The sequence below is a fragment of the Phacochoerus africanus genome, chromosome 15 (assembly GCF_016906955.1).
Source record: "Phacochoerus africanus isolate WHEZ1 chromosome 15, ROS_Pafr_v1, whole genome shotgun sequence".
Lineage (NCBI taxonomy): Eukaryota > Metazoa > Chordata > Mammalia > Artiodactyla > Suidae > Phacochoerus > Phacochoerus africanus.
Genome location: NC_062558.1, coordinates 26,087,208 through 26,210,803, shown reverse-complemented (window position 1 = coordinate 26,210,803; position 123,596 = coordinate 26,087,208). Strand labels below are relative to the sequence as shown.

General features: G+C 44.9%; 1 protein-coding gene across 3 annotated transcripts; it reads left to right on the top strand.

Moving 5' to 3' along the window:
- Positions 1 to 10,773: 10,773 nt before the first annotated feature.
- Positions 10,774 to 120,942, top strand: GLT1D1 (glycosyltransferase 1 domain containing 1). Of its 3 annotated transcripts, XM_047761163.1 has the most exons (14): positions 10,774 to 10,841; positions 31,238 to 31,386; positions 38,559 to 38,664; positions 49,145 to 49,202; positions 58,319 to 58,346; positions 59,310 to 59,323; positions 65,768 to 65,804; positions 68,366 to 68,422; positions 73,982 to 74,077; positions 75,000 to 75,049; positions 88,897 to 88,940; positions 91,012 to 91,132; positions 98,567 to 98,665; positions 119,068 to 120,942. In XM_047761163.1, the coding sequence occupies exons 1-14, from the start codon at positions 10,774 to 10,776 to the stop codon at positions 119,227 to 119,229; spliced, it is 1,089 nt and encodes a 362-aa protein (XP_047617119.1). In that variant the 3' UTR covers positions 119,230 to 120,942. The 3 variants fall into 3 exon arrangements, with proteins under 3 accessions (XP_047617119.1, XP_047617118.1, XP_047617120.1); XM_047761162.1 differs by lacking the exons at positions 58,319 to 58,346; positions 59,310 to 59,323 and having other exon boundaries at positions 49,145 to 49,196; XM_047761164.1 differs by lacking the exons at positions 58,319 to 58,346; positions 59,310 to 59,323; positions 65,768 to 65,804; ... (1 more) ...; positions 73,982 to 74,077; positions 75,000 to 75,049 and having other exon boundaries at positions 49,145 to 49,196.
- Positions 120,943 to 123,596: the final 2,654 nt, after the last annotated feature.

Here is a 123,596-nt window from a genome sequence, read left to right as displayed (position 1 = left end):
GAAGACAGGAGTTTCCATTGTGGTTCAGTGGTTAACGAATCTGACTAGCATCCATGAGGATGTGGGTTCGATCCCTGGCCTTGCTCAGTGGGTTGAGGATCCAGTGTTGCTGTGAGCTCTGAGGTAGGTCGTAGCCTGAAGCTTGGATTCTGCATTGCAGTGGCTGTGGTGTAGGCCAGCAGCTACAGCTCTTATTCGACCCCTACCCTGGGAACCTCCACATGCCTCAGATGCGGCACTTAAAAAAAAGAAGAAGAAGTAGTATAAAGCCAGGTGTAAAGGGGGATGTGGGGGAGGGGAAGGAAGGCAGTCACAGAGCTCAGGATGTGCACCCAGGACTCATGAGCACTTGTTTCTGATATGAGGGAGGTCAGCTGTGCACCACCATCTCTGTTCCCCAGGGGGCTGCAAAGCAAATCCAGTGGGCAGAAGTGTTTTCATTTGGTTGCAGTGTTTGAAAGAAATGAGCCAAGAACCACATTTTGCAAGATTTCATTTGTATGAAACATGCAGCATAGGCAACTGTATATAGAGAGAATGCAGACCCGTATGTGATTGCCCTAGGCTGGGGGTTGGGGAGATTGGGGAGTGTTAAATGCATGAACCATGTGGTATGTGAATTCATTCTCAAAAAAAGCATAATTGGAGTTGCTGTTGTGGTTCAGCAGTTTCAGAACCTGACTAGTGTTCGTGAGGATGCAGGTTCCACCCCTGGCCTTGCTCAGTGGATTAAGGATCTGGCATTGCCAGGAGCTGCAGCACAGGTCACAGATGCGGCTAGGATCCTAAGTTGCTGTGGTTGTGGTGTAGGCTGGCAACTGCAGCTCTGATTCGACCCCTAGCCTGGGAACTTACATATGCTGCAGGTGCAGACAAAAAAAAAAAAGAAAAGCCACTACCAAAAAATATATAAATATACAGGCTAACAGTTAATAATTGGGGGGGGGGGGGTTTCACATATTTGGATGCCCTGCCATGTTTGAAAAAACAGAGGAGAGCCCTGGCCATACTGGGACTTGGGGTGCCTGTGAAGCTAGTGACCATGTCCCCACTCCTGATTGAACCATGCCTCTGGTATTTGTTCCTTTACATGTTCTTTGCAGGTCACAGTGCCAAAGGGCTGGTTCTGTGACCTGTTTTGGTGAAAAGAATGTGGCAGAAGTGTTCCTGAGCCAGGTCTGTGCGTAAACCTTAAGATGTTCTGGCAGCTTCCACTTTTGTGCCTTGGGAGCCCTGAAGCAGCTCCCTTACTGGAGAAACCCTGTGTTGGGGGAGAGTCTGCAACTACACAGAGAGGGGTTCCCTGCACCCCAGCCTCTCAGCCAACATGCCCACTGAAGGAAAACTCACAAGTAACCACCAGCAAGACTAATAGGAAAAATTGCCCAGCTGAGGCTCAACCCAGACCAAAGAATCCTGAACAAATTAAATAGTCGTGATTTGAAATCGCTAAGTCCTGAGGAGGTTTGTTAGGCAATATCAGATCATGAAAACATGCCTGCCTTCCCCCACAGCCATCATCTGCTGACACCAGGTACCTGCCCCTCCCTGTAAATGGGGCACAGGGATCCGTGGATCCCCAGGAAGCAGGTTCGATCCCCTTCCCGGCACAGTGGGTTAAAGGATCCAGCGTTGCTGCAGCTGTGGCACAGGACACAACTGCAGCTCAGATCTGATCCCTGGCCCAGGACCATCATATGCCATGGGACGGCCAAGAAAAGGAACTTCCCTGGTGATCTAATGGTTAGGATTCCTGCACTTCACCGCTGCAGCCCAGGTTCGGTCCCTGGTCTGGGAACTGAGATCCCACATCAAGCTCTTACAGGCCAAAAAGAAGTAAAAGAAGAATCAGAAGGACATTGGATAACAAAAGGTGATGAATCTGACATGGTTTAAGCGACTCTGTTGGCTTTTCTGGTTACTTTTAGCCCAAAACTACTGTGATTTGATCACAAAGTGGGAAAATAAATAACAGAACTAATCTAGATTCCACTTTAAAAACCTTATTAGGTAAGTTGTTTGTAAGGATAAAATATTTATTCATTTTTAAAAAATAGAATTGAGGGCAACCTGATTTTTTCCCCCCACACCTGGCCCAGTTCACTCTTAGAGTTTTCTGTCTGGTCCCTTCAGTCAGTGAGATTTTGCAGCCTGTGCACTGAGCCCCGGTGATTGTCTGGCTAAAGAATGGATGAGAATGGATGTACGTTGACTAACCCCACTTTGTTGGGTTTACTTGTAATACATCTCCTGTTCCTAAAAGTAATCATAGGAGTCTCTCCCGTGCACTAAAATGATCAAATAAATGACCTAACTCAGATAGCAGGTAACGTTGTCTTATCAAGTTTTGTGGGTAGAGGACTTCCCGTTGTGGCTCAGCGGAAACAAATCCGACTAGCATCCATGAGGATGAGGGCTCGATTCCTGGCCTCAATCGTAGGTCAGGGATCCAGCGTTGCCATGAGCTGTGGTGCAGGTCACGGATGCAGCTTGGATCTGGCATTGCTGTGTCTGTGGTGTAGGCCTGCAGCTGCAGCTCCGATTGAACCCCTAGCCTGGGAACTTCCATGTGCTGTGGGTGCAGCCTTAAAAAGAAAAAAAAAAAAAGTTTCATGGTAGGAGTTCCCCAGTGGCTCAGCAGGTTAGGATCCAGCATTGTCATTACTGTGGCTTAGGTTGCTGCTGTGGTGTGGATACGACCCCTGACCCTGAAACTTCTGTGTGGCAAAAAAAAAAAAAACAGAAAAAAGAAAAGGTAGCTTTTTCCCCTCAAGGACCCTCTGGGAAAGAGGACCTTACTTCAAGGATGCTCCACAGTGTAAGCTGAAATTGGAAGTGCACCATTTGCCCAAAATTCAGGGCCCTTCCTTCCCTCTACCACCCTGTGCATTGCTCAGGGCAGAGCTCAGAGAAGATGATCTCTGACACAAGGTACTAAGAAACCCTCTGAGGTTGAAGACATGTCAGGGGCTGCCTAATTTCCCTGATATTTTTAGGACATTTCTTCTTGTTTCACATCTGCATTGCTCACCCCTTGCAACTGGACAGTTTCAGCTTCCTCAAAACACTGGTTTGCAAGCAGTCATCATGGACTTTTTTGCACCTCCCCGCACCCCCCCCCCCATCACTCATTCAGTCAACAAACTGAATACCTTCCACATACATCATGACAGTTCAGTGTCAGCACTCACAGCCAGTGCTTCTGCTTTTCTGGTTTCCCAGTTCCCTACAGAGGGACTCAGGCCCAGCTCATCTTTGTGCATCAGGCCATGGCATGAGTCATTATTAGCCTTATTAGAATCACAGGCCGTGTCATCGATCCTCAGGTACAGGGAGTTGTCAGAAATTCAATTTATTACAAGGCACCCTGGTTGCAACAGTTCTATCTGGCTGCAAATAATCTAGGTAGAAGTAGAAAATGGACTAAAAACAGAGGCAGTGAATGCAATGGAATAAAGTCTTATTTTCTTGAGTCCAAACCAAAGCTGTACCAGCCTGCTTTGTGTGGATTAAATCAGCTCTCCGAATGACTCGTGTTTTATGAAGGATGCGAGAGTGTGTGGCCAGAAGGATGGTTTTTGCTTTGACTTTTTTTTGAAGCACCCACTTTATTTGATATTTGGAATAGCAACCTCTACTTCTTGCGTTTTTTCCCTGTTGGGGTTTTAACAACCCACAAGGCATCTGCAAGAGTCATGTATTCACTGAGAGAAGGGGGAGACAGAAGAGGGAATTAGAGAGTGAATGAAAGAAAATGGACTTCTGTTTCCCCCTGTTTGAAGGACAAGATGTGAATAAAGTTGGGACCACACCTAATCATTCTCTTTTAAGGACCACTTTTGAAAATTCTTTAGAAATAGCTTAATTTAAATTGCAGTCATAAAATAGATAATTGGTAGTTACAAGCAAATTTATTTTTTAAATTAGATCTTCCAAGAAAGATCGATGGAGATGAATCCAAAGGACAAAAATTGAAGCACATACATAAAATAATTCAGCATATGATAATAAAGGCATGTCCAAGCCTTGAGGAAGAGAATGGATTATTCAGTAAATTCTGTTGAAATAAGTGACTACACGTGGGGAAAACAGTCTTCATATATTGTATCAACACAAATTCCAAAATAACATCATGGACAAATTGAAAAGATAAAAGCGTTCAGGGAAAAAAATGGGCAAATATAAAAATCTTAGGGAGGGGGGAGTGCTTTTCTAAGCCCAACACTCAAGCCATAAAGGAAAAGTTAATTGATTTGACTCCATGAAGACCTAAAATTTATTGGTAGAAAAAAAAAGAATAATTGCAGTTAACAGCAAACAAACTGGAAAAAATAGTTGAAATGCATATAACAAGGTTATTGCCCTTGTTTTGTAGAGTTCCTAAGAATCTTGTGAAATTTGTTGGATAAGCATCCAATAAATATAATGGGCAAAAAAAAAAAAGGTTAAAAAAATTAAAAAATTTATATATAATGGGCAAAGTGTATGTCCAGGCAGCCCTTTGGGCCATCTCAACATCTATTCCTCTTGTGACAGCACTTGTAATCAATGCTCCCTCTGAGGTAGGACAGGCTGGCCGTTAGGCTAGGAGAGATCATGTGACCTAAGCCTATCCAATCAGTTGTAGTCCATTTATTGCACTACAATGATTGGCTTGAAGATGAACGTGAGACCCAAGTTAGTTTTAACCATGACTAATTTAACCATGGATATGGTTTTTTTTGGCTCTGTGGAAGGCATATGGAAGTTCCTGAGCTGGGAAATGAACCTGTGCCACAGCGGTGACAACATAGGATCCTTAACCCACTGCACCACCAGGGCACTCCAAACACATTTCTCTTTTTGCTGGATTTGGAATTAGATGTAAGCCTGGAGTTACTGGGGACCATCTTGTGAAACCCAAGAATTAAGCAACACAGAAGAAGGTTGAAATGAAGAAAGACCTTGTTTCAAAATGACATTTTCTAAGTCCTGGTTCTGACCCTTAAAGTTGCATTTTTTTTCTTTTCCTAGACATTTCAGTTGTGAGCCCCAAAATTCTCACGGTAAACAAGTGTGACTTTGTCATTTGCGATTGAAAAAGACCCAGTTAATAAAAGCACTACATACACATGCGTGCACAGAGAAAAGAAAAAACACAAATGCCCTTCATGAAAAAAAAAATCACATTTCACCAATAATGTAAAAATGCAAAAAGAGGACGTTTTGTCACTTAAATGGAAAAATACCCAATGTTGGCAGTGTTTTGGGAGATGAGCGCGTTTGCCAATGACCAAGGCAAAGTAAATTGCATAACTTTTCTGGAAGACAATTAGTCATTTGCATCAAAACCACATTTGCTTACACTTTGTTCAATTCCACTTTTAGAAACTTAATAATGTGTGCAGAGGCTTAGCTATAAAATGTTCATTGCCATGTTGCTTAAAATAGCAAAAAGATTAGAAACAGCAAAGATGTACACTAAGAAGGCACTGATTAAATTAATTTACAGTGTTTGTATACACTGAAATATTATGTCTTTATTCACATGATACCGTAGAAGTAGATTCTGAGAAGTATTGCTGATGTTACCGTATTAATCTTCTGGGTCCTGTAACGAATGACCACCACTATAGTGGCTCAAACATCACCCACGTATGGCATATTACATCCTTCATGAGCAGCTCTGCACTGGGGAGTCTGGGCGGGGCTAACTGGGTTCTTCGCTTAGGGTCTAAGGATGCTTACGTCAAGGTGTGGGCGGGGCTGAGATTTCAAGATCTCTTGCCAGCCTCAATACTTGTGGCCATGTCTATTTTTTGGCGGGGGGAGTGGGGGTATATGGGAGTGCCCATTTCCTGCTGTTTGGCAGCTGGGGACGGCTCTCAGCCCCTAGTATCCGCCAGTCCTCCTTGCCATGTACCACCCTTATCCCCCAAACCAGCAAGAGAAGATCTCCCTGACATAAGACCTTCTCTCATACTTTGCATCTCTCCAGTATCAGGAAATGATCAGTCCCTTTAAGGAGACATTTATTGGGTTTGATTCCCTCTGCAGGATCGCCGGTTCTTAAAGGTGACTGATTTGGGAATTTAATCACATTGGCAAACTCTCTTCACAGCATCACCCAGATGGATGTTTGATTGAACTGGGAGAAGGTGTAAAACAGGAGGTAGGAAATCTTGGGAGCCAAGTTAGAATTTTGCCTATCACAATTGAAAAAAGAGCAATTACCAAAAAAAAAAAAAATATATATATATAATATATATATGTATATATATTATATATATATAGAGAGAGAGAGAGAGGTTCCTATTTTTTTTGCTACTATCACAAATCTAAAGCAGAATAAAAATCAACAATGAAGTACTGAGTTCAAAGCAGAGCCAAGGAATCATAGTAAAGAATCTGCACTGCCTGTGTTACTTTGGGAGGTGTTATAACTTCTGTGTCTCAGTTTCCTCCTCTGCAAAATAGTGAGAACAGTAGTACCTACTTCCTAGGATTAGGGTGAGATTGAGGACTAGGGCAGATCCTTAACCCACTGAGCCACCAGGGAACTCCCAAAGTATTAATGGTGCTTATCTCAAGGTAGCAGGATGCTGTGTGATTTTTAAATTCTGTTTTAATAATCTGTATGATTATATAACAAAACTTGGTTAGGTAATAAAAATAAATTGAAAAACTAAAAGAATAACTATGCGCCTCTGCAAACAACAGGTTGTTACTGAAAGCAGTTAAAATAACTTCGCTTTAGGAATTCCTGCTGTGGGGCAGTAGTTTAAGAATCCGACTCCAGCAGCTTAGGTCATTGCTGGAGGTGTGAGTTCTATCCCTGGCCTGGTGAAGTGGGTTAAGAGCTGCAGCTGTGGCACAGGTCACAGCTGTGGCTTGGTTGGATTCAGTGCCTAGCTGGAGAACTTCCATATGCCATAACATTAAAAAACAAACAAACAAAAAACCTTCCCTTTAGTAAACCTCTGGTGAGCACAGAATTGGACCTGTGTCTCTTGCCTAATTAGAAATAGGAAGTCTTGGAGTTGTCCTGTGGCATCCAGGTTAAGGATTTGCTGGTGTTGCTGCAGCAGCCTGGGTCGCTGCTCTGGGGAGAATTCAGTCCCTACCCCAGGAACTTCCACATGTGGCAGGCACTGGAAAAAAGAAAAAAAATTGGGAAGCCTTTGCCTTATAACAGTACCAAATTCTGTCAGACTGTGTCTCTTTCAGCAATGAATCTTTGGGGTGAGCACATGTGTACTGAAAGATTAAATGAGTCTGCCCATCCATCAGGCCAGCGGTGGAAATCAAAGGCCGGCTGCTTTGTGTAAGTTCAAAGGGAAAAATCCCTTAGTCCTGGTTGACTTCCTTGTGTTCACTAAACAGCAGTAGAAGGAACTAGTTAATTTTCACCAACAGCTGTTTTTTGTTGTTGTTGTTGTTTGGTTTGTTTGTTTTTTGCATTTGGTCACTTTCAAGTGCTTTCAATGAAAGCCAGGAAAAGGAAACATAACCAGTGGACTTAAATCACAAGTCTGCATGTATCTTTTTTTTTTTTTGTCTTTTTGCTATTTCTTTGGGCCACTCCCGTGGCATATGGAGATTCCCAGGCTAGGGGTCTAATCGGAGCTGTAGCCGCCGGCCTACGCCAGAGCCACAGCAACGCAGGATCCGAGCCACGTCTGCAATCTACACCACAGCTCACGGCAACGCCGGATCCTTAACCCACTGAGCAGGGGCAGGGATCGAACCCGCAACCTCATGGTTCCTAGTCGGATTCGTTAACCGCTGCACCATGACGGGAACTCCTGCATGTGTCTTTTTTTAATGAACATCTCTCGCTGTTTCACACACAGAGCATTTGTAGTTCTCAGTACTATGAGGAGGATGGATGGTCCAAAGACAGAAAACTGATGGAAACAAAGGAGAGCGGTTCACTTAATGTCGTGAAGAGAAAAAAAAAAAAGAGAAAAAGATATGAAATGCTGGGGTTTATCACAGAGGCTTTTCTTTTCTTTTCTTTTTGGCTGTGCCCACAGCATGCAGAAGTTCCCAGCCCATGGATCAAACCCATGCCACGGCAGTGACCCTAGCCACAGTAGTGACAACATTGGATTCTCACCCCCTGAGCTACCAGGGAACTCCACAGAGCCGTTTCTAAAGTTGACACACCCAAGGTGCCCACCCTTGAAAACATTCTCATCTTCTTTGTCGTTCCTTTTTTGGCTACCCTGTGGCATATGGAACTCCCGGGCCAAGGATGAGATCCAAGCTGCAATTGCCTCTGGTGGCAACCTTAACCTGCTGTGCCCGCTGGGGATTGAACCTGTGTCCCCGTGCTCCCAAGATGCTGCCAATTCCCATTGTTCCACAGTGGGAACATCCACTCTCACATTTATACAGGGTATATAATAAAGTTTCATTTTCCCTGGTGCCAGGAACTAGAGAAATATTCTGAGCAAACACTATGATCAAAGAAAAAAAATTTTTTTGCTTTACATATGTTTTAAAAGCTTTATGTGAGAAGCATCTGGAGAAATCTCCTAAGAGATGCATGCAAACTTTTCTTTTCTGCCACCCCCACTCAGTAATTATTTCTACATTATTCAATCATAACACATTTGTCTTTGTACCCTTTTATATTACCTACTTGGGAGAATCATAAAAGACCTCAGCCAAATGAACTAATTAACTATGATACTGTTTATAGTTCTCCTCATTTTACAAATGGGTAAACGGAAGCCATGAAAAGGTAAAGTAATGGGCCCCCAAAGATATGTCAGAATCACTTACCTCATGGAACAGGTGTATTCCAGAAAAATCAAATAAAAGTGAGTTTCAGCCTAGCAAATTCTATCACAGCAGCACTGACTTTCATTAAAAACGCAGGAATGCATTCTCATGGGAATAAGCCTACACAACAGAGCAGATTCAATGATTTCATTTAATTCAGCAAACATCTATTGAGTCCCTACCCTGTGCAGGACATTGTCCAGGGCAAGCAGAGGTTAGAGACTTGGGTGAACTCTGGACCTGGGTGATGGGAGGGGCTGATCACTCCCTAATCCTAAAATAGGCTGGGATGGGTCCAGATGGGTCAGAGAGCATGGAGGGAGAGGAGGTGGAGAACAGTCCCAGACGAGTCATGAGGTGAGGAGGGGGCGGAGCCTTCCTGCTGGACTGGAATATAATGGCTGGAGCTGCAGCTGTCACATTGCACCAAGAGGCCATCATTAAGAATGAAGGCCAGGAGTTTCTGCTGTGGCTCAGTGGTTAATGAATCCGACTAGGAACCATGAGGTTGTGGGTTCGATCCCTGGCCTTGCTCAGTGGGTTAAGGATTTGGCATTGCCATGAGCTGTGGTGTAGGTCACAGATTCGGCTTGGATCCTGTGTTGCTGTGGCTCTGGTGTAGGATGGCGCCTATAGGTCTGATTTGACCCCTAGCCTGGGAACCTCCATGCCGAGGGAGTGGCCCTAGAAAAGGCAAAAAGACAAAAAAAAAAAAAAAGAACAAAGGCCAAACACTGTGATGGTGGTGTAGAAAGAGAATTCCCAGTCCCTGGTGACTATGGAGCCAAGATATAAGCTTCAACTTCTTCTAAAAACAGGAATTCAGGTTGAACTCATATAGGAATTGAATTGTGCCTATGCCCACTGGAGAGCTCAGGTTCCATCTGTTAGACAAGGAGGCCACTTGACTTTAAATGCCATGGTGTGTCCCTAAGCAAACCAAAAACCAAAGCTGTAAATGCCTCAAGGTTACGGAATGGAAACCTAAGGACAACCAATCACAAAGAACCAACTAGGCTTTAAGCTATAGCCAATCAATTATTTCCTTACTTTTCTTCTACCTTTTCTATAAAAAAGTCTCTCTTCAGCTCCCCTCTGTGGGGTGCTCCTAGCCACTTCCGGTTTGGTGCTGCCAAACTGGAATGATTTTTTTTTTTCAAATTAACTTTTCAATATGCCACAGTTTATCTTTCAACTCTAAAGGTGGCAGCTGCTTCTTAGCCAGGTCAGCTTTGGGAATGATGGCCTAATTTGGCCAGATCTCTCGTTTTTAAGAGATGTCAGAAATCCCTTGTGGTGGTACCCATGGGAGTGGGCAGTGGTCCTCCTGGTCCCCTTGGGTGTCCACCTGGCCTCCTCTGGTGGGAAGGACTCGTCAGTGACCCCTGGTGCTGCCCCCATGGAAGGGGAGCAGTGGCAACCTGGTCCCCATGTGAGCAATGCATTGCGCGCGTGCGCACGCATGTGTGAGTGTGTCTGCGTGTGTGTGTGTGTGTTTGTGTGTGTGTGTGTTGCGGTGGGGGGACCTGTGGCCAACCCTGGTCCCTGTGGGAGGGGATTGTGGCCACCCTCCTCTCATATCAGAGGGAAGGGACCCGAAACCACCTCTGGTGCTGGTCCCCCTGGGAGCAGACCTGTGGCCACCCCAGGATCCTATGGGAGCAGACGCACGGCCACCCTGGGACCTCATGGGAGTCCACCCAGGGTCTCTTCTGGTTCCCACGGGAGGTGACCCGAGGAAGCCCTGGAGCTGGTCCCCATGGAGGGGCCCCGCGCCCTGCACCACCACCTCCCTCAGACATCTCCGGGCACGCGCTCCCTCGCCTCCTCGCGCGTCCAGGACCCTGGCCCCGGAACCGGCGAGCGTGGGCGCGGCCTGGGGAGCGGCGGGCTCACTCAGGGAGCCCGGACGCCCGCCGCCCCTGCGCCCCAGTCCGCGTCCCCGCTCCGCCCCGGGCCCAGGCGCGGCAGGGCGGTGAATGGCCGGGCGGCGGCGGCGGCGGTATGCGGCTCCTGTTCTTGGCGGTGCTGCGGCGGCACACTGGCAACGCCGTCACGGCCCAGCGCATCCGGTAGGTGCCGCGGCGACCCGGGGGTACCCGGCGGGGACGCGGGGTAGGGTGTAGGGGAGCGGCCCAGCCTCCCCGGACCGCGCGCCCAAACGGACCGGCCGGCGGCGCGGGGACCCTGGGAAGCGCGGGTCGGCAAGGGGCGCGCGGGCCCAGCTCTGGCCCAGGTGCCTGGGGCCCGCCTGGCGCTCGGGTGCAGACGCGCCCCCCGAGGCCCCTCAGCCGGTGATGCAGCTGGAGCCGGGGCGCTGGGAGGCAGCGCGGCGGAGGCTGCTCCGCGCTCATCGCTCACGTCTCCGCTGGACCGTCTTCATTGCTGCTTTCAAGAGATCCTGAGCGCCCTAGGTTTGGGGACGCAGCGACGAAACATCAAGTCGGGGCCTCAGGACTCGACATTCAGTGGAGGAGGGAGAGAATAAAAGCACATGGATATATGCAGTGATACCTATAGACATATCCATGTAGGCAAGAGGCAGCTTGTATGCATGTGCTATTTTAAGCAGGATGCTCCAAGGAGGCCTCTCTGTTATTATTATTATTAATTTTTATTTTATATTGGAGTTAGAGTTGCTTTACAATGTTGTGTTAGTTTCAGGTGTACAGCAGAGTGATTCAGTTATACATATAAATGTACCTATCCTTTTTCAGATTATTTTCCCTTATAGGTTCCTCAGAATATTGAGTATAGTTCCCTGTGCTCTACAGTAGGTCCTTGTCGATCATCTATTTTATATATAGTCATGTGTATATGTTAATTCCAAACTCCTAATTTATACCCTCAGACCTCCCTGTTAGAATGACATTTGCAAAGAATCTTGGATGCCTGGTTTTGGGGGAGGGTTCCTTGAAGCTGGCGCATGGTGGGGGAGGGATAAATTAGGAGTCCGGTGGTGGGGTGGGGGTGCACCAAAATATCCAGGGGAGGATGCAGCAAAAGCACAGATCCAGTATTCCTGGATCCTGCTGTCCATAGAACCTTCTCCCTCTCCCTGCCTAGTTATCTTATACAGTTATCTTGTTTTCTAGATTCACTGCTCTAGGTTTTCTCTTCTCCTCCTTGGAATGTAAGCCCTCAGGGCAGGGAGGGAGCTGACGAGGGCCTGACGTTTCCTGGAACCTTTTTTTTTTTTTTTTTAAACAAACTTTGTTTCAGGAAATTTCTCAATTGACATCCCCTCTGTGGGTCTGTCTCCTCATCATGGAAATGAGTAGTTGGGGCTACACTGGCCCTTTCATGTCCCTCCTCCAACATGTTAGTCCTAGAGATCATCATCAAGAGTGACCTTCAGGCTCCATCAGTCTTCTGAAGTTACCATTAGGTTTTTCCTTTGGGGATTGTCACTCCACGGGGTTATCTTAACATCTGAGTTAGCAACACAGCCATCACTTATTTGGACATATGCAGCCAGGAAGGACTCTGTGGTCTCTGCCTTCATGAGGCACATTTCAGTGGGTGAGAGAGACTTCGAGGGGGTGGGAGTGTGTCGGGGGGTAGCCAGAAATAAAGGAGGGGATTGGGGCTGTGGGTTTGATTTCAGAGAGACAGCAGTGGGTGATGGCTTGAAGCAAGATCTTCATTCTCTGCTCAGGAGTTGAACCTGAGTAGCCTGGATGAAAAGCAGGACTCCTGGCCCCTAGTTAGGGGCTGAAAGCAGAATTGCCCTGATTCTTGCCCCCTGTTGAAGGTAAGAATGTTTCAAGGAGGCAAAGACTGTAAAAATAGGTGTAAAGATTATTGTTAGAAACACAGTGCAACATGTGGGAGAGCATGAAATATCCAGTAGTAGTCTATTTATCTAAGGCAGAAGTAAAGCAGTAATACACACCCAAAGGGGGAGTGAGGGTGCGGGTATCCCCCTCAATGAGGAGCACGCCATAAAGGTGACTTAAACCGATTATGTGGGGCATTTCTTCTGGGTCTTTGTCTTCCTTTGACCAATTAACTTGTCTTATCTTTCACACCTGACCAGACCCAGGGCCCTCCCCTGATCTGTATATACTGTCTTTTGGCCAAGATGGATTCCAAAGCAGAGCATGTTAGGAAGGTTATCTGGGCTTATTATAGCCTGGCACCCCCTCCGTTTTAGACCCAGAGAGGTCTCTCTGCAGATGTATAGTTGGGGTCTCCCTGACCCTGAGGATGGGGAGTTCATGACCTCTTTGTTCTTCTGTCCAAGCAGGGCTCAGACCCTCTTTGGATCCTGTCATCACATTGTTTAACAAGGTCACAGAAGACCAGGACCAGTTATCTGCCTTGTGCCTTTTATTTCTATCTTGAAGTTTAGACAGGTGGCTGGTTGTGTTTACCCTTGAGCTCATCTATCTCCTGCCTCAGAAAGTGTAAACAAAAGGATAGTCATACCTGTCTCCTGCCTCAAGAGGTGTAAATAAGAGGCTAGTTGCAAATGTCTGTCCTGGAGCCCATCTACCTCTGGCCTCAGGTTCAGAGGAGGGCTCTCTGGGGAGGTGACATTTAAGCAAAGGCCTCTGTGACAGAAGGAGGCAGGCACCCAGGGATCTGGAAGGTCCCAGGATGGAGTAACAGCAAGAACACAGCTCCTGGGGCCAGGGAGGCTTGAGGGGTTTGAGAAACAGAAAGAAAGCCATGCTCTCCCGAATACAGCGGAGAAAGGAGGTCAGAGAGGGAGAGGCCAGGCCCAGCTGAGCCTGTGCCGCTAGTCTGTGCTTAGGAAACTAGCGAGAACATCCATTATTTAACATTCTGCTTCTCACCTGAGCTGCACACCAGAGCCCAAGTCTTCCAGATGCCTGCGCCGACCAAAGGGCCCCAAGCAGAACCAGGCAGGCCCTTCCAGGGACATTAAGCAGGGGTGCAGGGCCATTTGGTCACTTTGTTCTTTGTTTCCCTGGCTGTGCCTGAAACAGAATCAAGATTGTGCTTTGTGCTTTGGTCTCTCTTCAGAGCCAGCCTTTCGTGGCCCTTTCTCTCAGGAAGGATTGCTAGGGTAGAGGGGGAGAAAAAGGAAAAAGCAGAAGTTGCTGGAAGACATCATCTGTCTGGTGAAAGCCTAGGTTCCTTGAGGAAATGATACTGGGCGTCCTGAAGGGGAGAGGAGGGAGGTTTCTATGGTGACAGACTTTCCTGGGAGCCAGTTGCCAAGAAGCGGTGAGAACCAGAGCCTCTCCTCAAAGTTTCTCTGCAGAAGACTCCTGTGACCCCCAAGTGATTGTGGGCAGCCAGGGAGGGGAGACCCCCTCCCAAAATGAATAGGATGGAGGTTCCCATCACTCTAGTAGGGGAAGGTATCTGAGTTAGCTAAGTTAGATGTTTAAAAAGATGAAAAGGGAGTTACCATTGTGGCTCAGTGGGTTAAGGACCTGACATTGTCTCTGTAAGAATCCGGTATTCACCAATGCAGCTCAGATCTGGTGTTGCCATGGCTGTGGCATAGGTCAAAACTGCAGCTCTGATTCGACCTTCCATGTGTCATAGACGCAGCCTTAAAAAAGAAGAAGAAAAGGGCCCATTCTTGCACACTCAAGCGTGTAGTTGTGAATTAACATCTGTTATGTAAGTAGTAATGCTGACGTGGGATGGGCACATCTATTAGGAACCTATAGAATGCTCTGGGAACATATAGGCAAGGGAGCCATCCCAGGCTAGAGATGGGAGAACCTTTCGGGTATCATAAGCTGATAGAAAAACACAAGTTCCAGGAGTTCCCATCGTGGCACAGTGGTTAACAAATCCGATTAGGAATCTTGAGGTTGCGGGTTTGATCCCTGCCCTTGCTCAGTGGGTTAAGGATCTGGCGTTGCCGTGACCTGTGGTGTAGGTTGCAGACACGGCTCGGATCCTGCGTTGCTGTGTCTGTGGCATAGGCCCGCAGCTACGACTCCGATTAGACCCCTAGCCTGGGAACCTCCATATGCCGCGTGAGTGGCCTAAGAAATAGCAAAAAGACAAAAAGAACAAAAAAAAAAAAAGAAAGAAAGAAAAACGCAAGTTCTGAAACAGACTTCCTGCCTTCACTGGCTTAAAATCCTTAAGATCTATGCTACATAATCGCAGCTCAGACCGGCCTCATTGGCTTGTTATGAGAATCAAACATGAATTGGTACCTTGTCAAGGTTTCGAAACAGGGCTTAGTGCTTAGTATGTGACTGTTCATGAGAATATGAACTGTAGCAGTTGGCGAGGTGGGGAAAGGTCAATGTGAAGGTGGGCGACATGGGCAGAGGGGCAGCAAGTGGGATACAGACAAGAGCTTATCCCTCCTGAAACTGAGTTGTGTGGACTTAGTGTAGAATATTCACCAGGGATGTTGTTAAATACCTTTTAGTGCAGAGGACAGCCCCACAATAAAGATGAAAGAAACTCAAAATGTCAGTAGTGCTGGAGTTCCCGCTGTGGCTCAACAGGTTAAGAACACAACATGGTATGCATGAGGATTTGAGTTCGATCCCTGGCCTCGCTCAGTGCATTCAAGATCCGGTGTTGCTTCAAGGTTGCAGATGCAGCTTGGATCTGCCATTGCTGTGGCTGTGGATTAGGCCAGAAGCTGCAGCTCTGATTCGATCCCTGGCCTGGGAACTTTCATATGCCCACAGGTATGGCCTTAAACAAGAAAATACTGTCAGTAGTACTGAAGCTTACAAACCCTACCCTTGGTGGAGTTAGCCGATGTGGCTGGAGATTAGACAGGACCCAAGTGACACAGGACCTGCAGGGATTTTTTTGTTTTTTTGTTGCCAATTTTTGTTTTTGGCATGTGGAAGTTTCTGGGCCAGGGATCGAACCCGTGCCGCAGGAGCAAGTCACAGCAGTGACCATGCCAGATCCTTTAACCTCGAGGCCACCAGGAAACTCCAGGACCTGCAGTCTGGTGCCAGGAACAGAAGTAAACCATGCAACCCTGTCACATTTATAGGTGATCAAAGATGGTTTGGGCTGCAGCATGAAGGATGGATTAGGAGGGTGGCAGAGGAGATGGTATTTGAAATTGACATATTAGAAAAGTAAAATTTTGAAGTTTCTGCTGTGGCACAGTGGGTTAAGAACCTGACTGCAGCGGCTGGGGCCACTGCAGAGGTGAGGGTTCAATCCCTGGCCTGGCAGAGTGGGCTAAAGGATTCAGCATTGCCACAAAATGCAGTTTGGATTCATAATCCCTGGCCTGGGAACTAACACATGCTGCAAGTGAGGACATTAAAAAAAAAAAAAAAGTAAATACTATTTAGTAGTGTCTCTGTTGTCCTTTATTGAAGGGAAAACAACAGTAACAACAACTTCAACATCCTTTGTTCAAAGGAAAACAGTCTATGGACTGGGGGGAACAGGGCCTCCCAAACAGCCTGTTGAAATCTGAGCTGTGCACGAATGCCAAATAGTAACTCTGAGACAGAGTTGGAGGAAACAGAAGAACTAGCTTGAATGGCCAGGCAAAGAGGGGACACAGCTGGCTTGTGCCTCATGGGCTGTGCCCACCTTGGAGGGGGTAGTGAGGAGTCTTAGAGTCTTTGAGGAGCAGGGCGTGCTCAGCTCGTGGACTTTCTCCTGATTGGTGGGTGGTGAGGTCATTGGGAGTCAGCGTCATCAGCCTTCTGCTTCCAACTGGTCTGTGGTCTACGTGATTGTAGGCAGTGTCCAGTTGACTTCTTCCACCCGGTGGGGCTTCTGCACCTGCCAAACAGCTCCAAGGACATGGCTCAGCATAGTATCTCTAGTCTTTGAAGAACTAACTGAGGATCCTTGACTTTGTTGAATGGCTAAATTATTATTACTATTTTCTTTTTTCTCTGTATTTTTTTTCCACTTCTGATTACATTGGTTCTTTGACTAAGGTTTTCCTATAGATAAAAAGGCAGGGGGAAGACGTGGCGGGGGGTACCCTGGGAAGGCCTCCCAGGGTCCTGCTCGGTTATAAGCCTAGCGCACTTCTGAGGGATTTTGGGTGAGACTGAGTTGTACAGAGTCTTGGAAGCAGCAGCTTGGAAACAGGGCTGGCTAGGCCATAGGGATTTCATTTTAAGTAGCGGGTCCTGTTTTCCTGGGTCAGCACCCTAGCGCACGCGGAGCTGGGGTCTGTTACCCGTGTGTGTTCAGTTTCCTCGACAGGGAGGCCTGTCCCTATCACAGAGACTGACTTAGGTTGAGATTTGTGATGTCACCCGGGCCATAGGCTGGCCTTTATTTTGTGGGTCCCTACAATTCCCCCTAGGAATTAACTTCATTAGAAGTGAGGGAGGGAAAGACCCCCGTCACTTCCTTCCCAATAGGGGGAAAAATATTGAGAGAATACCAACTGGGGAACATTGGGGTCTTTGTAGTAACTTTAGGCCCCTGCTGTGTAGAAGTTTTTTAAAGATTTCCTGTTGTGCCTCAGTGGGTTACAAACCTGAACTAGTATCCATGAGGTTGCGGGTTCGATCCTTGGCCTCACTCAGTGGGTTAAGGATCTGGCGCTGCCGCAAGCTGGGGTGTAGGTTGCAGGTTCGGCTTGGCTCCCTCCCACATTGTTGTGGCTGTGGTGTAGACCTGCAGCTGTAGCTCTGATTTGACCCCTACCTAGCCTGGGAACTTCCATATGCCCCAGGTGCTGCCCTGAAAAGGAAAAAAAAAAAAAAAAAAAATATATATATATATATATATATATATATATATATTTTTAGAAGGTGTAGGTAATGGAGAAGGCATTTTAGGGGGAAATTTGTCTGGGGCTGGATAACTAGAGGGTGACTGCTTTGTTGTCTGTGTGGCCCCTTATCTCCTTCCGTATAATCAGTGTGCCCTGAGTAAGGTAATCTTACCTTTTTTTTTTTTTTAGGGCTGCACCCTCGGCACAGGCTATGGGTCCAGTCAGAGCTGTAGCCACCAGCCTCCACCACAGCCACAGCAACTCGGGATCCGAGCCGCGTCTGCAACCTACACCACAGCTCACAGCAACGCCAGATCCTTAACCCACTGAGCAAGGCCAGGGATCGAACCTGCATCCTCACAGATGCTAGTCAGATTTGTTACCACTGAGCCAGGACAGGAACTCCAAGGTAACCTTACCTTCTAACCCAGGAGCTGTTCGCTAGAATTTTAAATATTCTAATCAGGGCCTACTCTCTGGGGTTTTCTCCTAAGTACTCCAAAATTCAGAGACTTACATCAAAGGTTTTGTTCACAAATGCTATGGCACAGCATTTGGGAAAGAAGGAGCCGTGTTTAGGATGTGTGGTTGGCTGGCATGGTTACCTGGGCCCTCATGTGGACCTGAATTAGGGAGCCTGCTCTTCATAGCAGCCCTGCCGTCTTCATCTCCATGTGCTCTGTGTTCCCACTGTGTCACTTGGCTCAGCTAGAAGCCAGAGTTTGGTCCAGCCAGGGCACCATGGTTGCCCACACACCTCTAACCCCTGAAAGACCCAGTAATCCTGAGGATCCTCTGAATGGGGCGAATGGCTTCAACTTGGTTCTCACAATTAAAGGTAGAACTTTATTTATTTAATTTATTTCCTTTTTAGCTGTGCCTGAGGCAGGCAGGAGTCCCTGGGCCAAGGATCAAACTTGAGCCATAGCAGTGATAACACTGAATCCTGAACGGCTAGGTTACCAGGCAACTCCAAAGGTCGACATTTACATATTCTTTTTTTTTTTTTTGTCTTTTTTCTATTTCTTGGGCTGCTCCCGTGGCATATGGAGGTTCCCAGGCTAGGGGTCGAATCGAAGCTGTAGTCACCGGCCTACGCCAGAGCCACAGCAACTCGGGATCCGAGCCGCATCTGCAACCTACACCACAGCTCACGGCAACGCCGGTTCGTTAACCCATTGAGCAGGGGCAGGGACCGCAACCTCATGGTTTCTAGTCGGATTCGTTAACCACTGCGCCACGACAGGAAGTCCCAAAGGTCGACGTTTAAATTGCACAAGTAGGAGTTCCCGTCATGGCTCAGCAGTAATGAACCTGACTAGTATCCATGAGGATGCAGGCTTGACCCTTGGCCTCACTCAGTAGGTTAAAGGATCTGGTGTTACCATGAGCTGTGGTGTAGGTCGGATGCTGCTTGGATCCCACATTGCTGTGGCTGTGGCATTGGCCAGCAGCTACAGCTCTGATTCGACCCCTAGCCTGAGAACCTCCATATGCCACAGCTTCAGCCCTAAAAAGCAAAAAAAAAAAAAAAAATCGCAAGTGCTGGATTAAAAAGCAAATTTCACCCTGGAGCTTTGGTGATGAAGTAACTGCGAGATCAGAGTTTCAAAGGGCACCTCCTGTTAGGCTAAAATAAATAGCAGAGCTGAGCAGTTGGCCAGAAATCATCCACCTGCAAACCCAAAGGTGTTTACTCTCTGGCCATTTCCAGGGAAGGTTTTCTGACCCCAGCTGTGGATGATCAGACACTTGCTAGGTTGAGTCTTAAGTGCAGCTCTGCTAAGGATTCAGGGAAAGGCAGGAAGAGGGATGGGAAAGAAGAAGTAAGGATGTAGGTTTCCTGGGCCCCGAGTAGGGAGATCTGAGGGTCAGCACCATCCTGGCACGAGCATCCTGGCACCGGAGTGGATGCAGATGTCCCCGTTTTGAGAGTGGGGACTTTGTCCAATGGATGTGAGGTGTGATTGCATGTTCTCTTCTCCCTCCATCCAGAACACCATGTGCAAGAGTTTTTATTTGAATGGGAAGCACTTTAGATAAGGAGGCCTGGTGGAAGCTCACTGGAAGGGAAAAAAATGAAGAAAGGCAAACATCATTGCACCCACTGTAACTCTGACTCTAGTGCCCAGCAACTGTCTGCTGGTGTAAGTCTGAATTCAGTTGTGAGCACCACACATTTAGGAAGGAGAAAACCTCAGCCTTTTCAAGTCATCTCGTTTTTTTCTCTCTTTTATTTTTAAAATTTTTTAAAAGCTATTTTAATTTTTTGCTTTTTAGGGCCACACCCACAGCATACAGAGGTTCCCAGGCTGGGGTCGAATCACAGCTACACCCACTGGCCTACACCACAGCCACAGCAACTCAGGATCCCAGCTTCGTCTTGCAACCTACATCACAGCCCACTGAGCAAGGCCAGGGATCGAACCTGTGTCCTCGTGGATACTAGTCGGATACGATTCCTCTGAGCCACAATAGGATCCCTCTCTCTTTTTTTAAAAATCAGAGCTAATCCCATGACTTGTTCTGGAGTAACCAGGAAAAAACTTTTTTGGTGGGGGGTTGGGTCCCTGAGTTCTCAGGCCAGGGATTGAACCTGAGCTACAGCAGCAACCTGAGCCACAGCAGTGACAACACAGGATCCTTAACCCCTGGGCCACCAGGGAACTCCTCTAGTTTTTCTTTAGAAGATGCTGAGGAGGAGTTCCTGTTGTGGCTCAGCGGTTAACGAATCCGACTAGAAACCATGAGGTTGCGGTTCGGTCCCTGCCCTTGCTCAGTGGGTTAAGGATCCGGCTTTGCCGTGAGCTGTGGTGTAGGTTGCAGACGTGGCTCGGATCCCGAGTTGCTGTGGCTCTGGCGTAGGCCAGCAGCTACAGCTCGGATTAGACCCCTAGCCTGGGAACCTCCATATGCCGCGGGAGTGGCCCAATAAATAGCAAAAAGACAAAAAGACAAAAAAAAAAAAAAGAAGATGCTGAGGAAACTGCAGAGATACATTAGGTCAGTGGGAAGAGGCCATTTCCTTCCCCCTCCTCCAAAGAATAATTGTCAGTTACTGTTGTCATTCAGCAAATATTTATTATCCAGTATCTCCAGTGGGCACAGCTCTGGGAGGGCACTGTATGGGGAGCTGGGAAGGGACAGTTGAACCTTGCAGAGGCCCGCAGTCATTCAGCCTCAAGATTTCTAGCACATCAGTCAATGCTAAGCCCTGTCATCTAAAAGCAGGTTCCAACCTTCCAGCACAAACATAAAATTGCACAGGTCTTTTTCTTTTCTTTCTTTCTTTCTTTTTTTTTTTGTCTTTTTACCTTTTCTTGAGCCGCTCCCGCGGCATATGGAGGTTCCCAGGCTAGGGGTCAAATTGGAGCTGTAGCCGCCGGCCTACACCAGAGCCACAGCAACACAGGATCCGAGCCATGTCTGCGACCTACACCACAGCTCATGGCAATGCCAGACCCTTAACCCACTGAGCAAGGGCAGGGACCGAACCCGCAACCTCATGGTTCTTAGTCGGATTCGTTAACGACTGTGCCACGATGGGAACTCCTGCACAGGTCTTTTTAAATGAAATTTACTTATTTTTAATTTTTGGCCACAACGTGCAGTGACTTGATGTGGGAGCTCAGTTCCCAGAGCAGGGATTGGACCCAGGCCACAGAAGTGGAAGTGCCGAGGTTTAACCACTAGACCACCAGGGAACTCCCTACATGGATTACTTAATTACGAATATGATCAGCACTAGGAAGAAGTACAGGGGGGTAGGTCAAGGGATAGACCAAGTTCTTGGGGTCTGGGAGGCTCCACTGAGAAATAGCTTTTTCTTGCTCATTCAATTTTTTTTTATTGAGATATCATTCACATATCATAAAATTCCCCCTTTGAAAGCATCCAATTCAGTGGTTTTTAATATATTCATAAAGTCATACAACCATCACCACTGTCACATTTCAGAACACTTTCAGCTGTCTCAAAAGACACCCCACACCCATTAGCTTCACCCCCACCTCCCCCTTTCCCCAGTTCTGGACAACCACTAATCTACTTTCTGTTCCCATGGATATGCCGTTCTGAACATTTCACAGAAATGGAATCATATACTATGTGCTCCTTTTTGAGGACTTTGCATAATGTGTCAGTACTTAATTTTTTTGTAGTTGGACAATATATTCCATGGTTTGGGCATCATATTTTGCATGTCCATCCATCAGTTTGAAGGACATTTGGGTTGTTTCCACTTACTGTCTACTATGAATAGTAGTAGTTCACTTGGAACTTTTCCATGGGAGAAAAAACTTTTTTTTTTGTCTTTTGTCTTTTTGGTTGTTGCTGTTGTTGTTGTTGCTATTTCTTGGGCTGCTCCCGCGGCATATGGAGGTTCCCAGGCCAGGGGTCGAATCGGAGCTGTAGCCACCGGCCTACGCCAGAGTCACAGCAACGCGGGATCCGAGCCGCATCTGCAACCTACACCACAGCTCACGGCAACGCCGGATCGTTAACCCACTGAGCAAGGGCAGGGACCGAACCCGCAACCTCATGGTTCCTAGTCGGATTCGTTAACCACTGCGCCACGACGGGAACTCCAGAAAAAACTTTTTAAGCTGGGACTTAAAACTTATGGGTTAGCTGAGTGAAGAGGGAGAGAGTTTGGGAACAGCATTCCCAGCCAAGGGACCAGTATGTGTGGAGCCCCTGAGGCAGGAAGGTGCTGGTGGAGTTGAGAAGCAGAGGCAGCCAAAGTGCTGAGATCCAGCAAATGAGAGCAGCTGGCCTGGCAGGTGGAAGCCTAATCCCATCATTGTCATGGTGAAGGTGCTGGATTGAATGCTAACAGGATTGTGGGGAGAGGGACTGAGGTGGCTGACACAGGAAGGAAGGGAGGACATAGACTTCAAAACGGTTTGGAAGGACCTGGGATGCAGCAGAGGGGAGAACATGTCAGCTATCTTTTTTTTTTTTTTTTTCTTTTTAGGGTCACACTTGCTGCATGTGGAAGTTCCCAGGCTAGGGGTCAAATCAGAGCTGCAGCTGCAGGTCTACACAACAGCCACAGCAACACCAGATCCAAGCTGCATCTGCAACCTACACCACAGCTTGCAGCAACACTGGATCCTTAATCCACTGAGCAAGGCCAGGGATGGAACCCACATCCTCATGGATACTAGTCAGGTTCTTAACCTGCTGAATCACAATGGGAACTCCAACATACATGATCTTGCACCTGCTTTTTGTTGCTGAGTGAGTAGTGGAGACTTGGGTCCACTTACCCAACGTGCAGCAAAGCCCAGCTACTGATACCAGGTTGTGGTGAAGGAAAAGTACAGCATTTATTGCAGGGCGCCAGGCAAGGAGAGTGATAGCTCATGCTCAAAAGACATGAACCACCCCCCCCACTAATGGTTTTTTTTTTTTTCTCTTTAGAGCAGCACCTGTGGCATATGGAAGTTTCCAGGCTAGGAGTTAAATTGGAGCTGTAGCTGCCTGCCAACGCCACAGCCACAGCAATACCAGATCCAATCCATGTCTACAATACAGCTCATGGCAACACCAGATCCTTAACCCACTGAGTAGGGCCAGGGATCAAACGTGAGTCCTCATGGCTACTAGTCATGTTTGTAACCTACTGAGCCATGATGGGAACTCTTAGGGAAGTGTTTTTAAAGGTAACATTTAGGGTGAGGGCTGCAGGGCACTTTCCTTTCTCCTGATGTGTTGCTGGTGAGTTAACACGGTGATGTTCCAGGAATCTCAATCATTAGCCTTCAGTCTGGTCCAGGGCTTAGGCTCAGGGTATAGTCACCATCCTCAGCTGGGTGGGAGGTCTTATTTCCTATAGAACAACTCGGAGGTACACATCAGATTGTCATCTCTGTCCTTTCTGGAGAATCTAGAGTTCTGTTTTATGGCTGAACTACTGTTTCTTGATTGCTTTTCCTCTGTTTCTGCATTCCTTCCTTCCTTAATTCATAATTGCTTGAGTCTCTGCCCTTTGGGACTCAAGGCAGGTCTAGGAGACTAAAGCCTTTTTCTACAAATAAAAACTGGGGACACGGAAGGGCTGTGGGACCCTCTGAGGTCAGAGGACTGTTGCCCTGGAAGTGATGGAGGGGTATGGGGGAAAGATAACCAGCCATGGTCAGAGACTCAGGTGGCTTCTGAAGAGGTCGATGCGACAAGCGGATTTTATATACATGAACAAGAAAGGCTCTAAGCTGCTGATCTGTAATCGTGGCAGAGATTTTCAGCCTTACATAATTGAAACCCCAACCCCAATCGGCCTGGACAGTGAAGGGGATTTAGCAGCTTATCCTATAAAAAGTATGGAGGTGGGGCCGGCTTCAGGCTTGATTTTGCAGCTTAGACGGTAAGGACAGGTGTGCTCGCTCCCTGTTTCCCGAGTCTGATTCCTGTTCTGGTCAGGTTGGGCAGCCCCAGGTCCCAGAATTGCATACCTCAGGGTGGGAGTATGCATGAGCCTGGGGTAGGGGTAGGGGGTGGTTTGGGAAGAACTGCTTGGATCTGGGGGTTGGGAGTAACCTGCTCAAATGAGTGAAGGCACATTCAAGGCTACAGGAAGGGAGGATGTGAGAATGAATGCTGTGGAGCCAACTCATTTCAGAGTGGAAGCTTTGTTACTTACGAAGGAAAGGGGAAAAGCAGACCCCTGAACTTCTGAAGGCACCAGGGAATAACAAATGTTGTTGGCATTGACAGAGCAAGAGATAAACTCGAGGGTGGTGGTTCAAACTGGGAAGTTTGTTTTCTGTTTTGTCTTTATTTATTTATTTATTTTTGTCTTTTTAGGGCTGCACCCGCGGCATGTGGAGGTTCCCAGGCTAAGGGTCGAATGGGAGCTGTAGCTGCCAGCCTGCACCACAGCCACAGCAACACTGGATCCCAGCCACATCTTTGACCTACACCAAAGCTCATGGCAACTCCGGATCCTTAACCCACTGAATGAGGCCAAGGATTGAACCCTAATCCTCAAGGATACTGATCAGATTTGGTTCTGCTGAGCCACGATGATTTAACTCTGGGAAGTTTTTTTTTTTTTCATAGAAATTCAGATACCTGGCTTCTCTTGGTGAATTGGTAGAACCGGCCCCTTTGAGAAGCATGTCTACGTGGTACCCACTGTCCAGAGCTCACATGTCCAATGCAGATATAAAGGGAGTCTGCGTGTGCTATTTAAAACCTTCTAGTAGTTGGAGTTCCCATCATATCTCAGCAGGTTAAGAACCTGACTATTATCTATGAGGATATGGGTTTGATCCTTGGCCTTGATCAGTGGGTTAAGGATCTGGCATTGCCATGAGCTGTGGTATTGGTTGCAGACATGGCTCAGATCTGGCGTGACTGAGGCATAGGTCAGCAGTTGTAGCTCCGATTCGAGCCCTAGCAAGGGAACTTCCATATGCCATGGGTGCAACCCTAAAGATACAAACAAACCAATAAACCAAAAAACACCTTCTAGTAGTTACTTTAAGCAAAGCAGAAAGAAACAGATCAAATTAATTTTGATAATACATTCTCATGAACAGAGTATGTCCAAATATCATTTTGACATGTCCTCAATGCAAAAGTTATAAGTGGGCTGTATGTGTATTTTGCCCTTCGCACATCTCTGTTCAGACTTGTCACATTTCCGGTGCTCATTTAGCCCAGTTTGCCTTATTAGACAAAGCAGGACTAAGTTCTGCAGGTGGGACCCTTCCTCCCGTTTGGTGTAGGGCTCCTTCTGTCTTCTGGTCCCCACCCCCTCCCCACCCCCTGAATGCATTTATTTTTGTCAGTCTGAGCTCAGCAAACATTTAGGTTTGAGACGCTTCCTGATGCAGACACTTTGCCTGTTTCATCACTGTATTTTTTGCATTCTTTAATTTTTTTGTTTTTTAGGGCTGCACCTGCCGCATATGGAAGTTCCCAGGCTAGGGGTTGAATTGGAGCTGCAGCTGCTGGCCTACACCACAGCCAAAACAACGCCAGATCCTTAACCCACTGAATGAGGCCAGGGATGAAACCCCTATCCTCATGGATGCTAGTTGGCTTCTTAACCTGCTGAGCCACAATTCGAACTCCTTGCATTCTTTTGCAAAGAGTGATTTCCAGACCTAGAGAACACACTTGTGATTGCCGGGGCAGGCACAGAGGGAATGGGATGGACTGGGAGTTTGGGGTTATTAGATGCAAACTATTCCATTTAGAATGGATAAGCAATGAGGTCCTGCTGTACAGCACAGGCAGCTATATCCAACCACTGGGATAGACTATGGTGGAAAATAACATGAGAAAAAATGTGTGTATATGTATGACTGTGTCACATTGCTTTAGAGCAGAACTTGACAGGACATCGTAAATCAACTGTACTTTAATAAGGAATAAATAAAGTAGTTCCCACTGTGGCACAACAGGATTGGCTGCATCTTGGGAGCATTGGGATGCAGGTTCAGATCCCTGACCTGGCACAGTGGGTTAAGGATCTTGAGTTGCTTTATCAGCGGCTTGAGTTGTAACTATGGCTTTGATCCAGTTCTTGGCCTGGGAACTCCATATGCCAAGAGGCGGCCAAAAAACCTGCAAAAAAAAAAAAAAAGAAAAGAAAAAGAAATTTTAAAAATCCAAAAATAAAATAAAAAGAGAGATTTCAGAGTTCCCTGGTGGCTCAGCAGGTTAAGGACCTGGCATTGTTACTGCTGTGGTTCTGGTCGCTGCTGTGGCATGGGTTTGATCCCTGGCCTAGGAACTTCTGTATTCAGAAGGCACAGCCAAAAAAAAAAATAAATAAATAAATAATAAAATAAAAAAATCAAAAGAGTGATTTCATAGCAGTTATCTCTTAAGTATACGAATCCTGTAAAAATTGCATTAACAAGTAGATATGCTTTCCGGTTTACAAAATGCACCCACGGGAATAGTATGTGAGGTAACTCAGGTCCTGAAAATGTGTTATTATCTCACTTAATAAAGGCAAGTGGAGCCGTGTTCTCTCTAGTTTACCTTTCCGAAGGGGGGCTCAGGAGTTCATGCTGGCGGTCACACAAAGGCCTTCATCTTTCTGAGCTCCAGCACTTCAATACCAGGGTCTTTTTTTTTTTTTAATCTACTTATTTATCTTACAGTTTCATTGAGAAATAATTGATGGACAGCACAGTAGAAGTTTAAGGTATACGTATACGGCATAATAATTTGACTTACATACATCACGAAATGATTAGCACAGTAAGTTTAATGAACATCTGTCATCTCATGTAGAAACAAAATGAAAGAAATAGAAAAACATTTTTTTCTTGTGATAAGAGTTCCCTAAAGCCTAAGAGTTCCTATGGTGGCTCAGTGGTAACAAACCCAACTAGTATCTATGAGGACGCAGGTTTGATTCCTGGCCTCCATCAGTGGGTTAAGGATCCAGTGTTTCAATGAGCTGTGGTGTAGGTCGCAGACAGGACTTGGATCTGACATTGCTGTGGCTGTGGCATAGGATTCAAATGAGACTCAGATCCCGAATTGCTATGGCTGTGACTTAGGCTGGCAGCTGCAGCTCCAGTTCAACCCCTCACCTGGGAACTTCCATATGCCAAGGGTGCAGCCCTAAAAATTAAAAAAAAAGAAATCAAAAAGAAAAAAGCTTTTGATGATTTATGAGATTGTAAAGCTAGTGTCAAAATGCTCTTTGAAGATATGTTTAATGGGTCAAGGAGAAGCCATTGTCTGAACGTAACCACCCCTATTCCATATACCTTGCCCTCTTGATTCCATATCTGCCAGAAATCTCTCTGGTGTGGGTTCCCTAAGTAAAATTCAACCTGTTTTTTTTCCATGCATCAACACATTTGTTTTTGGCTTCTCATTTCTCAGAGTTTGAAGGAGATGAAATAACAATTGTTCATCTATGCTCAGAAGCAGGTCACATTCTAATTTTTTTGTGTGCTACATAAGTTTACGCTAAAGTGAGCTGATGCCTAGTGGCTTTTTTCCTGGTTCTGCTTAAGAGTTGCCATCAGCGTTTCCAAAGGATGTGGGGAGTGGGGGGGGGGCAGGCGAACAAGGATTGGCCCGACAAGAACATTGGACATGATAAGATCAAGATACTCAATACGCTTCCGTAGCTGAAGGCAACTCAAGTCTCAAGACCTTAGTTTTTCTTTCTTTTAAATAGGGACAGCTGCAGCAGTGTGCATTTAATTTACAGCACAGAGGAGAAAACAGAGAGAGAAATTTTATCATTCATTTGGCAGTGTAAGTGCTAATTCTATCATATTGTCCAGAGTGGATGCAGGCTTGAAGATCTGATTCTAACGTTTTTTTCTCAGGTCCTGAGTTCCCCTGTGGTTCCTATGATTTAAGCATGTTGGTCATTTTATGATCATTTTGCTTAAAGATTCCAGATCCTTCCTTCTTCTATTTTTACTCTGAATATTAATATTGTCCCTAATTGTAAGCCAGCTAATTCAGCTGGTGTTCGGGTGGAGGATAGCAGTCTTTATTATTGCTAGAGTTAAGGGGAAAAATGGCTGTGTTGGATTGGAACTTTGTACTGTAGTGCCTTTGTTACTGAATTGGCTGACCAATGCTTTGAAACTGTTGCTGCGACTGGAAACAGCACAAGCTTTACTCAGTGGTCAAAGAATGGAGAAGGGGGAACTTAGTTTGCAAATCAACTTCTCAGCCCAATTTGGGTAGAGACTTCAAATACGAAGGAGCGCGTAGGAGCGTCCAGGTACAAAGGAGGGAGTTGGAAAGAGTGGGAGGATTATTCATGAGTGATCTCAGAACAGGGGTGTGGTAGAGAACTGGTACAGAGGCAGCTCTCCTTTTCAGTCCTTGTAGGGGTTTTTCTGATTGTTGTCATGGCAACTGTCAACTGGTTGTGGTCGTGGTGCTAGTGGGTGTGCCATTTAGCTAATGTATTACACTGAGAGTGTAATGAAACTCTTGGTCCATTAGAAGTCAAATCCTCTGCCACCTTGGATCTCATTGGCTCTAACTGGTTCCTGTTTGCTGTTGTTGTTTTTCTCTTTGCTGCTGCTTCCTGAAATAGATAAGAGTAATTGGTTTCTATTCAAGGAAGAGGCAGGGGTATGATTCTGGAGTACCAGCCCGTGTCTTCTTCTGGGTGACTTAAGAGATTTTTTTCAAGGGTAACTTTAAGTGTTCTTGATTGTCACCTGGGTGCTGTGTTTTGTTTGCTTTTTAATCTTTTTAGGGCCACACCTGCGGCATATGGAGGTTCCCAGGCTAGGGATCTAATCGGAGCTGTAGCCGCCGGTCTACACCACAGCCACTGCAACTTGGGATCTGGGCCGAGTTTGCGACCTACACCACAGCTCATGGCAACGCAGATCCTTGACCCACTGAGCAAGGCCAGGGATCGAACCCCAAACCTCATGGTTCCTAGTCGGATTTGTTAACCACTGAGCCACGACGGGAACTCCTGGGTGCTGATTTTGTAATAGAAGCTGTAAGTACCAGGTGACTCCCTTTTCGTATAAGGGCAGCCCAGAGGGATTGTGGTAGAGACAGGCTCAGAGCACAATGGAAATATTGAGAGGATAGCTATGTTAGGGGCAAGGGCTATTCGATTTCAGTGAAGGAGGCTGGCACTGGGCGGTCCGGCATGGTCATGGGGCTCAGAAGGTGTGATGTGTTGGGCGTCCTATAGGCAGAAGGTCAGGACTGGAGCAGGACTATCAGGGTGGCAGGAGTGGGATATTCCTGGCTCTGGGGGGGATGCAGGCTATGAAGGGTGCTCTGTGCTCGGCTTTGGACTTGATCCCAGAGACATATTCAGCCATCAGTTTATTCGATAAGCAAGACAGATCCAGCCCCCATTCTCATGGAATTGGCATTTGGGCTGGCTATCCTGAGCCATTTGAGGGTTTTATTCAATAGAGACCTAATTGGATTGGTTGTATATTCATACACATACACGTGCATGCACACACATGCACTCAGAAACCCGAAACAATTATTATTATTATTATTTTTTTTTTGTCTTTTTTTGCTATTTCTTGGGCCGCTCCCGCGGCATATGGAGGTTCCCAGGCTAGGGGTTGAATCGGAGCTGTAGCCACAGGCCTACGCCAGAGCCACAGCAACGCAGGATCTGAACCGCATCTGCAGCCTACACCACAGCTCACAGCAACGCCGGATCCTTAACCTACTAAGCAAGGGCAAGGACCGAACCGGCAACCTCATGGTTCCTAGTCGGATTCGTTAACCACTGCGCCACAACGGGAACTCCCTCGAAACAATTATAAAAGATAATCTGTGCACCTGGTTAAAATATCTAGCCGTGCAAAAGGATGTATGATGAGAAGATAATCTTTCCTCTACCCTGGACCCTGGTCATCTTTAGACAGAATTGAAAGGTTCCCAGGAGGATGGAGACAGGACCCCCACCCCACCTCCACCCCACCCCCCGACATCCCCCGCCCCCTGCCCTGGCCCAACCTCCAAATGTGGCTGTTCACCTTGGAGACCTGCTGTGGACACCCTCTCCAGGAATGTGGAGGATGCTCAAGTTGGGGAGCAGGAAACAATGGCCTGTGGAAAACAACTGCCTGCATAGATTAACCTCCTACAAGGATTAACTGCCCTCTGTCCTGGGACTCGACCCCCTACCCCTCCCTTGACCTTCCCCTCCCCCTTCTTCATTGTTCCTGCCACAAGTTCCTGCCAGGAACTCCAAGCACAGATTCCCACCAGATCCTTTATAACCTCACAGTCAAGGTTGGCTCCTTCTTGAGCTCAGCCCATGCCCCTCTGATGCCTTAGTAAATCTCTCTGGCTTTGCCAACTTGGCCTTGAGCATTTCTCCCTCAGCAAACCTAACAAGAATCATTGTTATTTATTTCTTACGTATCCTTCTAGAAATATTCTATACACACTTCATTCTCTTTCCATTAACAATGTGTCTTGGAGTTCATTCTAAATTACTTCACAGCAATCTGCTTTCTTTTCTTGGCATCAGAGCTTGGTGGCTTCATATGCGCCGTAATAGCACTGGTTCCTTATGTGGCACACAGAGGCTGGGTCGTCTTTCTGCTGCTTCACACTCAGCCTTAGTGCTTATTCTTGGGTGCATCTTTTTGCACTCATATCTACATGTCTCTTTGGAATCAATTCCTAGAAGTGGATTTCTTTGGTCCCAGAGTTTGTGCATTTAAAATATGCTAGCTGTTGCTCTTTTGCCCACGGAAGAGGCTGTACCAGTTTCCCCGGTATAGAAATGTTTATTTCATGAAACCTTAGGCTGTCTTTTTGATTTTACAAATAGTCTACCTTAAAAGGATGACCACAGTTGACCATCATTTGTTGTATTTAAAAGCTCGGTTAAAAAGCCCAATTATAGTTTGGGGTCATCTGTTTGTCTTTGGTATGAACTGAGCTTTTATAATGATCCCTATTTTTCAATTGGGTTGTTATGTTTTTTCCTTAAGTGATTTCTGAGCACTCTTCTGAGCACACATACACATATATATGTATACATATATAGTCTTCTTAAGGCTGCACCCGTGGCATATGGAAGTTCCCAAGCTAGGGGTCAAATCGGGGCTGCTGCTGTCTGCCTACACCATAGCCACAGCAACACCAAATCCAAGCTGCTGTGTCTGTGCCCTACAGCACAGCTCATGGCAATGCTGGATCCTTAACCCACTGAGCCACACGGGAACTCCTAATATTAACTTTTGCTTTAAATAATCCTTTGATTGATTTAACATTTTAACCACAGCAGCAACCTGTGCCCTTTTAATGTCTTTACCGCCTTTTTCTTTCTCCATTTATTTTTTGGCAAAGGGACCATCTAGAAGCTGCAGGCCACGTGTGTATTCTGAAAGATGCCTTTGACTTTGGAAGTCCATCTGAAATCGCAAACTTCATCAAGGCTGAGAACCTTGAGGCGGCCGTGGCTCTTCATCTCTACAGAGGAGGCCGACTTGTGCAAGGTAAACCCTCTCTCTTTTCAAAGCTGCAACCCCAGAAATCATGAAAACCAGGGGGCGGGGGAGGGCTGCACTTTTTTAAAAAATTAAAGAAAAGAAAAGAAAAGAAAAGAAATCATGATAACCAGAGCACCTATAATGTCAACTTAAAACATAGATGAAACAATTTATCCCATTTATCCATCTCAAAAGTGGAAGGAACAACATCATCTTTTTGTTTGTTCTTCTGACTAATGTTCTAAAATGATACAACTACTCCAACTGAGAATGGATTTATCTTGAAGCTGTCTTTACATCATTAAGGGTATTATCCTGAATGTTTTTGATGTGTACTTCTTAACTCAAAGTATTATTGTCTTTCTTTCTTTTTTTTTTTTTTTTTTTTTTTTTTTGGGGCCACACATGTGGCATATGGAAGTTCCCAGGCTAGGGGTCGCATCAGAGCTACAGCTCCTGGTCTACACCACAGCCATAGCAACACAGGATCCGACCACAGCTCATGGCAATGCTGGATCCTTAACCCACTGATCGAGGCCAGGGATGGAACCTGGGTCCTCACGGATGCTAGTGAGATTTGTTTCCTCTGAGCCATGACAGGAACCCCTCAAAGTATAATTTTCAAAAGGTAAAAATTAAGACTCTTACAAAATACAGAAGTGAGCACAGGAGTTCCATGGTGGCTCAGTGGGTTAAGGATCCAGTGTTGTCACTGCTATGGCACAGGTTCAATCCCTGGCCTGGCCTGGGAACTTCCACATGCAGCTGCCAAAAAAAAAAGGTGAGCGCATAGGAAATGTTTTATTCAACTGATTTATTAATAAGGGAACCAAGATGCTAAAGTCAGTTTAAAGAGCATTTGAGGAAGTCCTCCTTGTGGCTCAGCAATAATGAGTCCGACTAGTATCCATGAGGATGTGGGTTTGATCCTGGGCCTCGCTCAGTGGGTTAAGGATCTGGTGTTGCCGAGAGCTGTGGTGTAGGTTGCAGATGCGGCTTGGATTCCAATTTACTGTGGCTCTGGTGTAGGCCGGCAGCTGCAGCTCCGATTCAAACCCCTAGCCTGGGAACTTCCATATGCCACAGGTGAAGCCCTTAAAAGCAAAAATAAATAAATAAATCAAATAAATAGTATTTCAAGGACTGGGAGTTGAGTAGGTGATTTAATAAAGAATATTAGGATTATGAAGTTCCTTGGTGGCCTAGCGGTTAAATGTTGTCAGTGCTGTAGCTCAAGTCACTGCTGTAGTGAGGATTTGATCCCTGGTCCAGAAACTTCTGCATGCTGCGGGTGTGGCCAAAAAAAAAAAAAAAAATTAAGATTAGGTTGCTAGGTTGTCTGCAGTACTGATGAATGACCAGTGGGGCAATCACCTGTAAACTTTGGGGCTATCTTTTTTTTTTTTTAATGGTTGCACCTGTGGCATATAGACGTTCCTGGGCTAAGGGTCCAATCGGAGCTACAACTGCTGGCCTATGCCACAGCCACAGCAACGCTGGATCCTTAACCCACTGAGCAAGGCCAGGGATCGAACCCACAACCTCATGGTTCCTAGTTGGATTCGTTTCTGCTGCGCCATGACGGGAACTCCTACAGGAGAACTTTAAACATTGCTTCCTTGGACCTTGGAAGGACTTGCATGTAATCATCCTCTTGGCTTTATCTATAATTTTTGGAGATTTCTTCCTCCCCCTCCCAAGGCCAGTTTGACTTTGCTGAGCACAGCAGCCTCTCAGAGTGAAGGCAGGGCAGGTAATTCTGCTGTCCTTGAGCCTGAGTGTTTTTTTCCAAACATGAGTTAAATGACACCGTGGCAGTGGTAGCTTTTCAGAAGAGAGTATGTCACTTGAGGCCCCCAGTTTTCTCCAGAAATCGTCATACTAGGATAAAACTTCACTCAGCACCATGTGTCACCCTTCTGAAATTTTCAGATGTTTCATTGCTAAAGGTGACTTCCTGTTTCTCTTCATGGATCATACCTTGTTTAATCTCCCAGCTCTCGCTCCTGCTTTCTGCATCATGGGAAGTTGGGCCCCCTCTGGATGCTCTCTTCATATATGGACACATTCTGTTTCTATTCTGTTTTTTAGTTTTTAATTCTTCTTATTTATTTTTTATTGTTACTATTTTTTATAGCCACACCCATGGCATATGGAGGTTCCCAGGCTGGGGATTGACTCCGAGTTGCAACTGTGACCTATGCTGCAGCCATGGCAATGTAGGATCCTTAACCCAACTCTGCTGGGGCCGGGAATCGAACCTGAGCCTCTGCAGTGACCTGAGCCGATGCAGTTGGCTTCTTAACCCACTGTGCCACAGAAGAAACTCCTGTTTTTTAAAATTTAAGATGATACCAGCTGAATTCCCATTGTGGCTCAATGGGTTAAGAACCCAACTAGTATCCATGAAGATGTGTGTTCAATCCCTGGCTTCGCTCAGTGGTTAAGGATCCAGCATTGCCATGAGCTGTGGTGCAGGTTGCAGACATGTCTCGAGTCTGGTGTTGCTGTGGCTGTGGTGTAGGCCGGTAGCTGCAGCTCCAATTTGACCCCTAGCCTGAGAACTTTCATATGCAGTGGGTGCAGCCCTAAAAAGACAAAAAAAATGATACATGCACATGATACCAAAACTACCCCCAGGGTAGAGTGAAATGTAAGCAAATGACATAGCACAAAGAGTCAATTTTTCTCCCACCTCTTGTCCCAACAATCTAATTCTCATCCCCAGAGGCAACCGCAGTTACCATTTTCTTGGTTGCTCTCCCAGAAATATATCTCCTGTACTAGTTGTCTATTATTGCATAAAAAATTGCTCCCTTCCCCTGCAGAGTTAGTAGCTGATGACAAACTCCTTAACAGTTTGCAAATATATCTTATAAACATCTTGCTACAGCAGGGGACTTCTGGAATTCTCAGGTCACAATTATGGAACCATTTGCCACAAACCCAGTGGCTTAAAACAGCACACAATTTATTATCCTTCAGTTGGGAGCATCAGAAAGCTGAAATAGGTCTCCCTGGGCTAAAATTAAGATGGTGCAGGGCTGTGTTCATTATAGGGAGTTCATGTTGGCAAGTCCATTTCCTTGACTTTTCCAGCTTCTGAAGGCACTCACGTTTCTTGGTCCAGGGCCGCTTTCCATCTTCAGAGTCAGCAATGGCCGGTCCAGTCCTTTTGACCTTGCTTCACTTTGGACTTCCTCCTATGCGTCCTTCTTCCACATTTAATGACCCTGTGGTGGCATTGGGCCCACCTGATAATCCAGGTCATGTGCCCCCTTACCTATTTATTTATTTTTATGTAAAGAATTTTTTTTTTTTTTTTGCCACATCTGTGGCATGCGTAAATCCCCTGGCCAGTGATTGAACCTGCATCATAGCAGCCACCTAAGCCGCTGCAGTGACAATACCAAGTCCTTAATCCATTTGCACCACAAGGGAACTCTGTCCCCCTTTTTCTTCTTTTTTTAGTTTAAAGATTTTATTTACAAACAACCGTTGATTCTCTTCTTGGAATTCTGCAGGAATAAATCTAAATGCAAGAGTCAGTTCCAGGATTTTTTTTTTTATTTCTCAGAATCAAAAAGTCATATTTTTTATCTATCCTGATTCTCTTATGCAACATTTGTATATGATAAATACAATTCGGTAATTGAATATTGCATATCATCATATAATATTTAGTAATAAAATAACTATTTGAATATTAATAAAGTAACTTTCATCTCATTCTCTTTAAAAATTTTATTTTTTTAGAGTAGAGTTGATTTGCAATGTTATGCCTATATCTTTGTTCTTTTTCAGCTGCCCCTTGGCATATGGAACTCCTGGACCAGGACTCAGATCCGAGCTGCAGTCTCAACCTAAGCTGCCACTGCAGCAACTCACTTAACCCACTGTGTTAGGGACTGAATCTGAGTCCCAGTGCTCCCGAGATGCCGCCGATCTTGTTTTGCCACAGCAGGAACCCCTCTTTTTTCTTCTTTTAAAAAAATATTTTTTACAAACTTTTCTGTTGAGGGCTGACTTTCAGTAGATTGCAGCGAGGGAGCTGCTCTGCTACTGATGGTTTAGCACCAGGTTCCCAATGAACATGCAGTGATTTGGTGATTTGGTGTGTGACGGGTGAGGGAGCAGCCTCGTTTTCCAGCCATGCCCTGTGCCAATTTCTGCTGTATAACAATGTGACCCAGTCATACATACATATATATATATACACACACATTCTTTTTTTCATACTATCTTCCATCATGTTCTGTCACAAGAGATTTTGATAGTTCCCAGGGCTCTGCAGTAAGACCTCATTGCTTATCCATTCTAAATGTAAGTTTGCATCTACCAACCCCAAACTCTCAGTCCATCCCACTCCTCCCACCCCCTTTGTGAGGTTAGCTGATTTGCTACCTTGTTTCCACCCACCTTAATTTCCCTTGTCCATGTAACATATTCATATGTTCTAGGAATTAAGGATGAATGTCTTTCAGGGCCTTTATTCTACCAACAACAGACCTTCCTCTGTGGTTCCCCAAAGATTCATGTCCACCGCATGTACTACAATCATTCACTCTAGCTCAGTATCCCCCAAAGGTTAACCCCATGGCAGAAGGTGAATTCTCTATACCAGACGGGTATTTTATGCTTTTCGATATCTGTCTGGTTATACATATTTTTGGAAAAGCTCATACCTGGCCATAGTAAGAAATGCAAACCGTGTAAAATGTTATAGAGAAAAGTAAGTTACTCTCCCTTCCCAGATCTGTTGTCTTCCAGGTTGTCTTGTCTAGAGCAGCCAGGTTTTTTCATATATCTTTTGACAGATGTTCTGCGTAGACAGAAATGCATGTTTTTCACTTTTATACACACATATTGTGTTCATCCAGAGGCACTTGATTTTTTTCCACTTAAAAAGTTTTTTTAGGGAGTTCCCTGTTGGTGCAGTGGGTTAAGGATCTGTCATTGTCCCTGCTGTGGCTCAGGTCATTGCTGTGGCGAGTGTTCGATCCCTGGCCAGGGAACTTCCAAATGCCATGGGCGCAGCCAACAAATAAATAAGGAAGGAAGTAAATAAATAAATAAATAAATGTTTTAAAAGTTTCCATATGAGGTTTTTACTAACATCCTTTCTATACCTTTATGTGTTACCTGTGGGTTTAGTATCCAGAGGCTGAATTCTTTGTTTTTTCCCCAATTTTATTGAAGTGTACTTGATTTCCAATGTTGTGATCATTTCTGCTGTACCAGAGACTGAATTCTTAGCAGTGAGAGCCAAAGAGGACTCACTCAAAGAGAAGACAGAATCTGCTCATGTGCATGACAAAACATTTCTAAGGCAAATAAAAAGAAAGATCAGGAGTTCCCATCATGGGGCAGTGGAAACAAATCCAACTAGGAACGAAGAAGTTGCAGGTTTGATCCTTGGCCTCTCTCAGTTGGTTAAGGATTTGGCATTGCTGTGAGCTGTGGTGTAGGTCACAGATTCGGCTTGGATCCTGCATTGTTGTGGCTGTGGCGTGGCTACAGCTCTGATTGGACTCCTAGCCTGGGAATCTCCATATGCAGGTGCAGCCCTAAAAAGCAAAAGCAAAAAAAAAAAAAAAAAAAGTCAGTACTTATGGCTTAAATATTGAATCTTGGTAGAGACAGCTTGCTTGAGAAACCCCTGTGTGAACTCAAGTCTCAAGTCAGATCTGGTCTATTTGGGCTGCACCCACAGCATACGGAGCTTCCCAGGCTAGGGGTTGAATTGGAGTTGTAGCTGCCAGCCTACACCAAAGCAACACAGGATTGGAGCCACATCTGTGATCTACACCACAGCTCGTAGCAATCAGCAGATCCTTAACCCATTGACCCAGGAATTGAACCCACATCCTCATGGATACAAGTCCGGTTCATTAACCACTACACCACGATGCTAACTCCTCTTTTGAAATTTTTAGTTGACTTTTGCAGGTCCTTCTGGGGAGCCCTGTGTGATGAGCATGTGGCTTAATTTGATCCGTGAACGCTCGGTGCCTCGTGAAATGACCAAGCCAGGGAGTGTACCTTCCATCAGCACAGCGGCCTTCACTCAGAATAAACATGCTCTTGACACATGCTCTTGACATGCACTTGCAACGTGCAGTATCTCAGATATTTTTGGTTCCCATATATTTGTGGGCTCCATGATTTATCATTGCTGTTGTAGTGCACATTCCTTGGAGATGTAATCTCTTCCTCTTTCTCTTTGTTTCTCGCCCACATGGTGCCTGTTATTAAGATCAAACTTCGAAGCCCTCTTTTTCTGTCATAAACACCAGTAGTTCCAGATTAACCCATTTTCCTGGAACGATAAGCTTGGCTTTAATAGATTGTGGCTGGCATGGGATGGGAGATAAATTAGAAGTTTTGGAGTAATAGATACATGCTGCTATATATAAAATAGATCACCATTAAAGACCTACTGTCTAGCATAGGGAACTGTATTCAATATCTTGTAATAACCTATAATGGAAAAGAATCGCAAAGAAATAGATTTATATATATGTGTGTGTGTTTTATATATGTATATATATGTATATATGAATCATTTTGCTGTATACCTAGAACTAGCACAATATTGTAAATCAACTATATTTCAAATTAAAAAATGGTTAAATTGAAAAAGAAAAATTTTGAGTGTCCGCCATGGCATAGTGAGTGGGTTGATGATCTGGATTGTCTCTTTGGAGGGGCTGGTTTGATCCCTGGCCCCATACAGTGGGTTAAGGATCCAGCATTGCTGTGACTGTAGCATAGGTCACAGCTCCAGCTTGGATTTAATCCCTAGCCCTGGAACTTCCATGTGCTGTGGGTGTAGCTGAAAAAAAAAAAAGGAAAAATTTAAAGCAAATTGATTGAAAATAGCCCTGCCTGGAGTTCCCTGGTGGCTCAGTGGGTTAAGGACCTGATGTCACTGCTGTGGCAAGGGCTTGATTCCTGGCCTGGGAATTTCCACATGCTTTGGGCACGGCCAAAAAAAAAAAAAAGTCCTGTGTAATGTGATTAACCCCATGTCTGTTCAGGAGAGTTAGATAAAATTAAGCAAACAACAAAACATGCTCCATATATTCTGGGAACTTCGGCTATCATTGCTTTGTGGCAGTTAGGGAGGGCTGATTCCGAAGTTAAACTTGACTTTGTTAATTATTCTGATTTTGCAGGTCATGGAATTCCTTTTGGAATCATCTTTGGTGGAACTGATTTAAATGAAGATGTTAACCACGGAGAAAAAAACAAAGTGATGGGAAAAGTCCTTGAAGAAGCCAGGTAATCCTTAAGAGAATTTCATAGGAGTTAAGCATTTAACCCTTTTGGATGAAATTCATTTCAACAAAGAGACAGGGGAAACCAATAGTTTGGGAGATTTATGTCTTCCTCTATAAAGCCAATTTCATTCTTTGATTTCGTTTCATTTTTTTTCTTTCATTTGGCACATTTTTATTTTGCCATGAGTAGTCCTTGTAAACAAGTGCACATGAATAGGTCTTTGACTCTAGTTAATGTTGGGTGGACATTCCCAGAATGTTCTGCCTGGTAGAAGAGACAGAATTCTTGCCAAGAGATAAGATGGATAAACTCAAGCTTTATTAGCACACAAATCAGGGTCAGCTTTGCACCAGGTTTGCCCAAGTAGAATGTTTTTATTTTTCCAGTTTTATTGAGCTATAATTGACATGCAGCACTGTATACCTTTAAGGTGTGTAGCATAATGATTTGACTTACATATGGCAGGAAGTGATTATCACAGTAAGTTTACTGAACATCCATCTTCTCATATAAACTTTTATTTATTTATTTATTTATTTGTCTTCCTGCCATTTCTTGGGCCGCTCCTGCGGCATATGGAGGTCCCCAGGCTAGGGGTCCAATCGGAGCTGTAGCCACTGGCCTACACCAGAGCCACAGCAACGCAGGATCCGAGTCGCATCTGCGACCTACACCACAGCTCACGGCAACGCCGGATCCTTAACCCACTGAGCAAGGGCAGGGATGGAACCCACAACCTCATGGTTCCTAGTCGGATTCATTAACCACAGAGCCACGACGGGAACTCCTCGTATAAACTTTTAAAGAAATAAACAAAAAATGTTTTTCCTTGTGATGAGAACTCTTAGGATTTTGACTTTTGACTTTCATGTATTAATGTACATCATTGTTCCTTATATGGATCATGTTGTACATTAGATCCCTAGTACTGTTTATTTAATAACTGGAAGTTTGTACCTTTTGACCACCTTCAGGCATTTCCCCCCTCCCCACTCCCTGCCTGTGTTAACCACAAATCTGATTTCTTTTTCTATTTTATTTTATTTTTATTTTTTTAAATTTTTTTTGTCTTTTTGCTTTTTCTACACATATAAACACATTCTTTTTTCATATTATCTTCCATCATGTTCTATCCCAAAAGACTGGATATAGTTCCCTGTGCTATACAGTAGAACCTCATTGCTTATCCATTCTAAATGCAATAATTTGATCTATTAACCCTTGACTCCACGTCCGGCCCACCCCCTCCCCCTCCCTAATCTTTGATCTTTTTCTTTCTTTTTTTTTGGGGGGGGGTCTCTTTAGGGCCACACCTGAGCCATATGGAGGTTCCTAGGCCAGGGGTCCAATCGGAGCTCTAGCTGCCGGCCTGTGCCAGAGCCACAGGAACGAGGGATCCAAGCTGTGTCTGCGACCTACACCACAGCTCTTGGCAGCACTGAATCCTTAGCCCACTGAGTGAGGCCAGGGATCAAACCCACGTCCTCATGGATGCTAGCTGGGCTCATTAACCACTGGCCCACGTTGGGAACTCCCCTGATCTTTTTCTATGAGTTTGTTTGTTTGGTTTTGAAGTATAATTCAACATCAAACCATGTTAGTTCCTGTTACACAACATAGTGGTTTGGTATTTCTATACATTTCAAAATGATCACCACAATAAGTCAAGTTACCATATGTCATCATACAAAGATACTGGAGTTCTTTACTCCTTGTGCTGTATAGAGCAGTCTGTCTCTTTGATTATTTTAACTTGCGGATCTCTTAAGTGCAAACACCTTTTCCATTGCCCTATCTTTTTACTCCCTGCCTGCCACTTTTACTGTCTTTGACATTATATTTTATCTATCTATCTATTTATTTATTTATTTACAGTTGTACCTGCGACATATGGAAGTTCCCAGGCTATGGGTCCAGTCCAGCTTATGCTATAGCCACAGCAATGCCAGATTCGAGTCGTACCTGCGACCTTCACTGCAGCTTGTGGCAATGCTAAATCCTTAACCTGAGTGAGGATCAAACCCGCATCCTTATCGGGAGACTATGTGGGGTCCTTAATCCACTGAGCCACAATGGGAACTCCTGGCATTGTATTTTCCATCTTTTGGTTTCATGCATCCCTAAACTGCTTATTGTAGGATATGGATGATTTTTGCCAGATTTTGTCTTTTCACCTTCCAACTAGCTTTATACATGGCTGATTCACTGTCTTTACTGTATATTTGCCTTTACCAAATTTTGAGATTTTTTGCTTTTGTAATTTCCATATTACTAGTTGTGTCAAATAGAATCTCTTTTGTTTTTCTTTTTTAGGGCTGCACCCACGGCATATGGAGGTTCCCAGGCTAGGGGTCTAATCAGAGCTACAGCTGCCAGCCTACACCAGAGCTACAGCAATGCCAGATCAGAGCCGCGTCTGCTACCTACACTACAGCTCATGGCAACCCCGGATCCTTAACCCACTGAGTGAGGCCAGGGATCAAATGGCAACCTCATGGTTCCTAGTCGGATTTGTTTCTGCTGTGCCACGAAGGAACTCCATCTTTTCTTTTTTTTTTTTTTTCTTTTAAGGCCTTACCTGCAGCATATGGATGTTCCCAAGCTAAGGGTCATATCAGAGCTGCAGCTGCAGGCCTATGCCACAGCCACAGCAACATCGGATCTTTAACCTCTTGAGCAAGACCAGGGATCAAATCCGCATCCTCATAGATACTAGTCGGATTCATTTCCACTGTGCCACAATGAGAACTCCTGACATTACAAACTTCTGAGCTATACAGAAACCACTGTGAGAGGGGCCACTACGTGGGTTTCTCAAGAGGGTCTCTATGGGCATTGTTGGGGGACTGCCCTGCATATGCCTGACTCCGGACCTTACCCATCAGCAGCACCTGTCCAGGTACTGCAAAAATTGAACACGCCTTCCATATTTCTAGTGCTCGGGATGGGGGTAGTTATTGCCTCCCCGTTGAGAACCCATAGCTATACTTGCCAACCTTTTTCACGTTGAGGCATACTTAGAAAATGATAACATTTGCGCAACATTATTTAGTGAACAGGAAGGCTTGGTGGAGGAAAAAAAATCACCCTATTTTCTCTATGTAACAATTACAGTGGTAATAATTAACATAATAATAGCAGCATACAAATTCTCTATGTTCATATAAAAATTGTGAAAAAAAGAGCTAATGAAATCCGTAGAACTACCATATGATCCAGCAATCCCACTCCTGGGCATATATCTGGACAAAACTACAATTCAAAAAAATATATGCACCTGTATGTTCATAGCAGCACTATTCACAATAGCCAAGACATGGAAACAACATAATGGCCATCGACAGACAGTGGATAAAGATGTGGTACATGTATACAATGGAGTATTAGTCATTAAAAAAAGAATGAAATAATGCCATTTGCATGGATGCAACTAGAGATTCTCATACTAAGTGAATCAAGTCAGAAAGCGAAAGACCACTACCATATGACATCACTTCTGTGTGGAATCGAAAATATGGCACAAGTGAACCTATCTACAAAACAGAAACAGACTCACAGACATAGAGAACAGACCCATGGGTGCCAAGGGGGAGGGAGAAGGGAGTGGAATGAACTGGGAATTTGGGGTTAGTAGATGTAAACTATTCCATTTAGAATGGATAAAAACAGAGTCCTTCTGTATAACACAGGGAACTATATCCAGTCTCCTGGGATAAACCATGATAAAAAATGATTTACAAAAAGAATGCACATATATATATATATATATATACATATATATGTGTGTGTGTATGACTGGGTCACTTTGCTGTACAGCAGAAATTGGCCCAACATCATAAATCGACTATGCTGTAATAAAAAAAAAAACTTATGGTTATCGAAGGGAACAGATGGTGGGGAGAGGGATGGACTAGGGGTTTGGGACTGGCATATGCATGCCATTATACGTGGAATGATTGACCAACAGGGAATTGCTTGCTATATAGCACAGGGAGCTCTACTTAGCATGCTGTGCTAACCTATATGGGAAAAGAATCTGAAGAAGAATGGATGTGTGTGTATGTATCACTGAATCACTTTGCTGTACGGCAGAAATGATCACAACATGGTAACTCAACTGTACTTCAATAAAACTTAAAAATAAAAAAGGAGGAGGAGTTCCCATCATGGCTCTGTGGTTAACGAATCTGACTAGGAACCATGAGATTTCGGGTTCTATCCCTGGCTTTGCTCAGTGGGTTAAGGATCCGGTGTTGCCGTGAGCTGTGGTATAGGTCGAAGATGCAGCTCAGATCCTGCATTGCTGTGGCTGTGATGTAGGCCGGCAGGTGTTGCTCCAATTAGACCCCTAGCCTGGGAACCTCCACGTGCTGTGGGTGGGGCCCCAGAAAGGACAAAAAGACAAAAAAAAAAAAAAAAAAGAGGAAATCCTGCCATGTGCAACTATGGGGATGCGCCTGGGGCACATTTATGCTCAGGGCAAACAAGCCAGACACTGAAGGACAAAGACAGTGTGATTCCACTGATCTGTGGGGGCTGAAACAGTCCAACTCACAGAAGCAAGAGCAGAATGACAGGGGCGGGGGTGCAGAGGGGAGATGGCACAGTCAAAAGGCACAAAGTTTATGCATAAAGAGGAATAGGTCCTAGAGCTCTCCTGCGCAGCAGAGAGCCTACTGATAACAATTTGAGAGGGCAGTTTGTTTTGTCTTTGTTTGTTTTTTTGTACACCCATGGCACTCGGAAGTTCCAGGGCCAGGGGTGGAACCTATGCTCCAGAAGCGACCCGAGCCTTAAATCTTGCTCCTTAGCACTAGGGTTACCATCAGGTGGGCATTGCCTTTCAGGACGCTGCTTCTTCCTGAAAACTTCCTAGATAGATATAAGTGTGGCAATGCCATCTTTTAAAAATCAGGAGTACACTGTGTGTGTCTGTGTGTTTTACAATAAATAAAGGTATTGTAACAGTGTAGGCACACCTTGAAAGGTGATATATCATTACAGGTTTTCTCCTTGTTGTTCTTTCACCCTAAACATTTATTACCTTTAGATTCCTGCAGTTTGTAATACACTGTCTTATAGAAAGAAAATAATTCTACTTGGGAGAAACAATATTGAATGAATTCATTTTATGATATTATCATTAGCATTATTCTTTTCGTTGTTATTAAAACACACATTGATTTTTATTTGGGGGCTTATTGAGTGAAGTTATTGGGCAAGAAAGTTGCATGAATCATCGATTCCTTGTCCAACCCACTATAGCACACTTTTCTAAAACAAGGCATTGAACTTGTTTAGCTTTAGAATGAGAGTTTCATTTTTAATCAAAAGATTTTAAATAGTTATATTTTACCTATAAGGTGTGTTTTGCAACTTTTTTAGTATTTAAAACGTTTTTTTCCTTTATGGTATAGTATGCAAACTTATTTTGCCATCTGATTTTTGGCTTGTGAATGTTATAGTAAGTATTTGGTAATTACGAATATCATAATTAAATAAGGAGTACTTGAAATTTGTGGAAATAGTTTATTGAAGATGTTCACCTAGGTGTATATTAGAAAAACTTAGCATTGCCAAGCAAATGAACAAAAGAGGGTTTGTATGAAATGAATTGCATCACAAATACTTTCCCAATTATGACATCTGTAGTGCGTGATAGGTTAAACCTTGTGAAATTACTGTTTCGCAGGTCAGAAACAGTTGAATGTTGGTAATTTCGTATGGTTTTTGAGCTGTAGTGTTATTAAAGGTTTTTTTTTTTTTTTTTTTCTTTTTAGGGCCGCATATGGAGGTTCCCAGGCTAGGGGTTGAATCAGAGCCATAGCTGCTGGCCTATGCCACAGCCATAGCAATGCAGGATCTGAGCCACATCTGTGACCTATACCACAGCTCAGGGCAATGCCAGATCCTTAAACCACTGAGCAAGGCCAGAAATCGAACCTGCGTCTTCATGGATCCTAGTCAGATTTGTTAACTGCTGAGCCATGACTGGAACTCCACTAAAGGTGTTTTTGACAAACAGAATTTTATGTCAAGTAAGGAGTTTTGAAATGGCAATATTCAAGTGCAGTGCAAAAGTGTTAGTTTTATATTTTTTTCCTAAGAAATGTGTTATTTTATTTATTTTTTTGTTTAGCACATTTTTTTTCTTTTTCTTTTTTTTTGTCTTTTGTCTTTTTAGGGCTGTACTTGGGCATATGGAGGTCCCCAGGCTAGGGGTCCAATTGGATCTGCAGCTGCCGGCCTACACCACAGCCTCAGCAATGTGAGATCCGAGAAACTAACACAACATTGTAAATCAACTAGACCTCAATAAAAAAAAAAAATTCAAAGGTTAATTCTCTTTTTTTTAGGGCCGCACTTGCGGCAAATGAAGGTTCTCAGGCTAGGGGCCTAATGGGAGCTACACAGCCACAGCACCCTGGGATCTGAGCCACATCTGTGACCTCCACCACAGCTCACCGCAACACCAGATCCTTAACCCACCGAGCGAGGCCAGGGATCGAACCCGAGTCCTCATGGATGCTAGTCAGGTTTGTTAACCACTGAGCCACAGCGGGAAAGCCCGTTATTTTTTATTATTTTTTTTTATTAAAGTATAGTTAATTTACAACGTTGTACTAATTTGTGCTGTATGGAAAAGTGACTTAGTTATACGCATACATACATTCCTTTTTTTTTTGGCCATGCTTGTGGCATATGGAAGATCCAAGGCCAGGGATCAAACCTGTGTCACAGCAGTGACAACACCAAGGCTTAACTCACTAGGCCAGTGGGGAACTCCTATACATTCTTTTTAATATTCCTTTTCATTATGGTTTATCCCAGATTAGATATAGTTCCTGTGCTATACAGTAGGATTTCGCTGTCCAGAGAAATGGGTTATTTATGGGGTTCCCTTGTGGCTCAGTAGGTTAAGAATCTGGCTTTGGGAGTTCCCATCGTGGCTCAGTGGTTAACGAATCCGACTAGGAACCATGAGGTTGTGGGTTCGATCTCTGGCCTCGCTCAGTGGGTTAAGGATCCGGTGTTGCCGTGAGCTGTGGTGTAGGTTGCAGACGTGGCTTGGATCCCGCTTTGCTATGGCTCTGGTGTAGGCCAGCAGCTATAGCTCCAATTCGACCCCTAGCCTGGGAACCTCCACATGCCGTGGGAGCAGTCCTAGAAATGGCAAAAAGACAAAAAAAAAAAAAAAAAAAAAAGGAGTTCCCATCGTGGCGCAGTGGTTAACGAATCTGACTAGGAACCATGAGGTTGCAGGTTCGGTCCCTGCCCTTGCTCAGTGGGTTAACGATCTGGCGTTGCCGTGAGCTGTGGTGTAGGTTGCAGACTCGGCTCAGATCCTGCGTTGCTGTGGCTCTGGCGTAGGCTGGTGGCTACGGCTCCGATTAAACCCCTAGCCTGGGAACCTCCATATGCCGCGGGAGCGGCCCAAGAAATAGCAAAAAAAAGACAAAAAAAAAAGAATCTGGCTTTGTCACTGTATCAGCTCAGGTCGATTCTGTGGCTTGGGTTGGATTCCTGGCTCACAGAACTTTCAGCCAAAAAGAAAAAAAAATATGTTATTTTGTTCATTTATTTATTTATCTTTTTAGGTTTGCACACATGGCATATGGAAGTTCCCAGGCTAGGAGTCTGATCATAGCTGCAGCTGCTGGCCTTCACTATAGCTGTAGCCATCCCAAAGCCGAGCTGCATCTGCAGCCTACACCGCAGCTTGCAGCAATGCCAGATCTTTAACCCACTGAGTGGGACCAGGGATCGAACCCTCGTCCTCATGGGTACTAATTGGGTTTGTAACCCACTGAGCCACAGCGGGAACTCCAGGAATGTGTTATTTTAAATGTCCCTATTTTCGCAGGATCTTTAGGCTGGGAATCCTTAAAATGTGACCTGTTAGGTGGGTGTAAAGGCAAGGCCACTGTTTCTCTAGGGAGGAGCCACAAGAACAACCTCGGTGGCTCTGGAATAAATGATGTGTGTGCCAAAGTTAACTCAGGTTCACCCCCTGAACCTTTGATGAAAACCTTTTCAAGGCTCTCCTCCTTCCCTGTCATCTTAAACCAGTGCTGTAGCGATGGGTTTTTGTTTGTTTGTTTTGTTTTTTGCTTTTTAGGGCCACAGGTGTGGCATATGGAAGTTCCCAGGCTAGGGATCAAATCGGAGCTGCCGTTGTCAGTCTACACCACAGCCATAGCAATGTGGGATCTGAGCTGCATCTGTGACCTACAGCACAGCTCAGGGCAATGCTGGATCCCAACCATCTGAGTGAGGTCAGGGATGAACTAGAATCTTCATGGGTACTAGTTGGATTCGTTTCCGCTTCGCCACGGTGGGAACTGCTACACTGTTGTGTTAATTTCTTCTGTACAGCAAAGTGATTTAGTTACGTGTGTGTGATGTGTGTGTGTATGTTGTTTTTTAAAAATATTCTTTTCCATCATGGTTTATCATAGGACATGAATAGTGTTCTCTGAGCTATGCAGTAGTAGGACTTTGTTGTTTATCCAGTTTGTATCTGCTAACCCCAGTCTCCCAATCCATTCTCCACCCCCCCCCCCCCCGCCCCGACAACTACAACTCTATTCTCTACGTCTGTGAGTCTGTTTCTGTTTGGTAGATAGGTTCATTTGTGTCATATTTTGGATTCCACATATAAGTGATGTTTTATTTGTCTTTCTCTGTCTGACTTCACTTGGTATGATAATTTCTTGTTCAATTTTGTTGTTTTTGAAAGTTTTAGGCTGTCAAATAGTTTTTTCACTGGCCACATGGGGTGCCCTAACGTCTTGCAGAAGTCCTGGTAGTGAGTGGTGATAGTACTAGTAGAAAATCACAATAGCAGGTGTTTATCAGGTGTTAAATGAACTAGGGACCCGGAACTGTGGCTGGGAGTTGATATGTGTGGTGTTATTTGTTTGATTCTTCCATTTCTCATTTTTGCCATTTCCCACAAAGACGGGTTTCTGCCCTCTCCTTGCAGTGGATATTTAGTTGCTTTTTCTTTCTTTTCACATCCTCATTTCTTGGACTAAAGTTGATGCCTTCAGAATACAGTCCATTTGTGTTTCTTGCCAGTGTTTAGGGGCATGGAGAGTGTCATGCCAGTAGTCTGAGCCCCCCTGGACTCAGATAGAAGGTCTGATGTGGTCTGTTCCTCCTCCCCCATGTTTATTTTATACCCCAGGGGTAGGGTTTCTTGGCTATGTTTGTGATTAGCGGATGGTTTGGAGATGGGGGGGCAGAAAGGGAAGTCTTGGAGAAGACAGAGACCAGGGAACATGAACTCCCCTTTCTAGGTCACACCAGTGGGGAGGAATCACCTGTTGATGGTTCTTTTCTGCAACATTTTTTTTTTTCTTTCTTTTTATGCCTGGGCTTGAGGCATAAGGAAGTTCCTGGGCTCAGGGTCAAATCGGAGCTGCTGAGCCACATCTGTGACCTATGCCACAGCCTGCAGCAATGCTGAATCCTTAACTCACCGAGTGAGCCCAGGGATTGAACCCGAATCCTCATGGACACCATGCTGTGTTCTTAACCCACTAAAACCATGACAGGAATTTTACAATTTTTACTGCACTGTTTGTGTGATGGGGATTTTGTATTTCCACTCCTATGACTATAAGGAAGAGCTATCTTCCTTCTGTCTGATCCCATTTACTTCCATTATTTATTTGCATCAACATGGACTCATGGTTATTTATTTTATTTCACCCTATGGGCCACCCATCACCCCTATGATTTATTTTTGGTGCCCAAATCATCCCAGTGGTGGCCATTGGAGATTTTTTTGGGGGGAGGCAGCCCCTCAGCATGTGGAAATTCCTGGGCAAGGCATCGAAGCCATGCCACAGCAGTGACCTGAGCCACAGTAGTAATGACACCTCCCCAGCCACCAGGGAACTCCCACTGGAGATGATTTGAGTTGACTCCCATATCCTTTCTTCAAGCACTTGCCATTTTTGAGCACTTTCTTCCTTTCTGGCCCCCTACGATGTTCCTGGTTCATTCCATGTGTACCTGGCCCCGCTTCTGGAAACAGCTGCTTCTCAGTGAATGGGGATGTTAACATTCCTTAGCCACAAACATTCAGTAAATCTCTAATAATATAGTTTAGTTGTCCTTTGGTGAAACCAAAAGACAAGACTGCCTGCCCTTTAATATTAAGTTCCTTGGTTCTGTCTCACATCTTGTTTTCAGGTTTATCTGGGCTTCTTTTACCTTCCATGGGAAGAGCAAGAAAAATAGGAAGTTGTGAGCTTCACCGGTTTATATCCTGCATACACAATTTTACTTTGGGGGGGATGTGAATGGGGATGAAATCTCATGACCAATGACCACAACTAACACAGATTGATTGCACTGTAAATTTAGCTACTTTACCTGTCTCTCACAATTTGTTCCAAAGAGTTGTTTCACGGTGATGTTCACTGAATTCTGCCCTAATTGTTTTCATTATTTTTGCTCATGTTACTAGATTTGCTGTTGCTTTCACGGAGTCCATGAAGGAAATGGCACAAACGCAGTGGGTATGTGTTCATTTTGCGTTATGGTCTGGATTGAGAACAGAAAGTTCACATCGACACTGCCCCTTGTGGCCACAATGGTGTATTACGTTTCCCAGATATTGATGTTTTTTTATTGTGTACTCTTCAGCCTTTAGTGATTTTCTTTTTGATGTTCTTACTGAAGAGCAAAAATAGCCCAATAGCCACATCTTTTAATGCTTTGTGTCTTTTCCTTTTATGTGCTGCTATTGGATGATTTACAGACGACACTATAAATGTTGCAGCAACCTCGTACACTTCGAGAGTAGCAATCCCTTTGGTGGCCCCGGTAGTTTCCTAGATTGAACTATTTGAAGAGCTTAAATAAGTAGAGGGCTTTGTAGCTTCACAAGTTAATGCACTTATTGACTTTTTAAAATTCATTACGAATTGGGGCCAGGGGAAATGAGCTGGCAGGAGCCTGAGTCCTCCATGGGGAGTTCTGTAGAGGCATGGCAGAGCCAGTGTCTGTAAAACTAAAGAAAAAGCCAGCCCTGGGAGTTCCCGTCATGGCGCAGCAGAAACGAATCCGACTAGGAACCATGAGGTTGCGATTCAATCCCTGGCCTTGTTCAGTGGGTTAAGGATCCAGTGTTGCTGTGAGCTGTGGTGTAGGTCTTGAAGCAGTGGCTCGGATCCCGCATTGCTATGGCTGGCAGCTATAGCTCCAATTTGACCCCTAGCCTGGGAACCTCCATGCGCCGTGGGTGCGGCCCTAATAAGCCAAAAAAAAGAAAAAAAAGAATAAGGAAAAAGCCAACCCAAAGGTTGCTTTCCTCTGGCGGACCATAGGCCCTGGGCTATTTTCTCCAGTGTTGAGCCCTGCAAGGAGCCTGCGCAATCAGCATTGCCGGCTCACTGCTGTGCATAGCACTTATGCCTTTGTCGTCTATAGGCATTATTCCTATAGGTGGGAGTTTACAGGCTCTGCACATTCTTCATATATAGGCTTTCAGTTTGGAAACTGTAACATTTGCAATCAGCTGCAATGGGACAAGGACAAACACAGTCTTGTGTGGGACTGGTGGACGTTTACCAAACCCCGGAGTACCATGTGCCTGTGAGCGTGAAGATTCACTGTGGCCAGGGTGTGCCTCTTTTTATTTTCCACATCAAACGCCCCAGGCGGAGTTGAGGGTGGATTTTTTTCTCAGTGCAATTTAATGAATGAAAAAACAGCAAGCTTCTTGGCTCCTGGTTTCATGTTTGTATCAGTTTGATGGTCCATCTGCCTTAAGGCAGTTATGTACACCAGTGGTTCTCAAAGGCCAGGGCTGTCCCAGGGCTCTTTTAGGATCTCTACAAAGTCAAATCTATTCTGGTGATAATGCTGAGATTCTTAAAGATGTTGTTAAAGGCCAAGGTCTCTTTCACCATGTGAAGAGCCGTGGTGAGGGAAACAGCGATGCCTTCAACCTCATGAAGGCAGGAAGAACCCCCCCTCTGCGCTAGGAGCCATCTATTATTTACTGCCATCTACTTGTCATAAGAAAAAAAGAGCCAGCTTCACTTAAGGATGTCCTTGATGAAGCAAAAACATTATTAATTTTATCAAATATTTACCTTGGAATACATGGGTTTTTTACATTGACATCTATTTAACTTACAATGTGTTAATTTCAAGTGTACAGCAAAGTGATTCAGTTATTCATATACTATATTCTTTTTCAGATTCTTTTCTGTTACAAGTTTTTATGATGATGATGAATAATTGCATTACATTATTATAATATTACAAAATTATTAATTTTATTAAGAATTAACCTTTGGAGTTCCTGTCATGGCACAGCAGAAATGAATTGGCCTAGGAACCACGAGGTTGTGGATTCGATCCCTGGCCTCACTCAGTGGGTTAAGGATCTGGCATTGCCGTGAGCTGTGGTGTAGGTCCCAGATGCGGCTCTGATCCCAGGTTGCTGTGGCTGTAGCGTAAGCCCGCAGCTGTAACTCTGATTAGACGCCTAGCCTGAGAACCTCCATATGCTGCAGGTGTGGCCCTAAAAAAAGCAAAAAAAAAAGGAATTTGAATTTTTTTTTTATTGAGGTCTGGTTGATTTACAGCGTTGTGTTAGTTTCAGGTGTATCGCAAAGTTGTTCAATTGTACATATGAGTATGTATTCTTTTTCAGATTCTTTCCATTGAAGGCTTTTATTTTAATATGTAATTGTTATATTATTATATTCTAGTATTAGAAAATTATTAATTTTATCAAATATTAACCTGTGAATACATTTAAAACAATTTTTTAAATTTAATTTTTTGCCATGCCCTCTGCATGTTGAAGTTCAGGGCAGGGGTCGAACCCATGCCAAAGTTATGACCCTCGCCACTACAGTGACAGCACTGGATTTTTAACCCTGTGCCACAAGGGAACGCCTCATGGGTTTTTTTAAATTGAAGTGTGGTTTATTGACAATGTTGTGTTAATTTCAGGTATATAGCAAAATGATTCAACTATACATATCTCTATATATTCTTTTTCAGACTCTTTTCCATTACTGATTGTTATTGTAATAATCATTACAATATATAATTATATGATATATATTATTATAAAATTATAAATTCTATCAAATATTAACCTTTGGTTATGTGAAGTTTTTTTTTTTTTTAACGTTCCCTGTGATGAAGCAGGAAGTATGTGTATGCTCTTTCTGTTGCATCAGAATGCAGGGTGGGGGTTGTCTGGAACAAGGGGACGTTGCTGAGCATTGGAGGTGCCAACTCAGCCAGCCACTTCTTAAAATGATTTTTTTACGTGAAAGACTGGTAGACACACTACAGTGATTCAGACTTGGGCATTTGGCAGTCATTTTCTTAAAAATGAGTGAATTGAGCCAGTCTCTTCAAGAAAAACAACAGGCAGTATTTATTGCCAATGATAATGTTTGACTTTTCAGGCAAAAATTAGAATGTTGTAAGCCACCAGGAGGTTGGCAGCTTCCCCTTAGAAACTTTCCTGATGAGATCAGTGGTCGTGTTAACAAATGTGATTTTTTTCCAGAGGTGGGGGTTGCTATATAATGAAATAGTTTGACATTTGGAAGATCTGTATCACTCAGTGAACCAGTTTTTTCATGTGACTAATACATGGCATTACAGAATCATGCATAGGTAAAGATCCATTAAAGTGTAAGGTAGGCCCCTGGATTTGAATCTGTTAGGGTGTGATAAAATTTCAGTTTCCATATTGCAGTTAACCTTTAAAAAATTAGCATTTATTTTGGTGTCATATCCAAGACTAATACCTATAATGATCTGAAAAAGGCTGCTATTAAAATACTCTTCTCTTTTCTAATGGTATCAGCAAGAGGCAGGACTTTATACACTTCAGCCAGAACAACATAGGCAGACAGATTGAAGGGAGAAGCAAATACGAGAGTTCACCTTCTGCTAAGCCAGATAAAAGAAGGCTTCTACCTATTGATGCATGTTTCGCCTCCATGATTTCCCTCTTTCCCTAACTTCTCCGTTTTCTTTCTAATTTTTAAAAAATTTGAGAAATTATAGTCTAGTTGATTTACAATGTTGTGCCAATTCCTGCTGTCCAGCAAAGTGACCCGGTCATATGTATCTACACCTTCCTCTTCTTACATCCTTTCCTTCACTTTTCTCCCCATGTGGCTGTGAGTTCTTTGAGGACAGGGCCAAACTGTGGTTCACTCCTGTATCCCCAGAGGCTATCACACCGCCTCACATTTTTTCCAATTGATGTTGCCAGGAATGCATCCTTCTTTAGAACTTTTCTTTTCTTTTTTTTTTTTTTGGCTGCCCTGAGGCATATGGAGTTCCCAGACCAGGGTCAGATCCAAGCCACAGTTCTGACCTGTGCTGCAGCTGCGACAGTACCTGATCTTTAACCTATTATGCTATCAATGCCATTATGCCTCAGAGGGAACTCCTAGAACTTTTTATTACAGAAATGTCCAAGTATATACAAAAGTAGGAAGAATAGTAAGGTGAATTCCTTCCTGTGTGCCCATTACCTGCCTAACCATGCTTCAATCCATATTTAATCTACTCTCACCTCCCCTCCTACATACACACACTCTTGAAAAAAAATCATTTTTCTGTCTGTATTTAATCTATTCTCACTTTGCACCCCCCATTCTTAAATACATACACACACTTTTTCTTTTTTTCTGGAATATTTTTGAAGAATCACAGGAACCACCATATGATCCAGCAGTTCCAGTCTGGGCATATATCTGGACAAAACTATAATTCAAAAAGATACATACCCCCTTATGTCCATAGCAGCACTATTCACAATAGCCAAGACATGGATACAACCTATCCTAATGTCCAGTGACAGAGGAATGGATTAAGAAGATGTTGTGTAGGAATCCTCATTGTAGATCAGCGAGTTATGAACCTGACTACTACCCTGAGGATGTGGATTCCATCCTTGGCCTTGCTCGGTGGATTAAGGATCCCGAGTTGCTGTGAGCTGTGGTATAGGTCGCAGACATGGCTCACATCCAGCATTGCTGTGGCTGTGGTATAGGCCAGCAGCTGCAGCTCTGATTCAACCCCTAGCCTGGGAACTTCCATATGCTGCAGGTTCAGTCCTAAAAGGCCAAAAAAAGATTTTTTTTTTCTTTTTTAGGGCTGCCCTTGTGTCCTAAGATAAGAAAGCTGCATGATGTGTACACCTGTTATGTTCTGGGTGGGCTTGACAACAATGTGATACTGCCTAGTAATATCCTGCAGGAAGGGTCATCTTCCATCTCAGGGTTACATGGACCACTTACCTGTCACCCAGGAGGCCAGTCACACCACATCTACCCTAACCCTGGACTTGCCATCCTTGTTTGCAAGAAAGATTGTTTTCCAAATTTGATAACAAGGCATTTGGAGAAAAAACTAGAGAAGTCAGCAAAAATTCGTTGATCTGGGATGATGATGTCAGAGGCACTGTAATAAAAGCTCATAAAAGAAAGGATGAATTTATTTTTATAGTTCAGAGCGGTGAGGCTTAGTTGTTAAATTTGAATGTGAACCTTTTTTTTTTTTTAAATACAGCTTTTTGTACTTTTTTTTTTTTGGTGGATGATTTTTCAATGAATTCAGCTCCATATCTTTAGTTGATTAGTTTTTGCAGATAAAAATGATGTAGAAATAATATAAAGATGTTGTTCAGCCATATTCATGTAGTTCTTTGAGATGGATTTTTGTGGACAGACTGCTTGTAATCAAGTGTTCTGAACAGTGATACAGTTTTTGAGTAATTGAGTTTTGTTCTTCATTATTGAACTGCCGGCAAACAAAACAAAGCAAAACAAAAATAAAAGGGAGTTCCCTGGTGGCTCAGTGGGTTAAGGATCTGCCATTGTCACTATTGTGGTTCTGGTTACAGCTGTGGTGTGGATTTGATCACTGGCCCAGGAACTTCTGCATACCATGGGTGTGGCCAAAAACAAAACAAAACAAATCAAACTGCCAGCTTTTGTTTCTAATTCTGTATTCTTTATTTTTGATGAGCAGGTTTGGCTCAGGTAGTAGTTTAGTTAATCTTACCTAATTATTATCAAACCAGAATCAAATTCCAATAATCCCAAATTTATGGCCTTTGCTTCTTATTGCTTTTGTGATTTCATGTAGCATCTATGTAGATAAATCTATGTAGTTTTTGAGCATAAAAGCTGGCTTAAAACTTGTGTTTTCTCCAACTTGATTTATTTAAAAACAGACACACGGAGTTTCTATTGTGGCTCAGTGGGTTAGGAACACGACATAGTATTCATGAGGATGTGGGTTCGATACTTGGCCTCAGTCAGTGGGTTAAGGATCCAGCATTGCTGCAAGCTGTGGCATAGATTGCAGTGAGGCTTGGATTTGACATGGCTGTGGCTGTGGCGTAGACCTCAGCTGCAGCTCTGATTTGACCCCTAGTCTGGGAACTTCCAATAGTTGTAGCTGCAGCAGTAAAAATAAAAAACAATAAAAATAAAAAAATTAAAACACAGGGACGCTCCTGATACCAGTATTTTTAATAGAAATACAAGGCAACCTACAAAGGTGAGCCATGGATATAATTTAAAATTTTTTAGTACCCACATTTTTTTTTGTCTTTTGTCTTTTGTTGTTGTTGTTGTTGTTGCTATTTCTTGGGCCGCTCCCGCGGCATATGGAGGTTCCCAGGCTAGGGGTTGAATCGGAGCTGTAGCCACTGGCCTACGCCAGAGCCACAGCAATGCGGGATCCGAGCCGCATCTGCAACCTACACCACAGCTCACGGCAACGCCGGATCGTTAACCCACTGAGCAAGGGCAGGGACCGAACCCGCAACCTCATGGTTCCTAGTCGGATTCGTTAACCACTGCGCCACGACGGGAACTCCAGTAGCCACATTTTAAAAAGTAGAACAAGGAAAATCAGTTTTTAAAAAATATATGTATATGTATATATATTCATATAAATATATATATATTTTTAGGCCCAGACCCATGGCATATGGAGGGTACCAGGCTAGGGATTGAATCCGAGCTGCTGCTGCCAGCCTATACCACAGCCACAGCAACATCAGATCTGAGTTGTGTCTGCAACCTACACCACAGCTCACAGCAACGCTGGATCCTTAACACACTGAGTGAGGCCAGGTATCAAACCTGCATCCTCATGGATGTTTTTTTCCTCTGAGCCATGATGGGAATTCCTATACATATGTTTTAAATTCACCTTCTGGAGTTAGCCAGTCTGCAAAGGATAAGGGTAAGGGTACTGTCCCCAAGACTGCCCCCACTTCTGACACCAACTGCAAGTTTGGGAGTCCCCACAAACACCCTCAAGTATGAGAATGTGCCTGAAGGACTGAAAACTAACTTGGAGTTATTATGTTCATGGTTGTGGTTTATTACTAGGAAAGGATACAGACTAAAACTAGCCAAAGGTAGAGACACCATTGCCCTCTCCCTGGGGGGAACCAAGACATTTAACCCTTTGGTTTTCGAACTTTGATCACTTTAACCTCCAGTTACTGATCTGAGCACAGAGTTTTGCCAGCCCGGGAAGCTTATCCAAGCTTAGTGTCCAAAGTTTTGTTTGGTTTTTAATTTTATTGGAATAGAGGTGATTTACAATGTTGAGTAAGTTTCAGGTGTACAGCAAAGTAAAACAGTTACACATATACTTATAATGTTGTGTTAGTTTCAGGTGTTCAGATTTGCTTCCCATATAGTGTCTGAAGTTTTTACTGGGCTTTTTATGTAGGATTGAGTGATGGTTTGATTGATTGTCGGCATGGTTGAATCCAGTCTCCAGATGGATTGATACCACTAGACGTATTTTATGCAGCATATGGAAGTTCCCAGGTTAGCAGTCAAATCGGAGATACAGTGCAACAGCCACACTAGATCCGAGCTGCTTCTCTGATCTACACTGCAGCTTGCGGCAACACCAGATCTTTATTCCACTAAACAAGGCCAAGGATTGAACCTGCCTCCTCATGGGTTCTTAACTGGCTTAGTCACAATGGAAACTCCATTGTATTATAGTAATTTAAAACTGGTCTAGGAGTTGTCTTGTAGTGCAGTGGGTTAAGGATCCGGTATTATCACTGTTGCAGCTCGGGTCAGTGCTGTGGCATAGATTTGATCCCTGGCCAGGGAACTTCCACATGTCACAAGCAAACAAAACCAAACCAAAGCTAATTCAAATAAGACTTTTAATTTCTTACTACAGTGTGTAATAGCCATTCAGAATGCAAAGGTGGGCACTTCTAATTCTAGTCCACATTTAGAGTGTTTTCTCTAAATTCACCAGACTTTTACCAGAATATGTAACTATTTCACCAAAATAATTAAAAGCAGATTAGGTATATGTATATCTTAATTGAAGGCTTTTCTCTCTGCAGAAGTACTGATTATTGTTTAACTTGACTCCACTGGGTTCAAAACCCCACAGGCCTATGCAAAATTTAATTGCACTGTTGACATGCTTTTTTCTATTAAGTACTCACTCAGCTAAGGGGACTTTTTCTAAATTCAAATATTTATTTATGAACTATTTTAAAAAAAATCTTGGGTTTGAATAAATAGTGCATGACATGGTTTATCTAGTTCGGAAAAGCACAGTGGTAACCAACACAGTACATGGGTATACTTTGCTGAGGTCACTGCTAAGCTAAGCTTCCTGGTATTGTTACTTTTATTTATTTTATATTTTTTATTTTATGGCCCCACCTGCAGCATATGGAAGTTCCTGGTCCAAGGATTGAATCTGAGCTGCAGCTGTGACCTTCAGCAACACTGGATCCTTAACCCACTGCATTTGCACCTAGCTGGGGGTTGAACCTGTATCCTCCCCAGGAACTCAAACCGCTGCAGCAGGATTTTTTTTTTTGTCTTTTGTCTTTTTAGGGCCGCACCTGCGGCATATGGAGGTTCCCAGGGTAGGGGTCTAATCGGAGCTGTAGTTGCCGACCTACACCACAGCTCATGGCAACGCTGGATCCTTAACCCACTGAGCAAGGCCAGGGATTGAACCCGCAACCTCATGGTTCCTAGACAGATTCATTTCCACTGTGCCACCACGGGAACTCCAATGGGTTTTTTGTTTGTTTGTTTTTTGTTTTTTGTCTTGCAGTAGGATTCTGAATCCACTCTGCCAAGGCGGGAACTCCGGTTACTTTTCAGTGATGATGATGATGATGATGATTGAAACTTGGAAACTTTGGAGTCATTGCCTTTTTAAACCTCATTGATCTACCTTGGGTTTGCACGTGTTAAAGAAAAATAACTTTCTGGAGTTCCTGTTGTGGCTCAGTGGATTAAGAACCTGATATAGCTTCCGTGAGGATATGGGTTCAATCCCTGGCCTTGCTCACTGGATTAAGGATCCTGCATTGCCACAGCCTCGGCATAGGTTCCAGATGATGTTCAGATCCAGTGTTGCTGTGGCTGTGGGGTAGCCTGACATCTGCAGCTCCAATGACCCCTAGCCTGGGAACATCCATATGCTGCAGGTGCTGCCATCAAAAGATAAGAAAAAGAAAAAAAAACTTTCTGGAAGCAGTTGTGTTAGGCAATACTAATGTGTAATTTTACTTTTCATGGTGTACATCTACTCAGCAAAGGTCTGTCGAACACTGAAATGCAGAAAGCAAGACATTTCATTGGCAGTCACGTGTGGTTGGTGGCACAGGTGAGCTCTGAAGGCCAGTGCAGGTGTCAGTGTTCTTCTATGCTGAAATGACCTACCTACCCAGGAATTGCTGAGGTACACTGTCCCCCTCAATTACTTACCATTGCTGCTGCTGCTTCCTGCATGGCCCTTTGCTCTCGGCTCCTCTCCGGAAATCACGTTGACAGGGGTAGGAGCTGCACAGACTGCCTCTTTATTTAATTTTTATTGAAGTAGACTGGGTTTACAATGTTGCAAGACTGCATCTTTTATTATAGTTGCTTCTGTAATGGAAACTGTACAACACACGGGTCCTCTGTTTCATCTTTGGACTCCTTAGTCTGTAGGCTGGCCCTTCCCCACAAATCCCCTGTAAGAGAAACTCCAGGGATTGACCGAATCCTAGGAAGCTAATCATTTTTAATAACTTTTAGTAAGATGGGCTTTCCTAGGACATTTCTTCTTGTTTTTTTTTTTAATTTTTTTACTTTTTATCTTTTTTACAGCTGCACCCAAGGCATATGGAGGTTCCTAGGCTAGGGGCGAATTGGAGCTATAGCCGCTTGCCTACACCACAGCCACAGCAACGCAGGATCTGAGCCACATTTGCAACCTACACCACAGCTCAGAGCAATGCTAGATCCTTAATGAGCGAGGCCAGGGATTGAACCTGTGTCCTCATGGATGCTAGTCAGTTTCGTTTCCACTGAGCCACGATGAGAACTCCCAGACATTTCTTGATAGGACTGCAAATGTGCTTTGCGTTTTTTTCCCTCCATGAGATAACTGGAAATTGAAACGTTTCACAGGAACTCAAAGGATGGAAAACTCATCAATTCCAGAGAACACAGATTCTCAGTTACCCTTTCCTATGACCTGGGGCACAAACTTCTGGAAATATTTGGAAGCCCTGCTTCTCGTTCATACAGTCATTAAAGCAGAGGAAGCTTTTGAATAGAATCACCAATCAGGAGTTCCTGTCATGGCACAGCAGAAGTGAATCCAACTAGGAACCATGGGGCTGTGGGTTCGATCCCTGGCCTTGCTCAGTGGGTTAAGGATGCAGTGTTGCTGTGAGCTGTGGTGTAGGTTGCAGATGTGGCTCAGATCTGGCGTTGCTGTGGCTCTGGCATAGGCTGGCAGCAACAGCTCCAAAGAGACCCCTAGCCTGGGAACCTCCATATGCCGCCAGTGTGGCCCTAAAAGGACAAAAGACATTAAAAAAAAAAATCAGCAATTATTCCATGTTGTCTGCTCCATAGATTTTGTTTGTTCATTTATCTTTTTTGGCCACCCTGCAGCATATGGACTTCCCGGAGATCAGATCGGAGCCACAGTTGCCACACTGTGCCGGGCTGGGGATTGAACTTGTGTCCTGGCACTGCAGAGATGCCACGGTGATCCCATTGCACCACAGCAGGAACTCCCTCCATAGATTTAACTGTACTTTAAAAAAATCTTTCTGGGAATTTTCACATTGGCATTTGTTTCTTGAGTCGCTGGATTAGATTAAGTGTTACCCGCGATCCCTTGATTTAGCCCAGGGGTTTTTTTTGTTTGCTTGGTTGTTTAGTTTCATCTTTATGGACTTGCTCCACATCCTATCCCATAGACAAGATCCCAATTCAGTTTTTGGAGTTCCTATTCATCTCATTTGTGGATTTTTTTTTTCCATTGTCTTGAAACATCTCCATCTCATCCAGTTGCAGGAAGTCAGTGGCCCAGTTGTGCCCCCTGCCTTGTTATGTTTTGAGCATTATTTTCTTTCCTTGCTTAAAAACATATTTCTAAGGAGAAAGAGAAAAGGGAGAAAAGAAGAGATCCATGTCCTCTGAAAAGTTCCCAAATTTCTCTGTGTTTTGTGACGTACTTTGAGAGTTTTATATTTATGGGCCATGATTTCTTTTAAGCGATTTGTCACTATTTTCAAAGGATGTTTAACAAAGCCATCCTTGGATGTTGTCCTGTCATTTCAAAATTAAAGTTAGTATTTGTGCCACCCGTAGAGGGTGAAATTGTGCATCGATTTAAAAAAATAATACTTACTGTGGTTTCCACTTGCGGAAAATTTAATGTCGGGGGTTATCTTAATCAAAGAATGGGAAATCTTTTTGTTGTTACCATCTGTCTGCTGCTCCATTATAAAGCATAAATGAACATTTGGGTCTGTTGCAAAGTCACATATATTTATAGGCGTCTAGCCAACAGAGCACTGGCTTTTTATATACGCTAGTGGGTCGAATTGTCATGGGTTCTCATAGACTTTAAAAATGGAGAATCCTGGAGTTCCCGTTGTGGCTCAGTGGTAACAAACCCGACTAATACCCATGAGGACTAGGGTTCAATCCCTGGCCTCGCTCAGTGGGTTAAGGATCCAGCGTTGCTGAGATTTGTGGCGTAGGTCTGTAGGTTGCAGACGGCTCTGGCATTGCTGTGGCTGTGGTGCAGGCTGGCAGCTGCAGCTCCAATTCGACCCCTAGCCTGGGAACCTCCATATGCTGTGGGTGTGGCCCTAAAAAGACACACAAAAAAATGGAGAATCCTTCTCCACCCATCCTGCCTGTATACACACACACACACACACACACACACACACACACACACACACACACACAGTCTTCTTTTTCATTTTGTGCATCAGCGAGCTCATCTTGCGAGGGGAATGATATATGTAAGGACTTTGAATCATGCTAAGCCAAGGCAAGTGAAACAACAATAAATCCTGAGCAACAAAAGCTAATTTGTATTTAGAACATTTTAATATAGAAAATGATTTCGAGATCAATACAAGCCCATTGGTATTTGCCATATCTCTTTTCTTAAAAATGATTAAAAATAACCCAGGTTCAGATTTCTTTTATACTGTGACTCTATTTTCTTGATTTGCTTGGGTAAGATCTTTGCATACAGCTTACGACACATTTCAAATGTCTGTCTAGGACTTGATATTTATATTTTTGAGGATTTCAATAGATTTGGGGAGGAATAATCCTCAGAGATAGGTAAAAATGAGCAGATAAATCCAGACATTTCCACACGGAGTCAATTTATTCTGTTTATAGAGTTGAGATACCCATTTAATGAATTAAGTTTGGTTTGTGCCCAAAGGAATATTCTTGAAAGGAACATTTGAGGTTTATATATTTCTGATTACATAGCATAGTTCTAATGCTAACAGTCGCAAGACTCTAAACTCCATTTTGCCTGACCTTCATGAATCAAATTTGTATAGAATTATATTGAATCAATTTTTGTCAAACACTTATATTACCTTTAAAGTTAAAATGCCATCCAGGTATATATATATATTTTGCTTTTTTTTTTTTTTTACGTCCAGGTATATTTTTGACGGTGCTTCAATGTCCTTTTTATAGATATTTTTTGAGCCAATGTTTTCAGCTTATGGCTGGTTAGGCTGGTTAAAGAAGAGGTGCCCTTAGCTTGCGCTGTAGTCCAATAAAATTTTCTTCAGTTTTCCGGTGAAATTATAATTAAACTAAATGAATATTTTAGGGCTCTGAGCTTCAATTTCTAATTCCAAATGGTTGCCATCAGCCATTTCCCCCCACGAAAGTTAACATCTTTTTTAACTAGTAAAGAAGAAATTTTTGAAGCTTTTGTTTTTGGGGGGGGGGAGGCTTGCTATTTTAAGGGCATTTTATTTATTTATTTATTTATTTATTTATTTATTTATTTATTTAAGTGAAAGTTCAGCATTGGACCATCCCATAGGATATACATATATATATTTTTTTCCCCACTGTACAGCAAGGGGATCAAGTTATCCTTACATGTATACATTACAATTACATTTTTTTCCCCACCCTTTGTTCTGTTGCAACATGAGTTCTCAATGCTACTCAGCAGGATCTCCTTGTAAATCTATTCTAAGTTGTGTCTGATAAGCCCAAGCTCCCGATCCCTCCCACTCCCTCCCCCTCCCATCAGGCAGCCACAAGTCTTTTCTCCAAGTCCATGATTTTCTTTTCTGAGATGTTCATTTGTGCTGGATATTAGATTCCAGTTATAAGTGATATCATATGGTATTTGTCTTTGTGTTTCTGGCTCATTTTACTCAGTATGAGATTCTCTAGTTCCATCCATGTTGCTGCAAATGGCATTATGTCATTCTTTTTTATGGCTGAGTAGTATTCCATTGTGTATATATACTACATCTTCCGAATCCAATCATCTGTTGATGGACATTTGGGTTGTTTCCATGTCCTGGCTATTGTGAATAGTGCAGGTGCACGTTTCTCTTTGAGGTAGAGTTTTGTCCGGATAGATGCCCAAGAGTGGGATTGTGGGGTCATATGGAAGTTCTATGTATAGATTTCTAAGGTATCTCCAAACTGTTCTCCATAGTGCCTGTACCAGTTTACATTCCCACCAACAGTGCAGGAGGGTTCCCTTTTCTCCACAGCCCCTCTAGCACTTGTTATTTGTGGACTTATTAATAATGACCATTCTGACTGGTGTGAGGTGGTATCTCATTGTAGTTTTGATTTGCATTTCTCTTATAATCAACGATGTTGAGCATTTTTTCATGTGTTTGCTGGCTATCTGTATATCTTCTTTGGAGAAATGTCTATTCAGGTCTTTTGCCCATTTTTCCATTGATTGATTGGCTTTTTTGCTGTTGGGTTGTATAAGTTGTTTATATATTCTAGAGATTAAGCTCTTGTCGGTTGCATCATTTGAGACTATTTTCTCCCATTCTGAAAGTTGTCTTTTTGTTTTCTTTTTGGTTTCCTTTGCTGTGCAAAAGCTTTTCAGTTTGATGAGGTCCCATGGGTTTATTTTTGCTCTGATTTCTATTGCTTTGGGAGACTGACCTGAGAAAATATTCATGATGTTGATGTCAGAGAGTGTTTTGTCTATGTTTTCTTCTAGGAGTTTGAAAAAAACTACTTGAACTGATTAATAAATTCAGCAAAGTAGCAGGATATAAGATTAACATTCAGAAGTCAGTTGCATTTCTGTATACCAGCAATGAAATATTAGAAAAGGAATACAAAAATACAATACCTTTTAAAATTGCACCTCACAAAATCAAATACCTCGGAATACACCTGACCAAAGAGGTAAAGGACCTATATGCCGAGAACTATAAAACTTTAATCAAAGAAATCAAAGAAGATGTAAAGAAATGGAAAGATATTCCATGTTCCTGGATTGGAAAAATCAATATTGTAAAAATGGCCATACTACCCAAAGCAATCTACAGATTCAATGCAATCCCTATCAAACTACCCATGACATTTTTCACAGAAGTAGAACAAACAATCCAAACATTTACATGGAACAACAAAAGACCCAGAATCGCCAAAGCAATCCTGAGAAACAAAAACCAAGCAGGAGGCATAACTCTCCCAGACTTCAAGAAATACTACAAAGCCACGGTCATCAAAACAGTGTGACACTGGTATCAAAACAGACAGACAGACCAATGGAACAGAATAGAGAACCTGGAAATAAACCCTGACACCTATGGTCAATTAATCTTTGACAAGGGAGGCAAGAACATAAAATGGGAAAAAGAAAGTCTATTCAGCAAGCATTGCTGGGAAACCTGGACAGCTGCATGCAAAGCAATGAAACTAGATCACACCCTCACACCATGCACCAAAATAAACTCAAAATGGCTAAAAGATTTAAGGGCATTTTAAAAGGGAATGCATTCCAGCTCTATGGTGACTTGAGGAGGGTACTTATGTCTTTCAGTGGTCTCAGGCGCTTCTGATGGTTAATATAAAATGTAATTCGGAAGTTCCTGCTATGGCTCAGTGGTAACGAACCTGAGTAGTAGCCATGAGGACACGGGTTCAATCCCTACCCTCACTCAGTGGGTTAAGGATCTGGCATTGCTGTGAGCTGTGGTATAAGTCACAGATGCGGCTCGGATCCCACATTGCTGTGGCTGTGGTGTAGACCAGCAGCTGCAGCTCCAATTTGCCCCTTAGCCTGGGAACTTCCATATGCTGCAGGTGCGGCCCTCAAAAAAAAAGTTAACTCTAAAGTCAAAAGCAAAACCAGACCAAGACTCAGGTCTTTGTACCAGCTTGCATTCAGCAGTCCTCGGATGGTGGGTTTCTGCCCCTCCCACAACATTCCCATCCACCAGGCAGAAGGCAGAGGACCTCCCTCTTCCCCCCATCCATCCCTTGGTGGGACTGCTTCACCTCTAGGTTGTTCCCCAAAACATAAAACTGATTCCAGGTTGCAGGTTGAAGTGGATCGGCTGACCACACGCAATACACAGGCTCCCGGTCACCCTAAGGACCACCCGGAGCCCTCCCCACACATTCAAGTAGAGAGAGCGAGGAGGTGAGTTTTCTGTGCTGGCCACTCATTTCAGTGCATGGAGCTGATATTTAGGTTACCTGGCCAAAAGAGGCCCCTTTTCAGACTTTTTTTTTTTTTTTAAATCAAAATGACCATAGCTTTTTATCACTCTCGAGAAATTCAGCACCAACTTGAACCTGCCGCCATGTCAACAGTGGATTTTTCACTCTGCTCCACCGTTGGGTCCAAACCTGATTTTAAAAGTATATATGACACCACTTCAAAATGACCCCAAGAAATGGATTCATTTTCTCTCTAGTAGTTTTGTGAAGTTCCACCAAAAAACACCACTAGGAATAGTAAGTTTATATCTGGGGACAGGTATCTAGATTAGTCATGCAGGTGTCACTGTGTCCCTTGATGTGAAGGAGGCATTTGGGGAGGTCCTTATAGGGTTCTTGAGACCAAGCCACTCATATCCTGGAAGAATCTGTCTCCTGGGCCTCTTCTCTTGTTTTGCAGCATTTGGGTACCCCTCCTCCTGCTCCATTCCCATCTTTCCTTTTCCTCTTTCTCCTCCATCTCCCTTTCTTCTTCTTCCTTCTCCTCTGTCTCCACCTCACTTCCTCCTTTTCTTCCTCCTCCTAAACTCCTTTCCTCCTCCCTCATCCCCCTCCCCCCCTCCCCTTCCCTCTCGTCCTTTCTTCTCCAAAGTTGGGGGGGGTGTTCTCTCTCTATTTAAGCATTTGTTTCCCCAAAACTTCTACCTTCAGCTTCAGCTCCCGATGTGCACCTGATGGGCTCCATCCCTGGCATGTTCTCTGAGCTTCAGAATTTTTCTGCTAACATTGTTACTAGAAATTTGTAACATTGCATTATGCCTGATTTAAGGGACATCTTTCTTTGTGCTTCTTACCTTAGAGATGCTGTATTTTTAATGGGCTACCCCCCATTAAAAGCAGAGGTAACTCTTTGCTCTTAACAGAGTAACTAGTCTGTGAGTGGCTGTGTAGATGATTCTTTGCAATGTCTTCCAAGAGGATTTTTTTTTAATGGCCTTCATTTTATTTCTAAAAAGCAATGGTAATGGATTGTCCAGTTGACTTCTTTTTTTTTTTCGTTCTTTCTTCCCTCTTTTCCAAAGCCGCATGCTAGGGGTAAGATCTATGTCCAGAATCAAGGTAAGAATTTTTAAGTATACTTGAAAAAAATAGGAGTATTGATCTTTTAGAGACATGTACTGAAATATTGATGGATGAAATAATAAGATGTCTGGGATTCAGTTAAAAATAGCAGAATAGGTACACTTTTGTTTTCTAACACGAAGATAAAAGGTAAATAGGAGAACACTATAAAGAGTAATTTAGGAGTTCCTGTTATGTATGGCTCAGCAGATTAACAATCCGACTAGTAGCCGTGAGGATGTGAGTTCAGTCCCTGCCTGGCCTTGCTCAGTGGGTTAAGGATCTGGTATTCCTGCAAGCTACGGTGTAGGTCACAGATGCAGCTCTGATCTGGCGTGGCTGTGGCTGTGGCATAGGCCTCAGCTTCAGCTCTGGTCAGAGCCCTAGCCTGGGAGCTTCCATATGCCGCAGGTGCAACTGTACAAAAAATAAAAATAAAAAAGTAAAAGTGTAATTTAAAATACAGTCACTTAACAGAAGTACACATACCACCAATATCAGTGGTATGTTGACAAAAGGAAAAAGATGAACTTCATTTAAGTTGAATTGAGTTGGGGGCACCCAGGACCCTCTGCCTCCATCTCCAGCCCTTCTTGCCCTCCCTCCCCTAGTCTTGCGCCGTGGTGGCCTCCAACATCCTTTCCTGAGACCCTGAGCTTCTCCTAAACCCAGATAGCAAAACCATGGACCCGCATGATAGAAATCAGGGAAACAGTGGTTCCAAAGAACACAGCTCACTCCAAGCTGAGGTGAGAACCAGTGCTGAACCCAGGGCCACGAGTTCAAGGCCACCTTATCCAGGTCATGTTGCTGAGGTATAAATGTGCTATGGGTATGTGTAACTGGGTCACCATGCTGTACGGTAGAGAAAAAAAGTAATGTATTGGGGAAATAAAAAAATGAAAAATAAAATAAAAATAAATGTGCTAGTGGTTTCCAGGATGCTTATAGCAGCAGAATCACTCATTGAATACACTCTTTTGTGGAGCCCCCATTTAAAAAAAGCTGCGCTGACTCAGAATGTATAAAAGGGGGAAGAGTGAGGGCAGGCTGAGGGTTGGACCACCCATGCATCTGCCGTGGCCTGGTTTAGAGCCACTGAAAACGCCGGTGCAGCAGGAAAAACATAGGCTTTGATGCTGCATTTGGGGCACAGCCTCTCCCACCCACACACTGAGTCATGTCAGACCCCGATTAACCTCTGTGCATGTCCGTTTTCAGCCGGATGAATTGGAGGAATCAACCGGCTTAATAGGACTTAGGCTTTTTGGGGACCATCCCCACCCCCCATTCCAGAGGCTGTCCAGGGCAGGTATGGGTAAGCACTCCTTAACTAGCTGGCATCGTACCAGTCACTGTGAACGGCAAGCTCAGAGGTGCCTTGAAGAGGTGGTTAGATGATGATTTACATGCTATAAAATTTCAGTTCTTTTCTGCTCTCAAGAGAATCCATTTTTTTTTTTTGACTTTTTAAAAATTAAAGTATAGTTGGAGTTCCCGTTGTGGTTCAGTGGTTAACGAATCCAACCAGGAACCATGAGGTTGTGGGTTCAATCCCTGCCCTTGCTCAGTGGGTTAAGGATCCGGCGTTGCCGTGAGCTGTGGTGCAGGTTGCAGATGCAGCTTGGATCCCGAGTTGCTGTAGCTCTGGTGTAGGCTGGCGGCTACAGCTCCAATTAGACCCCTAGCCTGGGAACCTCCATGTGCTGCAGGAGTGGCCCAAGAAATGGCAAAAAGACAAAAAAATAAATAATTATAATAAAGTATAGTTTATATACAATGTTGTGCCAATTTTTGCTGTACAGCAGAGTGACCTAGGGATGCATATACACACATTCTTTTTCTCATATCATCTTCCATCACGGTTTATCCCTGTGCTGTACAGTAGGACCTCATTGCTTATCCATTCTAAATGGAATAGTTTGCATCTACCAACCCCACCCTCTCAGCCCATCCCACCTCCTCCCCCTTCAAGAGAATCCGTTCAATGTTGCCTCTAGGCTTTCAGACTCTTAAAATGTTCATTTTTTTCAGAGAAAAATGACTTACAATGTTTTATGAATTTCTGCCAGCAAAGTGATTCAATTATATGTATATAAACATTCTTTTTAATATTCTTTTCCATTACGATTCACCTCAGGATAATGGATCATATTTCCCTGTGCTCTATCATAGGACCTTGCTATTTATCCCTGCCATGAGATGAGGCATTTTAAATACAGACATAATTTCTGTGTGATTTTTATTAGAGCTTAGTTGGGAATGGTTCAGACACCTCTCACCCAAATGCATTTTTTAGGAACTAGGAATGCAAACTTTCTGTGACCTGGGGACAGTCTGTCCCAGTAACAGAAGCTGGGGGTGAAAGTGATGGATCTCTTCTCCATGGGCGCCCTTTAAGCCTCATGGGCTTGGAGGGATCAAGGAGAATTCAGCCAGATCCTCAGACTGTTGAGTTCTTTACAAGAACTGAGCATGACAGTTATTTAAATGTCAACGGAAAAAAACGGGTTCTGTCTCAACAACACGAACTTTCTCCTCTCTTCCCTTTGGCCCAGGAATTGCAACCGTGCCGAACGCCACCTTTAATTGGAACACCTTTCTTCAGCATTCAGGTAAGAGGTGAAATCCTCTGGTAGGATTTTTTTTTTTAATGATTTTTGTTTTTTCCATGATAGTTGGTGTACAGTGTTCTGTCAGTTTTCTCCTGTACAGCTTCGGTAGGATTTTGATTCAAGTACATCTTGTCAACATGTGTTAGTCCCTTGCTAGGCTCCCGTGGTTTGGAAGAAGAGGCTGTCAGGGTCAAAGAAGTGGACTCTTTTGGCAGAACAAGGGGAGGGGGCCAGGTACCATTAAAACAAACTTTGTTTTTCCCTGCGGTGTCATCAGCGGTGTCATCCTTGGGAGGAATTGTGGCTGGGATGCAGGAGGAAGAGTAGTGCCAGCCTTTTTTTTCTTCCTTTTTTTTTTTGGCCACATGCCACCAGAGCCACGGCTGCAGCAGTTCCCATCCTTAACCCACTATGTTGCAGCGGGAACTCCACAACAGCCTTTCTGATGCTGCTTTTTTTTGGATAAACCTCCCTGATGTTTAGTATCATGTCATGTCTGTTCTTATCAAGGATGCCAATCTCCTGTGTTCATTTGATGTTACTTTATTAACTACACACATAAGTGACCATTGTAAAAAAAAAAAGAAGAAGAAAACAGAGGTCAGACTAAGAAACAAGGGTTAAACCACTTGAAATTTCAGCACCAAAAAGGAAAGACTATTATTATTTTGATGTATCTTTCTCAAAAATTTTACATATATATATAAATGCTTGTTATATACTTATATATAAAAATATACTTATATATTCTTGTGTGGCATCTTTTTTTTAAATTTTTTGTCTCTTTTTTTAGGGCCACACCTTTGGGATATGGAAGTTCCCAGGCTAGGGGTCGAATTGGAACTACAGCTACCAGCCTACACCACAGCCACAACAACGCAGGATCCGAGCCTTGTTTTTCACCCTACACCACAGCTCATAGCGATGCCAGATCCTTAACCCACTGAGCAAGGCCAGGAATTAAACCTGAGTCCTCATGGATACTAGTTGGGTTCTTTAACCGCTGAGCCATGACGGGAACTCCTGCGTGGTATTTTTAAGTGTAAAAAGTTCAGCTGTGTGCAAATGAAGCCCGTAAGTGTATGCCATTTGGGATTATAGCTGCCTTAGAGGCTGATCAGCCCAGTCATTCCAGTAAAGATACTGGAACACCTCACATTGTCTCAGCAAATGCAATTCGAGGCCTAAGAATTCATCTGTTTTAACCTGAGATGTTTTTCCCTAGAGACAGCAAGCACATTAGGGGGAGTTGAAGTTACAGGTCCTTCTTGGAAACTTCAGAGAAAAAAACTGAAAATGCAAAATCAGTGTCCCGCCCACGGCAGACAGGAGAACACCCCAGGCCCCTTTTCACTCCCCAAACTTCAAGCAGAACCTCCGCCACGTACTCTGTGTCAGCCTTGGGTTCCTCTGAAAAGAAGAAATTTCCCAGCGTTTGATTAGAAATAATTTCCCAAGTGTTTTCCATCAATCTCAGCAGCCACGGCAGAGCCACTGTCCACGTTACAAATGAAGCCACGCCATCCGCCTGCTTTATCATGTCAGAAAGTATGCGCTGTTATTCAGAGCCAGTGGGCCCATCTTAAGTGGCCTGTTGTAAGGTTATTCCATCTTCCGTCTATCACAGGTCGCCAAGGCGGCATAACTAAGATTCATAATTTCCAAAAGGAGAGTGATTTGTCATCAAGTCCTCTAGCCTTGTGGTTGCTTGTTCCATCCGTCTTATGGTGGCGTGATTAACGGAACAGCCTGGAGATGTAAAATACTCCATAGGCAGCGTTCCCTCTGGAGATCTTCTTGGCTGCAGTTTAATCTTAATGTGTGCAATTAGAAGCTGTAAACGTATGCAGAATATATGGCCTTTGGGGAGCTAGGGTTGTGACGCCGGCAGCCGGCTCACTTAGATGATGGCTCTGGGGTTAGATGGAGAATTCATGGGCCCTCTGGGTTTTGTGATCAGGTGTCTGTTCTCATTTGTGTGGCTGTTCATCTTGGTCGTGTTACAGACTCCAGAGACGGCCTGTCTGCTATCTCACCCCGGGCTCTGGAGCATTCGACACCTGTGATTGTGGTGTGTCATTTCCACTTGGAGCTGGAAATGGTGAAAACAGAACTTACAGTGAATTTGATGCAAACCATTACTGATCAAACACTCACCCTCTGGGGTCTTAGGAATTGTTAACCTTGAAATCAAGGGAGGGTAGCTGATTAGTTCCCAGGGTTTATAGTCTTTTTTTGGCCATGCCCGTGGCATGCAGAAATTCCCAGGCCAGGGATCGAACCTGCCCCACAGCAGTGACAATGCCAGATCCTTAACCTGCTGAGCCACCAAGGAACTCCCAGCACCTTCTTGGTTTTTTTTTTGGGGGGGGGGTGCCTTTTTTTTTTTTTTCAGCTGCACCTGTGGCATATGGAAGTTCCCAGGCCAGGGGTCGAATCAGTGCTGTAGCTGGGGCCTGTGCCACAGTCATGGCAACACCAGATCTGAGCCCCATCTGTGACCTAAGCCACAGCTTGCAGCAGTGCCCAATCCTTAACCCACTGATTGAGGCCAGGGATTGAAACTTCATCCTCACAGAGACAATATCAGGTCCTTAATCTGCTGAGCCATAGCAGAAACTCCATTTTTTAATTTCTGCTTTATTTCTATTTTCATTGTTTATTTAATTCTCTCTCTCTCTTTTGATTTTTAGGGCCACACTTGCTACATATGGAAGTTCCCAGGCTAGGGGCTGAATTGGAATTGCAGCTGCTGCCCCTACACCACAGCCATAGCAACTCAGGATCTGAGCTGTGTCTGTGACCTACGGCACTGATGGATCCTTAACCCAACTGTCAAGGCCAGGGATCAAACCCACATTCTCATGGGTGCTAGTCAGATTTGTTTCTGCTGTGCCACAATGGGAACTCCCCTCTCTCTTTTTTAAAATTCTGTCTGTATTTTTATATGGAAACTCTACTATGCAAAACTCAGATGGTTGTATTTTTCTTCCTCAGGCTATTCCTAGGAAAACTCACTTGTTTTTCATAAGGAAAATTAATCTTATTAGGGCCTTCGATTCTTTCACAGCAACCCCCCCATCAGATTTCTCAGCTAAAATTCACTAAGTCTAATCACTCAGCAGAAGTCCTTGAATTCTTTCCTCCTTATAATAACACGTGAAAAAATAAATAAATAAACAGAGCTCCTGGAATAGAAAACGGCAAAGAAAATGGCTTAAAGGAGGATTGGGTTTCTATTCTTGCACCAGCTGATGAGTCACTTAGAAGATTAGGGCATGTGATGCTTAGTCTGTTGGGACCGCTATGGTGCCAGACCACAGAAATGACACATTTGGTTTGGAAGATTAAAAATACCATCCTCCAGGCAACGGTGAAGACATGCAAACAAATGTGTTTGTAAAGGATGAGTTCAACCTTGGCTCGTATGAATCCCGGATATTAGAGGAAAAATAAAGAGAAGAAAGATAAGTTTGGGCTTCAAATGAGGAAATGAAATCCACTAAACAAATTAGGTAGGGACCTGCCTCACCTCCAAACCTCTACAGGCCGGTCTATTGCAGTTCTTTTTAAAAATCTGAGCGTGGAGTTCCCTGGTGGTGCAGCGGGTTAGGAACCCAGCTAGTATCTATGAGGATGAGGGTTTAAGGATCAGCGTTGCTGCACGCTTCGATGTAGGTCACAGATTTGGCTCTGATCCAGTGTTGCTGTGGCTGTGGTGTAGGCTGGCAGCTGCAGTTCTGATTCAGCCTTTAACCTGGGAACTTATGCTTTTTGTGTAGCAGATCTAATATTCTTTAGAACTGTACTGTGTATGTGTGTGTCTGTGGGTCTATGTGTATAAATACTTTTGTTTTGGAGCTCCCTGGTAGTCTAGTGGTTAAGGATCGGGTGTGGTCACTGTTGTGGCTGGGGTCACTGCTGTGGCACAGATCCCTGTTGGAGGAACTTCTGCATGCCAGGGGTGAGGCCAAACAAACAACCCCCACACCACTTATATCTCACATACGGGGTTGCAATATAAATGTTTACTGTAAATTATGGTCGGAACATTCTGAAGATCAATGCTGTAATTTATGGATTATTCCCTCCCATGATTGGCTTTCATAAGGGTTCTGGGGTGGAGGTTCATCCAGGGCACTTTTCTCCAGCTTTACCTAACCAGAAGGCCAACAGGTTTTCTGAAACTGCTTTGTCAGAGGAGCTAACATGTGTCAAATCAGAGTAAAAGAGTAAAGTCAGTTTCCAACACCTGTCCTGATCACAGAGCACAGTAATGAGTTAGATCCAGTCTTTTTACTGAAACATCACATACTTTTTTTTTTTTCTCTTTTAGGGCTGCACATGCAGCATATGGAAGTTCCCAGGCTAGGGGTCCAATTGGAGTTACAGCTTCTGGCCCACACCACAGCCACAGCAATGTGGGATCTGAGCCTCATCTGCAACCTACACCATAGCTTACGGCAACGCCAGATCCTTAACCAACTGAGTGAGGCCAGGAATCGAACCTGCATCCTCATGGATACTAATCAGATTTGTTTCCACTGCACCACAATGGCAACTCCCACGTAGATTCTTAAAATAGTGCTTTCTTTGGGTGCTGTCTTTGGGTACCATCTTTGTGTTGGCTTTGGTTTTGTATTTACTGTTTTCATTTCAGTAATATCTATTCTCTGATTTCCTCTTCTTTTTGGTGCTTTTGTGGTTTCTCTTACCTTTTCCCCATCTTCTTCTATCGTTGAGTGGCTATTCCATGTATCATGTACATCATGAGGATGGAGTAAGGGATGTTACCTCCTTCTCACTGCTTCACACCTGGAGACACATAACATCTGCTTCTTCCATCCCTGGTGATTTTTTTTTTTTTTTGTCTGCACCTGTGGCATATGGAAATTCTGGGCCAGGGATCGGACCCCCCTTCACAGCAACCCGAGCCACTGCAGTCAGATTCTTAACCCACTGTGTCACAGTGGGAACTCCAAGTGTGCTCTGTTATTAAGGAAAGTGGGTCAGCCTAGAGTCTAGGGCTGGGGAAACTGGTTCCACCTCTTGCCAAGAGGGACCACGAAGAAGGTGGTTATCCACAACTGGTCTAACATGATAGCTCTCAATATGGCAAACCAAAACTTTTTATGTATCTGTGGACATGTTTACATTAAATGCATGCCCCTGTACATGTGTGTACATATATATGGACACAAGAGGGCATTCCTATATAAACCACCTTTACAGTTTCATAAAGAAAATATTCTTCCTAGCTGAAATTGCATCGAAATCTTTTTGAGGACCCATAGCTCACGTTTCAGTAATAACTGGGACTATATTCTGTTGCCCCATCCTTCTGCATTGCAGCAGAAGCATCTTCACGTTTATTAGGTCAAGTTCAGCTCATATTGACTCACCAGAAGGAACAGTTAGTTCACGCAGTGAAATGAAGACAAAGGTTAGGCATGGGAGCAGTGGACTGAGAGGTCAGAGCCGAGTGTCCATGGGGTCTTTGTTACTGAGTTATCAAGCCAAGTCCTTTCCATTGACGTACCCTGAACTCTTCTGTTGCAGAGATTAACCAAAGTGCTGACAGTCTACACGTGTTTCTCCTGATCTGTGGACTCAGACAAGTGAAAGACCCTCTCTACTTGGTGGAGGCATTCTCGGGTATGTTTCCTACTGGGATCCTTTGGATGTGGAATTCCACCGGAGTCCCTGTCTTCCCATCTCTCTCCTTAGGACTTTGAGTTTTTCTCCTCTTTTGCACATTAGCAGGACTGTTTCTGGATTGTTACTTTGGAAACAACCAGAAAAATAATCACACTGTGTAGTAATTCCAGTTGTTTCTTACTTTCCTGTGTTCTCAGCTTCAGAGGAAATTGTAAAAAAGAGCCAATAATTAGGAGGCTAAAATACTTTTATCTGGAAATATTTCATACATGCCAATTTGTATGATGCGTTTAGAATTTTGTTGCATTTCTTAAGTTAATCTATAGACTCTTCAGTATATTTGAAAGTCCATATTGAGTCATGATGGCATATCCATCCTAATCACATAATCAATTGGACATCTGGATAATGTGTAACATTCTAGTTGAGAAATTTTTTTGGCTGCTCCTGCAGCAATGCAGAAATTCCTGGGCCAGTGATCGAACCCATGCCATAGCAGCAACCCAAGTCACAGCAGTGGCAATGCCATATCCTTTAACCACTAGGCCACCAGGAAACTACTAGAAAAAAATTTTTTCCTTAAAATTATAAAATGTCCAATATTTTTATTTAGCGTAAATATAACTTGGGAACTCTGTTCAACGTCCTGTGATAAACCATAGGGGAAAAGAATATGAAAAAGAATGCAAATATCTGGATAACTGAATCACTTTGCTATACAGCAAAAATTAACACAATGCTGTAAATCAACTATACTCCAATCAAATAAATTAAAAAATAAATATAAGTTGATGAATATGAATGAAAGAATGATATGAAATAATTCATGTTGTAGTGTATTTAATATTAAACTGAATTACGTTTTGAGTTGTGACTTAAAACGCTTGTAAAGGTTTTTTCTTTCTTTTTCCTCTTGAAGAATGGCATCAGGAAGAGCCCAACGTTTACATGGTAATCATCGGTCCTGAAGTAAGTTGATCTGCATTGATCTCCTCTCTGTTTTCCTCTTCATTCTTTTAATGTATTTTCCAAAATTAGTTTGTGTTACTCTTCTAACCAATTTTCTTTCTTTCTTTCTTAAGTCAAATAAGGTCTACTCACTTAAAAAATAAGGTCTATTGATTTAAAAGAAATGAACACCAGACTAAGGTTAAAGATGATGAGGCTTTCTAAGTCCTTACAATTAATTCATTCCTACAAAGGCTAACTAATGAATTCTTACAGGAATACAGAAGAGTCACATAAAGAAAGTTTGTCTAGAGAGTTCTTATTGTGGCTCAGCAGATTAAGAACCTGACATCGTGTCCATGAGGATGTGGTTCGATCTGTGGCCTTGCTCAGTGGATTAAGGATCCAGCATTGCTGCAAGCTGCAGCATAGGTTGCAGATGAGACTTGGATCTTATGTTGCTGTGGCTGTGGTGCAGGCCAGCAGCCGCAGCTCTAATTTAACCCCTAGCCTGGGAACTTCCATATGCCACAGGTGTGGCCCTAAATAAGTAAAAGAAATGCTGAGAACTAATTCAGTAACCACAGCTATGTGTGTACATACTCTTTCCCCCCACCACTCTCTTTCTCTCTCTCTTTGCCTCATCGGCCCTAAAAAATGCATCTCTGTTTTTTTTTTTGTAACTTCCAGAGGAAGGCAGTTCTAAGTAGTCTTGAGCAAGGGCTGTCATGATTGCCTGATGGGGATCAGGGAACAGATGGGGGCTTGAGCCGGATGAAGCAAAGCAATTTTTCAGGGACCGTGGAAAGGCATGCCTTGGGAAGCTGTAGTGCTTTCACAATTTCTACCAGCCCTGCCTCCCTTTCTCCAAGCTAGTCTAATAAACCTGTGATACACCTAAGGACAGGATGCTTGCTGGGCAAATACAGGTCCAGGACAAGTCTCCCGGAACCCCCCACCCCCAAGGCCCCCATGGGAGCATTTCCAGAGCTGCATCCAATGGCCGCCGAGTTAGTTTGCTTGTGTGGAACCAAGAACACAAAGGTGCAAGAGAATGAATGAGTGAAAGGGTAGCCGGGAAAGGGAGCTCTTGAGTGAAGAGCTGTGAAGGGTTATGATCTGAGAGTTGCTAGTCCTTACATTCATTGACATGAATTATTAATAATTCTCAAGCACAACTTCCACAAGGCGCTCCGCTACTCTGCTATCTATAATTAAAAACCCTCTAAGAAATGGGGAAAGGCCTCTTTGGGCTGCAAAATTACCACTTAGCAAAACTAGTTGTAAGCACCTGGCCCTGGGCCACGGGCACACTCAGCCCAGAGCTTTAAGAGATTTGCTCGCTTCTCCTCAGCCGACAAGTGAGACCGGATCTTCCAGATCTAAATCTCCCCGCAGTAATGTAGACAGATATCTTCTCAGGTTTGCACGGACCTGAGTGCAGAAGCAAAGGCTTTGGACTTGGACTCATTTTTTCTTTTCCTTTTTAGGGCTGTACCCGCAGCCTATGAAAGTTCCCAGGCCGGAGGTTGAATTGGAGCTGCAACTGCTCGCCTACACCACAGACACAGCAATACCAGATCTGAGCTGTGTCTATGATCTACAGTGTAGCTCACAGTAACGCCGGGCCCTTAACCCACTGCGCAACGTCATGGATCGAAGCCACATCCTTAAGGACACTATGTCAGGTTCTTAACCTGCTGAGCCACAACGGAAACTACAATGATCTGAAGTTTGGAAATCACTGACTTGGGCCATGCTGGATGGTACGTGTGTATGTGTGACCACTAAATGTATTCCCTCTTGAAAACCAGTGCATTGGCTCCATCCTCCATGAAATTCCCTGCACAGATCTTGGCCTGGGTCAAATATGCTTCTTCTGACCACTCAATGTAAAGAAGCTCTTCCCTATCATCATTATAAGACTTCCAAACATCTCTCAATTTTCAGTGTCAAGAATTCAATTTACTATCACCTTGGAACAGAGAACTAGAAGAAGACTGAACTGATTTTACACTTGAACTTGAGTATTTGCTACAGTGTTACAGGTTAATAGGCTGATCGTTTGGAAATGGATTTGAGAACTGTGTCAGAGGTCAAATGTTTGAACACATTAAAACTCACCTTTCAATCCTTATCTCTTAGAACAGATTAAACACCCCGAGCACTACCATTATTTTTGACATCTGATGTGGGTACACGCTTCTTCCATTCATTTCTTTCTTTGCTAAGTGCTAAGCTCAATGACTGAATAAATTCTGTACATCTAAATTATACACTTTGGGAAGGCTGTCGCTTTTCCAGGTCACGTGCAGGGCCTCTTAGGACAAAATTGCATTGACTTGGTTAGTTAATATGTCTAGCGGACAAGCTGAGTCTGTTATTAGGGAATAATCACAGTGTAGACAGAGTCTTGTGCATTTCTCTCCATAGAGCCTGGTCCCACAGGAGAGCCCAGCAAAGAAGCTACACAGCTCAGCCAGTGGCCCCTGCCAGCAGCCTCAGACCAACTTCAGCCTGTAACTGAACAGGACCCCAAGGGGCTCCTGGGAACAAAAGCCTTTCTGTGTCCCCATTTCTTGTTCTTAGGAAATGGGCCTCATTCAGCCACTATGACCTTCCCTGAGCTCCAAGGGGCAGGTTCAGACAGTTGCTGATCAGGGAAGGGAGGGGAGGCAGAGACCAGGGAGGAGCAGTCAAGCAACAATAGAGCAGCCCTGGGGCAGGATCCTGGATCCTTCTCAAGGAGACACATAATGTTGTAGGCATCTTAAACACCTAAGAGAAAAGTGATATTCCTTATGTTTCTTTTAGAAATGAATACTTTAAAAGTGGACAGCTTCAAGCCCTTCCTTGTGCTTCTCCCTGGCTTAATTGCTCCCTAAACACAATCACCCATAAGCTAAAGACGAGGCACCCTGAGCACAACTGCCTGCGGGTGAAAGATGATTAGCACATGATGGTTTGCAGGAACATTCCTAGTTGGTTCTCATCTCGGATCCACATGCCCTCTCGCAAGTACTGTTATTCTAGGCAATAACCCAGAAGACCACCGTCCTGATCATGCTGAGATCTCCCGACTCCAGCTCTGATGACTAAGATTCCCCCAAAGGAAGAATGCATGTCTGCCCCAATCCTGATTCCTATCTGAAAACCTGTTTTTCTCCTTTTTGCTATAAAACTCTTCACAGTTCTTTCCAATGGGGGACACAGTCCTTAAGCCATTAGCCTGTTGTGACCCCCTTTGCCTGGCAAAGCAGTAAAGCTTTTTTTTTTTTTTTTCTCTTTACCCAAAACTCTGTCTCTGAGTTTCAGTTGGGCACCAGCAGACAGAGGCCGAATTTCGGCCACTAGCCCAAGGACATTTATTAGGAGATTATAGGAGCTACTAAGAGAACTGTGGGAGAGGCTGCAGACCAGGTCAGGACTGCATCTTCATGGTCTCCGGATCATCACCCTCAGGGTCCACGGTCCAGCATGGGTTACGTCTGCCGTATTGTATGGAGTGGACCAGACACCTGATTCCACTTCCACCAGACCCCATCCAGTGAGGGGAGGGGAGGAAGACCCCTCCCCCAGAGGAAGCAGAACAGGTGAAATGGAAGCTGAACAGCCAAAGCAAAAAAATCGATGATCACGGCATATTCAGATTCCCTATTTGTTTTTTTATGAATGATCAAACAAGAACTAAAGACTTTTATAGGTCACTTAATGGAAATAAATGTGGCCATTATGTTTGGTATCTGGCATTTATTCATTGCATTTCCTTTAGGGAAATGGAAAGAATGCTCTTAGCAGTGAAAATGATGCTCGGCTGTAATTTAGTGCAGTAATTATCCCTTATGGCGTTATCCTTTACGGATATATTGACGTTTATGAGCAAAACTTCAAGAGGACGCTTGGATATCTTCATTTACTTCCTGTTCATTTGCATGAACAATATGTATATATGTACATACATATGTACATGTATGAATACCTATGTATGTGTATGTATGTATGTATGTATGTATGTATATTGTCAAGAAGGAAGAAATTTTCCTCATCCTTTCTGGGTTCTTCTGTCTGGTCTGAGAAGTAAATTGACATGAGACAGATGAACAGGAGAAAAATCAATCATCAGTTTTTTTCCCTTGTGGCATAGGTAGGTTCCTAGTCTAGGGGTTGAGTCAGAGCTGCAGGCGTATACCACAGCCACAGCAATGTGGGATCTGAGCCGCGTCTGCAACCTACACCACAGCTCACAGCAACGCCAGATCCTGACTCACTGAGCAAGGTCAGGATACGAACCTGCATTCTTATGGATCCTAGTTGGGTTTGTTACTACTGAGCCATTTGTTTGTTACTACTCCCTCAAACATCAGTTTAATCACAGATATACATAGCAAGAGACCCAGGAAAACTGAACAACTCTCCAAAATGGCTGAGATCCTCAACTTAAATACCATCTTCAGCTAAAGACAAAAGAGGATGTTGGGGGTAGGGGTTTGGGACCTCAAAGGGGAGGAACGAATTTCACATGGAAGCAGAAAGCAAATGGTTAGTAAGCAAATGTTTCCTCCTCCAGACAGAGACTATGGGACCTGGAGAGGAATTTTTTTTTTTTGCTTTTTTTTTTTGGCTGAAATTCCCAGGCCAGGGATCAAACCCATGCCGTAGCAGCCATCTGAGCCACAGCAGTGACAACGCTGGATCCTTAACCCACTGAACCACAGAAGCTCCAGAGATGAAAGTGATAAACAGACTTTGCTGGGTTCCCTCTGTCCACAGTCATAGCTCCCTTCCTGGACCAGCTCCTTGATCTACATTCTTTTAGGCAGTTAGGGGAGGTCAAAGGTTCTTCCTGAGTCTTTTGGGCTTTGATTGTTTATAGCTGGAAATAATAAAAAATAATAATCTGCATGCCAAAGAGACATTTTGGGGTGGCAAATTTTGCTCTCCCATTATCTATATACTCCATCATCTATCTTTCTCTCTCTCTCTCTCTTTTTATCCCCTTATTCCTTCCTTCAAGAAATGCTTATCCAAGGCCACATGTGGTGGACATGTGGATACATAGCAGTGAGTAGAATAAATGGCCCCTGCTGGCAGGAAGCGGGCAGTTGGGTTAGGAAGATAATGGGGACAAATAATGCCAGGGTGGAGGTGTGTCTGTCAGGACAGGGGAGCCCTTGGGGCTGGGGTGTATACAGCATTCACGTCTGTTCCTAATGGGTCCCGTGGCTCAGCTCAGAAGGCACTTGGCACACTCTTCTTTTTTTAATTTAATTTTTATTTTATATTGGAGTATAGTTGATTTATAGTGTTGTGTTAGTTTCAGGTGTACACCAAGGTGATTTGGTTATATGTATACACATATCCATTCCTTTTCAAATTCTTTTCCCATATAGGTTATTATGGAATATTGAGTGGAGTTCCCTATGCTGTACTGTAGGGCCATGTTGTTTCTCTCTCTCTCTCTCTCTTTTTTTTGTTTTTCTTTCTTTTTTTTCAGGCCTCACCCATGGCATATGGAGGTTCCCAGGCTAGGGGTCAAATCAGAGTTATAGCTGCTGGTCTACACCACAGCCACAGCAATGCCAGATCTGAGCCACTTCTGCAGTTTACACCACAGCTCACGGCAACGCCAGATCCTTAACCCACTGAGCGAGCCCAGGGATGAAACCCACATCCTCATGGATACTAGTCAGGTTCATTACCACTGAGGCACAGTGGGAACTCCTTTTTTTTTTTTTTTTCATTTTGGGTGCCCCATGGCATATGGAGTTCCCGGGCTAGGGATCAGATCCTGTCCTTTTATATATAGCAGTGTGTATGTGTTAACCCCAACCTGCTAATTTATCCCTCCCCCTGCCACCTTCGTCTTTTGAATATGATTGCTCTGCTTTGCAATTGACCTTTATCTCTCTACCAACCATTTACAAAATAGTAGGGTGCATGTTCTCAGGTTGCTTGAAAAAAGTGGTGATACTGTGTATGCTTTATTTTTCAGACGCCATACCTGTGTTTCCTTTTGTGGTCATTCTTAGCAAGGGCATTCCAAAAGTGAGGTCTCTGTCCTCCCAGGAAATCAACCTGCTCCTCCATTACTGCTCACTGCTGGCAAGTTAGTTAACACCTTTGGACCAAGATCACATCATCGGTATGAGGCAGAGGATAGTCCTGCATGGCCCAGGAGTAGAGTGGTTGAGAGCCAGCTGGGTGCACTTCACCTCTATGGGCCTCAGTTTCCCCATCTGTAAAGTGGATGGACTAAGGAACTACAGCTTGTGAGGCCAAAATGAGTGCATTGTTGCACAGTACCGGGTTTGTAGGAGGCATCCTATGGGCTTTACATGAAAGAACTTTCTGTGCTGATGTTGACATGGTAGGATTCTGTTTTAGCTGCAGGATGGTTTGAGTTAGGCATTGGTTTTCTATTAAAGCTTCTTTGATTTCTCAGTCCGGCCATTCTCGGCAAAGCGTGTAGTTTCTGCTTACAGCGATGTGTGGAGTGGGGGCATTTGCTGGTACTCTTTGATAAGCAGCGTGGTAGGAACATTCGGTGTGAGCATGACAGGCTTAATGACTTTCCACGATAATTTCTTATATCAAAGATGATTTTCCTTAAGCCTGGGAGTGGAGACAATATATTTTGCTAGAAAATAAATAAGCTCCGACAGGGGAAACGAGAATTTCTTCTTTGCTGCTTGCGGTGCTTTTGCTTTTTAAAATTTCATAACATGGGCTCTCACTACATAAAAATAGCTACCCTTCTTTTTATTTTCTTTATCTTGTGTTTTGTTCCCCTTGGCTTCACTAAGAGATTTGAAAATGAACTGATGCGGAAGGTAAACCCTGGAAAGTTTAATGCGGTTTGTACTTTCAGCTTGAGAGTTGCTGTTATCCCTTCAGTGAAATTTTAGTTAAAGGGTTAGCTGTTTCAGCTGTCTTGTACAATTTGTTTTTTTCCCCCTTGATGAATTCTTTTCCTCTAGATAGGTAATCATGAGAGCAGAAATGTGTTAGTACCATTAAAAACAGGAGGAATTTCTAACTAAAACGTATCATTAAGTAAAACATGTATGTCAGGAGTTCCCGCTGTGGCACAGTGGATTAAAAATCCAACTACCGTGGCTCGCATCACTTCAGAGGTGCAGGTTCGAGCCCAGATGGGGTGCAGTGGGTTAAAGGATCTGGTATTGCTACAGCTGCAGTATAGGTCTCAGTGGTGGCTCAGATTTGATCCCTGTCCTAGGAAGTTCCATATGCCGTGGGTGCAGCCATAAAAACAAAACAGCATATGTCAAACTGAATATGTCGTGCCAAAAGAGGGCTTGCATTAGACTGTTTACCTTTTGTGATGGTGTCACCAAAGTGGGGTCTAGCTGCTTGCCACTTGAAAGCTGATACTGGAGAGGTGGGGCTGGTGGAAAGGAAAGTTTATTTTGGAGTGCAGCATCCGGGGTGGGGCTTGGGGGTTGGGGAAAGGACTTCTAAAGGCCAACTCCCCATTGTCAGTCAGTGGGCAGGAGCTTTTAAAGGGGGCTTTCAGGGGTGCAAAGGTGGAGGGAGGAGGCTCCATGCAGAAACAGCACAGTCAGCTCTGACTCTGATCTTGAAGCTGGTCATGTGGTGATCTGATCAACATCACCTTGACTGTTTTAAGTACAGTTGATCTCCAGTTTCAGGATGAGTTTGTTCCAGTTCCCTGGAATTGTGGCAGCTTATGTCCTGGCTGCAGTCTGGTCAACATGTAGTTAAGTTCTTCCACCTGGGGAGGGGGGGTGGGTTCAGTATCTATAAGACAGCTCACAGGGTGTGGCTTGGAATATGATCTACGCCCTTGAGGAGGAACTAAAGGTCCTTAACTTTTGCTTAGTGGCTTAAACTATTATTATTTGGTCTCATTTGACTGTTTTACTTTGCTTCTGCACTTTCTCACTTTTCTGATTAAACTTATTCTTTTGAGTAAAGTTTTTCTTACAGACGAAAGGCAGATGGAGGATGTGGGGGGAGGATCATAGGGTCCTGCTCTGTTTCAACCTCCCCTTTCCTTTGATGCTCCTCAGTCTTGAGGGACAGGTACAGAACAAGAAAGGGAGTAAAGTCTTGGATAAAGAGGTTGATCATAAACTTGGCAGAGGAACTTGGGTTTAGTTCCATCTCTGTTCCAATTTTCCCCACCTCTTTGAGGGAATGGAACGGCGATGGCTCTGGTTACTTCCTGCTGAAATGGGGCATGGTTCTGCCTAATTTGGGGAATGGACATGAAGTTAGACATAATCTCAAGTTCCAAGCTTAGTGGCAATATTTTGTATTATGAAAAACATTATCTCTCTCTTTGATCACTTTGTCATATAATACCTGGGCAAACATTAGAAAATTAGTAGACGTATTACAATGAGAATAATCTTCTAAACACACCTTTGTGAGAGTTGCCCTTGTGGCTCAGCAGTAACGAACCTGACTAGTAACCATGAGAATGTGTGTTTGATCCCTTGCCCCGCTCAGTGGGTTAGGGATCGGGCATTGCCACAAGCTGAGGCATAGGCTGCAGATGTGGCTTGGATCTGGCATTGCTATGGTTGTGGCATAGGCTGGCAGCTGCAGCTCCAGTTGGACCCTTACCCTGGGAACTTCCTTATGCTGCACCTGCAGCCCTAAAACAAAACAAAACAACCAGAGATGTATCTTTGTATTATTCTCTGAATTTTTTTTCTTTGTTTTTTTGCCATTTCTTGGGCCGCTCTCACGGCATATGGAGGTTCCCGGGCTAGAGTCTAATCGGAGCTGTAGCCACCAGCCTACACCAGAGCCACAGCAACGCGGGATCCTTAACCCACTGAGCAAGGCCAGGGATCAAACCCGCAACTTCAGGGTTCCTAGTCGGATTCATTAACCACTGCGCCATGATGGGAACTCCTGAATTTTTTTTCTTTAATGGTGAAAGGAGATGTACAATATATGTTTAATAGTCCACCAACAGGCTGCTTTGATTAGCCTAAAATCCGCATTAAATCATGTGTAAGCCAGAATGACTTCCCATTCTTTAATATGGGAAAAATATCTTCCCTCCTTTTCTCCTTTTAACTGCAAATCTGACCATAGGAAGCATTATAATAAATATATTTTTCCTACCTTGCCAGAGGGGTGCCTGCTCTGGGTCCATTCATGTCCCTCTGTGCTAGACTTACTTTTTGTTTCTATATTGGCCTAATTGTTCACGTTGGGGGAAATTCATCAGACATAACAAACAAGTACAGAGGTAGGTTGATGGGGAAACATTTTATAGGCTCTACACTTTATCCGTTGTATCCAGTCGTCACACAAATATTGCACACGCACTTCAAGCAGTCAACTTAAAGCCAGAAGATGCAAACTAGTGTATATCTAGGATGGATAAATAAGGTCCTACTGTAGCGCACTGGGAACTAGAATCAGTTCCAGTGTTCAACCGTAATGGAAAAGAATATGATGTAAATCAACTGTACTTCTTTTTAAAAAAGATACTTAGTCACATTACCCCCCAGATTTGTGCATTTTATTCAGACCCACTTCTAAAGGAGCCTTTGAAATAGAGGTTCTTAATATGAAATTCAACCTAGGGGAACTGCTGATTTCTCACTGTCTTTAACCAGGGAAAGAAAATAATGGGCCTCATTTTGGATATAAATTGTTGGCTTTGTTCAGTAGGGGCTGAGAATCTGCGGGTAAACCTGGATGGCATGACACTTTAATCAGTTCATTAGTTTTTTTTGTTTTTTTTGTCTTTTGTCTTTTTTGTTGTTGTTGTTGTTGCTATTTCTTGGGCCGCTCCCGTGGCATATGGAGGTTCCCAGGCTAGGGGTCGAATCGGAGCTGTAGCCACCGGCCTACGCCAGAGCCACAGCAACGCGGGATCCGAGCCGCGTCTGCAACCTACACCACAGCTCACGGCAACGCCGGATCGTTAACCCACTGAGCAAGGGCAGGGACCGAACCCGCAACCTCATGGTTCCTAGTCGGATTCGTTAACCACTGCACCACGACGGGAACTCCCAGTTCATTAGTTTTGTATTCAGGGCATTTTTTGGAAATACCAAATATAAATATTCTGAAAACGTCAAAAAAAAAGAAAAGAATGTGAACAATAAAGTACATTTATGTATGCATAACTTAATCCCTTTGCCCTGTACCAGAAAGGGACACAACATTGTCAATCAACTATACTTGAATAAAATAAATTTTTTAAAAGGAAGAGTGCGCCCTCTACTGGAGGGGTGAAGAACTGCATTGTTACAGGCCTGTAGGAGCTCTGGGCTCTGGGCTCTGGGTTCTGGGTTCTGGGCGGGGGTGGGGAGACTGACTCTGGCACACACGCTGTCACAAGTCCACTCAGTTTCTGATTGGCAGACGATCCTTCCAGGGTCTGGGGAAGAAATTGCTCAGAACTTCCAGACAGGTCTGCACCTCCAGGGCACAGCTATCCGTGTTCTGCAAAACACAAATGAAGCCCGTTTGGTTGTCCTTTTGGAAGACAGCAGCCTGTGTGTGATCTATACCAGATTTGTAACAGATTTGCCAGAGGACATCCAGCCTTCACCCTGAGTACACATGCTTAAGACAAAGATGGGAAACGTTTCTTTTTTTTTGGGTCATTAGGGCTGCACCCATGACATATGGAAGTTCCCAGGCTAGGGGTCGAATCAAAGCTGCATCTACTGGCCTACGCCACAGCCACAGCAACACCAGATCTGAACCACGTCTGCAACCTACACCACAGCTCACAGCAACGCCAGATTCTTAACCCTCTGAGCGAGGCCAGGGATCAAACCCATGTCCTCATGGACACTAGTCAGGTACTACCACTGAGCCACAATGGAAACTTCCAAGGGAAATTTTCATTCTTAAAACAAAGAAAAAATTCTCTTCTTGTTTGATAGCTCCGAACATTAGATCCCCCAACCCTACCCCATGGAGTCAAAAGGTGCCTAAGTGTGTGGAAAAATAAGGGGCAGAAATCAGAGACTGTTTTTTCTGTTTTCATTTGTGTATGAATTTTTAATATAAAAGCAGAGACATTAGGGCAGGTCAGAATATTTTGACAAATAAGTTTCAGAAGTTGAATTTTATGACAGTTATAGACAAACTTGTTAAAATATTCTGGATTTTCTTTTTTCTTTTCTTTTTTTTGGCCACACCTGCAGCATGCAGAAGTTCCCGGGCCAGGGATCAAACCCATGCCACAGCAGTAACTAGAGCCACAGCAGTGACAGTGCCAGATCTTAACCCACTGTGCCACAAGGGCGCGCTTGGATTTTCTTGAAACAAATACATTTCTTTTTTTTAAAAAATTTTTTTTATTGGAGTTCCCATTGCGGTGCAGTGGGTTAAGAATCCAACTGTAGTGGCTGGATTCTGGCCCAGCTCAGTGGGTTAAAGGATTTGGCATTGCTGCACCTGCAGGGTAGGTCACAGCTGTGGCACAGATGCAGTCCCTGACCTCCATGTGCCTTGTTTGCAGCCATAAAAAACGAAATCTTATTGAGATATAGCTGACTTACAACATTGTGTTAGTTTCAGGTGTATAAGAAAGTGATTCAGTTATACACACACTATATATTATTTTTTAGATTCTTTTTCATGATAGATGATTACAAGATATTGAGTAGCGTTTCCTGCGCTATACAGTAGGACCTTGTTGTTTGTCTCTCTTATACATAGTAGGGTGTATCTGTTAATCCCAGATTCCTAATTTATCTCCCACCCCCTTTTCCTCTTTGGTAACCATAAGTTTATTTTCTGGGTCTGTGAGTCTGTTTCTGTTTTGTAAGTAAGTTCATTGTATCATTTTTTTTTTTTTTTAGATTCCAGGTATAAGCAATATCATATCAAGCAATAGCAAGTAAATTTCTTATTGATGGCAACTAAATAGTGTTTGTAGCATCTTTATTGTACAGCAGATTCCATCCATTCACAGCACTTTTCTGAGGTGGCCTACATGCAAGAGTATGTGCTTGATTGGGTCTTGTCTTTTGTGCTGTTCCTGCAGGTTTGCTATTAAAATACGGTAAACTAGAGTTCCCGTCGTGGCACAGTGGAAACGAATCTGACTAGGAACCATGAGGTTGCAGGTTCTATCCCTGGCCTCACTCAGTAGGTTAAGGATCCAGCCTTACCGTGAGCTGTGGTGTAGGTCGCAGATATGGCTCAGGTCTGGCATTGCTGTGGCACAAGCCAGCAGCTACAGCTCCGATTAGACCCCTAGCCTGGGAACCTCCATGTGCCTCGGGTATGGCCCCAAAACAAAGACAAAAGACAAAAATAAATTTAAAAAAATACAGTGAACCATAAAAAAATTGGGAATAACAAATTTCCTTATGTATCCACATTTACCGTGTTAACCTTCATAGTGATGTGGTAGTAACTTCAGGGATGTCAGTGAGCTTTGTGTTACCAGCTCCTTGAGATGCCACTGCTAAGAGTCATTTGAAGGATTTGGGGTTCAGCACATGTGCCTGTAAACACACACACACACACACACACACACACAGCATTTCCTTGCCAAACAAAACCAAAATGAAGTTTCTGTAAAACATAGTTATTTCAGTTCGCAAAATAAACTCTAAGGATGTCATCATATTCATTACATTCACTTGGTTTGTCATTCTTATACCTACTGGTAGAGTGCGAATGAGAAGAGAAATTGAATCTGCTTTCACTTCTAAGCTCATCTTCAGTAACAGGATGAGCCGGCAGACACTGTATGAGTAAAATGGGTTCACACCCTCACCTGCCTCTATCTTGAAGATGGGTTTAGAATTCTGTGTCACGCTTGCATAAATTTGAGACTATTTGCTCAGTTATTTTAAAATTGTATTCATTGTTAATAAAACCAGTGGAGGGATGGTGCAGGCAAAACCAGTCCACTGGTTGTTGTGTTGAAGTTTGCAGTTGGATGAACTAGATGTCATAAAATATATGCTGCAGCTTCCTAAGTAGGCTTATACAAACTCTGTGAAAAGTATCCCTGAAGTTTCCCTTGGTACTGACATGAGTACATTTACCCAAGAAGTGGTCATTGTGTGCCAAGAGTTGTTAGAGTATGGTTTCCGGTTCAGAAACAAGTTCTATTCCTCTGTGGATACAGTGGTTACCTTCATGTGTCCAGATGGCTTTCTTCTGCTGAGATGTCTGGCAGTGTCATTGGGAAAGTATACATTTGAGATTAGGTGTATAGGTATTTTTGTATTTGTGGTGCAATCTGCAGCTCTCTTGCTCTTTCTATTTTTTATTTTTATTTTTATTCTTTTTGTCTTTTTGCCTTTTCTAGGGCTGCTCCCAAGGCATATGGAGGTTCCCAAGGCTAGGGATCTCATTGGAGCTGTAGCTGCCAGCCTACACCACAGCCACAGCAATACCAGATCTGAACCATGTCTGTGACCTACACCACAGCTCACGGCAATGCCAGATCCTTAACCCACTGAGCAAGGCAAGGGATTGAACCTGCAACCTCTTGGTTCCTAGTCAGATTCGTTAACCACTGTGCCACAACGGGAACTCCTCTCTTACTCTTTCTAGAAGAGTTTTGTTGTTGTTGTTGTTTGGTGGGCTGGTTGGTTTTGATTTGTAGGGCTGCACCTTTGGAATAGTGAAGTTCCCAGGCTAGGGGTCCAATTGGAGCCGTGTCTGTGACCTACACCACAGCAATGTCAGATCCTTAACCACCGAGCAAGGCCCAGGATCAAACCTGCATCCTCATGCATCCTAGCTGGGTTCATAGACCACTGAGTCCCAAGGCGATCTCCCTTTAGAAGGGTTTTGATTTTTTTCTTTTGCTAGGCAATCCTCTTGAGACTTCCATTCATTTCTGGCTTTTCCTGAAATTCATCTTTGTCTCTCTTCAGGTCGATCCAGTGTTCACAAGGGAAGTCAAAGCCAAAGTCAAGAGGTAAGTACAGGGAGTGAACCAGCATTTTGCAGGAGAGGTGGTCTAGTGTGACCTATAAATGATCCCAGTTCCCAGCACTGAGTGTCCCAGGCTCTGTTCCCGGAGCTCAGTTCCTCCTTTAATCACCTGATGATCCTGTGAGATCCTCGGTGCTATTGCCTTCCCCTTGCACAGTCCTGGGAACAGAGGCCTTTCCCTGGGCAGTGGCAACCCCGACACTCGTGCAGCCTCTCTAGTTCAGGGAAGTGCCCAGGAAACCCGTTGTCATGTCAGGTTATAATCATCACTGATCGTGTTGGCCAAAACTGAAAAGACTTAAACTATCTGCCAGCAAGGGTGAAAATCGCTGCCAGCCCCTTGGAAAGCAATTTGTCAGGGTATTTGTTATCTGTTGCCTTTGTCGTCCAGCCAGAGACTCACCAAAGCTGGCTTACACACACAGGGCCTTAACTGCTCACTAAAAAAAAATAAATAGGAGTTCCCATCGTGGCTCAGTGGAAATGAATCCGACTAGGAACCATGAGGTTGCAGGTTCCATCCCTGGCCTCCTTCAATGGGTTAAGGATCCGGTGTTGCCATGAACTGTGGTGTGGGTCACAGACGCGGCTCGGATCTGGCATTGCTGTAGCTCTGGCATAGGCCGGCAGCAACAGCTCTGATTAGACCCCTGGCCTGGGAACCTCCATGTGCCGTGGGTGCGGCCTTAAGGAAAAAAAAAAAATCTGAAGGGGAGTTCCTGTTATGGCTCAGCAGGTTACAAACCTGACTAGTATCCATGAGGATGTGGGATCAATCCCTGGCCTCGCTCCATGAGTTAAGGATCCCCTGTTGCTGTGAGCTATGGTGTAGGCCAGCAGCTGCAGCTCCAATTCAACCCCTAGTCTGGAAGCTTCCATATGCTGCAAGTGCAGCCCTAAAAAGCCAAAAAAAGACAAAGAAAAAGAAAAATCAAGAGACTGGGAGAGAGGCTGGGGGACAGGGAAGAATGACTTTATTGTTGGGTGAAAAAAATAAAACAAGACAAAACCTCTGTGACCAAGTGTTGGGCACATGGGTATCGGTTGAATTATTCTCTCGATATTACTATTTCCATTTCCAAAGTGATGCCTTTGCCTCTATTTTACATCTATAATTCTCTCTTGTAGTATCTTTTAAAAAGTATTTGAAAGAAGGTTGAGTTATTAGAAAAGATTTGTTTCTAAATCAGATGGAGAAAAATGGTGAGAGCCATATCTCTGACTTCCAGTGTCTGAGAAATCTGTGTCTTCTTTGTCAGATGGATTCGGAATGAAAGCAAGCTTGTGAATAGGCCTCCTCCCTCTCTTATCATGGAGGAAATAGAATAGATTCCCAGCCTTGTAAGGTTTTCTGTATTGAACCCTTTATCTTGAGTTCCTGTTGTGGCTTGGTGGTCGATGAACCCGACTAGTATCCATGAGGTGGGTTCGATCCCTGGCCTCGCTCAGTGGGTAAAGGATCCAGCGTTGCTGTGAGCTGTGGTGTAGGTCACAGAAATGGCTTGGATCTGGTGTTGCCATGGCTGTGGTGCAGGCCAGCACCTGCAGCTCTGATTTGACCCCTAGCCTGGGAACCTCCATATACCTTGAGTGCAGCCCTAAAAAGACAAAAAGACCAAAAAAGACCAAAACAAAACCCTGAGCCACAGCAGTGACAAATGCCAGATCCTTAACCTGCTGAGCCACCAGGGAACTCTCAATAATGCTTCTTATTTTTCTTTCACAGCCGCATCTTCAGCATATGGAAGTTCCTGGGGCAGGGGTCAAATCAGAGCTGCAGCTGCCAGTGTATGCCACAGCCACAGCAACACAGGATCTAAGCCGCATCTGTGACCTATGCTGCAGCTTTCAGCAACGCCAGATCCTTAACCCACTGAGTGAAGCCAGGGATCAAACTCGAATGGACACTACATTGGGTCCTTAACCTACTGAGCCACAATGGGAACGCTTTCCTATTTGATCCAGAATGTTTCTCCAAATTTGTCTTTCCTTCCCCCAGCCCCTGCTCCCCATAAGATCCCCAGCCATGGACACGCTGCTCTGTGTCGTTTCAGGACTCCTGGAGTCCGACTGATTGGGGAGATGGCCCAGGAAGATCTCCACGCTGTTGTGAAGAACTGCTTTGCGGTGGTCAACAGCTCCGTGTCTGAAGGCATGTCAGCCGCAATCCTGGAGGTAGTGATGGAACTCTTGTCCTGAAAAGTGGAAATAGGAACTTGCCTGTCACCCCCTTTTTTATTTATGGAGGGGACCTCCTCCAGGCTCAGAGAGCTTTCTTCAGTTCAACAATTGCGCTTTTTTTTTTTCTTTTTTGGGCCACCCTGCAGTGTATGAAGTTCCCGGGCTGGGGATCAGATCCAAGCCACAGCTGTGACCTATGCTGCTGCCATGGCAACACTGGAGCCTTAACCCACTGTTCCTGTGCTGGGTGGGGGATCGAACCTGTGTCCCAGTGCTCCAGAGATACCGCTAATCCCATTGCACCACTGTGGGAACTCCCCAAAGTAGTTTTGAAGTTCTATTTGTGACTTCAAAATGCTCTTTTCTTTCTCATTGCCATTTCTCCTTGCCTGCTACAAAATGGAATAAAGCTAGAATTGCGTTGCCTCACTGACCCACCAAGTAGCTTCTGTGGAGAGGTGGCTGAGGCTATGGAAGTTCGGGACATAGGATGAAGGTATGTTTTGTAGGAAGCCTCCTTTAGTCTCAGTGTCTCCTCCCTCTTTTCATCATGTCTAGGATCCCAGAATTTAGGGGATAAGGAAGGGCTGGGAGTTCCCTGGTGGCTCAGCTAGTTAAGGATCTGGCATTATCACTGCTGCGGCTTGGGTTCGATACCTGGGGACTTCCATATGCTGCGGGTATGGCAAAAAAAAAAAAAAAAATGAAGAAGAGAAGGAAGCCTTTGGCCGTTGATCTTCCAAGTCTTTGAAGCACATTTCACATCCCCTTTCTCACAACACTAGGGTCTTACTTCCGGGTCTAGTTAGAGCAATGCTATTATTTTAGCCTAAGTGTTTGCAATATCCATTTATTCCTTTGGACACTAGTTCAATTTACTGGCCAAAGGTACAATTTGTGAGCCTCAGTATTTTGGAGATTGCGGTCAATGAAGCAGGAAAAAAAATAATCCTCCCTGGATTTCCTGTTGTGGCTCAGTGGTAATGAACCTGAATAGCATCCATGAGGACTCGGATTCAATCCCTGGCCCCACTCACTGGGTTAAGGATCCAGCATTGCCGTGAGCTGTGGTGTAGGGTCACAGACGTGGCTCAGATCTGGTGTTGCTGTGGCTGTGATATAGGCCAGCAGCTGCAGCTCCCATTTGACCCCTAGCCTGGGAACATTCATACACCATGGGTGTGGCTCTAAAAAGACAAAAAAATTCTCCCTAAATTTAAGCATGACTGATGTCATATGCACGATATTTTCCATTACTGTGGCATCACTTAAAAAAGCAAACATGAGTTCCCTGGCAGCCTATCGGTTAAGGATCTGGTATGGTCACTGCTGTGGTACAGGTTCAATCCTTGGCCTGGGAACTCCTGCATGCCACAGGTGTGGCCCAGAAACAAACAAAAAATTTAAAGAAAAAAACAAACAAACAAAGAAAGCCAAAACCAAAACCAAAATAATATGGGCTGGGGAGTTCCCGTCGTGGCGCAGTGGTTAACGAATCCGACTAGGAACCACGAGGTTGCGGGTTCGGTCCCTGCCCTTGCTCAGTGGGTTAACGATCCGGCGTTGCCGTGAGCTGTGGTGTAGGTTGCAGACGCGGCTCGGATCCCGCGTTGCTGTGGCTCTGGCATAGGCCGGTGGCTATAGCTCCGATTCGACCCCTAGCCTGGGAACCTCCATATGCCGCGGGAGCGGCCCAAGAAATAGCAACAACAAAAAGACAAAAGACAAAAAAAAATATGGGCTGGGATAGAAGCTATATAGCTACGCCTGTAATTCCAGCTTTCAAAGCACAGAGCGTGGTATTCCTCTTTAGATATTCCTCTTTAGACAACTGTCAACAGCTCCATAGGTCTATGGCTGTTTAATGATTGGCTTTAATCTCCATTGTGGTTTAAAAATCAGCTTTCGACTGTAGTTGCTGGAGAGATGCATTTTGCTCTCTATATTAACTTTAAAAATGTACATCCCTGCAGCACTCATCCTCAAGCGGTTGCTGAATCGCTCCTTTGTATGTAAATACCTCCCCCCCACCCCCCCGCCCCCGACCACCACCGCTGCAACTTCTTAAGAAAAGGTAAAGTCAAATTCGGGGAATGATTTCTATAACCAGCACACACAGCGTTTCATTGCAGATGAAGTGCTGTCAAATCTCATTTACTTCAAAGGAAAGGCAGCTGTTAGCAATTCTGTCTGCCTTCAAATGTCGCCGCCGTGTTCCTTTTGAAAAACTCCAAACTAACCTTTGGGCTGAGGGTTTGGAATGAAAGTGAGTTTCGAGGAGTCATCAAGGGTGGATGTCTTTAGAGTCAATTCATATGACCAAAGTGGTTAATCATGGAATACGTGCCCGTCGCTTTTGAAGGAAGGACTCTTTTGACCTTTCAGAATTCGCTTTGTTTTGTCGTGGAAGCATGTCGGAATTGTAACTGAAAGTGCAACCTCTGTACACCGGACCAATGAAGTCTCAGAGACAGAGTTTTGGGGAAGAGAAAGAACAGCTTTCTTGCTCTGCCAGGCCAAGGAGGACTCAGCAGGCTAATGCCTTAAACCCATGTCCTGTTCTGAGAGCGCAGATAGCAAGGGGTTTTATAGGTTTAGCTCAGAGACAGATTATTGATGAAGGTGTCTATACGATTCTTCAGCTGTAGGTCATTTCAGAGTCGTCAAATCCAGCATCAGTTGGTCTAGTGATGGTTTCTGGTTGTCTTCGGGGTGATGGTTCCTTGACCTTCTCTCTGGAATGAAGATGGCTTAAGGGGAAGGGGTGTTAGGGAGTGTTTCAATGACAAAAGAAAATGCTAGATTCAATGTACCTCTAACTGGAAATTAACCATTAGTAAAAGAAAGCGATTAATCAAGGAGGAGATCTTTGTGAAAAGCCAGACACTAGGTGCAATGTAACTCTTAACTAGAAAGTAAATATTAGTAACAAGTTAGTGCTCTAAGGCAGGACACAACATCATGGAGACTGTTTCAACTAGGTTTTAGCTGTAGCAGTATTTCCTAATCCTTAACTCTTGAGTCAGCCTTTTGAGACTGCGGGGAGGCCTGGGAGCCTAAAGGAAAGGCCTTTTACTTCAGAACATAAAGATATAGGGTCTGGTACACGGTGCGGGGAGGGAGCTGGGGGGAGGTGAAGTCTTTTTCAAGTTGCAGGACAGTCTTTGTGCAGCTAGGAGCTGTGCCCACAATGCCATGGGCCTCCCCGTCAGGAAACGCCCTAACCCCCATGGTGGGAGGTCTGAATGCACAGACCACTTGGAGCAACTGCATCCCCACCTGACAGGCAGTGATCGTGGTACTGGACACACCCTCAGTCAATGCCAGGAAAATGCAAGCAGACCTCTCTGCAAGGAAATCTGGACCCCAGAGGTTACAACCCAGGGTGTGCCTCCAAATTCCGTCTGAAGCTTGAAACATCAGTACAGGTGACCGAGCCCTTCAAAAATCCTCTTGCCTGTGTTGGTGAGGCTGCACCTCTGAAGGCTGTTCTGTGGTATAGACTAGGGGCCAACTATACTGGAAACCTGAAGATAGTGGACCAGCGATGAAGTTTTTCTTTTTTTTTTTAGGGCTGAACCTGTGGCATATGGAAGTTCCTGGGCTTGGGGTTGAATTGGAGCTGCAGCTGCACCCTACACCACAGCCATGGCAAGGCCAGATCCTTAACACACTGAATGACACCAGGGATCAAACCTGCATCTTCATGGACGCTAGTCAGGTTCTTGACCTGCTGAGCCACAATGGGGACTCTGGCAAAGGTTTTTAAAAAGGTTGAATATGACATTTCCATCCCCCTGATGAAAGGTTGCAAAGCTCACTGAGAGCCACAGGAATCCATGGACTGCAGACTCAGCCGGGGCTTAGCTCTGATGCCTCCTCTTCAGAGTCCCAAAGCCGGCCCCTGATCCCAGCTCTGAGTGCCTCTCTGCCCCAAGTGCCTCCCCCACTGACACCCCCATTCCTTGTTCACGACCAGCAGGAGTTCAGGGGAATTCAGAGGGTGCGGCTCCAAACAGTCTCACCCAAGACCTCAGCCAGGACCAGCTTCCCAGTGCCATTGTGTTCTGGGGCTCTGTCTTTCTTGAAGACACAGTTTGTTTTGAAAGAGGTGATTTCACACCTGAAGAAACGGAGCTGAGAATCAACCATGCGATTCCTGAATGCCGTGTCTTGGCTGTATGAAAATAGCATTTTTGGGTCCTTATTCTTAAGATGACTCTTTTCTGTTTTCTTTGTTCTCATTTCTTTGTCTTTTATTGAGGTACAGTTGATTTACAATGTTGTGTTAGTTTCCGGTGTGTAGCAAATTAACAACAATGGAAGGTCCTGCTCTTTGACCTATGAGATGGGAGCAGGAAAATCACAACTTGGAGATGTTCTGTGACCATGAAACGCCGACATGAGAACCCGTCCTGTCTTGGAAAGGCAGCTGTGCAGCTGAGATTGAGCAGGAGGGCTCCAGTCCCAGGGGCGAGCCAGCTCCTCTACTTTCTCTGATGGTGGGGACAGAATAATCTTGGGGGGGGGGGGTAAGGAGGAGGGGTGTCCACACTCCCCTAACCTTATCTAAGACCCGGATCTCAAACTCAACATGCACTGGGGAAGATGGAGGTGACACAGAACCAGGGAACCAGGTGAGCTCACCAAGAAAACTGCTAATGATAAGATGGCCAGCGTGGACCACTGACTTAACATGTCATGGTCCATGCACTCAAGTTGGAAAAAGAATTTTGCAGCACAGCCACATGAAGAGAAGGAAAAGTTGATTGAGATGAGAGATGTTGCTGGTGCAGTGGGACAACTTCTTGATAATCAGGGAGAGCCAACCCTCAAGAGAAAGAAGTTTATTGACATGAGAGATTGTGCTGGCACAGTGGAACAACCTCCTGCTGATGAGGGAGAGCCTATACCGAGCATGTGGTCCTGTCTGTTTTTATAGCCCAGAGGAGAGGTCTCAGGATATACCTGCTGACCTACTGATCGGTTAAGGAAAGAGGGGTCTTAATGGTACACTTGCTGGTTGGTTGGAGGCATATGAGGGCCCTGCAGGGGCGAGGCAAGGAGTGGGCCACATGCCTTTCCTAGTAGGGACAGGAAGGAGCAGGCCAGGTTGCTCAAGGTCGGGGAGGGGGCATTACAGTAAGACGGGTGGGGTGATAAGGGTCTGGTCATTCTTGTCTCGGCCAGAGGCTTTGCGTTCTATCTCCTTGAGGGGGCCTTGAAGTCCCACATTACAATTTATTGATGTCCAGGTGTTTCTAGAACATTTACTCCACACGTATTGATGGAACACCTGCTGTGTGTCACGCACATGGCTCTTGGCACTTGGTCATTGGTGGCATCCATGCCATGTGAAACCTTGAGTGTCACAAAGCTCCCCGTTGTAGTGGCTGAGACTGGGTAATTTTACATGTCTGAGAACTCAGTGTCACCTATTTCTTTTTCTTTTTTTTTTGTCTTTTCTGGGGCCGTGCCCACAGCATATGGAGGTTCCCAGGCTAGGGGTATAATTGGAGCTGTAGCCACCGGCCTACACCACAGCCACAGCAATACCAGATCTGAGCCATGTCTGTGACCTACACCACAGCTCATGGCAACGGCAGATCCTTAACCCACTGAGTGAGGCCAGGGACTGACCCCGCAACCTCATAGTTCCTAGTTGGATTCGTTAACCACTGAGCCATGATGGGAACTCAAATGTCACCCCTTTTGTATGAATTGAAATTAGTACCATCTGCAGAATCATAGCACCTAGAACAATCCTTGTACAGAGCAAGAGCCGGATGATTGGTTTGCTGATAATGCCCCTCAGAGCTGCCTCCGGACACCAGACTATGACCCGCTGAAGACACCTGTCACATAAAAGCTGGGTTGGCCCCTGTGAAAGTAACCACAGGAGATTCGGTGTAGGGAGTAGAAGTAGACGTCAGAAGAGCTGGCCTAATGCTCAACTTTTCTAGGCCTTGCTCCCCCAAACTGAGAAGAGGGCCAGAAAAATGCCCCCTTCCTGGCAGGTGAGGTCAACCTTGCCTGCCCTGCTTTGCGGTATCTTTTTTTCAGCAACACCAGATCCTTAACCCACTGAGTGAGGCCAGGGATTGAACCTGAGTCCTCATGGATACTAGTTGAGTTCATTACTGATGAGCTGCAATGGGAACTCCTGGAGCATCTTTTTGAGGCCTCAATCCCAGGTCGTGCTATGGGGCACCCTGTGCTGGCTGATCCCAGCCCCTTGGGACTAGAGAGACTGCTTAGTAAATAATCAGAATGATTAACCGTGTTGCTCCTTGCTGTTCTATGCCTGTCAAAGGGGTGTGTGTGGTCCCAGTGGCATTCGTACAGCTAGTGCTGGAAGCACATTACTCATCAGGGAAGGTAATGACAGTAATTAAAAAGGCAGGGAGTTCCCGTTGTGGCTTGGGGTTAAGAACCCAGCATAGTATCTTGCTCAGTGGGTTTAGGATCCTGTATTGCTTCAAGCTGTATCGTAGGTCGCAGATGTGTCTCAGATCTGGTGTTGCTGTGGCTGTGGTGTAGGTTGAAGCTGCAGCTCCAGTTATACCCCTATCCTGGGAACTTCCATATGTGGCCATAAAAACAAAATCAAAAAGCCAAAAATGTATACTCTGCCATGGAAGAAGAGTCAACCAAACACTTTGAGAGAGGGATTCTTTGTTATGTTGCAGTAGCAATGTCAGACAGACCATTACAGTATATAGTTTTCCAGGACTTGCAAATATAATCAATCATTAAAATTCAGTATGTAGTTGCAAAATCTGGGGTTTGGATTGCGGTATCATTTTCAGCAAGCTCTTTGGGTATTTTTGTGTGGTGCCAGAGGTCCATTTAACATAAGAAGTTTGGAGTTCCCTGGTGGCTCATTAACATAAGTTTGGGAGTTCCCATTGTAGTTCAGTGGGTTAAGAACCCATCACAGTGTCTGTGAGGATGCAGGTTTGATCCCCAGCCTCACCCAGTAGGTTAAGGATCCAGCATTACCACAAGCTGCAGCATAGGTTGCAGATGCAACTCGGATCTGTCAAAGGGGTGTGTGTGGTCCTGGTGGCATTCGTACAGCTAGTGCTGGAAGCACATTACTCATCAGGGAAGGTGTGGCTGTGGTATAGGCCAGCAGCTGACATGATCTCTAACGCAGAAATTTCTATATGCCACAGGTGCAGCCATAAAAAAAAAAATCATTAGAAGTTTGGAGTTCCCTGGTGGCTCAGTGGGTTAAGGAATTGGCATTGTCACTGCTGTGGCTTGAGTCACTAACGTGATGTGGGTTCAATCCCTGGCCCGGAACAGCCAAAAATCCGCCTCCCCCAAACTCCAGAACTATTCTCCCGGACATTGACTTATCCCACCACAGAAGCTCTTAAAATGACTGCCCACCTGTCTCCTTCCTTCTGTACACCCTTTTAGGCAATGGATTTGGAAGTCCCCGTGTTGGCGAGGAACATCCCGGGGAACGCCGCAGTGGTGACGCACGAAGTTACAGGATTGTTGTTTTCCGACCCTCAGGTAAAGGAGAGTGATATCCGTGTTCAGCTGGTCTGAGTTATTTTCTTCTGCATGTCCTTCGGAGTCTGTGACCTGCCTCTTTGTGATTAGCTCTTGGGGTTCCCTTTATAATCAGTAGATACCTGTGTGAAGCATGCTTGTCACAGGGGCAGCCGCCCGGATGTGTGACCCAAAGAAACCTGGGCACGTCCAAGAAACCAGAGGCCTGGGTTCTGTTTCTGATGCCACTGGCGGTGATTATCATGACCTTGACCTTGAGCAAGTCACTTCCCCTTTGAGATGCTTGGCTTTCTGGTTTCGGAATGCGGGTACTCTTCAGATACAATCCTGCACTTCTAGAACACCTGCTGGTGTTCAGAAGACTGTCACATGTCTGATCCTTTGTGGTCCCCTCGAAACAACATACCGAAGAGGCAGAGTAGTTGAGTGTACTTGAAATTAAATAAAGGTCAGTGCAGTTGACAGTGGGCACAGCTGGTGGAGCTGTGTCACCTGGGGCACATGTGTGTGAAGGGATCCTGGTCACAAAGTGCTGAGGGTCCAAGGATGTGCCTGTCCTTGAACCTTGGGACCCTGTGCAGGGTGTGTGGCCTTGGCCTGAGTCTCCAAGCTCTATTTTCTCCTCTGGACCCATGAAGGGAATTATAACTCTGATCTTAGAGGAGAGACGTGGGTGGAAGGAGCTGATATGCAGGGCTGAGCAGTGGGCACAGCGATGGTCAGGGCCCTGGGTACCCATTATCACCAAAAGGAGAAGTGTTGCTGCTGCCTATGGCTTGTTTTAGGCGGCAGCAATAAAGAATCTTAAGGAGTTCCCTGGTGGCTCAGCAGGTTAAGGATCTGGCATTGTCACTGCTATGGCTCAGGTTGACCCCTGGCCCAGGAACTTCCACATGCCTTGGGTATGGCCAAAAAAAAATAAAAATGAAAAAAAAAATAAAAACAAAATTTTGGGAGTTTCCATCATGGCTCAGTGGTTAAAGAATCCGACTAGGAACCATGAGGTTTTGGGTTTGATCCCTGGCCTTGCTCAGTGGGTTAAGGATCCGGCGTTGCCATGAGCTGTGGTGTAGGTTGCAGATGCAGCTTGGATCCTGCATGGCTGTGGCTGTGGTGTAGGCCGGTGGCTACAACTCCGATTAGACTCCTAGCCTGGGAACCTCCACATGCTGTGGGAGCGGCACTAGGAAAGGCAAAAAGACAAGAAAAAAAATTTTTTTTTCCATCCTTTGTTTTTTAAGTTTTTTTTTGGTCTTTTTGCCATTTCTTGGGCTGCTCCTGTGGCATATGGAGATTCCCAGGCTAGGGGTCTAATCGGAGCTGTAGCCACCGGCCTACACCAGAGCCACAGCAATGCAGGATCCGAGCCGCATCTGCGACCTACACCACAGCTCACGGCAACGCAGGATCGTTAACCCACTGAGCAAGGGCAGGGACCGAACCTGCAACCTCATGGTTCCTAGTCAGATTCATTAACCACTGTGCCACAACGGGAACTCCATGTTCTTTTAAGTCTTTAGATTTAAAAATTAGGTTCTAGGATTTCCCTTGTGGTGCAGCAGGTTAAGGATCCCAAGTCATTACTGCTGTGGCTCAGGTTCGATCCCTGGATGGGAAGCTTCCACAAGCCGCCAGTGTGGCCAAAAAGTAAATAAGTACAAATGGGGTTCTACTCACCATCATCTTTATTAAGGCACATGCACATGCTGAAATGCAGGGTTTATACTTACAAGCTGCGGTCAACTCAAATATTTGAAATGTCCATGTCTCACATTTCCTCTGGCAGGTGTTTCATCCCAGACTTTCTCCCTGTCCCTTAGTGTAAATTATGGGTCACCTCCTTTGACTGCCTGCCTATCCCAGAGTCAACACAAGCAAGATGGGAGTCAGCTTCACTGGACAGGGGTGGGAGGGGGAATGGATTGAAGGAGTCAGGCTGTGCTACCTACAAGGTCCTGTGTGGTTGCCTTTCTTTAAATACTAACATCTAAAAGCCAAAACAATACCAGGGCACCACGTACATGGTTGTTCCTTGCTGATACTCCAGACAAAGGTGTATTGCTTTTTACCATGTTCCACGTCTCTCAAAATCAACACCAGCCAAGCTACAGGTCATAGAATATGGTTTCCACGCGGGCAAAGAGATTTTATTCTCATCTCCCCAAACACAATGTCTATTTATTTTATAGCTCAATTTCAGAGCACTACAATTTTATCACTGAGTGTCTGTATAGCCATCACTTATAAATTGGTATATCAGCCCCACACTGGAATGAGAGCCGTTTGGCTCCCCTGATTTCATTGCATGTTTCTTGTAAGATATTCCTTTTAATATTTGCAAATAACTCTCCTATCTCTGACACATCCAAGTCATCTCTGCCGATTGCCGGCTTCTTATGAAGGTATCAGACACAGCCTCGCAGCTCCCACAAAGTTAAGGTGTGGGTTTATTTTGATTCCAAGGCTTTAACATTAGTTTTACAAAGAATGTTAAAAAAATAGAACACTCTTAGTTTCTTGGGAGCAGGAGTGGCGGGGAGGGTGCATTTTCGACACACTTTGAGAAAGTGCGCTAGACACGGATATCACACATGGCTTTGTTTTATAGTCGTGATCAGACTCAATCTAGCACAGAGTTGGAGCTGTTGCTTCAAAAACAAATATGCAGTTTAGATAAGTCATTGAGTGGGCTTACAGTCGTCTGGCTCTGGAGCTCAGGTGAAATTACCACTGGTTGTTTTCCAGCGTTTGCAAGATTTATTTCAAATGTATATTCAAATATGTAATTGGAGTGGCATCTCATTTATTAAGAAGGGACTTCCATGCCAGGATGTAATATAGATAGATTCATAGATAGATCTATAGATAGATAGATAGATAGATAGATAGATAGATAGATAGATAGATAGATACATACATACATACATACATACATACATACATACATTGATTAGATAGATGAATAGATGGATGGATGGATAGATTGATGGGTGGGTGGATGGATAGGTGCATGGACAGATGGATTGATAGGTAGATAGATATTCATACATACATACATACATACATACATACATAGGTTAGATAGATACATGGTTGGATGGATGGATAGATGGATTGAATGATAGATACATGGATACATAGATTAGATCCATAGATATAAATGTGGATTTCTATATGTCTGTATCTGTATCTATCTATATAATGTATATGTAACTTTTTTTTAACCACAAATGCTGTTCACATCCTTCTAAATCAGTAGTCAGTAGTTCTGCTCGCTTGCTTTTTAAAAAATTTTATGGCCATACCCAAGTCATATGGACATTCCAGGTCAGGGATTGAATCTGAGCCACAGCTGTGGCAACATGGGATCCTTTTACCCACTGCACTGGGCCAGGGATAAAACCTGCACCTCCATAGCGACTTAAGCCACTTTAGTAGGGTACCTAACCCACTGCACCACAGTGGGAACGCCCTGCTTTCATTTTTATTCCCTTATTGAGACAATACAAGGTAGACTGTACATTTCACACCCGCCCTCTCATTTCCTTTCCAAAATGGAAAATGAGTTTTACATAGGTTTTGCCTAAAGGCTATGAATGGTTGTCAAAGTGCCTCCTTTATCCCTTTGTTTCTTTTGCGGACCTGTCTCTAAAACAAAACCGATGGTGCAGCAGACATGTGACTTTCCCCTGCAAACATAGCCTTTTCTCATATTCTTTGATCCTCAGCATTGGGCGGTGTTTTCTGACCACCAGGGCCCTGGGCTCCTGCTCTCCCCTTCCTGGTCCTCAGGCTGCACAGGGAGTGTTCCTGGTGCTCACTTAGTTAGGGCATCACATCCATCGCCTTTCAGGGTGGAGGATGCTGCGGGCATGTGGGGTGCCTGGAGGGCAAGCTCGCCTCCCTTTGGCCAGTCTGTTAGGGATCTGCAGCAGGTTCTGTGTGCAAACCAAGCCTCCCAAAGTCCCTGCACCAGCACATGTCTGGCCTCTGAAGGTAAAAGATGATACATCAGCTGTTGCAACCTTCATATGCTAATCAGTGTAGATGGCAGAAGCAAGGTCTTTAGGGAAGAGGTGCATGACAGGCAAACATGAGCGAGGATCAAGTGGAGGGAATAGAAAAGGAGGAGCCCATTTGAACGTGGCTTGTGCTGGGCCAGGTGGTAGAAGCAATGGTGAAGGAGGGAGGGGGTGAACCGCGCATTCAGGAGGCCATGCGCCCTCAGGAAGGAGGTGGCCCTGCTTAGCGCCCCCTGCAGGAACTGCGCATTCCCTCCAAGATCTGAGAGCAGCCCCCAACCTCACTGTAGCCAGGAAGAGAAAGGTGATCTTGGTCCCATGACCACAAGGAACTAGATTTTGGCACCAACCCCATGTGCACTTAAAAAAGGGCCCCGAGCCCATCTTGTAAGATGCTAGTCTGAGGAACCAGCTCAACCAAGCCTGGGGTTCTGACTTATAGAGACCAGGAGACGATAAACACATGTGTACCCCAAATGTACTCTTAAGTGCGTGGTGGTTTGCTCTGCCCCAAGAGGGAGCTAGGACTAGGAGGAAGGCAAGAGAAGATTTTTTTTTTTTTTTGTCTTTTTAGGGCCAGGCATATGGAAGTTCCCAGGGGTCAAATCAGAGCGACAGCTGTCGGCCTACGCCACAGCCACAGCAATGCCAGATCTGAGCTGTGTCTACGACCTACACCAGAGCTCACGGCAATGCTGGATCCTTAACCCACTGAGTGAGGCCAGGGATTAAACCCACATCCTTGTGGATACTAGTCGGGTACGTGACCCTCTGAGCCACAGTGGGAACTCTCCAAGGGAAGATATTAAGGGGAGCCAGTGGAGCTTCTGCAGAGGATGGAGATTTGCAGGTTTTTTTTTTTTTAACTTAGTTTTATTGGGATAGAGTTGACTGGGGATGTTGTATTAATTTCAGGTGTACAGCAAAGTGGGTCAGTCATACGTATACATACATCCTCTCTTTTTTCCCATATAGGCTATTCCAAACTATTGAGTAGATTTTCCTGGGCTCTACAATAGGTTCTCATGAATCATCTGTTTTCTACAGTAGTGTGTATATGTTATTTCCACCCTCCCAATTCTTCGCTCCCCAACCCTGAGCTTTTCAGCTCTGGCAGAGGCAGGCTGTCTAGAAAGAGAATGGTTTTGGGTAACTGATGCATCCCATTTGAGATGATGGACGGCATCCAAGGGGATGCCGTGGGGTCTTGCTGGATCTTACATGTGTCTCTTTTCCCGAAATCCCTGCTCTTGTGTTTCACTCTTTTGGGAGCAGCTGGAAAGATGAATCCACGGTGCAGTTTGGTGGGGGGAGCAAGAGACATATATAGCCAACTGCTAAGCACAGGGAGGGACTGGTGATGCCCCTGCTGAGATGTTCCAGTGGAAAGCCCAAGCTTTCACAATAGTCACCAAGCTGGCCTGACCCAGCCCCTGCCTCCCACTCAGTAGACCCTCTCTGTTTCTCCATCTGAAGTGTCTTCCTGGGCTCTTCCTCGGGCTGGATGCTTCTCCTTGGGTCGGTCTCGGTTTGGTGGCTCCTGCTCCATGAGACCTTCCTGATCCCTGTGGAAGATCAGGGAGAAAAAAATCCACGTTTTTCCCTTTTAGTTCCTCCATGGCTTTGATCGCTGTGCCGCTTTGACACACTCAGATGCTTAGACCTGTACTTGTTCCTTCATGGCCGCCTTTCTTCCCCACCCAGTCCCGCCTACATCCCGCTAAAGCGCAGGTCCACACAGGCATTGTCTTAAGGTGTAAATTCAAGATGCCTCCTCTTCAGGATTCTGTGTTCCACATCCCACTGCTCTAGCACCCAGAACAGTACCGGGTGCCAAGTGTTTTTTGGCAGATGAACCCAGCCCAGGGAGCTCCCACTGTGGCTCAGTGGGTTAAGGACCCAGTGTTGTCTCTGTGAGGATGCAGGTTGGAGGATCTGGCATTTGCCCTAAGCTGTGGTGTAGGTCGCAGATGTGGATCAGATCGGGCGTTGCTGTGGCTGTGGTGTATACCAGCAGCTGCAGTTCCGATTCAACCCCTAGCCTGGGAACTCCCCTATGCCACAGGTGTGCCCTAAAAAAACAAACAAACAAAAAAAGAGACTATGTCATTTTAAAATGTTGATAGTGTTTTAATGTTCGGAAGAAGCGAAGAAGGTTGGAGAATGCTGAGCCTCCAAACTTCTGTTCTGGCAGAGCTGTGCTTAGATCTTGAGTTTTACCCTTGATCATCTGAGTCTTCCTGGGCATGTTTTTCCTTCTTCTGCTCATTCCTTCATCCATGGGGTGGAGAAGGTGATGCTCCCCTTTGGGCAATAACAGCAAGGGCGTGGGGCGGAGTCTCATCCTTGGCCTTGCAGCTGACACTCGGCCTCTGTCCACCAGGGCCAAATAGAAATCTGGAGACAGAGTTTTGGGTAAAAGAGAAAGAAATGGCTTTTATTGCTTTGCCAGGCAAAGGAGGCCATAGCAGCCTAGTGCCTTAAAGACTGTGCCCTCCCTTGGGAAGAACTTCAGGGAGTTTTATAGTAAAAAGGAGAAAAACGAGGTTCAGGATAAGAATCAGAGTTGAGAGCAAATATGCTTTCTTCTTTCTTTGGGGGAATATTAGTTATCCAGGTTGGGGGTCACAAGCGTGGTCTCCCGTTGTGAAGCAGAAGTTCCCGTTGTGGCTCCTGACTGGTATCCATGAGGATGCAGGTCCAATCTTTGGCCTTGCTCAGTCGGTTAAGGATTGTCAATGCCATAAGCTGTGGCATAGGTCGCAGATGGGGCTTGGATCCCGCAATGCTGAAGTTGCAGTGTGTCAGCCCCTAGCCTGGGAACTTCTATGCGCTGTAGGTATGGCCCTAAAAAAACAAAACCAAAAAAAATGACAAAAAAAAGAACCCAACTTGCAAAAAGGACATAATGATCAGTGATTAGGGCATCTAGGAAAGTCCCTGAAAAAAACATCTTGTGCTTATAATCTTTGACTCACAGGCAGTTGTGCTCAGGGGCTTAATCTGTAGCTCATGGCTGATTGTGTTTAGGGTTCAGTTAAGCCAGAGAGAAGCACAAGGAGGGACCCTAAGCTATTCAGTTTTGAACTAGTCATTTCTAATAGAAGCGTCAAGAATGTGAGTTTTCTCTTAGGTGTAGGACGGGCCTGCCTCAGCCTCAGGGGAAAGCTGCAATGACACAGAATCATATTCTGTCCCTTAGGTGCCGGACAGTCTGCCAAGCTCCTAGGTCTAAGCCCTGGAATCACCATCAGTACAGTGAAACATTCTCCTTGTGGCATTTGGCCAACGTTATGCAAATATCATTTCTCTTCCCCCCTCCTTTTTATTTTATTAGTTAAAACCATTTTTAAACTTTTTAATCAAACATTTAGAATTCCCAGATGTTAAATGCACCTATGATGTGTAAGCCCCCAACTAGCCCCTCCAAAATGTAAATTCTCCAATTCAGGGACATCCAGGACTGATTGGATTTCCAGTTAAGCCCAAAGGAGACGCTGGTGTGAATTACATTGGAAGTGAGTCTTAAACATTTATTTGCATTGTTATTGGTAATTATGCTGGGATGTTGCTGCAAATGATGCAGACCTGTGATGAGGCGCGTGGCCGGTATTTGTTAGGGAACAGGCGAGAGATCTATGGGAGATACCATTTTCTAACAGCAACATTGAAAGAAAATAAAAAGAAACAGATGAAATTCACATTGGAGTTCCTGTTGTGGCTCAGTGGTTAATGAATCCAACTAGGAACCATGAGGTTGCGGGTTCGATCCCTGACCTTGCTCCGTGGGTTACGGATCTGGCGTTGCCGTGAGCTGTGGTGTAGGTTGCAGATGCAGCTCGGATCCCATGGTGCTGTGGCTGTGGTGTAGGCCGGTGGCTACAGCTCCGATTAGACCCCTACCCTGGGAACCTCCATATGCCCCAGGAGCAGCCCTAGAAAAGACAAAAAGACCAAAAAAAAAAAAAAAAGGAATCCATAACAATGATATATTTTATTTAGCTCTGTCTATCCAGATCCCGCCTGTATTTTACATACTAGCTCATCTCAATCTGGGGATTAAATTTATATCCAAATACTTGATTTGCATTGAGACTCTATACCCTTGGCTTTGCAATACCTGAATGGAGCACCAGTTTTAAAATTTAAATTTAAGTCCATTCAAATGAATAATTAAATACGAAGTTCCTGGCTCTCTGGCCACATTCAGTGCCCCGGGGTTGGAGTGGAGGGGAGTTGTTCTGGGGAAGGGAAGGGGGTGTGGGTCTGGGCAGGGCTGACACCCCAAGAGGGTCCCAGCCGGGCCTCCTCTTTGTGCTGGCACTGTGGTAGGGACCTTGATCATTTCTCATGGCAATCCTCCCAGGGAAACCTACGAAAGTGTTACCCTAACGATCCCAGAGAGGGTGAGGCCTTTGCGTGAGGAAGCTCAGCTGGAGGGGGCAGGGCAGGGACTTGAGCCCGCAGCTCTATTGCAGAGCCCGACTCTGTCTCTGTCTTTCCTTCTTTCTCCAACTCTGTTTTTCCCCCAAGAGCTTTTGCACACGACTCCCAGTGTGGCTGCCTCCGCCTCTGTGTCTCTCCTTCTCTGTCTGTCTCTGTCTCTCCCTTTCTCTCCGTCTCCCTCTCTCTGTCTTTGCGTGTGTCTCTCTTTTTTCTCCATCTGTCTCTGTGTCTGTCTCTCCCCCTCTGTCTCTGTGTCCTTCTTTCTCTGTCTCTGTTTCTTTTGTTTCTTTCTCTTTTCCTCTCTCTGTGTCTCTCTCTCTCTGTCCCTGTCTCTCCCTTTGTCTCTGTCTCTCCATCTGTATCTCCCCCTCTCTGTCTCTCTGTGTCTCTTTCTCTCCCCCTCTGTGTGTCTCCCCATCTTTCTCTCCCCCTCTCTGTGTCTCTGTCTTTCCTTCTGCCTCTATCTCTCCCTTTGTGTCTGTCTCTCCCTCTCTGTCTGTGTGTGTCTTTCTCTCTGTCTCTATCTACCCCTCTCTGTCCCTGTGTCTCTATCTCCCCTTCTGTATTTCTTCTATGTCTCCATCTGTTTCTGTGTCTCTCCCTCCCTCCCCTCCTCTCTTGTTTTGGGGAGAAGGGGACACTTCCCCAAGATCATCCCCTGGAAGGACTCTGCTCACCACTGTTTTGCTGGATCCCTGGGGAGAACGGACGTCTTCCTTAGGCCCAGTCCTGCTTGGCTTCATTGCCCGAGGCCTGGTCCCTGGGTCAGAATGATCCAGGTGCTGGGCGGTGGGAGGGGGAGACACCTAAGGTGGGCACAGTGCTGAGCAGCCTGGGAGCCTGGGTAAGGTGAGGACTTGGACAGAGCCACAAGATGGGGCTCACTGCTCAGGAAAGGCCAGACCAGGCCAGGGATGGACCACAAATCAGGGCTGTAGCATGAGGCCCGTCCCTGCTCTGGCTCCTGTGTTCCCAGGCCAGCAGGCTGCATCTGGAAGTCTCTTAAAACAGGACGAAGAGAGGACAGTTTTTCTTCCAATTGCAGATTCCTCAGCCACGTTCACAGGGCAGGAGACAGCGTCTCAGACTTGACCTTCTGGCCTGACCTCTTGGGCTGTGTTGCTTGTTCCCTGAACACCTGGCCGCACACCCACTCAGCCTGGGAACAAGCATGGTGTACTTTGTTGTTGTTTTTTTTTCTTGAAAGTGAGAATTTTTAATTACTTCAATTCTGTTCAGTTTAAGGGCTTGAACCATCCATAATGAATATGACAGAATAGATAGGTGCTTTAGGAGGGTTCATTGTATTTTGAAATCTATGCAACCTGAAATAGAATGTGAGGAGTTCCCATTGTGGCTCAGTGAGTTAAGAACCTGACGAGCATTCATGAGGATGCAGGTTCGATCCCTGGCCTTGCTCAGTGAGTTAAGGATCCAGTGTTGCCACAAGTTGTGGTGTAGGTCACAGATGCAGCTCCTATTCGACGCCTAGCCTAGGAACTTCCATATGCCACAAGTGTAGCCCTAAAGAAAGAAAGAAAGAGAATTTGATATTAAAAACCAACTGATTTTATTTTGGAGGCTTGCAATTAGGAGGGTGGCCTGAGTGACCCAGCCGGACCACACTGAAGGGACCCTCCCAACCCAGCACTGCTGGCCGATCCCCTGCCCATCACTCTGTGAGTCTGTCCCTCTTCCTGGCGGCCTGGGGGCAGCTGGTGGACTCTTCTGTTGACTAGATGTCTGGACAGCCAGTGAGGTCCCCAGCCTGCTCCAGAAACCAGCCCTGGAAGTGCATTTAATATCCTGAAGCTCAGAGCATAGAGATGTTGGTGACTTCTTAGCACTTGCAAAATTCGGGCAAGTGGCCTGTGCAAGATCCTTTGGGGTCTGTAGCTGCCAGGGTGATGCTATAGGAGAAGGTGTGGGACCTTCCTCCCTGGGGCCTCCTGCCTTCATCTGGGGAGGCACCACTCTTCTGGGCTCTGTCTCCAAAAGTAATGGAGTTCCTGCTGTGGTTTAAGAATCCAGTGTTGTCTCCGAGGTGGCTAGTGTTCGATTTCCGCCCTGGCACAGTGGGTTAAGGATCTGGCTTCACTGTAGGTCCTGTGACCTGAGCCACCGCAGTGACAACGTGGGATCCTTAACCACTAAGCCACCAGGGAACTCCAGATCCTTTCTGATGTTAGTCATCTCACCGTCTAGACCAGGATGAGTCAATTTCCCATCTTTTTTATTAAAAGTAATTTTATATGTATAGTTTTTATAGAAAAGCTAACAACATAAAAAATGAAAATGAAATTAAAAAATATCCAGAGTGGAGGTCCCATTGTGACTCAGAAGGTTCAGAACCTTACCAGTGTCCATGAGGATGTGGGTTCAATCCCTGGCCTCACTCAGTGGGTTAAGGTTCTGGTGCTGCTGCAAGCTGTGGCATAGGTCACGGATATGTCTCAAAGCCTGTGTTGCTGTGTCTGTGGTGTAGGCCGGCAGTTGCAGCTCCAATTCACTTCTGGCCTGAGAACATCCATAGGCTGCAGGTTTGGCCTTAAAAAGAAAAAAAAATTATCCAGAGTGTACCATTTGGAGACTCACCTGATGTTTTCAAGACCTTTCTTTTCAGGACAGGTACACAGATGACCTGTCCCTTTTGTCCCAGGAATGAATAGTCCCTTGGTTCATAACACATGCCATCAGCTACTCTCTATCCGCTGTCACAGATCTTGGCCTCAGCAGAGGTGGGAAATCCATCTTGGTTCTTGGTCTCAGAGACATAGAGACAGTAAAACCTTTATCCCCTGTCCCTACCCCGGCGTTTACACATGACAGGTAGAAGGTTTTGGTCAGAGCAGACTGTTATTCGGAGGGAGGATGACAGTGCCATGATCTTGATGACTGAGTTATTTGTCACCAAGGAATTCTTTTTTTTTTTTTGTCTTTTTGCCATTTCTAGGGCCACTCGTGTGGCATATGGAGGTTCCCAGGCTAAGGGTCGAATCAAAGCTGTAGCCATCCGCTTACGCCAGAGCCACAGCAATGCAGGATCCGAGCCGCGTCTGCAACCTACACCACAGCTCACGGCAACGCCAGATCCTTAACCCTTGAGCGAGGCCAGGGATCAAACCCACAACCTCATGGTTCCTAGTCGGATTCGTTAACCACTGCGCCACGACAGGAACTCCACCGAGGAATTCTTGTGTTTTATTCCAGCCCTTCCCACAGCTGGCTGCCATGGAGTTCTTGGGGCCAGAAGGGACAAGTGGCAGCCAAGGCCGGCAAGAGGAAGAGCTCTGCCCACCATGCAAGTTGGGCGGGTCCGTGGACATCCATGAGGACAGGGACAGTGGCTATCAGCCAAGGCTCTGGCTTGTAAAATCTCACAGAGGTGGTGTATGGAGTCCGATTGTGGGTTTGGAGGCTGTGGCAGTCATGAGGCCTCTGCAGGAGCATCTGATCAGGAGGCTTTGAAGATGCTGGGGTTGGACTTTCCCTGGACTCAGAGGTGACCGTCTCTAGATGGTTCTCTCCATGGCTTCGCTGAAGTCAGCTTTCCTTGGCTGACACTGCCCATTTGTGTCATGTTCCTGCCAGCTCCCCAGAGAGCATGACTAGGATGACTTAAGTGCAGGTTTACATGCTCATTTCTTGCAGGTTTTGTTGTTTCCCTCTGACTTTTTGTGGCTGGTGACCCTGTGACTGCAGCTCATGTGACCATGGGAACCGCCCCCCCAGAGCCACCTCTTCTCTCCAAGCCTTTCCTCTCTTTCTTCCCTTTCCTTCCTGATGTCCTCTTTGTCCCTGCCTTCCATGCATGCCAGGGTAGCAAGAGCAATTTGCTGGCAGCTCATGTATTTGAAATGATGCTCTGATAAGAACCTGGAAGGCAAGAAAGCCAGAAACAGAATTATCGCTATCCTTGCTTTTAGCTTAATCGGTGGTTCCCAAGTCTTATTGATCTCTGCGGTCGCTTTGTGGGTTTGCTTTATTCTCCTGGGAAGCAGCCAAGCCTGGTGGAGAAGGATGTTACCGTCTGAGTTTAATTCCCATTTCTGCCACTCATGGCTGTGTTACCTTGGGAAGGTTCCTGGACCTCTCTGTGCTCCCATTTCTTTCTCTCTGAAAAGGAATCACAGTGATGGCACAGCCCCTGGCCCCTTCTCTGCAATTCCAAAATCCACAAAGCCCTAATTTTATTTTTAGTAAGTTGGGTGCCAAAAACTCACTTAGCAGCAAACTTGGATCTGAGCTGATGTGAAGTTATTCATGGCTTTGTTTATCCTGCTTGGTGGGACAATTCACACATTTGATTCAGGAGATCCGGTGCGTTTTTTGTGGGGTGCTGCCTTAAACCACACATCCTTAACATATGGAGGGCATATGTTACTTAAAGGGCACATAAACCACGCTATTAAAAACCCCCAAATGGGGGCGTTCCCATCGTGGCTCAGTGGAAACAAATCTGACTGGTATGCATGAGGACGCAGGTTCGATTCCTGGCCTTTCTCAGTGGGTTAAGGATTTGGCGTTGCCGTGAACTGTGGTGTAGATTGCAGATGCGGCTCAGATCCCGAGCTGCTGTGGCTGTGGCATATGCTGGCCTAAAAAGACAAACAGATAAATAAATAAATAAATAAATAAATAAATAAATAAATAAAACCCCCCAAATCTGGTTAGTAGATGCAAATTATTACATTTAGACTGGATAAGCAATGAGGTCCTACTCATTGCACAGGGAACTCTATCCAGTCTCTTGGGATAGAACATGATGGAAGATAAGATGAGAAAAAGAATATATATATATATATATATATATGACTAGGTCACTTGGCTGTATAGCAGAAATTGGCACAACATTGTGAATCAGCTATGCTCTAATAAAAAATTAAAACAAAGCAAAACAAAACAAAAAAAAAACCCCAAAGCCTGGATTCTAAAACATGGCCTGTTACCTGGGCATCACCTTGATAAATATTTAGCTGTTGTTACTGTAAAATTCTGGCTAGTTCTGTCCCCTGAGGGAGGCTCTCGGCCAAAGACCAGCTGTCCTCAATGAGAAGTTAAAGAACAGGTTGGTGCCTCACTGAGGTTTTCTCCTTTTTTTGGGGGGTGGGGGGGCGCACTCATGGCATATGGAGGTTCCCAGGGTAGGGGTCAAATTGGAGCTACAGCTGCTTGGCCTAACCACAGCGACAGCAATGCCAGATCCTAGCCGTGTCTGTGACCCTGGCAATGCTGGATCCTTAACCCACTGATCGAGGCCAGGGATCGAACCCTCAACCTCATGGTTTCTAGTCGGATTCCACCGCACCACGATGGGAACTCTGAGGATTTCTCTTTGACTCAACCAGGCACAAAGGAGAATTGAAAGGGGGTTCACTTTTTCACCAAGTGGTCCATGGTCATTCACTTCCCATTTCCTACTACCTCTCATGGGCCACCCAAGAATGTCAGTCTAGATCTGCTGGATGAGGGGACCCGGTCTGCGAGCTGGCTTGTGGGAGGTGAGTTCATGAATTGTCCCAGAAAAGGACCTAAGCTTGTGGTGTGTGTGAACAGGATCCACAGCTAGACTCTGTAGTGACCAGACTTGGAGTGGACAGCTGGAATGAAACATTCAGACTCCCAGCTGCCACCATTCATGGCCACAGGTCATGGTCAGAGGCCCTGGGTTAAGTATCAGCTCAGACTGCTGCGGAGGCCTGGCTTCAATCCCTGGCCCAGCATGGAAGGTTAAAGGATCTGGCTTTGCCATTGTGACATAGGTCACAGCTGTGGCTCAAATTCAGTCCCTGGCCTGGGAACTTCCATATGCTGCGAGTGCAGCCATAAAAACCAACAAAAGAAACCAAGAAAAAAAGAAAAGATCCATGCACCCCAGTGTTCCTAGCATCACTATTCACAATATCCAAGACATGGAAACAACCTAAATGTCCATCAATGGAGGAATGGATAAAGAAGCTGTGGTATAATGCCATATTATTCAGCCATAAAACAGAATGAAGTAATGTCATTTGCTGCAACATGGATGGACTAGAGATTATCATACTAAGTGAATAAGCCAGGCAGAGGAAAACAAATATCATGTAGTATCACTGATGTGTGGAATCTAAAAAAATGATGCAAATGAACTTATTTACAAAACAGAAGTAGACTCACAGACATAGAAAAGAAACTTACAGTTACTAAAGGGAAGGTTAGGGAGGGTTAAATTAGGAATTTGGGACTAGCAGATAGATACTACTGTGTATAAAATAAACAACAAGGACCTACTGTATACCACAGGGAACTGTATTCAACATCCTGTGATAAATCATAATGGGAAAGAATATGCAAAAGAATGTCTGTATGTGTACAACTGAAGCCCTTTGTTGTACAGCAAAAACTAATACAACGTTGTAAATCAACTATACTTCAGTTAAAAAAAGAAGATGGGCTGAAGGTTTATGCTGAGGAATTCCCAGACTGTTTGCACATCCTTCTGAGTGGTCCTCCCTTTATCCAACAGCAGCAGTTATCAGGATGCAGATGGTTGAGATTATTGTGTGACCCTGTCATATACACATCGCTGTGAACGGTGGCATTTGCCCCTAGCTTCAGACTCGACCAGCAAATGGTGTTGTAAGAAAAATAGGACTGATGCCTGCATGTCACTCTTCAGATGGATCTTGAAGCATGTTCTCACACCTTGCAGTTGTCCGTAAGATGAATCTGTTCTCTGTGCCCTGTATTCTCTGGCCAGATAACTTGTGTAGAACAGAGTTGGCACAGTGGTCTGTCTTAGACCAGAGTTTTTCACAGCATGACTCTCCCGAATCGCCTGGGGGAACTGTTAGAAAATACACATATGGGCCATTCTGCCGTGGCGCAGAGGGTTAAGAATCTGACTACAGCGGCTCTGGTCGCTGTGGAGGTGCAGGTTTGATCCTCGGCCCTGGTGCATTGGATTAAAGGATCCTGTGTAGGTTATAGCTGCAGCTCAGATTCAGTTCCTGGCCCTAGAACTTCTATATGCCATGGGTGCAGCCACAGAAAAAAAAAAAAAAAAAAAAAAAAGCAGGAATTCCTGCTGTGGCTCAGTGGTAATGAACCCGACTGGTATCCATCAGGTTGTGGGTTCTATCCCTGCCTGAGGTCAATGGGTTAGGGATCCAGTATTGCCATGAGCTGTGGTGTAGGTTGCAGATGTGGCTTGGATCAGCGTTGCTGTGGCTGTGGTGTAGGCTGGCGGCTACAGCTCCAATTTGACCCCTAGCCTAGGAACTTCCATATGCAGTAGGTGTGGCTTTAAAAAAAAAAAAAAAAGAAAGAAAAAGAAAGAAAAGAAAATACACATGTGTTATGGAATGAATGTTTGTGCCTCCAGCCACTCACCCCCAAATTCCTGTGTTGAAATTTGAGCCTCTACAGTTATGGAATTAGGAGGCGGGACCTCTGGGAATTCAATGGGCTATGAAGCTGGAGCCCTCACAAATGGGATTAGGGCCCCAATAAAAGAGACCCTTGAATCTGCCAGCACCTTGATCTTGGACTTCCAGCCTCCAGGACCGTGAGGAATAAATGTCTGCTGTTTATAAGCCACCCAGTCTGCGGTGTTTTGTTATAGCAGCTCAAACAGACTAAGACAGCATTCTGCCCCCCCACCCCCCACCCCCCACCTCCCCAGTAAGAATCTGACAGCAAAGTCTGAGGACCAGAGGCACAGACTAAGCCTTAATTACCTCCAGGGTCCCAGGCGTCAAAGCCCGAGGAAAACCAAGATCTTAACAACAGCACATCTGTCCATCTTCAGAAACCTTCCCGTCCACTTCTCCCATCAGTAGCTCGTGGTATTTGAGGCATCTGGAGAAGCAGCTTCAGGGCTGTTTAATGGAATATGCATCCCAAGCCTGAAATGCAGAGTTTTTACATTTCACTTCTCCTGGAAGAATACGTCTCACTCCCAGAAGAATGAGTGCAGCAGGCTTCAAAACCACCCCACATTCAGTCTGCCGGCTCCCTGCTGTGTTCTCTCTGCATGAGGGGCTTTTTTTCTCACTGAGGGGTTCCCCTGCCCTGTGGCTTTCAGGGGACACGATGGCGGGAAGGATCCCAACGGGAGTTTAAATATCCAACCTGTGAGACTGACACTGCATCTCATCCCTAGGATCTGGCTGGTGCCTTAGGGAGACAAGGTCAATCCAAAGGATTCAGTGAGGAAAACAAATTTTTTACTTGAAATATAGTTGATTTATTAGTTTCTGGTGTACAACTTAGTGATTATATATATATATATATATATATATATATATATATATAAAGGTTATGCTTTATTTAAAATTACTAAAAAGGAGCTCCCTGCTGTGGTGCCGTGGGTTAAGGATTTGGTGTTGCTGCAGCAGCTATGGTGTAGGTTGCAGTTCCTGCCGGATTCGATCCCTCGCCTGGGAACTTCCATATGCCTCGGGTGTGGCCAAAAAAGAAAAATTAAAAAAAAAAAAACAAAAGCAATAAAGTGACTATAGAATATTGGCTACATTTCCTGTGCAGTATAATATATCCCGGTAACTTATTTATTTTACACGTAACAATTTGTGCCTCTTACTGCCTTACCCCTGTCTTGCCTCTCTCCTTTCCCCACTGGTGACCACTGGTTTGATCACTATGTCTGAGTCTGTTTGTTTTGTAATATTTATGCCTCTGTTTTATGCCTAGAGTCCACATATAAGGGATAACTTACAGCTTTTGTCTCTCTCTGTCTGACATTTCTCCATGAGAAGTTTTTCCACAAGCAAAGACCACTGTGAAAATGGTCAACTACTAATTCGATAATTGTGAAAACAAAACTATGCTCTTTTGCATGAATTGTTTTTTGTGTGTGTTTTTCGTTTTAGAAATCTATAACCTAAACCAGAGCCTGCACACACATCTTTTAAGATATGGAATCCCAGTACTTGGTTTCTCTTTTAATTGTTTTTGAGTGTGTACTCCTGAATGCTTTATAACTTATCGAGAATATTTTTCCAGGAGTTCCCATTGTGGCTCAGTGGGTTAAGAACCTGACTAGTACCCATGAGGATACAGGTTCTATCCCTGGACTCACTCAGTGGGTTAAGGATCCAGCATTGCTGCAAGCTGCGATGTGGGTCACAGATATAGCTTCGATCCCAAGTTGCTGTGAGCTGTGGTGTAGACCAGCAGCTATAGCTCTGATTTGACCCCTAGTCCCTGGAACTTACATAGGCTACAGGAGCAGCTGTAAAAGGAAGAAAAAAAATTTTGATTGCAAGAGTCTGAGTTCCTGTCGTGGCTCAGTGGTTTAACGAATCTGACTAGGAACCATGAGGTTGCATGTTCGATCCCTGGCCTTGCTCAGTGGGTTAAGGCTCTGGTGTTGCCAGAGTCGAAACCAGTTCCTGGGATGAAATCAGATTCAGGAGATGGGGAAATAGATGTCCTTCCTGGGAGGAGCAGGCGGGTCCTATTGCCAACAGACCTGCACATCCTGTTGCAAGGATGGTGGGACCGGGCCGCCATCTTTGCACCCAGTTGAATGGCAGCCTGGGTCAACGCTCTCTTCTCATTATCCACAGATTTTCTGGTTGTAGGTGACATTCCATTGATCCCATAAATAGATTTCAGAGGATTGCTTTAGTTGTCATGACAGGAGCTGTTTTAGCCCAGAAGGAAAGCATCCCAGGGCCTCAGGAGGGGAGTGACTCTTAACCATTCAGGAGTGGGTTTTTCCTTTTCTTGTCTTTCTTTTCTTTCAGCCACATATCCAGCATTTATTATGCCAAGGCCAAGATGCTTCTAACGCCTCACCCAAATCTCTCTTCCTATATTGAACTTGGTGTTTTTTGCTTCATCTTCCATGCAGAGAGAGAGAGAGAAAAAATGTGCCTTCTTACATCCCTTTTCCTGGAAACTCTATCATTCAGGATTCTGCTGTAAAATGGCCATGCATTCTGTTGAAATCATAAGCAGAGGGGCTGGGTTTTAGCCAAAGCCTTTGCATCAAATAAATCCAAAATGTGACCAGCATCATAAAATAATGTACCAGAGCTCTAAGCCTCTCGAATAATTTTAATAAGAATGTTGTTCTCCTCTGAGTTGGGAATAAATATGTTGTATTTTTATTATAAAAAGAATACCAATTCACTAAAGTATGTACAGAATACATAAACATATAATTCCACTCTCTTGTAAATATTGCTATTTATATTGCCAGCTATAAAAATCATTCAACGTTTAATTAACAATAATTTTGAAAATATGTGGATGTTCTTTTTAAACAGCAAAGCTTTGTATATTAATCTCAGGCACTGTTGCTTTATTGGAATTTATACAGGTTGGAGAATCACACTCAAAATGATAGCGAATGCTGAACTGGGCTCTGCCCCGAGGTCTTTTTATTAATTCATTGAATCTTCTCGACACTGTACAAAACAAGTAGTGGCATTATCCCTTATTTAAAGATGAGGAAACCGTGGCCCAGAGATGTTACAAAATGTACCTAGCCTCGCTCCTTTGAAAGGCAGGGTGTAAATTTAAATGCTGGCCCCCTGGCTGGTGAACCGTGCCTTGACCTCTGTGCAAGCATAATAAAAAAAGCATGTTCCCCTCCTCCCTCTGCATAGTCTTTCACCATCAAAATAATTCTAGTTTGTTCCAATCATGAAGGACTTTGATGTGAAAAATGCTCAGCAGGGCTGCTTTCTCCACACATCCGTGTCTGTGGGCATCGATAAATATTGAGTAGGAGTTCCTGTTGTGGCGCAGTGGTATGGGCTGTGACTCTGGAACGCTGGGATGGGGTTCAGTCCCTGGCCCTGCAGAGTGGGTGAAGGATTTGGCGTTGCCACAGCTGCAGCCAAAATCTGATCTCTGGCCTGGGAACTCTATAAGCTGAGGGGCAACCAAAAAAAAAAAAAAAAAACCAATAAAGCAGACATCATCCTTCTGAGGCTGAGTGACAGAAGAAACGTCTAGAAAATCTTGACGCGTTACATTCCTTCTCCCTCCCTTCACCCCATGGAGTCAGGGGCAGGGCTGGACTCACCCATCCATTGCCCACTGCTCCTTTGGAGATGATCAGTGTGGGGCTTAGAGAGGTTAGCCAGCTTGTCTAAAGCCACACAGCTAAGTCATGTCTCAGGATTTGAACCCGGCTCCAAACCAGTGAAAGCCGGGCACTTTCCACTCCACCAGGTAATTCGAAGGCACACTGCATGTGCAGAGTGGACAAAGGAACCAACACAATGGAAAACAAACTGGGCAATGGTAGCATTGTCTAAAGTGTAGGAACTCAGATTCTGGAATAAGACCCAAATTCATATCTCAGCTGATATCCATAAAGCAAGAAAGAAGTGGTGAATCTAGGAATCACTGTAAGAGATAGGAGTTCCTGTCGTGGCGCAGTGGTTAACCAATCCGACTAGGAACCATGAGGTTGCGGGTTCGGTCCCTGCCCTTGCTCAGTGGGTTAAGGGTCCGGCGTTGCCGTGAGCTGTGGTGTAGGTTGAAGACGCGGCTCGGATCCCGAGTTGCTGTGGGCCTGGCGTAGGCCAGTGGCTACAGCTCCGATTCAACCCCTAGCCTGGGAACCTCCATATGCCGCGGGAGCGGCCCAAGAAATAGCAAAGACAAAAAAAAAAAAAAGAGATAGCAGGTCTGGGCAATCTAGGGAAGAAAGATGGAAGAAGCATCATCGATGACTTCAGTATTTTTCCATGGATGTTCACCCTAGTGTGTGTGTGTGTGTCTGCATGTGCATGTGTATAATTTTTTACTCAATCCCAATATTTGGGTTAACTCACATCCCTCCCAAAGGCCACTTTCTCCAGAATAAGGGAGGTGAGGGACCAGGATGGAACAAGACACAGGCTTTGGGATGCGTTTGCTACCCCCCTTCCCCAGTCACTTATGTCTGTGTCTCCTCCACCTCCTTCCTGGCAGGAGTTTGTTCGGCTGGCAAAGAGACTGGTCAGTGACCCTGCGTTGGAAAAGGAAATAGTGGCCAATGCAAGGGAGTATGTGAGAAAGCATCACTCATGGCAGGTGGAGAGAAACACCTACAGGCACCTCATCAGGACCCTGCAGAGAAGCATTGAAGACTAAGGGCGCCCACCTGGTGCTGTCCGATGTCCAGCCCTGGGTGCATACCCAGGGGACAGAGCTCTGGGCAGCGGGACCGTCCAGTACAAACCACTGGGATGGCAGATCTGCCAGTCCTAACATAGTTCATCCAAAACCAACTTGTGCTTCCGGGTAACACCCCTGATGTGTGCCCAGATCCGTCCTCCTGGAGATGCCGGAGCTCGCTGACTCCCTGGGGGGTGGGGGCAGGGTAACTGGTTTTAGGAGCAATCAGGAAGAGAGCTGCTTTAGGACTTCCTTGGGACAGTAAGGGCTTATTTGTAAGGTGTCCCTGTGTAGGCATCTCTCCCCTGTCCTGGGATGACCTGGAACCCATCACTGTCCAGAGAGCAAAAGCAAAAACATGGCAGCCAAGAGAAGTCCTGGTAGCGATTTTAACATGAGACTGACTCTGCAGCAAATCTGGGGCCCTAAAAGATTAGGGGATGGGCCCCCAGGCTGGCTTCTGAAGCACTGGATACAACACTCTGCATTGAGTCCGCCGAATCCTCCATCAGGTAACTCAAGGAGAGCCAGAAGTTCTCTAGATAAGTAGGTGGATCCCATCCTGCAGAGGCTCCACCCACCTCCTGGTTGAATTTGGGTTGAAAACTGGTTGGAAGAAGGCCTGGGAGATACTGGAGCCAGCCCTGAGGGTCCGGCATCAGAGATCCAGCATTGGGGACCCACAGGTGAATGTCCACCTGGTCATCAGCCTCCAGCACATCTCAAGACCCACACTCAGTCCTGCAACCTTATCCAACAAGTGGGGGAAGGGTTGGAATTTAACCAAGTGTCAGCATCCCTGGGACATCCTGGCTGCACTATGCAAGGTCCCCCAAACCCCGTGTTTGTTTTTCTGAGTGGCAGTATTTGCTTCTGCTGGATCCTGGAGTCTCTGCTTTCTGGTGGACTTTCCATTCCAACAACTAGGGGTGAAATGTTCTGATTCTCTTTTGAGGTGGGAAGCTAGGGGGTCCAGAAGGATGGGGTGAAGTTGGCCCAGAGCCCACCATGGGAAGTGTTTCCTTAAGGTGTGTTCCGAAGACCCCAGAGGCAGGAGGAGGGACCCATGGCAGCTTTGCCACGGGCTTTGCAACATCTTGGATTTTTTTTACTTTCCAGCCATCTTTTTTAAAAATACACAGCCAGACCTACATCTTATTTGTAAAAGAACAAACCTCAGATTGTAATATTTTAAACTCTGATGACTTAGGGACCCGGAACAGCACGTTTCTAGATTCTGTTCCCGTCATTTCCTGTTCTGTTCTGCGCCTTCATCTCAGAACACGGTCCCTTCCCAGAGGCAGTTCCCTGGAACCTGCAGATGGTCTTCCGCCCAGGATTCACAATCCTGCTAAGAATGCCCCTCACCGTCTCCCACCCCCTATTTTTAACATCTGAGAGTCACCAAGGTCAGGGCTCCCCTGTGGCCATAGCGAGGAAAGGGAGGTAAAAGCCGTCCAAATCCTGGGAGACAGCTCTGTCTATCAGGAGTCAGCGTTGCCAACCTACGAAAAGGCCCATGTTGGCCTGGGTACCAGGCAGTGATGCTGCGGTTGATAAAATGCCCATGGCTGGGGAAGCCCTGCTCTCTTCCTGGTTGAATGACATTGTACATGCTCTGCCCTTCTCTACTTCAATCTCATTCATTTATGTCTTTATGGAAACACACCCAGGCTGCCTGCCCTTTGGGGAAGGGCATGTTTTTAAATGAATAAAGTGTCACCGTCCATGGTACAGAAAGATCCCTGTGTGTTCCTATCGTGAGCCTCAGTCTGCAGAAGAAACAGACAGCACCCCCCCTCCCATCCTCGAGCTTGAAAAGGAGGTACACTGGAGCATCTAATGAAGAAGGGTTTAAAATGCAATTGCTATCTTAATACCAAAGTATAGACTTAAAAAAATGCTTTTCTATAAATGTTCAAGGTGCTCTCAGTTTCATACTCGGTTAACTTTATGTTTAAACATTTTGCTTATCGTTTCCAATTTGCTGATGTACAGGTTTGGATGACTTAAAGAGTTAGTTTCCGGAGAAAGCTAAGATACCGTAACCTTCACATCAGAGGGAAAATGCAGCTAATGTAGCAGAGTGTTACCCTGCAAAGAGGCAGTGCTCACACCTGCTTATTGTCATGTGATGAGCTTGTGCTTAACAGCTTCTGCTGGAATAGCCCTTCTCACCACTTCCTCATGCTCTCACAGTGAAGTTAAGTATGACAGCATTGGGTTTTTTTTTTTTTTGCTTTGTTTTGTTTTATTTGTCTTTTTATGACCCCACCCTGGGCATATGAAAGTATTTAGGCTAGGGGTCGAACTGGAGCTGCAGCTGCCAGCCTACACCACAGCCACAGCAATGCCAGGTCCAAGCTGCATCTGCAACCTACACCACAGCTCATGGCAACGCCAGATCCTTAGTCCTCTGAATGAGACCAGGGATTGAGTCCTCCCCATTGTGGGTACTAGTCAGGTTCGTTATCACTGAGCCACAGTGGGAACTCCCAAGACAGCATTGTTTTGATCTGAAAGGTTCATCATATATTTTCAGGTTTCCAAGAGCAGACAGTGTAGGTTTTCCATCCAGCCGGACACCCTGTGCACGTAGCAGACCTGGCATGTGCTGATGGCTGCTCTTACCGTGTTCTATTAAGGATGAGATCTTGGGGAGTTCCCTGGTGTCTTAGCAGTTAAGGTCTGGTGTTTTCACTGCTATTGCACAGGTTCCATCCCTGGCCTGGGATCTTGTGCATGCCACAGATTTGCCCCCCTGCCCAAAAAAGGATGCAATTTGGAAAATGTTTGCACTCTCAGCTGGCATTGTGGTTTCAAGTGCTCACTGCATTTGTATATCATCCTGGGTAACATTTGACACAGGCAAAAAACTCTTCCTTGAAGTTTATTCTTGGTACTTGACCTTGCAATTCCTTTATTGCTGCCCACTAGGGGACCTAGGGCACAGGGAGTATTAGTTCTTGTCTTCTCCCTCTTCTCTCTCCCTGTTCTCCCCCTCCCCACTTCTTACGCTTTTTTTTTTTTTTTTTTTTAATGGCTTCACCTGTGTAGAGAAGCTCCCAGGCTAGGGGTTGAATCGGAGATGCATCTGAGAGCCACACCACAGCTTGCAGCAACACCAGATCCTTAACCCACTGAGTGAGGCCAGGGATCGAACCTGCATCCTCACAGAGACTAGTCAGGTTCTTAACCACCTGTGGCATATGGAAGTTCACAGGCTAGGGGTCAGATCAGAGCTGCAGGTACTGACCTACACCACAGCCACAGCAATGCAGCATCCGAGCCAGGTCTGCTACCTGTACCACAGTTCACGGCAATGCCAGATCCCCAACCCACTGAGTAAAGCCAGGGATCAAACCCACATCTTCATGGATACTAGCTGGATTAGTTTCCGCTACACTACAATGGGAACTCCTAGAAAACCCTGCATCTTTTGCAAGGTTTGCAATTTTACTTTTTGGCTGATTTACCTTGTGTTGGCATTTAAACACTTTGAACATGGAACAGTCATTAAAGGGGGGTCAGCTTTATACTGGTGTGGTGATTGGGAGGGTATTGATTAGGATTAACATTTGGATATGAATGACAGAAAATCCAAAATAACAGTGGCTTCAGCAGAAGAGAAACACATTTTTTCCTCTGTCACGTAAAGAGATTAACAAGGCACATGTGGTATTTTGGGGGGTAAGGGACTCAGACCCCTCCATCTTCAGTATGTGACCATCTTTACCTCATGGTGTAAGATGAGGCTGCCCAAGCTCTGCCATCACACCCAAATCCCAAGCTGCAGGAAGAGGGTAGGGGGAACAAAGATATTTCTTCTCCCTTTCAGGATAATTCTTGTTTCTACTTACATACAGTGTCCATACCCAGTTGCAAGGAAAGCTTAGGAATGCAGGCTTTTCTCCCAGCAGCCCTGTGCCCAGTTAAAAACTATGGGTCTATTATCAAAAGAGGAGAGAAGACCTATTAGGAACAACCTGCAGTGCAGTAGCCATCGTGATAAACTAGTTTTAGATTTCGTAGTGGTTACAGCCATACTACATCTTATGCATCACTGAAGACCTTTTAATGCCAAGAGAAGTGTTTTCTGCAAGGTTCTCGTTAAGCGTTGAAGGCCGTCCCGACCAGTCCACCTTGTCTCCCCAAGGTCTCATTTGTATACAAGCCCTTACCCAGCACCATATATTGATTCGGACATCAACCCCTGCAGCTTCTAAATGAAAAACTCAAGAGTCAAAGGGTACACAGTTTCCCATCTGAATCTCCTCAAGTGTTTCCTGTGTTAGATGACACACAATCCTGGAACACACAATGAAATGAAGCCTACTGACTCT

What these genes read in the sequence shown, in the direction of transcription:
- GLT1D1 (XM_047761163.1), top strand. Translation starts at nt 10,774, where the DNA reads ATGCGGCTCCTGTTCTTGGCGGTGCTGCGGCGGCACACTGGCAACGCC. An exon ending in AAAGTCCTTGAAGAAGCCAG is followed by an intron (nt 38,665 to 49,144) that starts GTAATCCTTAAG and finishes TCATGTTACTAG; the next exon opens with ATTTGCTGTTGCTTTCACGG. An exon ending in GATCTATGTCCAGAATCAAG is followed by an intron (nt 65,805 to 68,365) that starts GTAAGAATTTTT and finishes CCTTTGGCCCAG; the next exon opens with GAATTGCAACCGTGCCGAAC.